This window comes from Haliotis rufescens, unplaced genomic scaffold, assembly GCF_023055435.1.
Source record: "Haliotis rufescens isolate VD_foot unplaced genomic scaffold, xgHalRufe1.0.p SCAF_1, whole genome shotgun sequence".
NCBI lineage: Eukaryota > Metazoa > Mollusca > Gastropoda > Lepetellida > Haliotidae > Haliotis > Haliotis rufescens.
The window spans coordinates 53,035,425-53,179,603 of NW_025963779.1; the positions used below are offsets into that span (position 1 = coordinate 53,035,425).

At 39.0% G+C, this 144,179-nt stretch overlaps 1 long non-coding RNA gene across 1 annotated transcript; it reads left to right on the plus strand.

Annotated features, from left to right (window-relative positions):
- Positions 1-38,630: 38,630 nt before the first annotated feature.
- Positions 38,631-104,865, plus strand: LOC124131326. The gene is made up of 2 exons (XR_006860641.2): positions 38,631-38,843; positions 103,390-104,865. It is a non-coding gene; the product is annotated as an uncharacterized LOC124131326 (long non-coding RNA).
- The last annotated feature ends 39,314 nt before the right edge of the window (positions 104,866-144,179 follow it).

Consider the following 144,179-nt stretch of genomic DNA (forward strand, 5'->3'; position numbering starts at 1 on the left):
GTATGGTGCTGACAAACCAAGGATCTTAAGCATGGCGAATCAAGGGATCGAACCCACGGTCAGCGGATACTGATAGGACTAAGGGGCACTACCACTGTAGCTCTAATATTTCTATGCTGGATATTGCTTGAACGTTGCTGTACTCATGAGACAACATTATATGTTTACCTTATGAAATTACCCTCTGCCTCCCAGACCCTAGAGAATATATTACAAAAGGGATCCAACGCAAGTCTGGAATGATTAGCAAGTCTAGATTGTCTCCGCTCTAGCTTCTGAAATTAAGCTTTGGGTGGACTCCATCTGGATTATTTTTTATATTTTCTAGATATTTTTAAATAAGACAATTATATAAATGTGATTAAATGTTAGCCTGTCATTGCTGTTCCAACGAACCGATCAGCCCCCTTCGGGTACGACACATCCCTCGGGTAATGCGGTCAAAACAAACAAAGAACTGAAAGAAACAAATGATGGTTGGTCGGTGTCAGGCTCCATCTTACAACCCAATCCCGGATCTTACGACACCATAGGGAACTGATGATGCTCTTTACCAGGAACTCTCACAGAGAGCTGGTTACTGACTAGCTGTGTATTTGCTGAGCAAATCAGGTCTCCCAGAAGTTCTAGGATGCAGAGAAGCGTCATTTACCGGTGCCAGTATCGCTGATCTTGGTTCGAATCCTAGATTCGATGCTATTGTGGCCCTTGGTTTGATTGTACCGTGCTTGTAGGTTTTACAAAGGTGATAAAGTGCGTCACCTAACACATAGGGCAAATAAAAGCGACAAAAACATTGCCGTAATTATTAAAAATCTCTGCTAAAAGCATACACTGTACTTATTCCGAATATATCACGAGCATGTGTTAATGAATCACTATCAAATACTGATGATACCAGGTGCTCGCGAAAAGGGTGGGCGTATCCTGCCCCCGGTGGCATCCGTCACAAACACATGCAAAGGAAAGTCAACTGTTCTCCTGAACAAAAACATGGATTTGCATAAACGCCATGATACAAGTCCAGATCTATCTTCTTCTTTTTTTTTAAACTGACTACTTTGTGAGAGAGGATGTGGGGTTTTTTAATCCTCTAGAAAGACGTCTGACAGTAAATGTGATTCAAATGTACTACGTTACTTTTTTTGCATCGTCTCCCGAAGTCGGAGGTCGAAAAAGTCAGAATCTGGTGCAAAAAAATTATTTCTAAAGTCGTTTCTTAACAATGCTTAAGAGCATAACTGTTATGGTCGGGAGCAATTTCAGTATCTGGCGAGACATGAGAAAACGAAAATTGTTTCAACAAACCCAACTGAAATGCTATTCGAGGCGGTATTACTAGTAGTAATAATTAATAGTAACTCATGCACTTACTTTTCAAAGTTTGTGAACCACGCAAGACTTACCACCAGTTCACGCCTTAAGAGACCCTAATACATCTAACCCAGCGTAAGCCCTGCTTCATCAACGCAGGCACTGTTCCTGTGCATCCTCTACTGAAAACGTTAAAGGTTAATACTTTATGACTGCCTTGAAGAAATGTCCCTTAAGCAAATACAAAGCTTCTAAATCATGCAACCACAACGACTTAACGTAATAAAATAGCCATAAAGATTAATCTAGCCATTACTCATTACACATTCGGACCTGGCTACGCAGTTAAAAAAAACAGAAACAACGCTCGTTGGTTGCTTCCATTTCATATCAAAGGTGGCCGCATCACTAATTGTCATTAGTTGTCGATTACACCTTTGTCACGGATTTCACCGCAGACCCGTCATTAGCGCACCTGTTCATCGCTTGTATATATCAACATCAATTTGTCATTCGGTTCACTCATTTGCACAAGCCACTGCTTTTGAATGATTTGGACAATTTTTCTACCGTTTGACCGCCCGAGCATGTAATGACCACGCCTATCTCGTGTGGGACGTCCGTCACTCTTTGTGTGGATGCGTATTTCTCAATTGAGGTGTTAAAGGGACATGTGGTCGAAAACAGCTGACAATTGTCAACATGTTCAAAGTCGGTCGTACGGAAGTAATTTGAAAATTATTTTGCGCTGAAGGCAGATAGTTCCTTTTAGAGTGCTAGTACATCAATGAAATGTTTGCCAGGCAGGTCATTTGATGTTGAGTGTAAACAACAAGTAATGAACACCAGACACGTGATGTATGAAACAATGTCAATAGACACCGATTGTCGCATTCGTTATCATGAACAACGCATAGAGTACTCTCGTGCAACTAGAGACACGGATAACTGGCCCTGATAATGGACGAAACTGTCCATGAAACATTTATTCTTATCCACACAAATACAAATGTAGGGTGTTGTTTATTTTAACTACTTAAAACTTTTTCACTGACTTAAAACTTGGATCCATACATCTTCATCCGCAGGGTACTCTACGGTGCTGTGCAAGTTGCGCCCCTTTGTCACGCCAGGATCAGCTGATCGTTGCTTTGATTGTAAGCATGGATGTTATGTGCGAAGATGCATTGAGTCACAGGTGGCCGTAATTCGCGTATAGAGTTGCGTTCCACTGGGCGTGTAACAAACATATCAAACATGATCGTGGGTTCGAACCCCAATTCGCTATGATTATGATTCCGGGTTTGCAAGCACCATGCCGTTCTCGTGGGTTTCACCATACGTCACGTCGGTCACGACGTTTTACGTCGACGTCACATTAAGCTGTGACATACGAGTAAAACATAACGCACTAACACATTCATGTGTGTTACTTTTTGTCACTTGTAAACCTCTGACCAAACATAGAATTCTGACAAAACAAATTGGATTTGGCAAGAGACTTATTGAAAAACGTCGCCGAAATATTGTAAATGTCAGGTAAAAAAACGCAACTATGATGCCCGTATCAAATACTTCACCATCGAATAACCATTTCTTGTTTGTTTCATTTTTAGCCACCATAAACATAAGTGTATATTTCGTTTGCCCGGCAATGTATATTGTTCAAATGTGGTCATACATGGTCATAAGGTAATTAATTATGTTACGTGTGTTTGTTATTGTAATGTAATTGAAATGTAATTATTGTAGTAAGTCTTCCCTGTGTTTCCTGATAAGGCTGGTATCTCAGTATCCTCATCGCATTGGCTTTTCCTCGACATGTGCTCGCACACAACACAACCTGTAGACAATCTAGATACGAGTGTAATCTACACACCTGTAGATGACATGCACTGCGTTAGTACCATTTCCCTACCTTTCTTACTGACGTCATTGGTCACGTGGTCAACGTGCAAGAACTACTTTCAGGCGCACCAAGGACATGCATTCCTAGCTCTCCAGAATGTCACCCTGATCTGGAACTAGCTTCCTTGTTTTTCAGAGGGTGTCCTTGTCGAAATTTGGAGCTGGGTCTGTCAGTCTAGACACCTGGTACAAAAGTGCAAGTTTTTTTCTGTTTTTTATCTTTCTTCTTATCACATTATCATCCACGTCTGGGGTCCTTGCTCCCGTCCCACAAAGCCACCGATGGTTACAAATACCACACATAGTATAAGGTTATCTGTATATTTTGTGTGTTTCATGTCAGTCGAAATTAATTATCGCACCCACAGCAGGCAGATTCCGACATCGGAAACACCAGTCCATACCACTTGTGTGAATGTTGTTTGTATTTTTTTGTTTTACATCGAAATCACCTGATCAGATAACTTTAACGCCAAGCGTTATGGAAAGGTCACGTACACCCCCCCCCCCCCCCTTCCACCCCCCCCCCCCCCCCACCCCCCCCCCCCCACCCCACCCCACCCCCCCCCCCACCCACCCACACACACACACACACACACACACACACTCCCCTCCAACGTAACACCCGGACTAATCAAGGAAGACAATCCAGAATTTCAGATGATGATCTCCGATTAAAAACAACAACATTTATTCGTATTCTATGTTTGAAAAAGGGGTACTCTCATCCCATGAAAGCTAACAACGGACAAATCACTCAGTAACCGTTTCATATCCTTTCAGCACTTTTTAACAAACAACAATGATGTTTAAAGTTATCAGCCATATCGCAAAATATTTCTGACTCCCGGGTACCCATTTTACAACAGAGCTGCAACAGTGTGGAGTGACGAGTGTGACAACGCACCAGTCAAACCAAGATCCTTCAGTTTCACGCGATCCCAGTTGCAACTCTGAAGTTTTCCCATCTGTTACCGCCTCAAGCTGAACATACGAGTATATGTATCGCCACGTGATACCGACAGTCGGAGGTAATCGGTATTGGTCTAATCAGACGACCCATGAAGGTACATTGTATATTAGTTTACAATACAATAACAATAGTAAAACGAAATCACGCAGCTAGCATGTGGTTCATATACGCTTAACGCAAACCAACTTCATTCGTTTCAGAGGTCGCTAAAGAGACGATTTTTCTGTACAGAAAGACTTTTTTCGCATTTCCAAAGTTAAAAAATTACCGTTGCACATAAATATTCATGCTTGAAAACATTTATTGCTTTTTGACCTTTGGGGTCCCTCTAGCCAGCACACTTAACTTCAAAGATTATCCTCTGAGGTATTGCTTTCAGTAATTCAATGAACCGCTTTCGCGGAATATTCCGCTTCCCCGCAACATAAAACGTGCGTTTAGGGCAATATATGCCAGAATACAGATGGTATTTTCAGTTACATAACGAAAACATTAGCAAATAATGGTTCATACAGGTAAAAGCGTTTTTCTTCTAAAGAATTACATTACCAAATCTTGTACCTGGCAAGAAAGCATGATTTTAGCATGTAAAAAAGAAGTTTATTACATATTTAATATTGACTGATATTTAGCATTCGTCGTTATGAAGTTTTTAAATGGTACACCCAATGTAAACTTTGGGCAAAGGAAAGTAGACACCCATGTTTGAGGGTGGCTAAAAAATGAAACGAACAAGAAATGGTTATTCGATGGTGATATATTTTCTACGGGTATGCTGGTTGTGTTTTTGTCGTTAAGTTTGCACGACGGTTTTCAGCCTACTAATGTTTTGATGAAATTTGTAATTTTATGGTTAAATCCAAATTTTCACGTGTATACTTTCTTTTGGCCGGTAGTTTGTATTGAATAGTCTTACGTTGTACATGTTTGGATTCGTTGAGCGTTTGGTGACACCCGTGACCCACTCGTCTAAAGCGTCCCAATTTACCTAGGCATGCCCGATACCTATGATCTTGGGCTCGGATCTAGCTTCTCATTGCGCATGATCTGGGTTTGGCACCACCATACCCGCGCTCATCGGTTTTCCAAAAGCTGTAAACGTCTGAGACCTGTTTTTCTCCCACATCAAGCTGACAAGCCATGATATAACTGTGATACTGCTCAAAGCGGCGTTAAACCAAACTCACTTACTCACTCAATAAACTGAAACGGATGTGGAATTGTATGGGGTTGGGATAGGGAAAAGCGTAGTGTTGGGGTGGGGTAGATGGTGTGTGCGTGTGCGCGTGCGTGCGTGCCTGCGTGTGTGTTTGTGTTTGTGTGTGTGCGTGCGTATGTACTTGTGTGTGTACGTATGTATGTGCGTGCGTGCTTGCCTTATTTCTTAATGTGTGTAAAGCGTAAAGTTTTTGTCATATGTGATAAAACTGTCACTACAGAAAAATTGAAATCGATTATCTCATGGTATGTTTTTGAATTGTCTCACGGTCGTACTTATTTAACGACTCTTTTCATTGCATTCTCTTTATGAAAGGAGACCATCATCACATGGAAGTTCGTGATATAGGACAATGTAGAGGGTGGTGTTAAACCTTTATCCAGGAGTAATTTGGTGCGGATTAAAGTCTATGTATCGCCTTAGTGTTTTCTTTCCTCTGGATTTGTTTGTTTGTTTGCAGGTTTGTTTGTTTGATTGTTTTTGAGGTGTGACGCATGGGGATTGATGTGTAGACAAAGAGTTTGGTGTGTGGGGTGGGGTGGGGTGGTGTGTGTGTGTGTGTGGGGGGGGGGGGGGGGGTGTCATACAGTTTCATGTCTGGGACATTGAGTTTCACACGTAAGGGCATGGAACTTGTTATATAGAGGTATGGGGGTTTACATGATCGGGGTGTAGGGCATGGAGCTGCATGACTCATACATGGAGTTTTACGCCGCACTCAGCACTATTTCCAGCTACATGACAGAGGTCTGTAAATAATCAAATCTGGACCAGACAAGCTAGTGATGTACATCATGAGCATCGATCTACGCATTTGGGATCGATGACATGCATCAACCAGTCAGCGAGCCTGACCACCCGATCTCTTAAGTCGCCTCTTATGACAAGCATAGTTCAATATGTGGGACATATGCTTTGATGCTAGATAAAAGTTTACAAAGCATTGCCAATTTTGTGTAAGATGTGGTAGCTAATTATGCTTGATATTTGATGTAAGGTGTGGTGTAGTGAATTATGCTTGATATTTGATGTAAGGCGTGGTGTAGTGAATTATGCTTGATATTTGATGTAAGGCGTGGTGTAGTGAATTATGTTTGATATTTGATGTAAGGTGTGGTGTAGTGAATTATGGTTGATATTTGATGTAAGATGTGGTGTAGTGAATTATGGTTGATATTTGATGTAAGGCGTGGTACAGTGAATTATGCTTGATATTTGATGTAAGATGTGGTGAAGTGAATTATGCTTGATATTTGATGTAAGGCGTGGTGTAGTGAATTATGTTTGATATTTGATGTAAGGCGTGGTACAGTGAATTATGGTTGATATTTGATGTAAGATGTGGTAAAGTGAATTATGCTTGATATTTGATGTAAGGTGTGGTGTAGTGAATTATGCTTGATATTTGATGTAAGATGTGGTGTAGTGAATTATGCTTGATATTTGATGTAAGGTGTGGTGTAGTGAATTATGCTTGATATTTGATGTAAGGTGTGGTGTAGTGAATTATGCTTGATATTTGATGTAAGGTGTGGTGTAGTGAATTATGCTTGATATTTGATGTAAGGTGTGGTGTAGTGAATTATGCTTGATATTTGATGTAAGGCGTGGTACAGTGAATTATGGTTGATATTTGATGTAAGGTGTGGTGAAGTGAATTATGCTTGATATTTGATGTAAGGCGTGGTGTAGTGAATTATGCTTGATATTTGATGTAAGATGTGGTGAAGTGAATTATGCTTGATATTTGATGTAAGGTGTGGTGTAGTGAATTATGCTTGATATTTGATGTAAGGTGTGGTGTAGTGAATTATGCTTGATACTTAATGTGAAATAGTAAATATAGTGTTGAGGTTGCGATGTTTTGTATACTGTCTATGATTATATTTGCGTTACTGTAGGTTGAACCTTGATTTGCGATGCATCACTTATTCATCGTATGTTCTTTGTCATTAAATGCACCTATGTTCTTTTGGTGTTAGGTAAGACAATGTGTTAAATACACGGAACAATGACCTGTGACGCCGTTTCCCAAAGGTTGCCCTACCCGTTCGTTATTGACTGAGTGGTCAACCAACACCAGTTGACCAGAGCACCAACTGTGTTCTTAACATGCATCGTTTCAATTACGAGACTTGGACGTTTAATCATTTCCTTAGGCAAAAATAGCGCCAATCACATTCAACTTCCAGAATTTAAAACGACTCCCTGGTAATAAACAAAGCGCAAGTCCACAGGTTCAAACCTCAAATTGGGTTTTGCTACGGAATGGAGAAAGTGTGATTATTGGGACATGTTCGTGTCATTACAGAAAGACGATAGGTCACAGGGTCAAAAATACATTCGACCCAAAAGCGATACGAAATGGATTTAATTTGATATTCAACCACGAATCTTGTTTGTAAGAGAAATTTCTTCTTTTCCGCAATCCTTGTGCTTTGGTTAATTTAGTTCCGCGGAACTATCAAACAGATTAAAAAAGGAACGAGAGGACATTGTGACTGACATTCGTTGACCTGGGAAAATTAGTTAGAAGCACTCTCAACCACAGCCACAATGGCAGCCCGCAAACCATGTTCATTTCAATCGTGTGTCGTTCGTGACCTTATGGGGTCGCACGCGCGCTGTCCCGTGACCTCACGAGGCCAAATCACATCTCCCCTACAGATGGCGCTGGAGCGAGGATGCGCGGACAGGCTGATAACTGCAACCCCCTTCTCCTCAACCCAATCAATCAAGACGCCATCTTGAAAATTTGAAATTTAGAGGTTGATTTGAAAAGGCAAGACAAACACTCAAACTTTGATAAATCCCCTCCCCTGCACTGTCCGTAAATCAAAGTCCCCCCTTTGCTGAAAAATACCCCATTCGCAAACACTTGACACGATGAAACGCGCGCAATGTAAACACGTCACTGACTGCTTTATTCCTGGACTGACAATTTTTAGACAATTTTTTGCTCCTAACAATCCCTCTGTAGCCTGCATTTTCGGGGTTCATATAACGAACAAAAGAGATACATCTAAATGATATGGCTTGTATTTGACTAAGGCAAATAAGTCGTGCTTAGAATTTGTATCATCCTTTGATGTGTAGACCAGGTAGATCGGAAAGTAAACACTATATATCTACTGCTCCATTTCAGCTGAGATACATTTGATAAAAAAGCAGGTCAGGGGGAAATTGTACACACGTCATGTTGACAATTGCTTCAACGAGCCAAGATATATTGCAATGTTCCTTGACGAGCGTAACACCTCTGTCTCCTAAATATCACCAAATAATTGACTCGTTTACATTGATGTGTTTATTAACATGCTACTGGTCCTAAAGATGTTATGTTATTGGCTAAATAAATCGCACTATACTTTATCGATAAGCTATAGAGTCAGGTATGGCTTTTAAATAATATACATCTTGACTATATTCATTGAATTCGATTTCGTAGACTTGTATTTCATTATTAACGCCTTTAGCTAAATCCAAACTTGTCACTTGCAACGGACATGAAGAAAGGTGCGGTGATTTAAAAAATTCCAATCCTCCCGCATTATGGATTAAATTGAAAATCGCAAGCAATGCAAAATTTCTCCGAAGAGCTGAATGGAACCCTTTGAAAAACAAAATGATTTACGAGAGCCGCTATGCATATTGAAGTTGTGTGAGAGTTATTAAACAATTATGTGACATAATTATCATTGTCTCTTTTGGATTCCTGAATGTCAATTACGAAGTGGGCGCGTCTGGAGAATTCGCTCGCAGGATAAGTTATTGAACTTGTTCTGCGAAGCAGAAGTTCCGAACTCAACTTCAAACCAATTTTTCTGGCTGACATGACAGTTGAGTTTGCCAAGGCCGAACCCCGAGGTTAACGAAGCGCATGTATGGGTAATATAGCTAGGTGGCAATGATAATGCGTTTTGAGATTAACAATTTATTGCTGAAGAGCCATTAAGTCATTGGTTTTGTCACCCAATGATCGTCCTTCTGGATTTTTTTCACTGTATGGATTTTCCGTGTGACTTCTTGAAAGCCATAAAGCTGTGGCCTAAGGTAGAAAGGCATATATTCCCCGGTAGACCACGAACCTTGGTGTGCCACCACACGTTGGGGAATCCGTCAAAAGGATGGGGATGTCATGAGATGAAGTAAAACTAATTTATGCTGCTTTCAAATTATCGTGAATTAAAACCCGGTGGAGCGTAACGCGGAGAAATAGGCATTTATTGATATTCTTTGATCTGCGAGAGGAGGGCAACACTCGTCTCGATAACTTTCCATATTTGGCAGCATTTTAGAAAATGATATAAAATCGAAATCCATTCCCAAAGTAGGTAGTCTAAAACTAATAGAATTCCCATAGGAACAGTTCTGAAAAGTGCACTAACCAAAGCTCCCATTGCGGCACACAGTTAAGGCCTGTTCTCCCACCAGTTTTCGCCCATATAATACTCGTCTTAAGTAAGGCATGTTTACAGAATGTTGTGAATTTGTTCATGTTGGTTGTACATTGCTAGCATGGCAGCAGCATTGCAGCCTACTTAGTAACAATAAAAAGCATTCATTGGTAGGTCTAAAATATATAAGTGACCTTCATGAGAGATCATACTTCGATGGTTTATTTGGAAATTAACCACTTCAACGTGGTCGAATGTGAGAATGTTATGGGCGAAAATGCAGAGAAACACGACCAGTTGTGTAAAGCTCTGGATGCCGTTACCAAAAAACAACCTTAGCACTTGGACTGTCGTAATTTTATGTTGAGGTATGGCAGTTACAATCATCATAAGATTGCTTTGAATACACCCTGAAAATCGCTGCTCAGGGTCCTGAAGCTTGCCAGACACGTATAATCGCAGGTTCGTGATTACAGTTCATGGTTTGTCTGCACCATACCTGTGCTGGTGGGTTTCATCTATATCGTAACATCAAATACCCGTATCACCTCGGGCTTTCCTCAAACATCAAGCTGAAACGCCCTGATATAATTCAGACATAATGCTTAAAGTGGCGTTAAAGTAACCCACTCCTTTGTATTTAAGAAATAAACGACGAGTGGGAGCTGTTTGTCGTACAATAAAACACTGGAGGGAGAATAAACCATGAGGGGCGCAGTTTGTGTACGGTAAACAACGGCCACGAGTCGTTGAGATGGGAGATTTTGTACAGCCTTAATAAAATGTACAAGCTTTAAAAACATGTACCTGTATTAAATAATGATGACTCCCTGAATACAATCCGACCTCGGCAAAACTCCATTTTATGGGGGGTAAGTTTGGTATTCTCATAATTTTCACGTCGATTACCTGCACCTTTTCCGTCAACGCCGATTGACGTTTCTCGCCCACTTTATGACGCGATCGTTCGGCCATAGCGTATTTCTGCGTAGCCCAACTACATCTATAAGGAACAACTAGCATGACACCCCTTCTAAAAAATAATGTCGTCCAATTTACGACGTCATCAAGTTGCGAGCGCATGTTCGATTCTCCAGAAATGACGTCATCATAGAACAATGTTTTATCGTGAAATTAACCACGCTTCGTTCTTCATTGTTCTTTGCGATTTATCGCGTAGCTATCTTATATATGGTGACGTGTGTCCGTGTTCAGTGGAGCCACGTAATCCAGGTACACCCATCATAAGTTTGGAAACATCCGGTTTTTGTAAAATGGAAATTATTGAATTGGTGAAAAAGACAGATACGGTCTGAAACGAACTGGGGTGCTGGGAAACGAAGCTACACAACGCAAAAGTATTTTTCAAATATATTTTGAACGTGTTCTGAGTGAACCTGTTCTTTAACTCGCCGCTAATCAAAGCAAATGAAAGCCGACTAGCTTCAAGCCACCAGGGATCGAACCTCTGTTGTGGGTTTTTGTAGATCACAGAGTTTCATTACCTCTTCACTATTGAATCGTAGAGAGTGTTTTAGCGACTCCTCAATGTTGAATAGCATGGAGAAAGTTTCATCTTCCAATCCATATTGAATTGTAGGGAAGGTTTCATCGACCAAACAGTGGCAGATCGTTGAAAATGTGACACCCACTCAGCCATGTTAATTCGTAGAAGGTGTTACACCCACTCAGCAATGTTAATTCGTAGAAGGTGTTACACCCACTCAGCAATGTTAATTCGTAGAATGTGTTACATCCACTCAGCAATGTTAATTCGTAGAAGGTGTTACACCCACTCAGCAATGTTTATTCGTAGAAGGTGTTAAACCCGCTCAGCAATGTTAATTCGTAGAAGGTGTTACATCCACTCAGCAATGTTAATTCGTAGAAGATGTTAAACCCACTCAGCAATGTGAATTCTTAGAAGGTGTTTCACCCACTCATCAATGTTAATTCGTAGAAGGTGTTACACCCACTCATCAATGTTGATTCGTAAAAGGTGTTACACCCACTCAGCAATGTTAATTCGTAGAAGGTGTTACACCCACTCAGCAATGTTTATTCGTAGAAGGTGTTAAACCCGCTCAGCAATGTTAATTCGAAGAAGGTGTTACATCCACTCAGCAATGTTATTTTGTAGAAGATGTTAAACCCACTCAGCAATGTTAATTCTTAGAAGGTGTTTCACCCACTCATCAATGTTAATTCGTAGAAGGTGTTACACCCACTCATCAATGTTGATTCGTAGAAGGTGTTACACCCACTCAGCAATGTTAATTCGTAGAAGGTGTTACACCCACTCAGCAATGTTAATTCGTAGAAGGTGTTACACCCACTCAGCAATGTTAATTCGTAGAAGGTGCTACACCCACTCAGCAATGTTGATTCGTAGGTGTTTCGTCGACATTGTTTAACAATAAATTACACTGCCATATAACAATATTGAATTGTTGAGATTGTTTCATCAAACAAACAATCGCATATCGGAGAGAGTATTTCACCCACTCGGCAATGTTGAAACGTAGACTATGTTTCACCCACTCGGCAATGTTGAATCGTAGACAGTGTTTCACCCACTCAGCAATGTTAAATCGTAGAGTGTTTTACACCCACTCGGCAATGTTGAATGGTATACAGTGTTTCACCTACCCAGAAATTGTGATTTCATCCACCAAAATATTTAAATGTTTATTAAATACGAACAGTGTTACAACAATTGACCATTCAACTTTCTCGTTCTGGTACATTATGTTTATCACAGAGACACCGATAGACTAGAAACAATCGCTACAAATTATATTATTACTCTTGTTCAATACATCGGTAATTGTTCCAAGACTAGACAAATTATACGACACTATTCCTTTAATCAGATGCCACTGGACAATGTCCGACAATTGTCCAGACCCCACTTGACCGGACAACATCAACCGTCTTTGCCATCTGACCAACTGAGGTTAAGGTGAAATGCCATTGGTCATATCACAGAGACTGCGGCTAACCACGAAGCCGGTCTGCTCAGCCCCTACATGGTGTAACCTTGGTTCAAAGATCGATGCTCAAGCAATGAAATGGACGCTGTACATCGATTCCACACGCGAGCATCTCTTCATCCCGATTAATTCCATAAGGGAAGGGGAGGAATGTAATTGGAAGTCATGAGCCTGGAGGGAAGAGTCATCGAAATGTTGACCCCCTTACTCTCCGGGACAAAGGGGATTTCGGGGAGGAACCGGCGAATCAGGATTCCGGCATTGGTAAAATTAACTCGGATTTGGTTGCCCGTAAAACTGATTGGTTTAAAGATGGTGAGGATTTAGTCGTCGACTGGTGATAAACATTCAAGTGATCAGGCATTCGTTCTCATTCTTGCTTTCCAAATTTTAATCTTTATGTTAATATTTGACCATGGTATTGGGCTGATCAGCGGTATCGCATACAGATTTCATGTATTTTTTATATTTTCTGTAGAAGCTGGAAATTACACGTGGTATTAACGTCTCCCGCACGCGCTCCCCTTGAAGCGGAAGTAGACTGAGAATTTTTAATTAAAGTGAACAGCAGTTCCTTGGTTTTGGAAGGTTTCATCGCCTTATATCTCCACGATGGCATTGGTATAAAGTTGCAAAATACATACCAAGTTTTAGGAAGTTTTTCGAGATAATGAAATGCACACACTGAAATGTTATCTGAGATTGACGCTGATTGCTTTTCTAAAATTAGCGATGGTGATGTGTCGAGAGAAAATTGTAATATATTACTCCACTTTCGATAGGGATACTTTTTTATCCTTTTTTTCATGATACACACAACTGCTTTCCATACTATGACAAATGCACAAACCGAAGTGTTATCTGTGATTACGGTTGATTGCCTTTCTAAAGTCTGCGATGTTCGTGTGTTAAGAAAATCTGTAACATACTACTCCAATTTTGATAGGGATATTTATTCTAGCTTTTGCCATGACTAATTCTCATACCATGACAAGTGTATATTTAAATAGAATTATATATCTGATTCCCTCTCAAAAGTTGTGCAGTATATATCATGGCTTGTAATGTATACAGACTATTGTGTATTTATTCATGTTGGTTCGACATAGCTAGCATCGCAGCAGCATCGCACCTCGGTGGGTAACAGTAAAACGCATTTATTAGTAAGAGAGTGAAATTGGATTTGACCAAAACATTACAAACGTTATCTGAACATTACTAGGCTGAAAACAGTCGCCGAAACACTGCATACTTGAGGTCCAAAACACAACTATGATACCCGTATTAAATGTATCACCATCGAATAACCATTTCTTGTTTGTTATATATTTTCGCCACCATCATACATGGATGTATACTTACTTTTACATAAGTAACCTGCATGAAAGACCATACCTTTTTGTAGCCATTTGTCATTAATCACTTCAACGTGAATGAATATGTGTGATATGTCCTGAGATGCATTTTTTGTTTGTTTGTTTGTTGATTAACGCCGCACTCAGCAATATTCCCAGCTAAATGGCGGCGGTCTGTAAAAAATCGAGTCTGGACCAGACAATCCAGTCATTTACATCATGAGCATCGATCCACGCAATTGGGATACGATGACATGCATCAGCCATGTCAGCCAGCCTGACCTCCCGATCCCGTTTGTCGCCTCTTACGACAAGCATAGTCACCTGTTACGACAAGCATGGGTTGCTGAAGACGTATTCTACTCCGGATCTTCACGGGTCTGAGATGCATTGACTTATAGACATGTAGTACTTGTATAAAAAAGGAACTTACAAACTCGTAGCATTCCCGGGTTAGAAATGGTCTCAGAAATTGTCGTATCATCGAGTACATGGTCGGGTGGTCAGGCTCAGTGATTTTGTGGATTGCGTGTCATTGTATCCGACGGTGTCGGACGTTGCTCATAATATCAATCACTGCTTTTTGTGGCCCAGATTCGATCATTTACAGTCCGCCTTCGTAGGGCCGGGATATTGCAGAGTGCTGCAACAACCCGAACTTCATTACTTAGATATGTCACTGAAGACATCGTGACGTCATGGTTTAGACAATCATTTTATTTATCAATATTTTATCGCTTAAGTCGATGTGGGATGAGTCAATATATCGGATGAGACGATGTTTTTTACTGGTCCCTAGGAACCACTTGTCAGCGCATTGAGCCAAATATACTTCTCATGGCTTGTAATTGTTAAACGCGTTTTTTTTTTGAGTGAGTGAGAATGGTTTTACGCCGCCTTTAGCAATATTACAGAAATGGGCTTCACACATTGTACCCATGTCGGGAATCGAACCCGGGTCTTCGGCGTGACGAGCGAACGCTTTAACCACAAGGCTATCAGACCGCCACTAACTGTGGTTTTAAATTACATGTATGTATGTATGTATTCAGAACGTCAAGGTCTTAAGGGTATCCACGTTCGCATCTCATTTAAACAATAATACAGGACTCAAACACATTGAAAACGACACATTCATTCATGAGTATGGTTTTACCCCGCTTTCAGCAAAGGGGAAACCAGAAATTCGTAGGGAAGCGAACCCTGGTCTTCGGCGTGGCAAACGAACGCTCACACCACAAGGCTACCCCACCGCCCAACACAATCATGAACCTACACTAAGGATAATAAATCTCCAAGTACAAAGTTGTGTGTCATTCACAGAAAGAGTCCTCAATCGGTGAGAATCAAAGTTTTTCACTAAAAAACAACTTCGGATTTAGGGACATATTGAAATGCGTTCATATGTAAGTGCATATTTTGACATTTTTCGTAACCTCATCTTGTTTCTGATAAATACATAAAATTGCAACAAAGAAAGCAGTCATTCGTGTTAGTAGATTTACTGACCGCATTGACTTTGTAAATCAGAAAGAACAAACGCTAACATGTCCCGCCCTTTACATACGTAGAACTGCGACAGAAACAAATGGACATATTTATTAAATCCTGCTTCGATAATGTTTTTATGGGGATCGTTTATTGTCATGAATTAAATCAGAATTGCACTAGTGAAGAGGCATAAACCAGATAAAGCGAACACACATTGTGCTGGGGACTTCCACAAAGCTCCCAAGGGGTTTGTAAACGACTTTATCCATTAAAAGAAGTTCTTTATATGCAAATAAAAGTACATTTGGTTGAAAGAAACACATCTTAATATCATTTTACGAGCGTGCCAATGTGACGCGTGGATTAGACTTGTGAGAGGGGGGTGGACATGATAGGGGGTCGTGATTTGAATAGCGGGAAATTGTGTATGTCAACTGGTCATGTTAAGACATGCAATTTTGTTTTTCTAGCACGAAGTTAATCAAGCAGAATGGCGATAAGTTTGGTGCTCGGTCCGCTTAGTGTTCCTCAACTATCTGCCAAGCCCTGTTCCTTTCCACCAATCCTTCAAAAACGCAGATGTCTTATTAATAACCCACACTACGGTTAATTAAACACTGCGGACAAAACACATGTGATCTTGATGCATTGATCAGAAGGGTGGGGGTATCGCAGTGGCCCGACCCTAACCCCCAATCTCTTTAACTAACCGAGAAGGCGCTAGGATGAATTTTAGGGATTCCGAACCCTTTTTCCTATTGTCTTTGCAAAGAAAGACCTTTAATGAGTCAGCAGGTTCCTAACATAGTAGGCCGCCAATGATGTGTCGAAGCATGAATGGCGGTGGTTCTCTTTGGGTTATTGGATAGCTGGGAAATGCAATTAGGGATGCGATGGACATCTTTTTGAAAGGGGAACAATTAAAAGACTCTCCCGGTGGATGGTTTGTGGCCATGAATGTCCACAAGTCGACCGCAGGAAGACCTCGGGCTCTGACAGTGCGTTATGCTGGATTTGCACGTTTTTGTATTCTCTCGATCGGAAAATTTTAATCTGATTAGCGTCACAATCTATGAATGCTGCCAACATCAAAGACCATTGGTGCAGTTTTTCCTTCCTGTGCCATTTTCTTTTCAGAAGCAGGCCCTCCCCCCAAGGCTTGATTATGACAGCCATGCGCCGAGTATGCATGTACATATATCATTGCTTGGCCATTGCAGAAGCCTCTGAGAAAAACGGAGATATTCTAGATGACTTATTTGATGTTGAATTTGTTATTTTTTATCAAAGAGCACGCCCATTGCAATGGGCTAGTATGTCGCTTCGGGCCATGTGTTTTCATGTGATGAAATTAATATGCCTTGTAAGACAGTATAAGTTCCATCTTGTTAGATGTTACCAAACTGGCGTTGGTGTTTCTGTCATAAATAGGTTAGCTTCAACGAATGCCCTTTACGTGGTGTTTTTGTTGTTTTAAAAAAGAATGGCGTGTCAGCTGACACAAACCAAGGCTTCACAGAGTTGCATAAAACACATTGCTGCCCTCGGAGATCTTGTCCAGATATTGCTGTGATTGGGAATGTATGGTGAGTGAGTGAGTGAATCATACAGCACGCCGCCAACATCAGTATTATATACGCGTATGTAAAGAACTCGAAACTGGACTGGTTAAACCCGTGGTTGATAGCATGAGTGCCATGTAGACATGCGAATGAGAGTAGTCTCCCGTGATACCGAATCACGTGCGTTAAACATTCTTGGGGTGATCATAGCACAGGCTCTCAAGAAAACGCTATGGACCCGTGAAGATCCGGGTTAGAATAGGTCTTCAGCAACCCGTGGTTACTGTAAAAGGCGACTATGCTGGTCGTAAGAGGCGACTAACGGGATCGGGTGGTCAGGCTCGCTGACTTGGTTGGTGCATGTCATCGTATTCCAGTTGCGTGGATCGATGCTCATGATGTCAGTCAGTAGATTGTCTAGTCCTGACTCGATTACTTACAGACCACCGTCATACATCTGGAATATTGCTGAGTGCGGCGTTAAACAACAAACACACAAATGAAAATGTGATGTGTCTGGGTTTGCCACGGAGCTAACAAAAGGAGATGTCCAATACCAAAACTTCCATGCTGAATCATCATGCGGAGATCCCGGGTCAGAATACGACCCAAGTACTTCAGAATTGTTTTAAGACTTAAAAAGGGATCGGTTGATATACTCGGCCGCGGCTCTTGCACGATCATGCTATGAACCACTGGTTAGCCTGGCTCGGTTACTAGTATTTACTGTCCGTTGTTAACTTTCAGTTATTGGAGAAAGACCGGAAGAGCCAAGAAAGGAAACAAATGAGAAGATGAATGTTGTTTTGTGCTGCATTTAGAGGAACGAAACTATCACAGAATGGCGGCTGCACGTCCATTGGTTGACGGTAAACGGTCAAGCAAGGATGACGCAAGATTTCTGTAAAGCATTGTAACCAGTTAGCACGTATTGCGAGAAGAACGGAATTTCAACATTGAAATTCTACGGTAACGTACTGTTCCTGTAAGATTTACCAGTAGGGCTTTTAAATCATCTTGAAACTTGGGGGTGCATGGATTTGAAGGATTTAAAAATATGTTTTGACGCTCCAGCAGATTCCTTTGATGAGAGTTCACAGGGAGACTTATGATCGGTAATTAAACGAAATAGAATTAAATAAAGTCCGCGTCATAAAAGCAAAGTAGTTTGGGAGATATGAGCTGCATGCAGAGACTCCCCGTCAACTTTACAACGACCAGATTGAATAAACCTACGGTAATACAACGCCAAAAACATGCTCATACATGCTTGCATTATTGCACGTGGCACTCATAGTTTTGACTTACGTCACTGGCGTTAAACAGGATATTGCACCTTCCACTCGCCAGCATTACAGTCGTTGGAACATGCACGTGTGAACCGTATCTACGATAAAAAAAACCTCAAAGTGACATTTATTAAAACATGTAATATGGAAGACTAGAAGACTGTTTCCTTTGAAAATTAATAAAAGCATTCGTGAATTTTACTCAGTGACCAAACAATTGATGGGGCGGGGTTTAATGGAGACTAGATATTTGTCAGTTACATCAGCAATGCTATATATTTTTAAAATTAAAAGCCTAAAAGCCTTTCTTTCAAATAGCATGTTGCAAAGATTTATTTTTTGTGGCAGATATGTTTTTGTTTAACAGTCTCATGTTGTTTTTTTACATAAATAATCCTTGGCCCCTCCCCAGAATATCAAACGGTCGGTCCCTTCAACACATGCATAAATGAGACCTTTCAAATAAATGCTTTAAAGTTTTCTTATTGTATAACGTCCTTTCATTTTCCTTATAAAATAGTTATATACGTGGTGATAATGTATGCCAAAAAAACAACATTTGTGTTTAAAGTGCACTTTTTTTTCGTTTATTAAGGATAACATGGTACAGTGTATTTCATTTATAGTTATGCAGCGTCTCCCTGTAGGATCATAACAGGACGTTGTATAGGACATTTATGGCCCGCTCAAAACGATAGTATAAGTTTTATTGACTCTTTATACGCGGCGGCCTACATGTGAGTCAGGCCTGTGAGTGCTTTGTTAAGGTGTCTATGGACTCACACCTGGAGCGTCTGGGCTGTAAATATCTCCCAAAGACCATGAGATGTTTGTCTCAGACATAGGTGGGCGCTCACCTCTTCTGTTACGTCTACCTCCTTTAGTTTGTATAAGACGGAAATGTTACTTTTTATTTCGATATTTATGTAAAGGATTTGTTGAGTGGCGAGTGCAGACTTTGATATTTTATCATATAGTCATATCTACGTTGAAACAGTTCCTGATAAAACATGCATGTATGTGATGTAATTATGATGTGTTTCTCATGATGTGTTTAGAGATAATCATCTGTGGTTGTTTTAGCAATTCTTCAGGTAAACCACGGACGGGCCACCAGAGATGGACTTCTTACTTTGCACCCATGTGGGGATTCAAACCCGGGCCTTCGGTGTGACGAAGGCAACCACACAGACCTTGACGGATAGACGATGTGTTGGCCATCTGCTGAAGCATATTCACGAGGGCTAGAGTATGACGCCGTTCTTTGCACTTTTCTTGACATTTCATGTGCTCACGTTAGAAATGGAGCATAATCTTCAGCGTGACGAAATTAAGTTCTAACCACTGGGCTTGAACTCGCATGGACAATCTGCAAATGGGTGTTACGTACGTCATCATGGTCTGAAGAGTGCTGGACCGCGGCACCGTTTCTCAAAGCGAACTTAAAGCCATGTGCGCTTTGTGAAACTGGGCTCGGAGACAAAAGATGCAGTACACGATCTGCAGAAGACACGAGAAGCGCCATTATCAGGGTTGCGGCGAGCGAACTGTGAAAGACAGGAACAGTGTATGTCATGCAAAAGGCATCACTATACACCAGGAGAACAGGCTTTGGTGGTCTTACCACTTTGGTATAACCCAAGACCATGAGTTTGGTGATGACAAACCAATAAGCGTAATCAGAACGAATATGGGATTCGAACCGACGACATTAGTGTTCGTGAACGACTAAGGGACGCAATTCTGCATAGCTAATTACGATGCCTTAGCTGACTGGGCCACACGTGCCCCGAATGTCTTGAAGAAGTGGCATGAAAGGTTCTGTCTCCAAAAAATAAATATTATCCTCCACCAACATGGGATGCTGAGTACCTGCACAAACCAGGAATCCCCACAGGGTGTCTCAGTAGGTATCATTTATGTATACACCATACATCACGTTAGGGACCTTTGATTTTTTTTTGATTGGAAACATTATATCTCTACTTTTTATCGACTTCGCGTGGGCTCGTCATTTATAAATGTGATGATAAATATTGAAATAAAGGCTATTTGAATGGCAACGGGATCAAATTATGCATTCTTCATAACTTGAACTAACGACTCTAGTCATACGGGAATTGTTGTTAGAACATGGCCCTTCTTTGCGGTACGTTTATGCAATAAATATTTGATTTGAATGATATTGACAACAAATATCTGAAAAAGATGGCAACTAATCAATGTCAATTTCTTGACGCATGTGGTTCACGGTTCGTGCTGGTGTTGTGTAGGTTGATACAATTTTAATTCTGGGAGCACACTGAGTTCTATATTAGTCCTATGTTATATAAATGCTAGGCCTCACAAGGTGTTGAATTCTGAACTGGAGACAAGGGTTCGTGTCAATTGCTTTTATTATGGAAGTAGAGGGCTGACAAGTTTCATTATATCGGAACAACCGTGGGAGTTTGATATCAATAAAGTATTATCTATTTGATGATTGTATCATAAAAATGAATTTGCAATACAGAAGTGGCACAAAATACGTCCCGAATGAGTTATAAAAACATGACATTTCCGGATACAGAAAAAAACGTTTTGATGTAGTTTTTTTTTCAAATATTGTTATGCACGGAATGTCCTCCGCATCACTTTTTTCGAACAGTTATGAATACATTTAGAGTTAGTGTTGCATGTTTAACACCACGATCGACTTATATCCTTATCAATAACATAGATGGGATCGGATTGCAGACTGTGGCATTTCACCTTGCCAAAAGGTCTACAACATATCCCATTAGTTAGGTAGGTACGGATGTTGATGCCAGACATTCAACGGACTGCAGTGGTCACACGGTGTTGTCAACTTTCAGCAAAACCAGTGTGAGCTCAGTGTCCGTCAATTTTTGCGAAAACACGTCAATTTTGATTTGACGAGAGCATCAATTGCGAGAAAAAAAAATCAATAAAATATGTAATAAAAAGGTACAAAGAATTTTGGTGTGGTCTAAAAGTTGTTGATAGTATTCTTAACGCAGATTTGTAAGGTCAGTATAAGAACACGTCCCTGTTTACGCACATACGCTTCGTGGCTGATAGTCTCTGTTGTTTCTTCTGAGGAATATTTGAACAGACGGTGCATCGAAGAGAACTAACCTGTTTGGATAACGGCGGTGACAGTCCAGTTTGGAGTCAAGGGATTGAACAATTTCCGTTTTGTGAAACCCGAGGCAATATTATATTTTGCAGTATTTTGTTAAATATCTTTCTTTCAACAAACATTCCGGTGGGTGTCAGGAAGCGTTTCTGTCTGTCATCCCTCAAAAGTCTTCAGTCTCAACGTGGTTACTAATGACACACCCGGTTTTGTTTCTTTGTTGTTTTACGCCGCAATCAGCAATGTTGCAGCTATATGATGGCGTCCTGTAAATGATCGAATCTGGACCAGACAATCCAGAGATTGATATCATGAGAAACGTCCCACGCCGTCGGAATACGATGAAATGCAATCAGTAAAGGTGTCAATTTCATTATGATGTACATTGCAGTCATACTTACTACCACTACGGTGACAGTGTTATTAAACAACAAACACAACTTGGCCAGACTCAAATATTTCAGAGCCCTTGATAAAGCTAAAATATTGCCCACTGCGGAGTAAAACAACAAAGAAAGTAGAACGGGAATGTAAGTCTGATTGCCTAATATTACAATTATATATTTTATAGATAATTTTTATTTAGTGATATTTAACAACCAGAAGTGAATGGTATATAAGAAAAAAAACCTGATTGATTAAAGTTTTGGTTATTGTTGAGTTTTCACGAACCTGATATCAAACCATTCTGTTATGTCGCATTCAACACATTCCTCCTATACCAACACAAATAGGGCAAGATGTCTGTATTTCCATCCCAGCCCTCTACGTGTAATTTGTTGTGACTCGTTATTACGTCAGCTGTTGATTTTAAACAGAAAGGACCAGATTTTCCGGAAGCTCGAGCGCTTGGAATAGGACACAGTTTTACCCAGCCATGTGCGATAGACCTTGCCATTTGAATTTGCTAATCTGTGATATTTGAGAAAACAACGAAAGCCATGGTGAATTACATACAGTTTGGTTGTCTCAAGCACGAGGAGGTTTTCCAAAACACAATGTAACTAAACAAGCTCGCTCCGGATAGTCTTAAGGTTAGAAAAATAACGTGGATGTTTTTGAAACGTGGTTTTTATAGAGTCGCAGTTGCCACTTAGGGTTGACCTTATACGATTGCCTGAATGTTTTTGGCGCCGACTGAATAAGTTAAACTTTTTATGCGGTTTAACGTGTATAGTTTAGTCAAAGGTCTGCCCTTTCATGGCATGTTCAAACCATACCTCTTAAATACCTAGGGAATTGAAATTATTATAGAAATGGAGCATACACTTAAAGTTAAGTTGGAGCAGAGTGACTGGCTAAGTTCTTCGCCTTTTGGAGACTGGAAAATATATGTTGAATTTTCACTTCCAGTTTTATATTCAGTTAAATGTCATTTTCTTTATTTTGCACATTAATCCATCAGGAATTTATTTAAAGTAGTAATAATGAAAATTCGTGTTTTGAAGATCCGAGGTAGAAAAGGTCTTCAGCAATCCTTGCTTGCCGTAAAAGACGACTAACGGGATGAGTGGTAAGGCTCGCATTTCATCGATCCCAATTGCGCGGATCGATGCTTATGCTGTCAATCACTTGAATGTCTGGTCCAGAGTCGATTATTTACAGACCGCCGTCATATACCTGGAATATTGTTGAGTGCGGCGTTAAACAACAAACAATTTATAATGAATTTTATGTTTTTGCGTTGAATATAAAATTGGATTTTTTTTAAATTCTTAAAAAATTTACATAATCCTTTGTCAAAGAAAGAAGACTTTGATTAACCTAACCTTACAAACATCAGATATTTGATGCGCTTGATTAGAAAAAAAGACTATCTGTAAGACTGAGAGAAGACAAATTGTTCTATGTAAATAATCCCGCTAAGTACGTAACCTGAAGTGGGTACGTAGTGTCAGTTATTATGGCGGTGCCCCTTTGATCAGCCCACATCCCATTACTCATAAGAGTATAATAAACTATATGTAACAAATTGTGAAAGATTTGTAAATTGTTAAGCAATTATCAATGAGATATCCCTGACCTTGGGTCAAGGGTGACGCCATCTTGTTAAAATGGTCGCCACGGAAAAGAGGCATTTCACGGCCTTTGCCTTGATGTGATGAGGGTGAGGACAGACATCCTCAAATCCGCCTATCGCTGGCGCCAGGCAAACACAACATCATAACACTGTTGGTGATGGCGGATAATATTTTGACTACACATTGTAAAACATCCCTCGTCAATATGACATCGGGAGGGTGTCTGAGGCGTGATGTGTACGACATAACCGCCATCTTTAGTATCCCCTTCTCACCCGTTTTAGCTTGTTCCATATACACATGTTACTTATATTTTCTATACAGCATCTGTGGTATTTACTTTACTATTTTACTGTACATACTTTTATTAAAAGTACAATTCGCTCTCGTGACTATATGGCTGAGATATTGCGGTTTTGGCGTTAAATTTAGTCCATGTCAGAATATATGCAATTACGAAATGAAGCCGGCAAGGGGGATTAGTACAACATGAGGCCGACTATCCGTGGTATGTACTACACAAGACCGACTATCTGTGGCCAGTACAGCATGGTGGTCAATCCGTTGTCATAACATCCGTGGTCAGTTCATCAATAACCCGACTATCGGTGGTCAGTTCATTAATAACCCGACTATCAGTGGTCAGTTCATTAATAACCCGACTATCCGTGGTCAGTACACCAATCACTCGACTATCCGCGGCCAGTACATCAATCACCCGACTATCCGCGGTCAGTACAAGATGGAAGCCTGAATTCGTGAATACAATAATTCTAAAACACCAACAAACACAAAAGAAACACCTGCGTGCCCCAAAACTAAGGAACTTCTCATCATGAGAAAGTGATAGGAAAACTGATATTTTCTAACTCAATCAATAATGGGTGGTATGACCTTCAGGTATAGTATTGCGCCTGTAATCAAATATAACCTATTACCTGGGGCTGTCAATGATATCTAGCCGCTTCTCGAATTGCGAATTAAAGACTAGTTTTGTCAGTTACTTCAGGAATTTATTGCCGAACTGTTTATATTCCTCAACACGAATCATTTTGAAATCAACACCGGGGTGAAACTGACACCGTCGTTACCTGTGAGACGACTGACAACCACCAGATATATCAGCAATGCACAAGCCGTGTTGGAAGACAATGATCTTACGTGGCATCGCCGAAACAGGAAACAGGTTCCCTTAATATCATTCGTTACATATTTCTTTCTCCAAATTCATCAAATTCATGGCCGATATTACAATGAACCAATTAATAACATGTTGAATGAAACAAAAAATTAATAAAAGACAACAATGTGCAGATTTATTCCCCCCATATAGGTATTTTAAGTTGTCGTCACTGACATTTGTTAAACATCTCTTAAAATTATTTTATTGTTCACATTTGTGAACGTTTTATTGGTGTGTCAGTAAGTCCAAGTTCTAAAAAAAAACGTCGAACATGATAGAATTAGGTTGACAGGTTTTCAAAAGGACCCGGTTCAACATATTGACTGTAACGAATATTACATTACAACATCGTGTTACAGTACAGCATCGTGTTACAGTACATCAACTAACATAGTGTGGCATGTTACAATACATCGAGATGTCACAGTACATCATCCGTTACAGAACATCAACATGTAACAATGCATCAAGACGTCACATTACATCACGTGTTAAAGTACCTCAACATGTCATAGTGTAACACGTTACAATACACCAAGACGTCACAGTTGATCACGTGTTTCAGGACACCAACATGCAATAGTGTAGCATGTTACAATACATCAAGACGTCACAGTACATCACGTGTTAAAGTACACCAACATGCAATAGTATAACACGTTACAATACATCAAAACGTCACAGTACATCACGTGTTTCAGTACACCAACATGCAATATTATAACACGTTACAATACATTAAAACGTCACAGTACATCACGTGTTAAAGTACACCAACATGCAATTGTGTAGCATGTTACAATACATCAAGACGTCACAGTACATCACGTGTTAAAGTACACCAACATGTCATAGTGTAGTATGTTACAATACATCAAGATGTCACAGTACATCACGTGTTAAAGTACACCAACATGTCATAGTGTAGCATGTAACAATACATCAAGACGTCACAGTACATCACGTGTTAAAGTACACCAACATGCAATAGTATAACACGTTACAATACATCAAAACGTCACAGTACATCACGTGTTTCAGTACACTAACATGCAATAGTATAACACGTTACAATACATCAAAACGTCACAGTACATCACGTGTTTCAGTACACCAACATGCAATAGTATAACACGTTACAATACATCAAAACGTCACAGTACATCACGTGTTTCAGTACACTAACATGCAATAGTATAACACGTTACAATACATCAAAACGTCACAGTACATCACGTGTTTCAGTACACTAACATGCAATAGTATAACACGTTACAATACATCAAAACGTCACAGTACATCACGTGTTTCAGTACAATAACATGCAATAGTATAACACGTTACAATACATCAAAACGCCACAGTACATCACGTGTTTCAGTACACCAACATGCAATAGTGTAGCATGTTACAATACATCAAGACGTCACAGTACATCACGTGTTAAAGTACACCAACATGTCATAGTGTAGCATGTTACAATACATCAAGATGTCACAGTACATCACCCGTTACAGAACAACATCGTGTTACAGTACAACATCGTGTTATAGTACAATACAATACGTGTCAGTACAACATTAACCATACTTCCCAACCGGAAAGCCCATTCAATACAACATGTCTCTGCCCGACGGCATGTGAAGTACACAGCCAGACACAAACTTGATTCTGTGATCACGTAAGGTTGGGTCAAGTAGGCTGCTGTGACATGTAACCTGTTCGATATCTGCTAATAAAATAGTTAAATCCAACAAACAGTATTAATTCCCCGACTCAAGTCTTGCCATAATAAATGCACCCACTTACATAATCAGAAACACGTAATGCAAACATATCCGGAATTAGGTGAACATGTTCACTCTATCTTCCAGAGCGTTACATTAATGCATGGACTCCATATAAAGAAGACTCCTTGTTCGATAACAGTCCTGCCGCTGTATACCAAGGTATCAACGCGTGTTTCACCAGGGCCTGGTTGCCCAGCGCCACTTGAGGACAGACCCAGTTTATTCTATAAGAAGTCACTAGTTGACTCTGAGTGAAGGCTGGAGCTTAGGTGACATAAGATTGCTTTTGAACCCGTGTGCTACGTAAGAACATAGCTAATATGTCGGGGGCAGGACAGACCCTTAGTGATCCCTACCCGAGAAGGCAGGTGATCCGGCAGGTCGAAGAAACAGCATGTTCACAGGAACACCATAGGCATTGAGGAATTTAGAGATTTAATGTGCAACTCTTGCCCTCATAAGGAGACCTGGGACCACTGAGGACACCCCGGGTCTCATATATAATAGAAGACGTCAAAATGCATTTCCAGAGCGCAAGAGATCAAAGAAAACTACACGTAACTCTAGAGTGTCTTCACGACTGGAGGCTTTGTCCTCAGGTGATTGCACGATAGATTCCCGGGTTCGAGCCCACTCACTCCACCAACTGTAATCATAAGATTTTTCTAACATATTTGCTTTAAACCGAACAGCTAGTGAAGGGCTACGTTAATCTGACCATTAAACACTGGAGATGTTCTGAAGACCGACATGACACACCCGACATCTAATTTCTGACAAATGGCGGCTACAAAGCCCTACACTCCTCGTAATAGCTCCGCCATAAGAATTACACAATACAGTAAGACGTCTCGCTGGTTACTTTATCTGTCTCCAACCCGAAGCATGGTGAAAGAAGACACCATTTCTATCTGGCTCAACTGAGTGTGTAATCCCCCAATTGTTTGTGAGGTTGTAATCGCTCTAATCCTCGTCTCAGTTTGGTCCCATAAGTGTTAGGTTTTTTCCGGTTTTAGTTTTAAGACGGGTAGGAAATTGTATGTTAGACGTAAAGCTCAATAAATCAAAGTGTTGAATCTAAGATTTTTGTCCCAATTGTTCTGTGGAGGAACCCAATCCAAGTACACTACCAGTTCTGGCTTCGTGACGTCTCAGCTGACAAACATTTTTTTGTCAATTCTGTAAATAAAAAACACACGAGACAACAAACGAGAACGAAATAACAGTAAGTATATTCAATCTTGTTATGTGACAGCGTAATTTATTGTTAAACAATGATTGTTACTGTATTAAATTGTTTCTGTTTAAATTCAGTAAATGTTCCTTATATTGTATTCGGATAATGATTAGTTGTCAGGAATGTAGTATTATTTTATGTAAGCATGTTTGAGGAAGTTATTTAGATGCTCGAATTATCTGTAAACTTCCGGAATAGCATGGATGGAGTTATAGAAACATGTGGAATATTATGTGATGTTCTAGTAACACTGGACTGGTCTAGCACTGTATGGAAAGTGCTGGAATCCTGTTAGACTTATATATGTTGAGCGGGTGCGTGCCTGTCTCATCTCACATTCCATCTGACATAACATCACAACTAGCTTTTGTTTGAAGATCACTTTTCACCCTGGTGTTCAGCATAGGCCTATCTCGGAAGCTTGACCACTGTTGCGGACAGGTGAATATTATTGCCTCTGAACTTTTTGATGTCACCACTGCCATCATTTTTTGTATTACGTCCTGACAGTTGTGTTATTTTACGTACAGATTTCTGGGTTAACATATTGTTTCAATTTGGGAATCGATACGTAACAGTGTACATCACTTTATATCATGTAACATTCATGATCCTATATATAATTAATATCATATCTTGTTTTTAAAAGAGGTTTGATCCTTCAAGTAATTAACCTCAACGAGATATAACGATAACCTACATTGTCTCATTTTTATTCGAACCTTAACTACCGTCCACATACCAATACATCGTCATAATGATATTTCAGTAAAAGTTATTAACACGCGTGTCACGACCCGGCGCCGCAACTGGCTGTGGTCCTCCTAAGATGTGCCAGATAGTTAAGGGCGTGGGTTCGAATACCAGACTCCCTGATTATGTTTCTGGGTTTGTCAGCACCATATCCGTGCTCATGGATTTCACCAAAGAGGTACACGCCGTTGTCTAGCATTACCTACCGTGGTTTAGCTAATACATTGTTCGAAGCGGCGTTAAACCCAACTCGCTCACTGTTCAGATAAGCCGCGACCGCCTCCGTGGTCTAGTGGTAGAGCGTCCGCCCGGAGAGCGGAAGGTCCGGGGTTCGATCCCCGACCGCGTCATACCAAAAGACGTTAAAAGATGGTACTTGTTGTTACCCTGTCTGGCGCTCGGCATTAAGGGGCTAAAACAAGGACTGGTCGGCTCGGAGTCAGTGTACTGTGTCTGAGTGGGGTATTCATGTTAAACTGCGGCATGGTATCTCAGTGAGCTAGCACTATAATCGGCATCAGACCGGACTAGTACAAGCAGCCACACACACACACGTACATGCACGTCGCTATATAAGTGCAATAATCTTGGACGCGACGTTCAACCCCCTTTCACGTCACCTCAGATAAGCCGCCGATTTCTTGTCACACTGTAGAACCAACACGGTAAACGTCTGTAAAGGTTAGAGAACATCTATGAACACGGATCTATCTGGCTTTCAAATAATGAACAATGGACCCATTAAACCACAGCACGTTGGACGCATATCAAACCATTCTGAGTTAAAGTTTGAACCAACTGAACGCGTATGCATTTACACTCCCTCTGGCATGACAAAATAAAACACGAACGGGTTTGTGCTAGTGAACTCAACACGTGATCTAGCATAGGCTCTGTCTAATGTTTTGAGTAGGTCGCTGATCTGAATTCAGAGGTCACTAATCATTGTACATAACTAAAGCGCCTCATTGTATATATTGTTGTTTGATCAAAGCACTTACATGGGTGTCTGCTATTGAATTTATGTAGGAAAACAGTTTTGAAGGCAGAAACTAAAAGGCCTCCTGAAGATAATCTTGCAAGGTTGTGTTCTACAACGCCTACTATTCTAAAAAAGGATGCTATGCAGTTTATAATAGACGCATCGTGACAATATTGTCGGGCTACTGTCCAAAATGAATACAGGGAATATTGAAAATACTGACAATTCGGAATTCAGAAACAAGTATTTTCTCATATTTCCTTTCGCAGTGATAAGGCTGCTTGACTGAAATAATATTATTGCCATTTGAAACCTCTGAATGACTACTTTGAATTGAATATCAAACAGATTATATTAATGTCAACAGTTACCAAAGAAAAGCTGGGTATTCGCATTGCAGCTATACCCACATACTTACACATATAATTATATTTAACAGCATTGATAAAATGAACGATATACGCTTCTTCGCTACAAGGGCTGTTGGGTAGGCTAGTGGTTTAAGCGTTCGCTGGTAACGTTAAATACCCGTGTTCGACCATTGAAATTATTCCCGATCAGCATCTTTTTTCACTAATGATGATCCCATAGATCAAATCAACACTGATGCCTATCACTTGACATATCAATAAACGAATCCATATTACTAGAGACCAAAAGTAATCTCTAACCTACCATCTTGAAAATGTACCCTTTGTAGATAATCTGTAAATGGAAGGTCGTCTGATGTAAGAAGATAAAAGACAGATAGGACGCTGATTGGCTGGCTGTTGCACAGAAGCGAGACGTTTAATCCATAACTGTTAATATCAGTTACAAATATTTACTGAGATATGCTCACGTTTCATGCAAAGATTTAACGCTTGTGAATATGGTTTCTCGTGTCGCCTTTCTGTACTGCAAAGCACTTGAAACATAGACCCAGGGGACAGAATGAAACTGTTGCCTGACCCTGTGGTGAAGATTAGCTCCAGGAATACAACCTTGTTGGACCGCAAAGGGCACTAAGCAAGGCATGGAATGTTTTGACGACAGTGATCTTAGATCTTGGTTTTCAGACATGAAGTTAGAGAGCAGAGAAAGAGGATCCCGTAGGTTCACTGGGTTCGTGTAGACTTTACATAATGAGCTCTGAGAAGGGAGTGCGTTTTGGTGGAAAGGTGTGTGAGTGAGTTGGAATCGACGCCGTTAAGAGCAGTATTGATGCCGGTATCGGACTAAGTGTTTACAATACAAGGAAAGGGTAGGGTAGGAAAGGGTAGGAACTCTCTATCTTCTTCTCTATTTAACGTATGGTTTGGTACAGAGCTGTATCTTAGCTGTGTGAGCGTCAATAAATTTAGAGTGACTCTTCCTCTTTTCAGACGTTTTTTTGCATGAGCTATGTGTTGAAACTGGGAGATACGCTAATATCCCACGTAACAGAAGATTATGTTGTCACAAAATCTATGTACATCACGTCCATTGTAATACAAATGTAAACGTTGGCCGATGGCCTACACGTATGAAATAAACAGAATTGAATTGAATGACAATACATGCATCACAATAAAACACAATAAGGATTCGAACCCAGATAAACAGAATCCTGGTGCTCATACGGGGCGTAACTCTGCACAGCGGCGCAATAGATGTCAGAGCTGCCGGTGCCCCTATTAGAGCAGCATCTTAATAACCAAAGCTTGTATTCCACTGATAAATGCATGGAATATATTGACATGACTTACAGGTTTCACAAGATCTGTTTGAACCAACGTTATTACCGCGTATGTTTCAGATTAGATTAGGTCCCAGCAACGCATGCCCTCGTTAGAGGCGACTTAAGAGAGCACGATGGTCAGGCTTTGGTTTATGGTGGGTCGTCGTACCCTGACGGCGCGGATCGTTTCTCCTATCAATCACTGGATTGTCTGGTCCAGACTCCATTATTCACACGCCGCCGTCATACAGCTGAAATATTACTGAGTGCGGTGTTAAACAACACATAAACTTCGCATTATTGTAATATTTAAACGTAGGGACACGATCATTAACACACCAGTGAAAGAAACGTGCGGAAGTAAGACATTTGGATTTCCCCACCAACAGACTGAATATGGTGAACTCGTGTTCACAATACTGTTGAATAATTTTAAAATAAGATCACAACAAACTATTCCATTGAGCTTGACGGATCAAAGAAGGACTAGTTTGTTCATCATAAGCATACATCCAAGTTCGCGTATTGCCAATAAACCAGTTTGTGTTGACATGTGTTCACTTTGGGGCATGCATTAAATGTCAGCACGCATGCACGTAACACATTATGATTTATTAAAGGTAACCATGTATAACCATGTACCTAAGTTATATCACAACATCTTTTCCTTCCCAGTTCTTACTTATTAATTTCATCATGCATCCACCGCTACGAACGCCGGGCGAAAAACGTGTTAAGCGAGGGGACTTAGCACTTCTCCTTGTCTGACCAGCCTAATTCTTAATTTTAATCCCATGGCCATTTGCTTCCCTCTAAGGAGGGATTTAAAAGAAAGGGGTTAGCAACCTATGTCATTTCTGGAGAGAGAAATGTGAAAATTTGAATATGGGGATTAATATTCTTTGTAATATTACCAATAATAGCACTGGCATATCCGCCACGACGGACAGCTGGGCTTAACCCATTACCGTATGACGGCCACAGATGTTCTGGAAAAATACCCTCATTTTTACGGATTAATCAATTTGTCTCAAGTCTTAAGAAGAGATAAGTGAATTTAGGACGATGGAGTATGGAAAAGTATGTCATTCTTATGTATCAGCATAAAACTCAATGTAAACAAACAGCTGTAAAGCCCAAACTTTTGTCTTGAAATTTATATGTTCTATGTCAGTGAGTGAGTGAGTGAGTGAGTGACCGAGCGAGTGATTGACTGACTGACTGAGCTTTTTTTATATCACAAACTCTTGTCATGAAATGCAAATGTTCTATAACAGTGAGTGAGTGAGTATCGTGCTGCCTTCCGCAATCTTAGTGAGGGGCACCAGATATAGTCTTCACACGTTGTACATAGTGGAGAATCGAAACCGGGAACTCGGCGTTTCGAGCAAACGCTTAACCACCAGACTATCCCACCGCCCCCTATTACGTTGGGACAAACGGCTATATAAAACGAGAGATGTTTTTTTTTAAAGAACACTTCGAAAATACTGAATTATGAAATATTATTCAACGAGCTTTTATGACGTATAACCATTTATCCTCTCATGAAGAATGCTATGACATGATCTACCTTCGGAATGTGTAACGAGTATGGTCACCTGCTGACTAAATCTTTTGCACAAATATGGCACGGGTATCGAATCATGATTCCTGTCGTGACGGAAAACCATATTTCTCCCCTGGCTACCCTACCACCCCTTCCATTCCATGACCATAATTTGTGTGTGCAGTTATATCATATATAAAATAAACAAACCTATAAATTACTTCATTCTTTCAAATGTTGTATACAAATACAGTCTGAATTTCTCATGCTTACACAATTTACAACCATGATTTTAATGTTGAAGGCGCACAGTTGTCAAAGGTTTTAGTGTATATGGTCATAAATTATCATTTGCGAATTGTAACAAGCCAAATACAGACACCACACGTCGAATGTACGGCATCTTAGACACGTCACATCATTCAACTGTCCGATATGTTTTACCACATAAATCAAAGTTTAAGACAAACTATTACATATACTTGTACGTCTCCGTAGATGTTGTAAGAAAAGTCAAAGATCCTACATTAAGATTTAGAGATTACAAACTCTCATTCTAAGAGCTATCGACAAATGTAAAATCGTTTGCTCCTAGGGTTTTTGGTTGCAATCAAAAGCCAGTTAAGTTATATGGAGCGTTAAGACAGTGTAGAAAGAAGATAGCCCTTTACAAGAAACGTGCAGAAATTTTACTCTTCGCGCGCCTGTAGTGACACGAGTAATTTAATATGTTCAAATGAACAGATCGGGTGCAAAGAAAACAAATAAAACATATAATAAGTTGACAGGGGAAATACACTTCGTCCTATTCAAAAAGTCTTTGTTGGGCAACTGATACCACTATTTTTGTTGGAAGCAATGGCAGGCCTGTATTACACGTTAGTGTGACGCTACAGGAAAGCTTGCGATAATAGATATTACAGTTCGGTTAAAAACAATAGCTCAGTTGACTACAATGGTTTTACAATGGCAAACATGTTTCTCTTCCAGTTTAAGGCTGAACACCATCTTAACGAATTTTCAAGCCGTCGGCTTCAGTGGTGGTGGAAACAAAGGCATACGTGTTTGGATCGTGGTGCTTGAAGGTATTACGTCATGAAGTATCCGGATCAAACGAACACCGGTTACATTAAAAAACTCCTCCCCATGATGTTTAAATGGCGATTTACCTTTGTAAGATACTGAATATGTCCGCTGAAGCCATCGTTCAGACAGCTGACTGCAGTTACCGAAAATGTTGTGGTAGCTATTAATAATAATGTAGTTTCCTAATAAAATTACAATAAAAATGGAAATATGTATTCTGAATTTATTTATTAGATTGAAGAAATGCAGAGCACCGTGATCACGATGAGCGTCTTCTTGAACCAGTAGTTGGCAACAGGCAATAAATCTGCTAATAGCATAACATCCACGGGTACGTTAAAACTTTACGTGTGTCAAACGCTCATGCAAAAATTATTTCTTAGATACGAAAGTCATGACATAAGACGAAGGCTGATGCTAAAAGTGGAATTTCTGACTCAAAATGTTTCATAATGCAAATTACCCGACAGAAAAAAAAACAAGTTACGACCGACAGGATAGGGTCATGAGTACATTCAAAATAAACTTAAAATATATCACTTTTAGAACGGTGAAATGAGAAAGACGGCCAACGTGTAGTGGATCGTTAGGATATATACACAATCTCTGTCAGACACGTGAACTAATAAGTGATATTTATATTAAGTTGGTTTGAACACTAATTGTGAAGTTGAGTTGAATCAGGTGTTAGTACATCTTACAGCAAGCAACCCTCTGATGTAAACAGTACCACAGCCATCAGAGATGAAGGTAAGTCGCCTAGCTTTGGATCCGTGATGCAAATCTCCAAGTTCTCGTTACCGACACCCGCAATATCAGTAGCTCCCAAGTAGGTAAGCATCTTTGCTGCACTCAAATAACCGCAGCGCACGTCTAGGTCATATCCTGCTGCAAAAAATATAGTCCCAGCTTGAAATATATTCTAAACTTTGATGATGGTGGAGTCTTTTGATGGGTGATTTTGAAGCAAATGAGGTGAAAACTTGTCTCGAATTATCCCGCTACTTCTGATCTGCAATATTTTGTGGAAGGTCTATTTTGGAATTGATTTCATAAGCAGATCCCACATCACCAGGTAAACGCCTGTGTGTTATAACAGATCAGCTACCTAGAGGGATGGTTCTGTGGGCAGGTTCTGTCTACGGTTCGGCGACTTAAACGGTTCTGGTTCGCTGAGAAACTTAACAGCCCCTTACATGATACTGGGACAACGCTGCTACAGGTTAATGTTGGCTTTTAAACATAACAGCTCGTTAGAGCGTCATGCCCATAAAAAAAAAGTGATCACGCCGAACTTGCCTTTCCTCTTAATATGTAGAATATTTTATGAAAATATATTTTGTTTAATTAAAACAAATGGAAGAAATAATAAATCGAGTTTTTTAACAAACGAATTAGACATATGCTACGGTTTGATAATATTTTTACATTATATTACATTTGAAGTGACTATTGAATTATAAGAAATTAGGCAAATCACTTGTTTTTATTTGTTATATCACTTAAAATTACATCTTCTATTCTGAAACAATCTGCCGCTCATCAGATCATAATGGTAATATGGTTCCAACAGAGTCTTATGATCGATGTCTCAATTTTTAATGGCCCCTCACGTTGGAAGCAAGTGTTGTACGAACCTTGACACCATTGTTTAGAATATAACACGTGTAACTTTACATGTAAATCTAACCGACTTTCAAACATTGATAATGGTTTCTACAAGTCTTAATGTCATCGACATCCTTCCTATCCAACGACCATAGACAAATATACTTTCTTTCCTTTCAAAACGGATAAAGAGATTCTGGCAACATGATGGTTGCACGGCCGTCGTTGAATGCAAGACTGTGTATTTGCTAAAGCACATATTGTTTTTACAGCCTTCGCCATATGCACTTTCCAGAGGGCTAATGACTTAACCATATGCATGTAAAGGCACACTTGTCCCGCATAAAAAGTCGGCTCAAGGGATCTTTTTGCTTGACATAAGCGACTGTACTGTACAGTGTTGATGCCGCTTATATAATATACGTTGGATCTTTTAAGCTACATGTATATTATTTAAGGAGGTCACTCATTTTTTCTTCCATTTATGCTTTTTGTGTGATTTGTGCAATATTTTTCAATATTGAAATTACGCAAACTATTAACGTTGTTCATATACGGAGTTTTCAAAACGACCGCCCAACTGTACTGAAAACATATACTTGAGCATGTTTCAAGCTCGTCTTTTTTTAAATAATAGCAAAAAAAATTTTGTTGTTACAGTTTTCAATTTCCTGACAACCAAATATTGCGGTTTGTAAGGGAAGACGGTATGAACATGCGTACACACAGAGAATTTTCAGGCAAATTTATAACATGTTCATGGTTAACTCATAAACGACAAACGTGGTGGCTTCGACCGTGAATAAAGTGATCATTCCCTTTTTCAAATTAATGGAAATTTTCAGGTTTTCGACATAAAAGCACTTGACTAGTTTAACACCACGCGACAAAGTAATATCAAAAACCACAATATCAAAGGGCATTAAAAAAACGACCAAACACGGGAACAATAATCTAGTTTTATACAACTTTAAGTAGATTGGCAGCCAAATGAAAAATGGCATTAAGGAAGCGCATGTACCCTGGAGTTGTCAGCGAGTTCCCACGCCTCGCCAGTACGGTACCGAGAGATCCAAGAACCACGACAGCCGTTTGCGCAATTCATAAGCAGCGAGTTCGAAAACTAAAATGCCCATCTGGTGCGTCGTAGCTCTACCAGCTGTGGATGGGCGCGTTGGATTTGCATATCCGAAACTTTGGGCTGCATTTGAAATTGTAATTCGCTGTGACGTGAAAATGTAAACGTCATACTGTTACGTCACGTTGACGTAATTACGTCTTATGGCGCTTTGGTGTTTGTTTAGGTGTATATGGAAATGCGATGGGATGTTAAGGCATTTTTCTTAATATTAATAACGTAATGACACACGTTTTCTTCTGAATCGCCAAACTGCAACGTTTCGTTAAGGTGAAGTCATGAATTAACCAGGCACCGAAAAGCATCCTGTTTTGATGTTCTGGTAAATGAGGCTGAAAGCAATTACTATAGAATAGATAATGTCTTGGGTACTAGCGAGAAAAGTTGTGTTTTTCAGCTATCATCGTTTGAAGATACCGTGGAACGGTATCTAATATTGCCCTCTCTGTTTAAATGTGCGCTTCATATATGTTTATTACCGACATATTATTAAGAAGCCCTAATCTCCTTCAGAATTTAGGTACAAATATTTGGTTGGATTGTTTTCTGTGGAGAGCTACTTTCTTTGAAATAAAACGACCATTTCCGCGAAAGGAAAATGAAATAATTAAACAAGATGCATCCCTTTAGCTTCAAATCATACAATAGTGTTACAGGCACACGTTATGGATGAAAGCAGTTAACTGCTATTCATCATTGACCAAATGACAACTACGAACATCACTTCACACCTCCTCGCATCTCGGCAATCTCCGACCAGAGCATCCCGCCTCTACTGCAGCAGCCGCAACGATGAAGAATCGAGTCATTTACGACCGCTTCAACACCCCCTCCCATCCCTCGTAAGGCATTGTTCGCTGGTCGGCACCTGGGACCGCGCTTTGATGTTTTCTCCAGAGAATTAAAACACTGTCAAATGAAGCACATTCACCCATTTCTGTAGTTGCTTAAAAACGACGGAGGATCGCAAAAGAAAAGGCCCAGCAAGCATTCTCCATTGCCTGACGTTACATAGCCCTTAGGAAGCGTTACGTCAGCACGAGAGTGTAATGTATACTCTTGTCTATGGGAAAGTACGGAAAATGAGCTTTCTGATCAATCTGGTTAAAACAGCGAAGGCAGGTTGCGTGCAACCGGTGCATCCCGCCCTAGCTTCGAAAATAGAAACCCTCATCCTGCATTTCCGGTCTCTCTCATTCACTAGATGATTATTCCAGTCAATTTGGGAAGGTTTTGACCTGTACACCTTTTGTGGGGGTTAATCGTAGGTGTTTTAAGGTGGTGGAACTGTACCCCGAGATTCCTCACGAGTCATGTTTGTTTGTTCCCAGCGCGTGTGCATCGAGTTATATTTTTAAATGCTGTCTTATACTGCCCTAGGTGTGTTGATCACCTTGGAATGCGTGTATATGCGTTTACCAACATCTTGGACTGAAAATATCACATAACCGTCATTTAAGCTTGAAAAGAAAAACGAAAAATAAAATCTAACTTGGGAGTAACCAGGGCAAACGTATTTTGATGTTCACATTTCTTTCAAAAAGGACCGACAAATTGGCGACTGAGATTCAAGGTAGCCAGAAAGGTGAACATGGTCATTTAATGAAACAATTCACAAACATTTAATCAACAAATAATACGTAACAATGGCGTGTCTACGTGCAACTAAAATGTACCGTTCAACAACGAAAATTCAAACCCGTCAAAGACAAGAAAAGAATGCCACATTTGCAGGCTTCTAACCATCTGAGATACCATCAAGCGTAAAGTTCGGAATTTCTCATTAAAAGCAGCTTTGATCCACCTCGGCTATACTGGGGTTTCCGTTGACAAGTTTTCGTTAACCCGTTCGTGCAGCTGCGAAAGAGACAACCCCCTCTACTACCGTTCGTGTGATTAAATCTGATTGCCTGTTCTCCTTGCCCATTTATTACGTCACGACGGCCGAGTTAAGGACAATACCACTCACGTTTTGTCCGTCGTTATCTAAACGCTATTTACGTATAGAAACGCCGTTTATTAACTGCAAACCCAGTTAACGGTAGTAAATTATGCACATTCGCGCTAGCTCGTCTTTACCGCTGTTAATTTGCTAAGAAGTAGAGCAGAGAGTTTGGATCCGAGGACATGCTCGCTGCTCCGCGCTTCCCTTCGCCGGTGAGTATACATAGACATTTTGCTATTCATGCTTGTCATTAGGAACCTAAACATAGTTGCTAAGTTGGTACCGTTGGGTCTTGCAAACTTTTTGTTTACCGTTAGAAACGGCCCTGCCCCTATGCATTAAAGAGCAGTCCGGGCCAGCGGCTTCTTTCATGGTTGTTCAATAAGTGATAGTTTGAGCGATGAAATGCATTTCTGACTGATTACATAACAGCGGTAGGGTCTGCCTTACACCCTCTCCCCGTATTCAGCGCACGAAATTGGCTGACCCATCGTCGAGACAGTCTTTCTGTCGTAACCCCAGCCCCACTTGGATGAATAGAGGTGATTATTTACCCAAATACACCCGCATACTGCTTCACCGAACGGGTAGATCGTCTGCACACCCTTTAGAGCAGGTACAGCGGTGGCGGGTGAAAGCAGACGACTTCACGTAGAATCTCGCCCCTTCTCTTCTGTCGTCTGCCCGACCGTGGTGTGATGTCTGCACGAGGTGGAGCATTGGTTCAGAACGAGGTCACTCTAGGTTAATTTGCATAGGCGGGAGACAAACGGCGGAATAGCTCTCGGGATTAAAACCTATTACACCAAATCTACACAAGTATAAAAATTCATTTTGTCCCGTTCTCTCCTTGAAATGATGGACAGGTCTGCAGTGAAATGTCAATACCACAATGTCGGGGGACCAAAGTATTAGATCTGTGTGAGGGTTAAGGATGTTTGCTTTGCAAGGTGCGCTCATACATGGCTCTCTAAACTGCCGTCTGCCAAACGCACCATCGTTATGTAACCTGCATGTGTCTCAAGTACGTGGCTAAGCTATATTTCTTGTTTGGAGGGGTTTACAAACCCTGAACTAGATAAAAACACCAGAGTCAAAAATCCGGATCATGGGAGGGTTCTTTTTATAAAATACTTTAGAGGTTGGTAATTGTTTTTTGGTCTAGGTGTGCACTTGTGACAATCCCTGTAGTTTTTCATAATCTTTCAAATTTCAGTTGAAAGTATTTATCACATTTATAAAGTAGCATTCATGAAGCTCTGTCATGAAGACTAGAAAATGTATTGTGAAAATGTTGGTTGTAATTTAATGGATTTTGCTCTTGTATTTAAATGCTTTCAGTTTCGCAGTTTCTTCTGTATTGAAGGATGCCGGGTTTATCGTTGTTTATAAATAAACACAGTAAAGAGAAATAAATAGTTGATATATTTGAAACACTTGTGTTCAGCATTAGTTTTCATATGAACTAGTGCTAAAATTAGGCAGCATTTTTAAGGTCCTAAAACTTCATTACTGCTTTGTATTATCTATTTTGTTTAAACAGTCCATGTTCTTATCAATTAATGGTTTAATTAATGCCAATCTCTGTGCCGTCAGGTTTGGCAGTCTAATTGTTTTGTGACATTGAGGGGACACTGTGTTTGACTGGTGGGCCCAGTTGTTTGACATTTTTATTGTAGTTTGACATACATTTCGTTTGTTAGTAAAACATTAAAAGTAAAAGGAAATATTGTAAGGGGTATTTGCTCAGTCAAGCTTGTTTATCACGGACTCGGTCACGCTACAGAGTTGCCCCACACTGAGAGCTTCCATCTCACTTGTAAGGTAGAAACGTACCTATAGCCAACAAGCGACATCCAGATATCGATTTTGTCCCCGCATGTTCTTTTCTTATCGTAAACAACAAAAAATAACAGATGTGAACACCAGACGCTATATGTGTGAAGAGAAACACAATGAGAACTAGCTGGAATGTATTGCTGAAGTATATTTGGTGACACATTTATAAAACATAAATCGGGAACATCTGCGTTTTCCTTTTGATGTTTTCGAAAAAAACGCGAACAGATATCGTTAAATTTGATAACTCAGTAGCAAATGGTTTATATCAAAGATTGATATTAACAACAATTTCGGTATGTGTCATATCTTGGACGCTGCCCCATGTGCAAAATATGCGTCTAGCTTTATCAAGTCAATTCTTCTAGAGCTGGCGTACATTTTGCTCTTTATAGGCAGCTGTGGAAATTAATAGATTTGAACCATGTGGAAATTAATGGATTTGATTTATAACCAGGTTGTAGGTATGTACCAATAAATAAATCCTTTACACTGGTCGCGAACTACGATCAATATTTTAGACCATGAACTGATTTAATTATGTCAAAAATAAGTAGACCTTACTGTGAATAAAATAATAGGCCCTAAAACATTGTGAACTCGGTCAATATTTAATATATCTTTGTAAAGTTATTTCAGACAACGTGTATTTAATTAACCTCTTAAAACTGCCCTGTCCTGGGACGAATACGTATCAACAGCTGTTACGAAGAAATCCACATGGCTATATGTATGTAATAGTTCTGGTAATATAAGCTCAGTATTGTACAAACATTGTAATTTTAAACATATCCATTTGTGTTAAATCAGTTATTGAACGAACTGTTTATATAAGTTGTGAATTTTATGGTCATTGTTGTGAAACTCAAGTCAATGTTAAATTTGTCAACATAAATGGGTATTACTCCTCAGTATGCATAAAGCTGAAACTAAATCTCATTTCCAAATAAATACAGCGTTCATGCCCAATGAGAAATGAATTATTTGTATGAGGTTAAATGTGCATGTACAAGCTATATACAAATCCACGTTGAAATGTACATGAAAGCTGCAACCACGGAGGCGCTGTATTTGCACTGAATAGGAAATGAACAAGCCTGCGGTGGTTATTGACAAGGGAAAATGTAGACAATGACATGATACTAACTAGTTTATCAGTCGGTCTACTCAGCCACAGTCTAATCAGGACGGGGGTCGAGCAAGCACTAATAAGGCAAAATTAATTTGCATGGTAGGTCAATTTAACGCGCTTGTGGTCAGAGGCGAGCGAGCAAAACACCTCGGTCAGAGCGGTCAGCTGATACTGTGAACCTGGCTGGTCTGTTGGTCTGCTGGTCAAACTTAGGTGGAATGGTCAGTTGGGAATGGTCAGACGGTTTTAGCCGGATATTTTCCTAGCTACTATTCAGGATTCTAAGGTTAACTGTTTATTCTTACATAAAACCATACCGATGAATTATTGAATTTGTTTCAGCGGAAAGTGATGAAAATTATTTTAGTAACCATATATTTTAGATAACATGTTTCATAAACAGGAATGCCAAACATTGTGTGATGTACAATCAACACTTTGAAACAAACATGATAGGCCATAAGAAATATGTCCATATCTGGACCAGAATTGGATATATATTTATAATTGCTTATTCAGCTTCCCTATATTTTCATAAAACAATTGTTTATAATCGAGATTAATATTGATCGCGCCCATTCTGCTTCCAACTTCTATATTTGTATCTTAAAATGGTAAGAAAATTTGATTTCTATACAATACATAATTTCCCACGGTTTTAATCTGCCTAGATAGAGGTTGGAGAGGCGGCATGGACGACACATATGCCTCTCAACGACCACGCAATAGTTAACACATTATGGGTGTATTTGACAGCAAATTAACCAAGCCTTCAGGCGGTGTTGGCATTTGGTGGATAAGAGGGCTAAAAAATACTGGCTAATACAGCAGGGGTCTCTCGATTATACATGGCAGCCCGAACACGATAATTGTAGTAACTGCTATAAAATATATACACATTCGATCACCCTTCCAATGTAGCAGGGAAAAGAACGTTTTGCTATATTTCTAAAAATTTTGATTGTCATGTTTTAAGTTAATTTATATACATATATTCGAATTTATCTATTGTACAGGATTCCATTCATTATTTAACTTAATCATTACCTGATCATACCCTGAGTTATTTTACTCTATGTAGGACTCACATTCTTATCCTCGATTAAATCAAAAGCCTGGCCTGGTTATAAAGTCTTCGCCATATCGATGTGAAGCGACAGTCTTTTTGTGAGCTGATTGAACTCTAAATTGCAAACACAGGTGTTTCAGCTCTTCAACATATGTTGTAATTAACACGTGAAAACCAGACAGTTACACTGTAATATAAGGTGTGCTAAACACAAATGAAGGTTAATGGCGTGAAGGGGGATTTAGTCGAAATACTTTTATAAAATATAAAGTCTGGAAAATTTGAACTGAAGTTTAAACCATGGTTAATCACTATAAGGTAGTTGGGCTGACCAAAACCCGATCAGTGGACCTTTGCATATCAGTAAACTGTACTGTTGTATATAAACATGGGGCTATATTAATTGCGTTACAAATACGGGCATCAATTATCATAGCTATAACATACTTTCATTTGGTAACTCTTTTATAGGCTCGCCAGCGCTTATTTTTGTTGTAAAACATAGAATACTTGACTTGAAATGCGTTACTTTTCGTACAAGTGTGGCACAAAAATAATATCTTTTCATTGACTAATTACACTTTGACACACATTTCAGGAGGTTTTTTTAATTTGAAATAAAAAATGATGGATGTAATGACAACAATGATTCCATTTGTTTACATATTCGCATCAGCGACGTTTATACGTGGGCATTTGTGAAGTATCATACCACTGCTATTGTCAAAAAATCGATTATATTTAAAATGAAAAATCTTTGTTTCAACATGTGTACCGTCAGATATTGTTTCAATGAGATGAAAATCCATACCTGTATGTACCTGCTGGGGAAGTTGAACTGAAAATTATGAAAAATGAAAAATATACGACTTCTTCCTTCCAGTCGTGAAACAGGAATATCGGGTAATAAAAACAAACGAGGTACGTTTACAGATATTGAAATAAGTCATTCAAGGATAAGCATTGTATTAAATCATACAAAATCGAATTTTGAAATATCTTCGTCTTTGATTCCAGCCCTGTAACATGTAACACGATATGTTACAGCGAAAGCAGGTAATAACAACAAGTTAGCTATTTCAAGCCAAGTGTCTTCATTTTCTCGTTCTTGCAGGGAACCAATTTCAAAATCACAATGCACGTATTCGGTATCAAATATGATGTCCATATCATGTCAATATCATGTCAATATCAGATTAATTCCACCATTACTCTAATCTCCAATCATCTTTCCATGTATATTGCATGGATGTCTAAATCATATTTCATATTTATAGCACAAGCCTAACCTCGCCTGGGGTCCGTACCTCGTAGCTGTGTATAATTAAATTATTTCAGTGTGGTCACACCAGCGAGAGATTGTCCCTGGAGTGCTACCATCAGGTCCTGACCACAGTCCGAGTTCGGCCACCTCCCACTTTCACTTGATCTCCAACCTCATCCGACCACTGGAGCCGACAGGTCGGGGCTAGGACTGCTAATTGTGATTGAAATGCAAATCCAGCCCAAGGCTAAACTAATGACAAACGGAATATTGGAGAAATTACTTGCCTTTAGTGCCTGGGTATTAAAGACACCCTTCTGATTTTGATGCTAAGGCTTTTGTTTTAAAGGAGACTATCTAAAAGCCCCCACGATGTTATTTGGACAGATTTGGAAGATATGGTATGAAAGATATCGACAAATCAAATAGTAAAATCTAAGAAGCTATATGTAATAGAAAAATGGTTAACGATATGACATAAATAGTGTTAGTTTGCAAATGTGATATCGAAGAAAAAAACATCATTAAATAATCACATAATTTCATACATATGTAAGACCAGTATATTCTAGATGTTGATTTTGCTTTTATGTAACGTCATTCAAGATGCTAATTGTTATGCAACACGGACTGAACGGTATTGAATAAGTTCAGTATGAAGACAAAATATATGGTGATGTAGGGCGATTTGCATGTACGTATATTAACATAAAAAGAAAAAATATTAGTACGAAAACAACCAAGTAGGCTTACCAAACTCTTCATTTTTAATATATCAACAATATATGTAATAACGAAGACAAATAGGGGTGTGAAAGGTAGTGTGCCTCGTCGTTGACGATGAAAAAAACAGTAATGGTGTAAGTAGCGGTTGTCGTTACACCTACCTTCCAAAAACGGTTCCCTCTGGGTGGAATGTGTTCAGTGCTGAACGATATGTGAAGTGTAAAAGAGGAAAACTACTTATTCTAGAGGGTAGTTTGGGGATTTATAAGTAATGTCTTCAAAGGATTGATTATATTATGAAAAATATATATATATGATTCATTTTTGAGTGGAAAAATGAAATATGATAATCAGTTGTGATAAATAACCATTTTGACGTCTTTTGAAATGAACAACCTTGGATGACATCTCGAAGTGTTTAAAACTATTTGTATCATTTCCACTTGAAGTCAGATGCACCTACGATCATTCAAGTTCCAGTGAATCAGAGACTTTTTTGTTCAAATCCTTGAACATCATACGCATGTACATTTCAGTTGTTATTTCAATCTACACTGGCATATTTTCGTAAATCAATTTCGATGTCCGAAGCCAATCTCTTATCTGATCATAATTCAATCATATCTGACAAAGTCTGTCATTTTCTCCAATCTTTATCGCTTGTGTCAGTCTGAAGGGCGGTCAGTTCTGACCTACAGTCTCATTACCTCCCCCTTGACCACAGGTGACCTCACCCCCACCTCTAAACTCACCCCCCAACCTCCATGCTCCTTTAACCTCGGTTCAACATTTATGTCTAATTGAAACGGCTTGAATAATCAATTTACTGAATGACACTGAAGATCACCCACTTTGATCCCGTTTGTATCCCGTCCGCCACAAACACACAAAATAAACATAATGTTTGTTACTTTGACATACAACCAAACCCGTTAGTCCGGACTTAACAGTTCCCCTTGAACTCGTCCAGATTACTAAATGTCCAGATTAACCAATCGTATGTACCGAGTAATGAATATTCCTCTCTGTATGCAGACGTTTCTGCAATACTTGTCCAGATTGTGGGGTCACCAGATTAACGAGGCCCTGACTTAAGAGTGCATTGTACATATATTCCCAATTCAATGTAGAATACCATAATACACATATTCGGTTTAGTGTTCAGGATAGATTTACTTTGAGGCAAACGCATATTGTTTAAATTGCTATATACGAATGTTAATCTTGCCTCTTGCACAACATATGGTGGTTGATGTTTTTGGAATACCAATCGTTTCATTGACACCTATGTACATCAACTTTGTATAAGGCAAGCACCCATATCAGGTGAAAGGCGTTAATGACTAAACAGGTAGTTGTACCTGTGACTATCAGCGACTGACACATCACCGAGACATAATCAACACTGACACACATATCAATGCACCTAGATCGCCGTGTCATATTCTGTTATTGCGTGACATCTGCACATAACTTATGTCTGTTTAGCGTTTATTGTAAAATGAGAATTTCAATGTTTAAAGACCTTTTTTGTGAAGTTTATGCTCATTCTTACAAATCCTAAGGTACTGACCAGATCCTTTAAGCTTTAAAGTTATAAATTTATTATCACACATTAGCTTAATATTGAATATGACAAGGCTCTTCGTTTAAAGGGTGGTTTATGTACCTGTAAATTCACTCATTAAATACATCCTTCAAGCATTAGCGAACACTATCAAAGCGTCTCTGCAGCTGGAGTGGACCTCGTTGAGTCCCAAGTAAAAGGGACCATTACCGACTTCGATATAACCGAATGATCGAGAAACAGTGGACCACATAGTGTGTTCGAACTGCGTTTTGAAGTCGAGATAATAATGTTTCGGAATAACCGAGTTCGTTACAATGAATGTCAAGTTCACCTGTTTCACTCACAAATCCGACAATTTTATTACGAATACGTAACTTTACTTGTTTAACGATTTTTTTCTTCAATTTCTAATTTCACCCCGAATTTAAATGTTTTGATTACATTTTTAAGGCGAACTAACACAAAACAGTTGTCTCTCAATAACTAATTTGTTACTAGTACACAGTTTGACCCCAGTCTATCAACATGTATCACTATTGTACGCGGTGCATTAATCATAGTACTATCCCTTTGTTTTACATTTCATATATGTTGATATTAATTACCCCCTCAGGCCTGTCTCATTACTGACCCCGGTGCAATATACATTGATATATTTCACTATCAGTGTGTAACTACTTATCATGTATTGTCTTTCACCGCTAATATTGGATAAACTGTGGCCCTAGCCTCTTGACAATGCTCAGCAATCAATATCACACACACGTAATGAAATGTGCAGTGTATGCATCACCATATAACACGTGTTTATTACATCTGTCACAGGGAGCTGGGGCTAACGTTAAACTCAATATTATCGACATTTTGTATAATCTTGATTCTCCTAAACCTCAAACAATACCACAAGAGCGTATGTTACAATTATTTACCTTTGTTTACAAACTGATCAGGATGCTAAGAAATAAAGCAATGTCATTGTACTTATTCAATATGTTGAAAAAACTAGAAATTGTGGCAAGAAATTCAGTGCCTTCACCTTTGATGCACACAACAAACATTCAGCTGTATATAACTAACTCCTAATTGTGTAAAGGGCTCACATCGACAGATGAAATTCATCAAACACTGATAAGGAACTACGTACTATCTATTTAGAGACTTAGGTATTTCGATAAGTCTTAATTGGAAAGTTATGATTTGTAGTCTGAAACTTTACTTGTGATGGGAGTTGAGTTTCGGTATTAAAAGATAACTTTCCAATAACATTAACTGTTTAATATATAAACCTTTGTAACTAAATCAATTTCTATGGTACATCCAGCTGTGGTCGAATTGATCGTTTAGATGTTCTATCAACTCTTGTGACAAGTCATTGTATATTGAATCAATATGTACAATGATTTCTCACATGTCGCTACATTCCGGTACATTCCGGTACATTCCGGTGACCCTTTCTAACCATGGGAATACATGCATATATACACTGATTTTACTATCGAATATAATGATGTTATTGGCTGTATAGAAGAGTTCAAAAGATTATCCATTTTCATATACCGTGCAAACATAACTATCATTATATGAACCATAAACGAATATAAGTTTAAATTCTATGAAGTACCTATCAAGAGAACAGAGCTCTGTGTTAAATATTTCAATGAATGCGACGCCATGTTATGTTTGGGATATTTTTATTGTGAACAAGCAACGCCCTGTTGTTAGATTTTCGATAAACAGTCGCGTTTTGTACACAAAAATACCCCATAAACCAATTGTTTATCTTCCTAATTTTTATATCAAAATTACTTTTTTTGCGACTGCAAGAATGCATAATATTTTAATTTTTCCTTATCCATAGAGTTAATGAACGTTGCTTAATTTCACGTAATGTACACTTGTATTCAACCACACCGAGAAGGTATTCTTGTTCTTCATATACATGCATTGCTGCGATAAGTGCCGTATCACGGCCTCACGGTGTTAAATAACTGTGACTATATGCTCCAGAGTCATAGCAAAACGTCAAGTTTATTTAACCCGTGTTCATTTCACATGTACATGCACGTAGCAATCATCCCCATGAAATAGACATACTCGGCCCAGCTGGGGGGTGGTTCTACAATTATATTTAATTTGAAATTGACACTGTAGATTTAGTTAGATATATCTCCAGTGATTGTATCACCTCTGTGGCTCGAATGCTATTTCTTATGATTATGTTGTATTACGGAGGGGGTGACAGGTCGGGCTGTAACAAATGGCTTTACTCAATAGAGGCATAATTTGCTATTTATCTTACGGTCGTTATGTGCATTTATCTCATCATCTCTATAATAAGAATAAATTACCACGTGACCTTTAAGGGTAAAAGTCGGAGCTTGCAGCTGACTTTTTGGAAGTGATTATATAAGTTGAAAACGCGACACTGCCCTTTGAAGTTTATACAGCCAAATTCTTTTAACTCAACAGAGACATGGATTTTAGTGTGTATTGAGATTTGATTGTATCTGTGTTCGTTGAGGATTTAGATCTGTATGTTAAGTAGTAGTATCAAGTAGAACGAGTCTGTGGTCCAGTAGGAATTCTAGTAGGGGTTATATTAACATTCTTTGACCTTAAATAAGATTAGGATCTCGGTGACAAGACAAGGGCGTGACCTTGTGAGTTTTGGCCCAAGGTCAAAAAGGATATTCTTGTCAAAAGTATGAATGAGTTAAATTTAGCTTGCCAGACCCGACAGATTGGAGTGTGAGGCATTTAGTGAAATAACAACGGAGTATAATGACTCATTTTGGGTAAAGGTTGTAGTATTTTTACCCTGTGTCATTTTTGATGATAGGCTGTTACGAGGCTTATAAACCTATTTATAGAGGTCGAACTAGGGCGCTTGAATAGTACATGGTGCAGCGGGGATCACAGATAGATGTCATTTGTGAATGGAGGGATGTAATTTTAACTCATTATTGGACATATGTTATGTGATTGTGCATAGGAGCTGTGTGGTGCATGAATGAAAATTAGATTTCCAAGTGTTGTGTTATTTGTGTACATTAATCTTACTTTAGCCCAGCTGTGAATACGGTAGACCAAATGGGGGGCCACAGCATAAAAAATACGCGATCTGTCTAAGCTGAGAACGAGAGACAGGTCAGAAAGAGACTTTTACGCTATATTTAAAATAACTGAACTCTGCCCTAGTGACGTAGCGTCATTAGATGATGATTATCAACATGAATATTGTTTTTTTACATCGTTATAATTTTGCAATCCTTTGTGGAGGAGTTATGAATAATTTGCTTTTTTACGTTTTGCCTTATATGTAACGTCATATCCAACATGACGTTATATATACATTTAATACGGCATAAATCTCCCTTTTCGCATATCAATGTTAAACCTTTATGTCTAAAACTACTTGAATAAAATGGTTGAATTAATCAAAAGCGTCCATCTAGATTATTTAGGGCTTTATTATTCTTTGTTTGATTTGAACAGAATCTAGTAATGAATAACCAATGAATAATCACAATATCGTTAAACTCATTCGTGAAAACTTAAATGACAAAAAGGTAACCGTCTTCACGATAACCTTAACCTACAACGTGACACATTCTATCTTAAATTACTCCTACCCATACACATGTATATAGATATGCATATGGTGTACATATCAGTCAATCAACACGTGACACACAGGCCATGAACATTATTTATGGTTGTGCAGATACTATCTGATTTTCTCACTATAAAGCATGTGTCGTTTGACGCTATTGTACATTTCACCATGCTGCAGCAGCACAGCATGTCTGTTCCACGTGTTAATTTCATCATGGCAGGTTCCTATTTCATTAATCATTCTCTGCTTAGAAACAGGGTTACAATGTGTTTTGTTGAATATGATTTATGATATTTTCAAAGAAACACTGCCAAAACAATACAGCCTAAATGTTTAAACGCTTGAACGATTATTGAGTCGTAAAAGATAAGTTTAAATTTTGAAATTTATTTAAATAATATACATGAATCTCATTACTTCAAAAGAAGAATCCATGAAGATCCGGGTAGATAGAGAATAGGTCTTTAGCAACCAATGCTTGCCGCAAAGGGCGACTATGCTTGTCAATAGATGCGACTAACGGGATCGGGTGGTCAGCCTCCCTGACTTGGTTGATGCATGTAATCGTATTTTAAGTACGTAGATCGATGCTCATGATTATCAATCACTGGATTGTCCGGTGCAGACTCGACTACTTACTGACCGCCGCCATATAGCTGGTAGATTGCTGAGTTATACGTTAACTACAAACAATCAAAAGAAGAACCTGCAGAATTTGCATACATGAAACGTACACGCAAGCATCAGCTTCGAATGACAAGGCACAGTGATTGCAAATATTGACAAAACCCATTAAGCCTCAGCGATCCTCCCCATTGTGCTAATTTGTCTACAACATAAAATCATCTGTATGAAGAATACGAGGGGAATGTAATGGAGAAACATCGACCGAAATCAACGACAAATAAATCATAATCTTCCTGAAATGAAAAATTTATAATATTGTGTGGACTCCTTAATTCATCTGCAACGTGAGGCCGTCAAGAGGGGAGATTCCATTCATAGGCCATCGTGCAGTCATTTATCATCCCAAGAACAAAACAACATGTCACAGGAGGAAAATCAAGGTAAAAATTAGAAGGGCCATAGGATATTCCTGTATGAATCAAATTAAACAATGACACTTCATAATACATAACACCACAGGGTCTATTGGGACCTGTCTTGTCATTTCAATCCGTCCAGATTTCTAATCGCTTTACTCGGTTGTAGTTATCGATGTATTTAATGGTTCCGACACAATGTGGAAAGAAAAATGATCGTTCTCACAAACAATAAATAGTCACTGTTAAACATATACCATTCAGTAAGTTCATACAATAATACAAGCATATTTTTCTACTTATAAAGCAGAAAATATCTTACGTGTACATGTCTTTCTCTGTACATTTTATTTCAGAAGCAAGTTTTAAAAAGGCTTTGTACTTTTTTATTTACACGTGCTTATGTTGAACTTGTATGTAGTAATGAGTAATGTATTTTATATTCTTTCATATTTATGTGTTGTGTACTTTAATAACTATTACATTATCCATGTTTAGGCCTACAACATGATTTGGACATTTTATTTATTTGTTGTTTTTTTGTTTAACGCTGCACTCGGCAATATCCCAGCTATATGGCGGCGTTCTATATATAATCGAGTCTGGGCCAGACAATCTAGTGATTGACATAATGAACATCAATCAACACAACTGGGATACGATGACTTGCACCAACCAAGTCAGCGTGCCTAACCACCCGACCCTGTTAGTCGCCTCTTACAACAAGCATAGTCGTCTTTTAAGACAAGCATGGGTTTCTGAAGGCCTATTCTAACCCAGATCTTCACGGGTAGATTGGGAAGTAGTAAAGCTCTGTACATGAATGTTGCATCATACAGCATACACGCGGCCCGAACAACCTGGAAACACCTTCTCCAAAACACCCAAACCTAAGTACAATATGTGTTATAATTCATAATTTGTGATATGATTCATAATAATAGAATCACCACATGTACATTTGTTCAGTAATTCCTTTATTATATTTCCCTTTGTGTAGTTGTAATCCTATGATTGGATAGTGAATAAAGTTTCGAGCAGTGTGACTATAACCATTGATTTTATGTGAACTAGAACATTCGTCATGATTTAATACTTAACGAAATTGTTAAGTATTTCATATTAAATCTGAAATCTGTCAAGTTTTCACATAATTAATGATCGAATAGGCATAAAGCAAATCCCGTGAAATCATCTACATATGTATGTATCATGAATAATCGTGTCTCAATAGGATGTGAATAGGATATATATATATATATATATATATATATATATATATATATATATATGTGTGTGTGTGTGTGTGTATGTATGTATGTATGTATGTATGTATGTATGTATGTATGTATGTATGTATGTATGTATGTATGTATGTATGTATGTATGTATGTATGTATTTCAACTGTACCGAGGTATTTTGGGCTCGTCATGTTAGTATAAATGACTTTTCTCTTTAAAATCATTTTCTCATCTTCAGTTAAATCATGTATTAAACGAATACTGAATATCATGATGCACTCGTGCACCCTTGTAGAAGGTCTAATTTGCAACTCATAGAAGATAAATACCACTTCTTTCTTGTTTGTCCTGTTTTATGTAGTTACCCGTAAAAGGTTTATTGAGTTTATTCTTTAATATCTATCCAACGAGGGAGAAAAATTCGAATCTTTGAAGGCCTGGAATGTATTGAAAAAGAAACTGCCTGTCTTATTACACATGTATATCAAGAATGTTGCTAATATCATTTTCTATTCAGAGTGGCGTTGATATGACACATTACTATAAGTCTCATTGCGTTTAGTACTAAAGGCCATGGTGAACGTCTGAGACCTGCATTACTTCGGACTTTCCTCCCACATTAAGCTGACACGCCGTGATTTAACTGGAATACTGTTAAAAGTGGCGTTAAACCCAACTCACTCACTCACTAAATGCCATGAGGCCGGCAATACTTAATACAATTTTTTATTTGTCATTTGAATATAATGTACTTTAATATACATTTTAAATATACAATTAGAAAAAGGAAATAATTATGATATTACTGTGACACATACAGCACTACACAAAGACATCAAACTATCGCTATTGACAACAGGTGGCTAAACACACCACAATACACGCTGTGATGTTGAAAAGCCCACAAGCCCGCCCTCTGCTGGAGAGAATAGGCTCGACACGGCCCCTTCCGTGTTGAAACCTGAGACGCGTCTGCTATCTACATAACAGTAGACACGCCCCCTGAAATATCTATCACCGCGCTGCGTGTAATTTTGTAAAATCAAACTTAAACGAAAACTTGTTGGATAACACATTGATAACAACTTTTAGGTGTTAATAAAAACAAAAATGTAATTATCTAACGACTTTTTGCAGTTTCAGGTTAATGCACGTTCAAAAACACCATTTATCACCACTTTAAACTTGTTCGGAATAACAACAGTCAACTTCCATTTCGTTCTTGCTACAAGTTCCTTTGAGAATCTCTTTTTATTAAATGACCTTGCACCTGTCGGTAGCCAACAAATCCGATAATACTACTGGATTGGAACGATAAAAGAACCCTTTTCAATTATGATGTGTCCATCTATTGTATCTTATTTATCGCTAACTGCACTCAGCTTGTGTATTATATATATTATTGTATTAGTATTGTTGTTGTGCAGAAAGAGATGAACCATCGCATCCTTTTATTCATAAATATTCTGTTGCTCTTGTTTAATTACAACCCTAACGATGTGTATTTTCAGATTAGTTTCATAATTCGATTTCCGTTTAAGGGAGCATATCGAATACCAATAATGTGAAACTTTCATTGTTTATTTACATAATGTGATACCGCGTTTTCATAGAATACGACATTGATCAAGTAACAATGTACTCTAAAATCATAACACTCATATGAACATGTATATTAAATTTGTAATTATTATTTATTATTAATATCACCTAAAACGAACACAATACCAAAGTCTTACATATGACAGTAATAAAATAACACCCCCTACTTGTGTTTCAAACTTCGAACTAAAGTTTAGGTCATGTGGGTTTTTTTATATGCGATATCACTTGATTAGGGTGGTGATCAGTGTGTACAGTGGTTGCGTCAACTCGACACACCGACGCTTTAAACTCATTCTTGGCGCACCGACTATCTCGAAGATTCCCTCGAATCCCGGTTCGCCCCGATTATGTTTCTAGGTTTGTCAGCACCATACCCGTGCTCGTGGGTTTCACCGAAGTGGTAAACGTCTGAGACCTGCTTCACTCCGGGCTTTCCTCCCACATTAAGCTGACACGCCGTCATATAGTGATATAACTGGCATACTGTTAAATGCGGTGTTAAACCCAACTAACTCACTCGAAGATTCCCAAACCGGCGTTAAATTAAACTTCACTCACTCACGAAATGAATTCTCAATCAAAATGGGTTGATCAGAGGCGGATCCGGGGTTTTGAAAGAGGGATGCACGTAATACCCATGTGACCTGGCCGAGGACTCTGTAAACATGTAACGTGTGTGAAAAACAGGGAGTCACCCCCAGCACCCCCATCTAGATGAGGAAGCTGAGTACATTTTCTCATAATAACGTTAAAAACAATGTGATTTATGAATCTGCCAGTTAACATACCGTATTTACCTACATTACTTATCGAAACCCAGCTATCTTCCCGCGCATTGCGGGGTCCCGCGGAATGAAAGGGACGCAACTCTTGTATAGACGCGAGAGGAAGACCAACTGATAAGAAAACCCTACTGATACATCCATATGAAAATATACGCCGTGAAAACCCGAAAAGTAACATCTAAGGACTAAAGATAGTACTCCGCAAATGATGACTCGCAATCCGGATATTCTTTATCCCGGACGATTTCACGAATAACCTACCGTCCAGATTAGCGAGGTTTAACAGATGCATTATATTGCAAGGCTACATTTATCTCAAAAACCATACTCCGCAATCCAAGTCTTGTCTCGTTTTCAAATGCATCCACAACTAAAAGGCTGATAATAATGTACATCCAAATGCTCTAATTTTCGTAAAATCATTTTAAATAATCGTTATTTGTCTGTGTAGTTTCCAGATGACAAACATCGTTGTTATGTGTGGAAAAGATTGCAAACATTGGATATCATAGCCTCCAAGGTTAGGTTTCCCTTGTTAATTCTTTTTCACCCGATCTTCGCGCGCACGCACATGCATTTGTCATACCGCGATTTTGAGCCACACGAGATTTGCGGTTAGAACCGCGAGAAGAGTTGGGCATTAGAAATAGTATTAAACACGCTCGTGATGCCAGGACCGTCATGCAAAGCTCACCACTAATTCAAGCAGTTTCCTTCCAAGAGAGAGCCACACAAACCACAAAGAGCATGTAACGGCTAATGCAAATGTATTCATTCATCGCGGATCGATCAAACCCGTTTGAATTACCATTTAACAAAGAGGCGGCCGCCCTATTGAAATATGTTGCCAGCCGCGAAAATTTCTCAGATTTCTTTCGATATTTTTGTATTAAAACTTAAACAAAATCGTTATAAGTGTTAAAGAGGTAATAGTTGTATAATAATGCGAGTTGGTTAAAAAATTACCGATTCACGCTTTGTTTGGTGATGAGAAGGTTTCAAAGAGCTCAAGTTAAAAAGTAATCGCTCAAAAGCGATTTACCTCATTGCGCATGACACTTGACCTGTTTCCGGTTCACATGGATTTGAGAGGAAGCGGAAATCAAACGCCAGGAGACGAGTGAGATGTGATTAGTTTGTATTGTCGGAAAATAGTTATTAAAACCGTATTAACACATTATCATATCAGTCTGAAATGAGAGTGAATTTGATAAATCCGTCTTCTGGTAAACTATCTATTGTAGAAAGGCATAAAAACCTTGGGTTCCTACTCACTACAATTGGCACGCGTTAAGCACTATGTGAAAACCGCACCTTAATCAATTGCAAACTGAAATATGCATTTAAAATGCATTTGGAAATTTGCAGTATTGATGGCTTTTTTGTTCGAGAACCGGATTGATTTTTTTACAAGAATTTCTGTCAGTGAATACTTTCTATCGACCACGGGGTGTCCATGCGTGAGAGGTCTATTCTTTTAAAACCGATTAAATGCATATTTTGTAGGTTTGTTATTAACAAAGGAAGCCATGCAAATGTGCGTTGATCTGAACAGACAGTTGATGTAAACCCTTTGTCTACTTTATAAAACCTAACGACAGGAGTTAACAATGCATTTGCTGAAATTTTTATACTTGCACAACCGACCTAGACAACGTTAAATCAACTTAGCGACCATTGTGAGAACTGCGTGGTTTTCTGACTCTTTGTTCAATATGCAAGATAAACACTAAACAAGTGTAAATTAAGACCCAAGTCTCATGTTTTGAAAACGACAGCTTTTCAGCGTACTGTCTGTCGCGAGAATACGGGGTGATTAAATTGTATTTTCATCACAATTAGGAATGAAAGTCTGTGTTGAGAATGCCTCAAATATCATATAATTACAATCCTATTGTTCGGTAATTGAGAGTTGAAAGATTCGTAATTAATCAAAGTTTGTTCCTTAACAAACATGTTGTTTTCGTTCGTTCCTAAAGTGAAGAGCTTTAGCTATTATACCCATTGTCGTTAGGAAAATATCAGGGAATTTGTTAAGTACTGTTTCCCACAAAACTAACATTACCACGATGCCAATATCGAAACTGTTGATTATTGTGCAAGAAGTGTCAATTATTCCACTAACAAACTCACGTGCACATATTCAGTAATTGGATACTATTATTTAAATTCAACAATACTTCGAACTAAACAATATGTTAAAATGAATTTGTCCATCAGTCCTCGATGTTAATCAGTTCAACAACAAAAAATGTCAATTATATTTTTTTTTAAATTTAACTGGAAATTGATCTGTTAGATTGGCTTATTGTGCCAATGTAAATGATACAAATGATACAAAAATCGTATTTTCTCCGATTGAATTCGTGAACTCCGTGAGTGAGTGAGTTTGGTTTTAAAGCCGCTTTGAACTTGACAAGACGGGCGGTTTTGAAAGCGGTTCTTGCAAAATACCTATTGGTTAAGAAAGACTGACCTTGGTCTGTCGCTTTTAGTGTACGGTCTATATGAACGCATACCAGCATTTCTCCCTTTGGATCATGGTTGGAATAGGTCCCCGGGACTTGTAGTAAGAGGCGAATCCATTGCATCGGATGTCAAGCTCGGTGACAAGCTTGGCGACGAGTGATCACGCCCCGACATCGTGGTGTTTCTGGGCCAGGCTCGATCATTTAGTTTGTTTGTTTGCCGTTTAACTCAACACTCTATTCTACCTACTTAGTATCTGTCGGCGGTCTAGTGATCGACAGTATGAGTATCGATCTATGCATTTGGGATGCGATAACTTTCATCAACCAAGTCAGCGAGCCTCTTACGACAAGCATAGTCTCCTCTTATGACAGGCATGGGTTGCTGAAGACCAATTCTAAGCCGGACTCGATAATTTACTGACCGCCGTGATATTGCTTGAACATTGCTGGCCGCGGCGTTAAACAACATTCACTCACTCTCTCAAACACTCTCCGAGTTTGTCAACTAAAGATTTTATCATGCACGTCTCAGATCGCTATGGCTGAAACGACCGCCTCCGTGGTCTAGTCGATAGAGCGTCTGCCCAGAGAGCAGAAAGTAGGCGTTCGATCCCCTGGCCGCGTCAATGAGATTGTACTTGCTCTTGTCCTGTCTGGCACCCGGCTTTTAGGGCATAAAACAAGAGTTGGTCGGCTCCGAGTCAGTAAACTGTGTCTGAGTGGGGTATTCATGTTAACCTGCATCATGGTATCCCAGTGGTAAGGACCATAAAACCGACACTAGTCCAAACTAATACAAGCAGCCACACACGCGAGCCTCGCTATATAAGTACCCGTGAAGATCCGGGTTAGAATTGGTCTTCAGGAACCCATGCTTGTCACAAGAGGAGACTGACGGGATCGGGTGGTCAGGCTCGCTGAATTGGTTGATGCTTATCATCATATTCCAATTGGGTGGATGGATGCTCATGATATCAATCACTGCATAGTCTGGTCCAGATCCGATTTTTGACATATAGCTGGAATATTGCTGAGTGTGGCGTTAAACAACAAACAAACAAACGCTACATAAGTGCAATAATATTAGAAGACGACGTTAAACTTCTTGTCACCGCACCTCATCTGTGGCAGAAACTGTTTAATAATCTCTTTGACGCGATCACACAGAAAGGAAGTAACTGTTACTCACACGTGTTTCCTCTACGACGTAAAAAAGCAGGGCACAAACGCGTATTTCCTCCAGATTGAATTTTAATTTCCTTACTTTTAAAAATTCAAATATTCCGCTCTTGAATTGTCCCTCGTTACTAACCAAATAATGGAAGGGGACAACCTCCATTGATCTAAAGCTGAGCTCTAGTCTGGTTCATACAAGGACAATCACATTCCTTATTGTACAGCATCTTTGGCAATCAGAATATAACCAGCTTAAGAAGTTACGGCCAGGAGTTGATATTGTTATTGAAACGTTACTCTATTTCAAGCTTGGCCTGGTCACAAAGGCCTGGAAAGTCGAATAGATGACTAAGAGAGTTTATAAAGAACACGTTCGAAATAATCGCCAAACTTGGAAATGGAATTTGTGGAAAAGGTTTCTGAATCGGAAGTATCTATGACCGGATCTGTTAACTCTGAAGCTCAGCGCATGCGCGGGCGGAAATTCATTTTTACCGGAGTTACGCCTGGTGAACCTTATTCAAGTGTACGCGGAATTTGAAAGAGGCAATCTAGCCTCGTGCTTCCCGCATCACTGGATCGTTCCGTTATCTAAGTAGATTAATCTAGAACTGCTTCTCCTTCAAAAGACCTTTCACCTAAGTCGCATTTGCTACAATAATGCAACGGCCATCTTGGTTTTTTTCTGCCCTGTACTCACTTCTGAAGAGCAGCGCCTTAATGACTGTAGCCAGTTACTTGTGAAGCCTAAAGTTTCCGGAGTTATCGCCTTGAACTTTAACAGAAGTCTCAACAAAATTTTGCCGTGAATTTTGCGGCGAGGCATAAAAAGGAAACTGTCTATTAATAAGCGTGAACTTCAAAGAGTGCGAGTAGAAATCGATCTCGTACAAATTAGCGTCCATATCTGCAATCGGGCGATTTGGCAGTGTCGTTATACCACCATCTTCAGTGTTCTGCAATTTATAACCGAAATCTAGATTCTTATCTCGACTTGTGGATAAATTGTGGTTATTGATGACAGAAGGTGATGTAGATTTCTGTTTTAATTTGTGTAGCGGGCACGGTTTTGTATGATGGATTTCAATTCCTTGCTTGTCAGTTTCAAATGAAGTTTCCACAGATGTAAACCGCAAATTGCCATTTCCAGAAACTTTCATGATGCCACGGATAAGGTTGACAAATATGACAAATGACCTGAAAAAAATCCAATTATTCCTGAATGTGTATTTTGCAGTTTGAATAAGGGGACATGCCCACGTTGAATGTTAGAAATAATGATCTTCATTATCAATCATTTTTACCATCATTACAGGTTAAATCTTTAAAAAAAAGTTGTAATAAGGGTGACAAACGACAAATTATTAATCATGTTCTGAGAGAGCATTACATTTCTAATTAGTGCTCACATTTTACAAAGCTTTATGTATTTCCTTGCGTCTTAAAGATATGTTTCAAATATTAAATATTACTTTTGGAATGACGTTCCTTGAATTAGAAAAAAATGTAATGATACACAACCTTTATTGACCATTGTTTGAAAATGAAAAAGCACTTTTGGTCATACACTACCAATGCTGGAAATCTGCCCAAGATAGTTTTGATACATTTCTGTTGCTGTTTTATGTATCACTGATTCGTCAAGATAATGTCAAGTTTTCACGCCTATTATATAAATTCAATATTATCAATTTTCAAATTGTTTTTTAATGTTTTTCGACTTTTGCGACACAGAAATGAAAGCATGAAGCAAAACTGTCACTTTGAAATCTGAAGTTTTCTAGCCCATCTCTACGAAATTAGGTTTTCGTTCCCAGTAAAAAAATACATTATAACTTGGATGACACACAAGCTAGTGGGCTATCGTCAGTAAGATGTGCTGATTTGAAGGCATTCTTACTTTTCTGGACTTTTAAAAGACTTCTGTAACCTCACCAATATAGCTGTAGCTCACATCATATCAACTTTGAAAGATGAAAGGTTTAAGGATATGATACATGAACTTAACCCACGGGGGTTCATCCGTCAAGTTGAGAAGGGCGGAGTATTATTTATATTGCTCAATCTCAAGTTGAGATATACATGTAATGATTGATCTATCCTTATACAGATACGGTCTGTGTGAAACAGGGGGAACTGTGAAATATACGTTTTTCTTCAGTTTGTTCTGGATCTGGTTTGGACATCGATTTACCCTGCTGCACTGATGCTCTAATTTGTTTGTCATCATGAGCATACCAACATGCATATTTAATCGAAAACTAAACATGGTATATATTCTAATTTCTTTCAGAAAAACAACACAAATTTATTAATAAATCGGATGAAATGATGAAATTCGCATTAGGCAATATATTCCGAAGTCACATTACTCTCCGACTCATAAGGTGCACCCAAATATATATTGCGATCATATAACTCATTTAAAAAATACAATTGTATTTTACACGTCAAGTAGGACCATTCACCTTTTTGAACTAATCAAACAATTAACACTGATTAAGACACTCAAGCATGTCTTACAGGCGTTCATACCGTATTGAGGTATGACGTAGATTTGCTGAGGTTAATGACCACCACGTAGCGTGACAGGGACATACAAACCACACACCTGTCAGTCAAGTGTTACCTGTGCCCAGGTGTATCTAATACACACGCTTCATTTCGTGGCAAGAAGTAGAAGACCCTGGCTAATAAATAAGTCATTTTGAGACGGTGGGTGGCGGGTGTTGCCACCGCGTAGGACAAAACGTCAGGTTGATGATGGCGACTCGCTGAAGCTCTTTGTCAATTACATGGATGGAGAGACTCTTTTCAAGGTAGTTAACAATCCGCATCCGCTTCATTTAGTTCTACATCCAGATTTTTGAAGGAACCAGGATTCCAGGATTATGTTGGTACATAAATGCAATGTAGCGTGATGTGTTTCATTCATTCATTCATCTGCAGCCAGTTGATAATAGTAACAATATCACATTATCATAATTTATCAATTTGTTTCTACGTTTCTACGAACATTTGTTTTTAAAACTATATTACAACGGATATTATTGATATCATTATGGCCATATGTCAACATAAGCTTCCCCTGACTGCTTCTACACCCAGGCCGCGACACTTAAGAATTTGATCAAATATTTCAATGCTTTAAAACTTCACTCTAAGCGACCACCATAAAAGAACAGGAGGTATCATATCACCTTGGCTCAGACCGCAACCCTATAATTATTGTAATGGAAACAAATTGAAGAAAAAGTTAGCCTTTGTCAAAGAACTAATTGGTTTTAATTACATACGGGCGCCTTCAGATCATGGAGAAGGGTGTATTTCATTCTATGTAGGCTTGATACGCACAAACAGATGTATCGGTTCGTGACAAGATGTATAAAGAGGCAATGGTTGAGCTCAAAACGCATTATGTAATTCTAGGTTTTGTCTTCCTTTAACAATATCTGGCTCGGCTTGGAGACGATACCCCATTATACGTAACTGTTATGCTTGTAGGCCAAGGGAGATTTTGTGCATTGTGTTTCATAATGGTTACTTCCACCAAAGATCAGTTCGAGCATAATAGAAATGACTTTCTTTTATTCTTGCGGAAAGTTTAGAATGACGCGAAACAGCTTAAGTTGTGTACCACACATATACTCGTCAATATGTAAGCATGAAATCAAGTTAAGCACTGCCCATTGTTTATTTTCAAATATCCACATATGACATGGATCTCATTTAGATTTAGTCCAAAATACCACCGATTCCTCTTGGACAATTGGTACAGGAACGCTTTTTTCCACCAGATGGTCGTAAATACTGAGCTATGTTATATGAAGGGTCAGAAGGGTATTCAACTAACTATTGTCGTGGAGAAATTCAAAAACTTGTCATTAGAAAATCGATGACGGTTTCTGTATTTCAATATGAGTAAAGAAAAATATGTTAGAAAAATGACTAAAATATAACAATTCCATATGGAAATATATAGCAAGCGGTGCTTAACGTATTTGCAGGTGTGTGCAAAATGCTTATATATAATGAATATTGTTTACTAAATTTTGTTGTAATTCACTTCTCTGCTTAATTGCTCAATTACATAGATATTTTGACAACATGGGCAAACTAAGGAAACAGCCCAGGTATGACCCCTCTCTCATATTAACCGTTATGATAGTGTACATATGCGCGACAAAACATTCCATATTCATAAAACATCTCCACATAGAGCAGACTCCATGTACGATTCGGACCATACCGTAAGCATGTGTTTATGAATAGTGAAAGGTGTTCGCGAGAAGGTGAGTGTATCCTTACCGGTGGCACTTGTCACAAACACCTGCAAAGGTAAGTCAATTATTTATCTGAAACAATACGGGAACATATGGTTCAAGAATGAGTGAGTAAGTTAAGTTTAACGCCGCTTTTAACAGTATTCCAGTTATATCACGGTGTGTCTGCTTAACATGGGAGGAAAGCCCGAAGTGATGCAGGTCTCAGACGTTTACCACTTCGATGAAACCCACGAGCACGGGTATGGTGTTGACAGACCTAGAAACATAATCGGGGCGAACCGGGATTCGAACACACAGTCATAGGTTTCTGGCGTGCCCAAGGGAATCGCGGTGCCTTAGACGACTGGGACACCCGTGCCCCCCTATTGGGAACAAAAATAGCATTCCAGACCACTGGCCACAGCCAACATAATCCATATATTATCATAACAGTATAATCCAAAAGGGGTGTAGGGTTTAGTAGAAATTGGACTTGTGTCACAAGGTTACGACAGTGTCTTGCGAATGTGTCCTACAGTATACATACACTGGCCCAACGTTAACTTGAACTCCATTAAATCGATGTAGCATGTTAGATTATATAGCCTTATTAATGTGTCATGCTTCGCTTGTCATGAACTACAGATAACTCGATAAATCTAAATGGTCCTTCGAGTTTACAAGATTTTACTGTATGCTCTGTAAATACGCCCTGTTGCTGACTCACAGATGATATCATATCAAAAGTTGACCTTTTTTTATTTATTCGATCTCAAAGAAATATACTTGTTCCTAAGGCCCATGAGGTAATTTGACGGCAACGGCATCGTCGATGAAAATCATCCACGCAAAAACAGCACATAGCAATACTTGAAACTCACTATCAGTACGCCACATATGTCTCAGAACAGTCACGTTTTTGCATGAGTCATAATTTGTAGTTTAGCAGTCATATCAATGTCACATGTGACACTAAGGGTAGTTTAGCAATCATCAATGTCATCCACTTAACGTTTTCATAGCAGCTCCTGGTTTACGTTAGAGCGTATCAGTAGTGATGCTCTATAGTTAACCTACTGTCATAAGCCTTAATGCAATATTTCCGCCACAGCGGATGGACAGTTCCAACAGGAAAGATCCTGTTCCTCCTGGGAAAGGCTAATACAGCCATAGTCAGGATGTGCTCTAAATCGACATTCTGCTAAAATATCTGCCATCTTATTGTCTTTTTGGGCTGGAACAGCTGTTTTGTGGTCGTAAATTTCAATAAGGACGTTGACAAAGACCATGTCCCTGCTGTCTGGTCGTGACAGAGGACCCACCTTCGACCCTGTTCACCAGCGCTCTGGAACAAGATTAGCCAAGCAATATGGCACAGTACTGGTAACAACGTACACTGGCGGCCATTACAGGGCATTAGATTGAAATAAAAGCGCGCACGAGGGACCCAAGCCCTGGCTTTTCATCGCGGCTAATCTAATTGGTTTCGCGCAACATGGAAGCAGTGCCTCCTCTGGAATATGAAATATAACAATGTCCACTAAGAATGAAATTTGATGAAGTTTTCCGCACTTATGACGTCACGGTATTCTCGCGAGATCTGACCAGATTGAGATTTATGCTGTGAAAATGGAACGGTGTTTCTCGAGATGACGTGAGACAGCTTGTTTCCTGTGTGGCGCTGTGACACGGGGTATTGAAGACATATCTAGATCCTGTGGCGGATTTGTATTGTATAATTAAGGACAAAGGGAAGGACAATTTGTCAATGCTTTTCACCGATGAATAGGAAGAGGGAAACAGACGTATGCAACGTGTCTGGCATAATATATCTCTTGTCACAAATTATTGCCAGGCAGCGTGACGGCAGAATGCATCTCGTAATCACGGTGCTAAAATACCGCAACACACGCGTGGTGGTGAAAGAGATTACACGTCGTGTGGTTTCAGCTTCGCAGATAATAAATTCTACTGCACGTGCATGCATTCGTTTCGCAACCTTGCAAGTCCCTTTTCTCTGACTCATTATTGTATCAAAAGACCCGTTTTGAAACTCGGGCTTTGGATTCTGAAATTGATGACAGCCCACGGTTTTCTCTTTCAAATTTCAGTTCACAAAGAAAGACACAAGCTAGAGATTCGTTTTTTTGTGCCTTTAATATCGTTATGGAATTCGGTTTGAAAGACATGAGACGTAAATGACATCATTAAAGCCGACACCAAGAACACTTTACCTTTTATTCAACAATACACGTTACATCTTAAGATAGCTTACCAAAAACCAGCTCTTTGATAACTTTATCTTATATACTAAACCAGATGTTACACATTAAATCTATGACGTATATTTAAAATACTTTTTTCAAAATCCATCTCAGTGTCTCAGTATGACGGCCATCGAAAGACCCAACACGTGCGCTTTGATTTATTTTACTGGAACATATATTCTATCACGTGGTCCCTATAGAGAAATGAAAGGTATTTTTATCAATATCGTTTTTCAAATTTCCATTCTGTTTTGTCCTTTTCATGTGAAAAGTCAACGCTATGTTGCCTACCCAAGAGAGTACCTTTTAGCCGCGTGTGTTTCGCAGTTATATCAGCGTCTTCGCAGATCGCTGAGGTGTCTTTCTATCAAGGACATGCGAGCTTGACGTATGTACATTTCATTGCCAAAGTGACAATTTTATGAACAAATTAATGTGATTTATGTCAGGCGGTGTCTTTGAAGCTTAACGCTGGTAATTATGATGGTACTTAGTGATTAAATACTGCTTTCCATCCTGCATTAACATCGTATATAGGGCGTAGGCCCATGAAGGCATAAACACACGCGCTTATAGTCGGATTAAGCGGATGTACTGAAATCCTGCAGACTAGCTAACGGAAAAACAAATTCTAACCGTGTAATGCTATTGTTTATTCCCAGACGCTTCTGGAAAACATTTATATAATCTGGATTTTAACCCAAAACACCACTCATAAAATAAGGATGTTGTCGAAAGGTTTGAATGAGTGAGTCACTTTGAGTTTTGAGAGATTCAGTGTAAATTTAACGGGGTTTTAGAGTAATATTAACAATTAGTTTTATTCGTATGGCATGAAAGTCAAAGATTATGTGTGATATATATTTTATCCGTTGGTGATGGTGATGGTGCTGACACACTATAGGTTCGGACCCACAATCAGCTGATCGTGGTTGCTAAGGACGCACCTGCAATTGTTGCAGCATGTCACACCAAAAGGGCACTCGTGCCTTTCAAGAACCCTTTGAATAATGAAGAGCCGTAACGGATAATATATCACCCATGTGTTTTGCCCGTTTCTCATACCTTTTAACGAATTAGGCCCAAACAACAAATTACAATAATCTACCGATATGTGCCGACGAAGACACTTACAGGACATTAAAAAATGACATTGGTTTATAGCTAAGTCTCGCTTAAAAAGTGAAAGTGTCACATGAAAAGAAGTACGACTCAACAAACCCCAAACGACCAAGACGTTTTATTGCGATATTCTCACCGACATTGCCCTTCAGCCCCCTGTCAGAGAAAACGGACAACTTTGATCCCAGATTTCGTGCAAAAGAGTGTGTAACTCACGCTGTCGGACACGTGTTGCGTGCGGGGGTGACGTTAGTTACATCCTAAACTACATCGACTCCGACTTAATGCTACTATTACTTCAGTTTTGGAAATATATTCCTGTTTAACCTCCTCATGATTGAAGGAAATGGACGTATATTATAATCATTTTGTGTGTCGTTGTTCACTAATTTTGTAGGTACGATGTTACGATCAAGCTATGGCAACCTCTTGGTTTCGTTGAGGTCTGGACGTAGAACGTAGACGTTGAGTTTTACTGTATCGTCGACGTGCCGGGTCTTGTTAAGGTCGAGTGATTACAACCATTTGACGTGCAGTGTGTTTTTTACATTTGTGAACTAAATTAGCCTAAATTTGAGATAGTTAAATTTCTTTGTGGAAAATATGAACACAATAGAAACAAACATGAACATGATAGTTTATTTAATACCGTTTAATATAATAGTATTTATTTGAGGTTTAATTTCATGTTTTACAGGTTTGTACATGCACCTTATTATCAGAGATGGTAAATTATATGGTTATATAATTATATTTTTCAGTTCTTTGTCTTTTTTTTAAATACTTGGGCGGGAGTGGTTAAAACGTTTGCTCGTCGACCGAAGACCCGGGTTCGATGGGTACAGTTTGTGAAGCCGATGTCTTCACCGCAGTGTTATACTGGGATATAGCTAAAAGCGGCGCAAAACCATACTCACGCACTCTTTCTATACTTTTTTAAGTATAGGTGAATATTATTACATTCCTGCAAGAATTTGTTTTGGATAATTTCCTCTGGTAATGCTCGTTTATACAAGTCATGTCATGTTGTAACCAAAAGAAACGATGTCCTGGAATCATGTTCATTTCAAGAGCTTTCGAACATGTGAAAAAAAGATAAAACATGTGATACTCACAAGCTACGCCACTGACAGAGACAGATAATGTTTGTGTGTTTTCATCATTACCTATTTTGCCTAAACAAATACTCTCATTGGTTATATTACAGACTATTTTTTTTAATCTTTGAAATGTTATCGAGCAACGATTTGATGAAGTGTTTTGTCAGCACAACGGTTAAGAAAATGTATGCAGTGGAATTGTAGCATTGTTTGTAAAAAAAAACGTAACCAATATCATTTGCCGAAATAATAGTGTCGCGTGAATGTTAGGGATCTAAAGCCCTCTCGCTGTACAATTCAATCGCTTAGGATCATTACTTCTGTCTCGCGACTTGGTGAACGGAAATTCGGAATTCTAGTCAATGGATACTGGAAACTGCTTTTTAAATAATTGTTTGTAAATTGCCTAGTTGAGGTTTTGTGGCAAGTATTCAATTGATGGGGAGTTTCGTGATCGTTGAGCATATTAAAGAAACATTAGATACGTGAGTATTTTCAAGGCGAACACAACTTTGCAATACGGCTTTAACTATAGAAACCCTTCAAAGCCAAGAAGTGGGGTTAGTCAGGGTGACGCTCTAAGTGTCAGATTATTCGATAATGATAAAACGTTAACTGGCTACACAATAAGTAGCCAATCTTACTGATTGGGTAGATTCAACCAACACAAAAGGGCGATAGTTCGTTCAATGATCACAGGCCCTGATTACCCATTGAGAATCTCTAACTTTGCATCTGTGAGGTTTGGGGCTTTAAAATGCTTTGTTGGTTTTTGCTACTGAAATATGTGTGACGTGGTTCAGCTGTGTGACGCAACATTTAGAAGTCAATTAAGCGTGGTGTGGCGCTAAATCATCATTAAGAAATTCTCAAAAGCAAATGGCAGTTCTCCAAAAGGGAGTGAAGCTGCATATGTTTTTTCTGTCCTTCTTTGCATCCTGTCTTTCTTTCGTTCAGACAAACTTTGTGCAGATGATCAAAGCAGTTCATTCATTCACAAACAGTCATCTCAGTCCGCTTCGTCTCCAAGAACCGACTTTTAACGTTACGGAACATTCAAACATGCCATATTTCAAAATATTGTGGTAGCTTCATTGACAAGGATCTGTACCAAAACGTGGTTATTACAGTGTAATAAATTAGTTGTTTTCCAGAAAAGGAATTGTCCACTTCATTGATATAGCTCACCAGGACTGTCTTGTGGTCAAAACCAATCATTTAATTATCGTTTTAGAGTGGAACACATTTTTCGATCGTATATTTCATCGTACGTTATTTTAATCAGGTATTCATGTATTTTTTTTTATTCTCCTACAGCCATTTAACACCTGAGATTTGTCAGAGGAGTTACTCAGCATATAAATTAAATATAGAAATATCTTTTGGAGCCCCCCCCCCCCCCCCCCCCCTCCTTTATATCTTGCTTAATGTTGATGTTTGTCTTTATGATTGCACAAACTACCTTGGTACGTTATCAAGCTGAAACATTAGTGATAAATAGTTAATCACTCCCACTATACAGCCCATAGTACCAACTATGGCTATTTCTAGTGTTCATATATGAACATATAGCTCCATAAAGGCCACTTTGTTGTCAATTTCTCATCCATTGTGTCTATAATAAATAGACTCACTTGCATTCACATTGTTATTCGTGTTGATTTCAAAGGTTGAAGACATTGCTGCCACTGATGGATTAATTGATTTCTTCTACTACATGTCTCACTACCAGTAGGCAATTACGGCGGTAAAATGTCATCAGCGCTGCGCTGTCTCTCTCATACAGCTCATTTGGTGAGATGCCAGCTCCAGTATAGCATCAGCAACAGTCGTTAGAAATTCGAGAGTGGAAATATATTTCGAAGAAATATCAGTTTTCATAATTTAAATTAAGTTAAGATAAGGTATTAGCACGCTATATTTGTGAATACACGTATTTGTAAAGGGTAAGTGTCATTTTCAATTTTAATCCATATAAAGCTTCAATTTACCTCCCCTAAGCACATTTTGACAAGTGAAAAATAAAATATGTCCTAAAGCAAACATATTATATCTTTATAAAAATAAGTCATGTTGTATCTTTACTACACAGATAATGTTTTATAGTTGCACTCTCGGAACAATTTATGTGACACAATTTATTCACAAGCATCTGCAGACCATCAATTACGTTTAGCAATAACAATAACTCTGGTCTAAATGTTACGTAACAAACAAGACTCTAAATCATCCACAATATGGTCATAACGGTATTCCTTGTTAATGAAGAGCGACGTGGCTCTTGTCATGAAAGCAGCCCATTGGCATGAGAAGATGATGGTAAAGAGCGAGCACATGATGCTGCTACTTCGCCTCTCCTCGCTCATCACTTAGCAGCATGACAACAGAAAGGCGCACAATTACTTACGTCACTTAAGCGATTTATAAGGCTGTCTTACAAATGATATATTTAAGCTGCATTAAAATTTGTCTCCCGTGTATCATCTCTTCAGTAATTTATGGACTTACTTCTCTGGAGTTTCTTAGAGCGTCATACGGCCCTTGCACAAAAATTCTTTGATCAGGATTACGAAGGCCCCAGTAAAGCTTTCAAAAAGTTGTATGGTAGATATGTGGAGGACTTGTCCATATTTGGCCTATCAGTAATAAAGAAAATTATGTCTAATGCAATTTCCTTTTTTGACATGTTATATGTTCCTGTATATTTTGGGTGAACAGTTGACTTGCCTTTGCATGTCTTTGTGACAGGTGCTAGTTCTACAGACAGTGGATAGTTACTAGTTCTACAAACAGTGGTTAGTTACTCGTTCTACAAACAGTGGTCAGTTACTAGTTCTAAAGACCGTGGTTAGTAACTAGTTCTACAGACAGTGGTCAGTTACTAGTTCTACAAACAGTTGATAGATACTAGTTCTACAGGCTGTGGCCAGTTTCTAGTTCTACAAACAGTGGATAATTACTAGTTCTACTAACAGTGGATAGTTACAAGTTCTATAGACAGTGGATAGTTACTCGTTCTACAGACAGTGGATAGTTACTAGTTCTACAAACAGAGGATAGTTACAAGCTCTACAGACAGTGGATAGTTACTCGTTCTGCAGACCGTGGTTAGTTACTAGTTCTACAAACAGTGGTTTGTTACTTGTTCCACAAACAGTGGATAGGTACTAGTTCTACAAACAGTGGATAGTTACTAGCTCTACAGACAGTGGTTAGTTACTAGTTCGACAAACAGTGGATAGTTACTCGTTCTACAAACAGTGGCTAGTTACACGTTCTGCGGACAGTAGTTAGTTACTCGTTCTACAGACAGTGGTTAATTACTAGTTCTACAGATAGTGGATAGTTGCTAGTTCTACAGATGGTGTATGTATAGTTACTAGATCTACAGGCTATGGTTAGTTACTCGTTCTACAGACTGTGGTCAGTTACTCGTTCTCTAGACAGTGGTCGGTTACTCGTTCTACAGACAGTGTATTTTCAGTTACTCATCCTACAGACAGTGTATATATAGTTACTAGTTCTTCAGAAAATGGTTAGTTTCTTTTCTACATACAGGGGTTAGTTGCTAGTTCTTCAGACGGGGTATATAAGTTCCACAAATGTGATTACTTACTGGTTGTGAAAACAGTAGTTAGTTGTTAGTTCAAAAACTAGTATTTAGTTACTTGTTTTGCAAACAACAGTTTTTCTATTTCTACAGAGAGTGGTTAGTTGCAATTTTCGGAAAGGTGAACAGTTACTAGTTCTTCAATGGATAGACAGACAGTGAACAGTTCCTATAGCTTGTAGCTAGATAATATACGAAATACGATATACTTTGCCTTTAGTTTATCAGCTTTTGTCATAAGAAAAAAAAGCCACGAAAAAAGTATAATCAAAATGAACGTTTTTGTGTCGTCATTTTGAGAAAAACGATATTAGAAAAGAAAATACAAATTTATTGATTAGTACTACAACCTGAATGTAAATATAACACAGAAACCTGATAAGATATCGTTACCATTTTGATAAATGCTTTTAATCGACGTTAAGCAAAGCGAGATGGGTAAACAAAATAATCAATGTTTAAAACAGTTTTCCGGTCAAGTTGGTGAGGAGATCTGTCATTTTTCTGGCAAATAAGAATGACTCATTGCACTTTATACAAAGCATTAGACACTTGACCAAAATGCATGGCCTTTGGGTAAACCCCGAGTAATATAATCAATTCTGCTATGGCTGGGTTCAATAAAGGAAAAAGGTATATCTGATATTCAACCTCAGGGATGTAATGCATGGTGTTGTTCTAAAGCACGTCTCTGTTGGCGCCTTTGAGCATCGTCTAAATGTCTTTCTTCCCAAAAGGAGATGGGGCTACCATAGGCCTGGGGTAAGGATGAATAGTTGGGTACAATGCTCCAGTCATGTACTGGGCAAACGTACTTGTCAGATCTTTCAGTTAGAAGGGAAACCGCAACCTTTGGACATGAAGCACACAAATCAACAGCAAACTCATTAGAGCAACGTCGGGCTTCACGGAGGAGGTTGGTTAATGTCACACTTGGGGCAAAGCAAAGCCCTTGGGGCAAACCCTCTCGCGTATAGACTTTTGAAACTATCCAATCAGATCGCTTCTTTTAAAGATCGATGCAGGGTTACCGAAGAAGATTGAAATTTAGTAAACATTTCAAATGCCGATGGATTTGACTTAATGACACAAGATTTCGTTTGAAGTTTATCTATATATATATCTCCCATTCTGGTTAGCAATTCACAGTCTGTATAAATATAAATTACAATTTGATTCTATGTGCCCACTAAGTTGTAATCTGATTTGGATTTATATTATTGGTCTTTTCGATCTTGATATTGATGAACATGATTGGCTGGCATTTTTGTCAAACACATGATATTTTACGTCATTGCTTCAAAACATTTTTTTGTGTGAAAGGAGGTGCCGAAGACGTTTCTTATTTTTCACAACACATTTATTTTCAGGACAAGCTACATGTCCAGCGAACAATGTATTATTTGGGGTAAAATCTGCGGAAAACTACCTTCACCTGTACTGTTTCTTTAAAACATTCCACCTACGTGGAAAAGAAACCAGTACTTATGTCACTCATCCCGAGAACAAATATTTGATACAATACAGCTTATGTGTACAAAATTGAAGAGTTAACCATTTTCATAATGGCAACACAGAATTTACATACTTCATTTTAACAAATTAACGTTTGAAGATTCTCAAATGGTTTTCATAACCTTCAAATTTCAAGATCGTGAGATTTTCTTTGCATTTTGTATATTTCTCTCAAAGTTATTTCACTGTTGTTTCTTCCTCCAGGAGCATGTGAACTTCCGCCATATCCTATCAGTCGTGAATTTCCTATTGATTACCATTCAGTAAATGAACATCTTTTGTCATTTCATCGCGTTTCTGTATTCTTTGGAACTACTTTTAGATTAATTAATATAAATTTGCTATTTCTTGATTTACAGAATGAGTAATAGATTTCACACCATCGCATGTACATTTCGGTGTAATTTGGTGGCAGAAGGCTTTTTCATCCCAACTGATTTATGTTAATGTGCATGTCGATATCTTTTGTTTGAAGGACACAATGTAGAGGACAAATGGTCACGCTTTTCAGGAAAAAAGTGAACGAACAAAAGACAGTGGTCAAGTGAATGGGCGAGGGTCATTCCTTATTGACCTGTTCATTACTTCTGATATTGGAGATAATTGGACACAACATTTGGTGTGGTTTTGGTTTGGTCACATACATCACGTTTCTGTTAATGACTGTATAACGGGTTGGATTCATTTGCGAGAAACAGCCTGGGATGAGAAAGCAAATTCATTTGTTCTTAAGAAGCAAGTCTTGTACGTATAGCCAGATTGCGACATTTAAATCACATCTTTGTCAAATGTTTTTGAAATTTCGTAATTACTAAAAATAATGGTTGATGTATGTCATCGTATCTTAACTGCGTACATCGATGCTTATGTTGTCAAATTATGTATTGTCTGGTGCGGACTCGATTAATGACAAGAGTATCTTCATAGAATGTTTGACTATTGCTGTGGCGGCGTTTAACAACAAACAATCAAACAAGTGAGTGAAATGACACTGTTAATGATAGGTTGTTGTTTCACATGGGTGTACTCTACAAACGAAGATAGTTGGGAAATAAGATTGAAATGGGATTTAAACCTTTAAAATCAAACATTGGATATCCAAAGATTGTTGACTATTATGGCACTTTAACAGATGGTATTTGTTGTTAGCCTGCCTGGCGTTCGGCATTAAGGGGATGAAACAAGGACTGGGGCATTCATGTTTAACTCGGGCATGGTGTCTCAGTGGGCTAGCACTATAAAACGGTATAAATCCGGACTGGTACAAACAGACACACACATACGTGCATGCAAGTTGCAATATAAGTGCAATCTTGGACGCGACGTTAAACCCCTTTTCACTTCACCTGTTGTGGTATTTTCGAATAATTCGATGCCACAGAAATAAATAATATTTCTTCATGTTTACTCATGTTTAAACTCATTATATACACAACTGTACTCGTGGTGTTAGGAATTAGCATACGGCGCTTCTCACTAGCGTTTGGTTATGTTCCAATAACAACGTATTTGACACCCACTACACACGGAATGAACAATATACCTCATTCGGAATTTAAGGCAGTGTTGAATATTCAAGATTGGCACATAAGGAGTCATGCGTTACAACCATTTAATAGTATTACCTTCTCATTTAAAGGTACTTGACAATTTCGTTTTCTTAATATATTCACATTTATAGGAGCACACAGGTCTAACGGGCTGTGAGGAACCGTCTTGTTGTATTCCGCCCAAGCGTACAAACAAGCCAATACATATTACATTGTTATCAAACAAGTATTGAAGCAAAGGCGGTTGGCGTCTTTCAAACTGTATACGGCTGTCAACCTATCAATTTCAACCTTCTAACAGGCTTAGGTGGGTTCACCTTTAAACTAGTATTTAATCATTTATTCCATATCGACCTTTTGTAAGTGGAGAATATTTTAATGATAAGAACTGTTGTGAGGATGGGTAAAGTCAAGGGCCTGGAATGTTGAGGAGTTTCTTGACTTTCCACATTGAAATTCAACTCGTATAATCACCGGTCACGCATTTGCTATTTTTATGTTGAATTCAATTCAGCATTCAGAGAAACTTTTCAAACCCTAATGCCACTTTTATGACCAACTCGGTTTTATAATGACATGCAAAGTAAAAAGCTTTAGTCAGAACCCATAAGATATGATTTATGAGAGATATTTTTTCGAACTGAATAAATCAGATTATATTTCATGCCCACCATGTAGATACCGGTTGTGACAGAAATGCACGTCAGACCCTCTCTCCTTCTAACCTTGCTTTTGCGCGTCGCTGTTCAGTTCTAAATGTTTTTCAATTAGTTTATTTGTTAGGAGGGTGTCAAGTGGCCTGATTACACAACGACCCCTTGTACCACCCCGAAATCGCAAATATTTCGCACGAGGGCAGAGCATGAAATGTAACCCCCCTTGGTCGTTGATCGTGACCAAGATGTAAAACCTTTCAGTAAACTCCCCCGTTCTTAAGTGGAGGAATGACACCTTCTCCCAGGCCATTTTGTTTGTAAAGCTAATTTGCTTAAAGCGCCATTGCATACGGACTATAAACCAATTAGGGAGCCGTGAAGTTAGGGCACCCACGTTCGTTGATTTTTGTTTACTTTTCTTTTCAATCGTTTGCCTGCATGGTTTCGACTAATGCAGTGTGCAAATTTGGCGAGAACAGCTTCCCATTAGGAGCAATGGGTTGTCATTTAGCTACCTGAAAGATGTGTCATTGAAATTCGTGTCACTCGGCTGGTGATACATGTATGTATTGGTGCACTATTTCAAATGAAATGGCATTAACATGTCATGTGGTATGTAATTTATTGATGTGTATTTCACATTAGCTGAACATAAAGATAATCTACTCTAATAAAACGTGATATTCGTTCATTTAGATGTGTTTGGTGGATATATATATATATGTATGTGTATGTACCTGCGATATAATGCAATGTTGGCTGTGATAAGTATTCATATCTACATCTACATTGGCCGTGCTATAATGATTTTACTGAGGTCGATAATAGGAAATCAACATTTGAAGATTATTTAGTACATTTCTTAAATATTAAAAAGTAAACTTACATCAAATTTGAAAAATCTGATATGGAAATTTATTTTTTTCAAATCACCAATTGCTTAAAGTATTCTTATAACAGTTCTTCCATGCAATTCTTGGAAACCTTCCTTATAAAGATATATATTATTTGTCTCGTGAAAACATCTGTGAAAACTTATGACGCCTGCACTGTGAAAGTATTGTGAGAAACGTAGGCTAACGGTAACACCCCACCAGTATAGTGACCATAGGGGCCAGAGATATATAGTTTTACCCTAGCACTATAAAGATGCGAATATGTAGAAGAAGAATCGGCTTGACACGAGACATGTTGAATGTTAAGGTAATTAATCATTCTGAAAAATGTATGAGGAGAGGAATAGAGAATTCGTCACTTTTAGTTGTTGAATCCAGTGTCTTCCTTCCCAAATTACAGAGCATACAACGTACAGGTGGCTGGGGAACTATACCATTTTGTAGGAGAGGACTTGCGTGTGTCACTGTAGGAATGTGATAGCTGTGTTATAATGTGAGGGAATATATTATCTTGCAAATGATAAATGTTTTCTCTCTAGGTTAAAAAAGACTTGGATATAAGGTATGCTCATGTTTTCTCTGTAGGTTAAAAAAAACATGGGTATATGGTATGTGGTATAACCTTTATTTTTGAAACCCCCAAATCTGTTTTACATCGGCAATCACATATAGTATTAACAATTGATAAGGAACGAATTCTATTTATTTTTAGTGGTTATTTCTAAAATTGTAACATACTTTGATAAATCACTTTAAAGTACACTTTATAAATTTAAATGATAAAATCATGACTTTCCTCAAATTATATTTGTGTATTATTAAAAATATTAAGAATCCTCTCATGTTAAAACAATTGTATATCATCATACATTCTCATAATAGAATTTTATTTTCTTCATAGAATCCATTACATCTGCCAGTAGAGTTTCAAAGCCAACATTAACTATAAATATTTGAGCATATACATGTAAATAAATATCTTTAGAACGTTTCCTTTTGATCCCTAAGAGTGTCAGGTTATGTAGCAACCAGTTGTTCGGACGCTGCTAACAACCACCGCGGGTCTTATTGTGAAATAACAATAGTCAAAATTTAAAAATATAATTGTGTGTTTATCGATTTTTTGTAACAATGCATATTTGTTCTGACATTTCAATAAGGTAACATAAAGAAGAAGAAAAAGAATTGAACTTGCTTATAGCAGCCGGAGGGCACTCACATTTCCTGTGTTGATGAACGTTTTTATAATTCAGACTTTGGGGTATGTATTCAGTGTATATTAGGAATTTGGATGTTGGTGATATCTCATCAAACACGAGTAATTATGATATCACTAGTGAATGAAAATCTATTTTATTCATAAAACATTTAATTACATAATTGTACCTTCGCAGAGAACTGTGCACATTTTGTCTTGTATTGATTAAAAGGTCGTCCTTGTTCACGTTTTACCGTGAACTATACTACCGAGCAAAAAATAGTATATTCATGTTTGACGGTGGCTAAAAATGAAACAAACAAGAAAAGGCTCTTCGATGGTGATGTAATTGAAACAAGTATTACAGTTGTGTTTTGAACCTTAAGGTTACAGTGTTTCGGCGACTGCTCTCAGCTTAGTAACGTTTTATTAACGTTTATAATGTTTTGCTTTATTCCAAGTTTATACTTTCCTTTACAAGGTTGTTTATTTGACAAAAAGGCTGCTGTGATATGTTATTGTACCTTTTTATTTTCATATTATCTACAGAAAAAGGCTGTTAAATGAAAGCCAGCTCTTCCCTACTTGTCAGTAGAAATTCAAAAATGACACAAAAAAGTTTAAATGCATGAATGAAAATTACGTCTAGAATACTTCAATGATACAAAGTACATTTAGTTAGTAATTGTATTCATATATTTGGCCATTATTCACATTTTTTAAACAATTCGTAAATTCCCCCTCGGGATCTATCAAAAGTTCATGCCAGCGTTCAGTGATTCCCACCAACACTTGGACCCGGGATGGTTGTTGTTGAAGATCAAAACTCGAAACGAGGCCCTCATTGTGGGACACCCGCTGCGAATGTCAAATCATCAATGGAAATAAAACTACAAGCTATTACTTATTACACTCTATAAATGGCACACAGCTTAATAACAGAACAAGGAAAAACAGCATTTCTTGTTTCAAATAGTAATACTGCCAATGAAAGTAATACCACTGAAAACTTTGGAACTTGTTCTTCATACGACTAAGATTTATCTTTTTGGTTTCCGTCTCAGCATCCTCTGGCATGTATGGAAGCATGACGGGGCAATATTTGCAGTTGTGGGGGCAGAATGAAAGCTCATCTGACTCATTCCACTAATGGTTCTACCTACCAAAACGAGTCGTGGGAACTCCATGTTCCAGGGTGCCATTTTGTGTTTTTGAAAATGACTACGTTATAATATTATTGACGGTCATTTTCACATTAGCACGGAGGAAGAAGGTCATTTACGGTGTCAAGATCCACCATGTTACTGAGTACTTCGTCGACGGTAGCTCGTGTCAACGTGGTTAATTCTATCCTGGTTTACAAATACCTCTAAAGGCGACAAATTACTGGCGCGCGCTGTTAATGCGATCGAAGTAAATGTTGATAAAATGTAATTGAACACTGTGATTATGGTTCGGTAAGGAGCTTACCTTCAAAGAAAGGGGGGATATTTGGTTTAAAAAGGGCTAAAAGTTGTTCGGAGAGATGAAGTGAGAACAGCACCCTGGAATACTCCGCTAACTGTCATTTGTCAGCCCTTGTTTTCAATGAGTGAACGCTGGCGCTCGGACCGCTCTTTGGGGTCTTTATATTTCGCGTTCGTTTAATTAACTCCTAACAAAGCTTTCCTACTTGGAAAAAAATAGCGATCGATCGGTCTTTTCTTGTTCCCTACCAAATCCTGTCGATCTTAGTATAAATAATAAATGAAATTTGGCTTAGCGTCCGGCGAGCAGAATCGCTTCTGAGTCCACGGGAATTAAGACTGAGACATTTGAAGCGAGTATTGTCAAAAAGACTACAAGATTTGTACGATTTATACGCCAGTGGGATTTTAATATCCACCGCAGTACCCACGGGGAAATGTCGCGGTTTTTGTCGTTTATTGACCAAGGGGAAGGTGGAAAATTAAAAGCTGAACGCCGGAGAAGTGTTTCCGTCCGCCGTTGTGGAACTGCCTGCATGGGTATCATACGTCGGGAACCATCACTACCTACCTCCCAGCCTGACACTAATAGCAGCCATGTATGACTCTCTGACTGTTAGTGACTCCAGTGTCGGAGGTGGAGCACTCAAGACCGCTTTACTCAAGAAATAGTTCACCGTTTAGCTCATACATTTTTAATTTTATTATGCAATATATAATGTGTTTTCCTCTTTATACATACGCTAATACAATTAAATTATTTTAATATTACAATAGACTATTCTTTTAGCAGAGATTTGCAATGGATATGGAAAGGGTTTGTCTCTTTAATTTAACGTGTTTTCTCCTTTTATAATCTACTTCTCTGTCGGTGCTGATGCTTCCTTTGATTATCCTGATTCGATAAGAAGTTTTATTAGGCAGTGTCCGGTATGTAGAGACTTTCAGACATATTTTTTTTCCTCGTCACACGATGAAGAACTTTTCTACGAAGCTCTTTGATTGGCAACATTGCTAATGTATTGTCTATGTGGTTAGAGACGACACCTTTGCTACCTGCATCTTTGTAGGTCGATCAAGTCCATATTCCACAATGTCACACCAAATGGTTATCCTACAAAGCAACGTTAACAAAATCTAAAATACAACAACATACTGGAAACAGACACAAAAACCGCTGACAGCAACAGATCTGGAATAAAGTTTTCAACTTTTAGCATTTCGGGAATGTCAACCGCCATTAAGCCATAAGAAATTCATCACTTCTAATGTGTATATTAATGTTTTAAATTTGTTATTACACCAATAAAGGTCTATTTTCTTTCCAATTTAGCTTGGAACTATGATTGAAATTATGGAGTTAATAAAATGACACCAACACTCCCCACTTACAACCCACCCCGACGACTCGTGTTGCTTGTAGTCAATTATACGTTTCAGATGCCACATTCCATTACATCTTTAGTTGAGGACATTGTAAACACACCGATGTGACAATGCAAATAATGATACATATTTCATAATATATATACTGGAAATATTCCAACATGGGAACCACTGAGATGTTTAACAGTCAGAGATGAAGATGCTACTCAATCACTGTGCTCAGCATAAATAACTGATCTGATACCTCAACACTCACTCAAGCAAACAGTCTTTAGTCATGGCAATAAATTTAACATTGCGTATCGAAGCTATTTTTTCTAGAGAGTGTTGATCCATGACCAAGCTGATATGCCTAATCCTTCACTCCAGGCAACACCTGATGTGTTTAACATGGGATACAGGAGTTCGTACATTGCATGTTCCTGTTTCGGCTGTATTATGAGAATAAATACATGGCCAAACACGCTTAAACCCTTGCATCGTGTGAGAACGGGACTCACGGTTAAGATTACATTTTAATAACATGCGTAATCTCGCTCAGCACAGTTCTCTCTTTATTCCAAGTGGCCTGGTTTCAGCAGTATAACACGATACGCTCTATCAGTATTGGGCCTCAAAACAAGGACTAACTGCGCCCAAAAGTTAAGACAATTTTTCTCCCAATTTTCTTTTCTTCAAAATTCCCTCAACTAGCCACAGCTTTGGAAATATTCCTATTTTAGGGTGTGGCCGAATATGTGATCCCTTTAGCGAGAGATATATAATATCGATGACTTTAATATTCAACATGCACAAACATTACGGGATTAGATATTAAACGAAACATGTCCATTGGTTAGGTTGTAAGGACAAAATCAATAGTCGCATAAATCATAATAGCATAGAATATTTTTTTACCTGAACTATTGATACAGATTTCGGGTTGTTCAAATACGATCGTACTTCAGCAACGTATTGAAAGAGCATATTTTCTCAATCGCATTCCGTAACCCGGATGCATGGTGTATCTTAGGCCAAGACCTTCTTTATCCAATATAGGAAAGCCCAGTATTAAGGAATTACCACAAGAGGACCTGACCCGGCACAAAGTTTTACGATGTTTTCTTATGACCTAAGATCGCACCAGCCCAAATCTGTAGTTGCACAATCACCCTTCGGCTGACATAAGTTTTAGGAGCCAGATTAACAACAGTGCGACGGGGTCGGCGTAGGTATCAAATTTCGTCGGAGGGCTTGTGTGGGAAAAGCCGTGCTATTAAAGCCTTCACTTTGCGTCAGAGGTTTTTTCCTTCGTCTTAACGGTATATAAACAAGCACAAAGGAATACTGCCTGTTTGGAATAGACATTGATCCCACTGACATATTGACATTATGCCTCTGCGATCGTTGAAACGATCGCGATAAGATAGGAGAATGCAGACAACCTTAGGTTCGCCTCTTATGACCTGATACGTGCTGAAAGTCACACACAGGCCATGGTACTGATTACGTCTGCTTGGCGGACGTAATAGCAGACGACAGCAGTTTGAACATCCCGCGTTTCTGGAAGAAAAAAAATATCACTGAAGTTTGAACCTTTACATGTTTAAAACACACCACCGGAATTTCAAAGCGAAACGTTGCGTTTTAGGCAAGAGAGGCGACTGCGAAAAAAAGACACTCCGAAAAAAGATAAAGACGGAGGGTGAGATCCCGTGCCAAGGGTTGAGTTGAGCTATGTAAGGATTCCGCCGATATGCAGTCGGCACGCTTACGGGGACACCAGAACAATTGTATCTCCTTGCTGGCTTGTTCTGAGGGGTTGGTTATAAAAACGTGATGAAAAAACTCCTGCCCTGGGGTGAGGGGGTAGTTCGCGGAGCCATGGCCCATGGTTCCGGGTTGCGTCTAAGAAAACTAACTACTCTCGACAGTCGAGTGTATAGAAATTTACGAAGGAGCGAACACCTTCAGTCCCAGATTCATATCTGAGAGCTAATCGCAGAGGTTCGTTTGTATATAGAGGCATTAGTTCGTAAAAGAGGCATTTAGAAGTTGGAAGAATATGAATACATGACACCTTTAATTCTTTCTTTATACTTCTTGCTCCTTCACTGTTACCTAAAATGGGGTTGTTATGTTCAAAATATCCTGTCTGTAAACAATGTATTTTATAAATATCTATCAGATTTGTAAAATACCGTCGTCACGTGTTTGAATTAAAAAAGTCTCTTTATCAGTTGGCTTGGAACTTTGTCAAATTTAACGAGTAAGAATTCACAGGGATTAGATGAAGGGAGGGGGATTCAGTTAATATAAAACATTTTCAGGAGCGGACAGTTTGGTCATACGAGGAGACATATGGAGAGAAGCGTTTCTGTGGACAATATAGACAGTGCTTCGAAAACAAATGAACTCCTCTTTTTCCTGGATCAGACAAGCACGCCGTGGTAGATGTATTTGTATCATTATGCTTCATTGATACATTGATCATTGCTTCATTTGTCGTCAAGCGGTTTGCCTTCAGTTCCCATTTTACGTCTTATTTCTCCGCTAAACACACCAGCCTCACAAGCTATGCTTTATACCATTAAGCCTCTGAGTTCGCATTACAGTCCAAGGGACATAACTCGCAGACCGCCGAAACAAAAAGTCATGACTATGAAAGCGACAGCTGAACTGCTTTCTGACCAGAGAGATGCATTTCCTTAACACGCCGGTCGGGTATTATTTCCTTGTCTCATTGTATAATGTCAAATCTGTTAAATCTTAAAACTGATCATTTCATATTAACTAAAATGTAATGGAATGAATTCGTTCAAATATGTCGTAATATCTCAGTAGTAAGTGCCCCAGAACTTACTGATATATCAAAAGCGGCATAAAATGTGCTCATCATATGAATTGTGATCAGCCTTTGGATTATTGAAAATTTAAATTGATCATTTCATTAGAAGATTTACGAGAGAAGGAATGCATAAGTACTGTATCATATATATAATTGAAATGCATTGCATTCAAACTTGCTCTGAATTTGTTCATGAAAAACATACACTCACCAAAAATAAATAACAAAACGTAGACTGTGAGTAAACAGTAAAACGAGTAGATTAATATCACTGCTACTACTACTACTACTACTACTACTACTACTACTTACTCCCATTTGCGTAGATCGATGTTCATGATGTCAATCTCTTGATTGTCAGGTTCAGACTCGATAATTTACAGACCGCCGTCATACAGCTGGAATGCGGCGTTTAACAACAAACAAACAAACCAACAAGAGTTTATCACAAACGCAGGCCTTCAGCCCGGTCAGTAACTAAAGATATAACTGACTAAACAATTAAATTCACTAAGAAGACAACCCAAAACAAATAATTACAGACAATCACTGTACAACACACACATGTTGACCACTGGCGTTCATGTAGTAGTCTAATCCTCCCAGGGCTTCAGCCTGACATGTCGCGTTAAACAAGTGGACGTTGTATTCAGCTCACTACGCAAACCACGACATTCAAGTCATACATTTAACTACTGCATGTATCATTGTTTGTCGTCGTAGTTGAAAGTTTGTCAATTTTGACTACTTTGTGATAAGTAGGTTTGGGTGCATGGAAAGTATTGTTAATCATATAGTAAACAGCGGGGGTAGAATTTTATAGTAGTTTATATATAACATAAATTTACCTGGATTTATTGTTTCCCCAAAAGCGACTGAAAGCCTCTCCCTCACACAGACAAACTGAATATTGCACCTAGTCCAACAGAATAACTCACCCAATCAAACTGAATACCTCGCCCACACCAATTGAACCCCTCAACAACATACACTGAATACCTCACCCATTCAAACTGAGGACCTCACCCATTTACACTGAGGGCCTCATCCGTTCACACTGAGGACCTCACACATTCAAACTGAAGAACTCACCAATTCAAACTGAGTACCTCACCCATTCAAACTGAGTATCTTACTCATTAAAACTTAGGAACTCACCCCTTCAAACTGAGTACCTCGCCCATTCAAACTGAACACCTCAACCACTTACACTGAATACCTCACCGATTCAAACTGAAGACCTCGCCCATTCACATTGAAGACCTCACCCATTCAAACTGAGTACCTCACCCATTCAAACTGAAGAACTCACACATTCAAACTGAGTACCTCACAAATTGAAACTGAGTACCTCATCCATTCAAACTAAATACCTCACCCATTCAGACTGAGTACCTCACCCAGTTAAACTGAATACCTCACCCATTCAAACAGAGTACATCATCCATTCAAACTGACTACCTCACCCATTCAAACTAAGTACCTCACCCAATTCAAACTGAAGAACACACCTATTCAAAGTTAGTACCCCGCCCATTCAAACTGAGTACCTCACCCATTCAAACAGAGTACCTCATCCATTCAAACTGACTACCTCACCCATTCAAACTGAAGACCTCGCCCATTCACAATGAAGACCTCACCCATTCAAACTGAGTACCTCATCCATTCAAACTGAAGAACTCACCCATTCAAAGTTAGTACCCCGCCCATTCAAACTGAGTACCTCACCCATTCAAACTGAGGACCTCATCCATTGAAACTGACTACCTCACCCATTCAAACTAAAGAACTCATCCATTCAAACTGAATACCTCACCCATTCAGACTGAGTACCTCACCCATTCAAACTGAGTAACTCACCCATTCTAACTGAATAACTCACCCATTCAGACTGAGTACCTCACTCATTCAAACTGAGTACCCCGCCAATTCAAACGGAACACCTCAACCACATACACTGAAAACCTCACCCGTTCAAACTTAAGAACTCACCCATTCAAACAGAGTACCTCATCCATTCAAACTGACTACCTCACCCATTCAAACTAAAGAACTCACCCATTCAAACTAAATACCTCACCCATTCAAACTGAAGAACTCACCCTTTCAAAGTTAGTACCCCGCCCATTCAAACTGAGTACCTCACCCATTCAAACTGAATAACTCACCCATTCAGACTGAGTACCTAATCCATTCAAACTGAGTACTCCGCCCATTCAAAGGGAACGCCTCAACGACATACACTGAAAGCCTCACCCGTTCAAACTGAATACCTCACCAATTCAAACTAAAGGACTCACCAATCCAAACGAAATACGCGCCCATTCAAACTGAAGAACTCACCCTGTTCAAACTGAGTACTGCACCCATTCAAACGGAATACCTCACCCATTCAAACTGATTACCTCACCCATTCAAACTGAATACCACGCCATTCAAACTGAAGAACTCACCCATTGAAACCGAAGAACTCACCCATTCAAACTGAGTACCTCGCCCATTCAAACTGAAGAAGTCAACGATTCAAATTGAGTGCCTCGCTCACTCGAACTTAGTACCTCACCCATTCAAACTGAAGAACTCACCCATTCAAACTGAAGAACTCATCCATTCATACTGAATACCTCGCTCATTCAAACTGAATATCTCACCCATCCAAACTGAGGACCTCACCCATTCAAACTTAATACATCACCCATTCAAACTGAGTACCTCACCCATTCAAACTGAGTACCTCACCAGTTGAAACTATAATCTCACCCATTCAAACTGAGTACCTCATCCATTCAAACTGAAGAACTTACTTTGTAACACTGAAGACCTCACCAAGTCCAAATGAAGACTTCGCATAGTCAATCTGAATGCTTCACCCACCCAAACTGAATATATATCACCCAGCCACACTAAAGACCTCACATAGTTTAAATGAAAACCTCCCCCATCAATCTGAAGGCTTCACCCATCCAAACTGCATACCTCACCATGTCAAAGTTAATACCTCACCCAGTCAAACTGCAGGCCTCATCAAGCCGAACTAAACATCTCATAATCACCCAACAAATTATAATCCTTACCGAGACAAACTGAAAATCCCACGAGGCTTTGCTTAAGTAGAAATCCATCTACTGATATGGTAGACTTTAATGTAAAATCAATGGCTAATGGTCACAGTAAATATACGAACCGAAACAGCTAACCAGTGTATCTCATAGTGTTACTGTCGGATCCCTTTTCATGCTCCCAGCAGTAAGCTGACAACCCTATTGTAGACACCTGCAGTCATTACAGCTGATCTGCATGATACCAGGAGGATTTACGTACACCATATAAGCGGATTTTTTTTCTGATTTATTGTTTACCTAAAATTCTTCGGAAAATGGGGAATTCTGTCTCTTTGGGTTGGACTCCTAAAGAAGAAAATATGACTTTTGTTATAAGACAAAGTATAAATGTCACTATGTTAAGAAAACACATCCCCTGTTTTTGTCTGGGAAACAATGCTTTGAATTAGGAGATTTGAAATAAGTAGCTGAGATTTAGGAAGCCGTCGTAGATTGTTTTGGTGAGCACGTAATATTTAGGCAAAGTGGCTGTATGTTTCATCAATACTATACCCATAACACGTACTAAAAAATTCTTTTTAATTCGGTTTGAACCTACAGCTGAAACTTAGCTTCTTATCAGAACCTGCGTGTCCATTATAAGTAAGTGAGCGCGGATTGTAACAATATTGAAGCCATGTCCCCACTTGAATACCAATAATGGCTGACCCCTACACGGCCCTCAACCCCAAAACCCCAAAACCCCAACCTCTACAAAATTTTAAAACACCAAAATCTGCGAACATCATTCTATAAACCGATTCACGTGGGACGAAATTTGTAATACAGAATACGATGTATATTTCCTATAGAAACCAAGTCGTTGTTATTTTAAGATCAAACTAACAAACAAATTACTATTGTTTTGGCCTAGCGATAGTTTTCAAGTGAGTTTCTCTGTATTGAAGACATAACCCTGTATTGTTTTGACAAGGAAATGCGTGCTGATTTTCATAGACAAATGTCAGTTGTCAATTTCAGAGCGTGCAGCCAAACAGGTAACACATTTCATGTATATATACATCACTGACATTTACAAATGCTATAACAATGTTATGCAAGATGATACTAACCGTATTTACATACACACATGTCCGCATGTCTTCCTATCAAAATAATGATATTGCGGAACATGAGACGACGAGATGATGACTTTATGAATGAGAGTCACGTTTGAATGGAGATGTGTGTCTTGGCGTGATAAGAAATTGGAAAAACGTTCACGTTATTTTACAAACTCGTTTTCACTCGAGTAAAGTAAAACAATGCTTGCATTGTATACAACTTAGGTTAAATCACACGGTTGATACCAGAAACTACAAAGCCATGACTCCACGTAGAAATATCTTCAAATGACCTTGTCTTGAAGAGAAGTCAACATTTATGTGAACATCTCTTGAATCTTAGACATGTAGTCCTTTAGTAAGTGGCCATGTCAAACTTCATTTCGATTTTTATACACGTTGTTATACTTGTAAATAAATTTTGTTACACTACGGGAAAACATTTTGAAATGTCTAAGTCTTTAGCTCTCAGAGTGAACAAACATTTAAATCACGTTTCAGCTCTTATAAAAGACAATTATAAAGCGTCAATGTCATGGGGTATTTATGGGGTATTCAATGTCATGGGGTATTCATTTTTATATCTCTGTCACACCTGGAGTAGGGGTGTAGCCTATTGGTTTGAGCGTTCGATTCCCTAAATGCTGTCAAATTGCTAAAAGCGGCGTAAAACCATGCCCACAACGAATTTGTTTTTAAAATGGAAAAGAAGCAATGCTGTACATCACACGAATCAGTGCCCACATGCATTGATAACACCAAGTGTTCGCGAAAATAACTACAAATCACTACAAATAACGTTAACTAAACGTTGGTGCTTCAATGTCCACAAACATCTTATGCTACACATCGACATAAGAACAGTCAACTCTGGCTAGATTTTGCTAAATATCGGTTAAAGGTGACTTAAGTCATGTAATTGTCCTGTCTTCAACTTAATAACAACCTTACGGTTGGTTATTTGTTGTTTAACGCCACACTCAGCTAAACAACACACAACCATGCTCCATGACAGTGGTCTGTAAATAACCCAGTCTGGACCAGGCAAACCAGTGATTGATATTATGAGCATCGCCCCACGTCGTCATCGAATGACGACACGCAGTCAACCTAGTCAACACGCCTGGCCACCCGATTCATTAAGACGCCTCTAACAAGCATGGTTTACTGAGACATGAGATAGCAGTATCACGTTTTTCCCATGAAGGTATAACACACGTGTTTCGAACCTTAAATTCGTGCAGATGTCCATGTATTGTAACACGGATTTATTCCAAGCGACAACAGTAACCTTTAGCTGTTATAAACATAACACTTGTCATATTTTTAGACAAACATACAAACGTCAAGTAGGTGAAACTACATCGATTTTAACAACATCCTTCTGAACCGTAAACTCTTCAACGCGCAAAAAAACGTCTCATGGTACGAAATCTCCTAGCAGGCTTAAAATGCATATTTTCTTAATGCCTGTCAACACTGAGTGCTTTTAACATATCTTTTGTACCACTTTTTCAAGTGTGAATAACATCGTCTCCTATGCCATGTACATTGCATGTCAATATCACTATGCGCATTGTACCGGCAGGGGTGAAGGTCATGTACATGTCATGCCCAAGCTACTCAAGTGCATGTCGTTTCCAAGTAAACACGGTGGATGTCAATGCTACTAAGTAGCAGAATGAAAATAGATAACAGCTGGGTCACCGCTTTCCCTTACCTTCTTAGCAGCAAATTCCTGGGTTCGAATTTGGTCTGTTCATGATTCTTGATTTGTCAGCACCATATTCGATTTCGTAGGTTTCACAAAGCCAACGTTTACCACTAGACTACGCTTATTCTCTGAACATACAATGCTGACAGAAACACGCAACTACATTTTATTTGAAAAGGAGCCCAATGAGACTGGAGATTCAGAACCAGAACCTGTGAACATTCTAGACTTGCTTCATTTAGAGCTATAGCATTACAGTAAGGGTGTAGGGTGAATATGGTTCAGGGACTGTGAGACAGACGTGTATACGACCTCCATCAAGTCTTTTAGCTATTTCCCCTACGGCATGTTATAACTGAAATGCTGTTAAAGCTTGGTGTTCTTTTACTTCACCAGAGAAGGTAAACTCATACGACTGCCATCACTATTTCGTGAGTGAGTGAGTTGGGTTTAACGCCGCTTTTAACAGTATTCGAGTTATATCAGGGCGTGTCAGCTTAATGTTGGAGGAAATCCCGAAGTGATGCAGGTCTCAGACGTTTACCACTTCGGTGAAACCCACGAGCACGGGTATGGTGCTGACAAACCTAGAAACATAATTGGGGCGAACCGGGATTCGAACCCACAATCATATGTTTCTGGCGTGCCCAAGGGACGCAACTCTGCACAACGAATCGCGGCGCCTTAGACGACTGGGCCACCCGAACCCCCTCACTATTTCGTGAGATCTCCTGAGCGGCGTGATACAACTAATATTCTGTTCAAAAGGCGTTAAACCTAAGTCATTCACTGTTACTTTCTAACTGTAAATGATTTTCATTCTAACATAGTCATGTATGATCCTGATATTAGACATGTACGAGTGTGAGCCTCGGTGTCCGTTGATAGCAGTACATTCACGAATTCGTGTCGATGACTAATGCACGATATGTATCACACATCACTCATCCTGTATACCATCATATACCCATGTATATACGACACAAGCAGGGCTCAAAGAGACGGACACATTTCTATAGGACAGTTAAGTAACAATGTGGGTATTGAAGTATTTTAAGACCACACCGTAACGATTGTGAGTCGATCTTGTACAAGGGTAATATCGACGATTGCTACCATTGGGAGCTCACTGACAGTGAACAGATCGGGCGAGTGTTACCGACGGCAGGTCAGGAATTTTATTCGTGGAAAAAAACTTGTCGTTTTTTCTTAAAACACTTATAACATAAGCATAATACACAATATCAAATAATAAAATATCAGCTTGGGTGTTCCCTGTTTGTTTAGTGTGGTGATTTAAGGCCTATGAATTAATGTTATTGTCAATAACCAACATAGCATATAAAGAACATGCTGTGGCATCGATATTGAATATATTAAACTATATTAACTATGTTATACATTTTATCATTGAACATATGTTTTGTTCTGTAAGTCCGCTAACATATGAGGGGACGGTCGGTTAGCCTAGTGGTTAAAGCGTTCGCTCGTCACGCCGAAGACCCGGGTTCGATTCCCGACATGGGTACAATTTGTGAAGCCAATTTGTGGTGTCCCCCACCGTGATATTGCTGGAATATTGCTAAAAGCGGCGTAAAACCATACTCACTAACATACTAACATATGAGAGTCAAAATGGTAGCATCCGTAATTTAGCCGTATTCATTCTTCTACTCCCAATGCCTAATAGCTTTGATAAGTTCATAAGCTGTCGGGCAAAAGAAAGTACACACCCATGGTTGATAGTGGCTGAAATGAAACAAAAACCAAATAGCTCCTCGATGGTGATGTAGTTGATGTGTGGTATCACAGTTGGGTTGTGGATATTAAGTTTGCAGAGTTTCAGGGACTGCCTCCAGCCTGGGAACGTTTAGATAATGAATGTTATGTTTTGGTCAAATCTAATTTTCAAGTATATCCTTTCATTATCCCGTCAGTGTATTTACATAAACGTTGTTTAATGTAATTCTAGACTAACATTTAGTCTTTGAAATCTTATATTACACAATATCCTTCTTGACTCTAAAATTAAAAAAGATGTCCCTATGCTGATGTGGAATAGAGCTAGCTTGAGCTGGCTAGACTTGCTTTTGTATGCATTTCTAGATATAATTTTTTTCATAAAATAAATATATTCCACGGTCATGGTGCAGGACTAATGTATCAAACTATCAGAGTTTCACCCCTTTCATACCACGGTAGTTTTATCTCATCATTGTCTGTTTGGTTCTTTATTTTATTGCAATGTTAACGAGTCTCGATGCATGCCCCTTAACAAATATTCAAAAGAGACGACTAGAAACGTCAGTTTGGTTTATGTCATGTACATACCAGACCAATACAGGTATTCCATGTGTCGTGTTTGTTCGGAACATTTGGCATTAACTATTTACATACCTGACATGTACATTTCACATTACCCCACGTCACGACATTATCTTGTTTGTGCGAATCATTGTATATTTCATATGTAAACATTACATACCAGGTGCATGTTTGAGACCCTCACAATGCATCGAAGTAATAAGAAGGATACTAAAATATTATACAATAACGTTTTTGTGCTTGTAACGATTTATGATGCAAATATTCATGCAATTTCATGAATAGTCTTTTGATCACGTGAATATGAATGTAGATAGATATATGTAGTTATTTGAAAGCATATACAACTGCAACTACTTTAACAAAAGTCTTGTTTATATCAATGTAACATGCTAAGATATATTCATTCTTCATGTATAGAACTTACAATAAATAAACCGTAGACTATCGAAAAAAGGAGCCGCTATCATATAACAGAACCTAGACTGAAGAGATGTGTTTATGCATTTCGGCGATGGCCCCCCACGAAGATGAAATCATCAAGTGTCCCGACCAAACCACGTGTATCCATTCATATCGCAAAACAGATAATAAATTTCACTGTCTCGTCTAATACACTGGGCGGCTGGAAGGGTGTATTACATAATCCCTTGAAGTGAAAGCCGACACCACACAGGTGTTGAAATTAATTACCTGTCATTGCAAGTTTGAAAGAAATTGACATGACTACGAGGTTTATGATTCGCGTGTCAAATGCTAGTATTATTGACTGTTATTTTCACTCTTTGGGAGAGTAAGCTATCCGTACGCAACGCGATACTCCTCTTATCTGCAGGCGACCACACTGGCATGGATTCAGCAAAATTTATTACTTGTATTCCAATGACAAGTAAACGCTCTATAAAATGACGGGCAAAAGAGAGTATACACTTGAAAATTGGAGTTGTGCAAAACATTACAAACGGTATCAAAACTAGGCTGAAATCAGTCGCCTAAACACTTAAGGTCCCAAACACATCTATGATACCTGTCTCATATACATCACCATCGAAAAACCATTTCTTGTTTGTTTTAATTTTTAGCCATCATCAAACAGTGTATACTTTCTTTTTCCCGGCAGTTTAAACTAGTTTTGATGGTGCAAGGAAATACTCGGCTAAATGTCGATATTCGCTATATTGGGTGGAAGTTTTATCGTAAATGCTGTATTTATCTGCATGCTTTATCTGACATCAGGGCAGTGATTGGGAAAAACATTGGAATATTTAACAAAAATCATAGTGTTGAACGTATCGAAAAAGTGAGTGAGCATGGTTTAACGCCACATCCAGCAATATTCCATGCAGCAGTATCACGGCTTTCAAACGAGATGGAGTCCGCCACCGAGCACACCAGGTAACACAGGGGGCGGTGGGTGGTGATGTAAGGGTCACTGTGGGTTTGAGTTTGGATTCACCTATGTCACAGGAGTCCGCCACCGAGCACACCAGGTAAAACAGGGGGCGGTGGGGTAACCTCGTGTGTAAAAGCGTTCGCTCGTCAAATGAAGACCAGGGTTCGATTCCCCAGCCCATTTCTGGTGTCCCCCGCTGAAATATTGCTGGCATATTGCTAAAAGCGGCGTAAAACCATACTCACTCACTAGGTAAAGTGAGTGAGTGGATTTTTAGGTCGCAGTCTATACATGATCAAGTCTGGATCAGACAAACCAACACTGAATTGATAACGACGCCATCTGGGAATGGTGACACACAATCAGTCAGAGCATACTTTCTCCTCTTCCTATTTTAGACGCTAGCCATGAGGTATTTAGGATCTCTGCTGCCCTGGAACAGCCACGGCCGAAATCGTAAAATGATGTTATGAGGGATTGCTAGAAAGGGCAAGGTCACTAGCCCAGAGCAATCTGATATGTCTGCATGCCAGAACAAGGGCATTGTTACTAATCACTACTGTGCTAGATCATATGGCTTCTTGTCATAATGCGATCATATTGTACCAGACAAACGAAGATGGTATAATTACTGGGCAGGAAAAGGTTGTATGGTTTCTTGAGGAAGACGGAGTAAGGATATATGGATGGTTAGTAGACGGAGTAAGGATATATGGATGGTTAGTAGACGGAATAAGGATATATGGATGGTTAGTAGACGGAGTAAGGATATATGGATGGTTAGTAGACGGAGTAAGGATATATGTTGATGTCATGTGGTTCATAGACATGGTAATATCATATGGTTGGTTGGTAGACATGGTGATGTCATATGTTGATAGACATGGGAATGCCATGTGTTAATAGACATGGTAATGGCATATGTTGATAGACATGGTAGTGCCATGTGTTGATAGACATGGTAATGCCATATGTTGATAGACGTGTCAATATCATATGGTTGGGGGACATGGTTATGTCATATGTTGATAGACATGGTAATGTCATATGGTGAACAGACGTGGTAATGACATGTTGATAGACATGGTAATGTCATGTGATGATAGACATGGTAATGCCATATGTTGATTGACGTGGTAATGTCATATGTTGATAGACGTCGCAATGTCATATGTTGATTGACGTGGTAATGTCATATGTTGATAGACGTCGCAATGTCATATGTTGATAGACGTCGAAATGTCATATGTTGATAGACGTGGTAATGCCATATATGTTGATAGACGTCGCAATGTCATATGTTGATTGACGTGGTAATGTCATATGTTGATAGACGTCGCAATGTCATATGTTGATAGACGTCGCAATGTCATATGTTGATAGATGTGGTAATGCCATATGTTGATAGACGTCGCAATGTCATATGTTGATAGACGTGGTAATGCCATATGTTGATTGACGTGGTAATGTCATATGTTGATAGACGTGGTAATGCCATATGTTGATAGACATGGTAATGTCATATGTTGATAGACGTGGTAATGCCATATGTTGATAGACGTGGTAATGCCATATGTTGATTGACGTGGTAATGTCATATGTTGATTGACGTGGTAATGTCATATGTTGATTGACGTGGTAATGCCATATGTTGATTGACGTGGTAATGTCATATGTTGATAGACATGGTAATGTCATATGTTGATAGACGTGGTAATGTCATATGTTGATTGACGTGGTAATGTCATATGTTGATTGACGTGGTAATGCCATATGTTGATTGACGTGGTAATGCCATATGTTGATTGACGTGGTAATGCCATATGTTGATAGACATGGTAATGTCATATGTTGATAGACGTGGTAATGCCATATGTTGATAGACGTGGTAATGCCATATGTTGATTGACGTGGTAATGTCATATGTTGATTGACTAGTAATGTCATATGTTGATTGACGTGGTAATGCCATATGTTGATTGACGTGGTAATGTCATATGTTGATAGACGTGGTAATGCCATATGTTGATAGACGTGGTAATGCCATATGTTGATAGACGTGGTAATGCCATATGTTGATTGACGTGGTAATGTCATATGTTGATAGACGTGGTAATGCCATATGTTGATAGACGTGGTAATGCCATATGTTGATTGACGTGGTAATGTCATATGTTGATAGACGTCGCAATGTCATATGTTGATAGACGTCGCAATGTCATATGTTGATAGATGTGGTAATGCCATATGTTGATAGACGTCGCAATGTCATATGTTGAGAGACGTGGTAATGTCATATGTTGATAGACGTCGCAATGTCATATGTTGATAGACGTGGTAATGTCATATGTTGAGAGACGTGGTAATGTCATATGTTGATTGACGTGGTAATGTCATATGTTGAGAGACGTGGTAATGTCATATGTTGAGAGACGTGGTAATGTCATATGTTGATAGACGTGGTAATGTCATATGTTGATAGACGTCGCAATGTCATATGTTGAGAGACGTGGTAATGTCATATCTTGATTGACGTGGTAATGTCATATGTTGATAGACATGGTAATGTCATATGTTGATAGACATGGTAATGCCATATGTTGAGAGACGTGGTAATGTCATATGGTTTGGAGACAATGGTAATTTCATATGGTTGGGAGACATGGTAATGTCATATGGTTGACAGCTGGTTGTAATGACATATGGTTGACAGACATGGTAATGTAATATGGTTGATAGACATAGTAATGTCGTGTGGCAGGAACTGCTGCTATGACGATCGCGGAGGCGGAATGGGGTTATGTCAAAACTCCTGATAAATCCTCAAACCCGTTGGGTGTTTTTGAAAAATATTTTGGTCCTGAAAATACTGACAAGAATAATATTGCTTCAGTTTTACCAATGTTTTTGTATCAAATTCTTTTATTAAAAACAAGTGTTCGACTCCTTTCAGATAAGAAGGTGTATGTTTTCAAGAATTGAACGAAAAACTATTCTGTTTCTGACAAACGTCCCAGGCCCCCCTGAGAACATTGGATGGTGGGTCTCGACTTTGACGGGTTCCAAACAGAAGTCTTGTAGTGGAGCCACCCTCTCCCACTTCTCTTTTAATACCATAGTCACGTCACGTCAGATTTGTCACTAAACTCAAGTAAATATGTAAAGTTATGGTGATACTGAAACTGAGGGAAGATAACTCTCTGTGTCGATGACAGGAACCTGCATGATTAAATGTGTATGATAACAATATTTCAAATTGAAATCAACTAGAAATTCCGAGAGAATAACACAATGACAGCTATTTTTCGTTATTTTTTCAAATTTGGAAATGTCCCTGTCAAGACATTTCAATCATACATGTATGACGCTATGATATTAATATTCATATATTCATCCACATAAAAAAATATTTTTAAACCAGTAATCAAGACTAAACCACTACAAAACGCAGCTTTGATCAGGGTAAATATATAATGATCCACTAAAATTGAATTGAAATTCTTTCAGATTCAATCCATCATGTCCCCGCAAAGTGATTTGACGATAAAAATAGACGTCATCAAATACAACTCAACAGCTTGACACACTAATGTTACAAAGCGCTATCTTCTCCATATTACAATCCAGTGTTTCATAGGCTATTAAAATCATTTCCCTATATTTACACAAATTTGGTAAAATATAAACCTCTTAACGCAGTTGTTCAAGAACCCCCATGGGGACCAACAGAAGTGCCATATCAAGAGCATATGAAAAGAATTATGCAACGCGAAACGACACCCTATTTAGACAGTTTTAACCTAGTGTTTTTATGCCTAATTACTTCTCCTAAATAGGCCGTGCAAAATCAATTTCCGTTTTCTGGGTGGCGGACAAAGAAAGAGACAAATAGCGGGTATGGTTTATTTCTCAAATCAATACGCCATACTTTAAAAGGCGTCAGATTAGGTAAAGTGTTTGGTTGGGGAAGTCGTTATGTAATTTGAATAGGCGTACAATGTGTTTGTATTTTGCAATGATATTCATTACGTGTGGAGACTGGACTATTTGGGCGATCAGGTAACTGCAAATAATCTCCTCGATGTGGGGTCCGCCAAAACGCTCAATTGTATTCTCATGATGAATCAGTTAGCAGAAAGACAACCAGAAATTGATAGTTAGCCGTAATCCACCGAGCTATCCCGTTGCTTGAATTATGTGGCTACGATTGCCGCAATGTTAAGAACAATATTAACTGTCATTCGGAGATGTGTGCGCGGCAGGACAGATGTTAAGTATTATTTGCATGGCTCGGAAACAAAACTATTTGATCACTGCCGCTATTTTAACACACAACACTTTAAACCTAAATACAAAGATTCTTTAACTTACGGATTATTATTAAAGTTTTTAACTAGTTAAACATGTTATCATCTCAACAGTAAATGTTTCGGTCTGGATACACTATTTCTTTCATTTACAAGTCTATTTTATCTCATTCAAATTCAGTTGTTCTTCTTCATGAATTTAAAATAGCTATAAAATGTTTTCATTCTCAAATTATTCAACAAAACGAAATATATGTTCCATCAAAAGTAATCCCTTTTCCTTTACACGTTGACACTTTTTATCTGAATGAATTCAAACAGATAATATTCAGGAAGTTGTTAACTATGGTCCCTTCGTTATAAGTTGACACTTACAAGCCTTAAAGTTAATGAAGATTCTTTTGTTTCACGTGATTTTCAGGAAAGGATGTGTTAGAATGCTGCTGAATCTCACTTAAAATGGCTGACTCAGCTTGTCAGCTTATTGTTTTATGATCCCGAAATGAACTCGTAAATTCTCAAATACAAAATACATGTTATATCTAGTAGTAGTTCAGTAGCTTATTCAGTGCTAATGTCGGCCATATGTCCGGGTTACATATTGAGAGGTTCAGTGAGAAAGCTTATTATAATGAAGATTGTCTCACTTAAACAGTTTTCTATAACATGGCCGACAAAAAAGTATACTCTGTAAAATTGGATTTTAAATTCAAATACGACCCCCCGCTTTACTGGTTAAAGCGTTCGCTTGTCACGCCGAAGACCCAGGGTCGATTCCCCACATGGGTACAACGTGTGAAGCCCATTTCTGGTTTCCTCCGCCGTGATATTGCTGGAATATTGCTAATAGCGGCGTACTCACTCACTCACTCACTCACTCACTCACTCACTCACTCCTTGAGACGTCATGTGCACGTTACATGTTGTGAGATACTCATCGATATGGTTCATGTAAAATCGCCAATGATACGCTTACCAAATACATTCACCATTGAATTTTCTTGTTTGTCACCATCAAACAAAGATGTATACTTTCTTTTTCCATGTAGTTTATATAAACTGGTAAATGTTTTATGATAGTTACATAAGCATATTGAATTTGGCGACTGTTGGATATTCATAAAAAATGTATAATGTTCACTTCTATTCAAAACCAATCAAATCCGCGCAATCGTAGACACGTTTGTTGTGTCTCATGGTGTTCAAATATACGTCCCCACTATCGCGACTGCGACGCAAGCAACTTGCTTTCCGGTCGCTATCGAGGGGGCATTACATTGTTTGATATGCAATTCTTAGAAGTTGACGGATGGCAAAGTAGACACGATTTATGGATAACAACTTCTTTATTTTACTGTAAGGCGACGTTTCGGTGAAGGTCCTTATACTGGCTGAATAATGAAACATGGTACAGAATATATGTAGTAGGTGGAGGATTAACAGTAACAACAATTGCATACATGAGAGAGTTTAACATGAGTAGGTTTAATATGAAGAACAGAAGGATAACAGTGCAACAACATGATGGATTGAAATCGCATGGGGAAGTCAATCAAACAGGATTGAGTATTCATTGCTGGGGTGATTATTGCTTAATGAATTCGTAGTAGGCGGATGGGATGAAATAGCCTTGATCTCTGTTAATTGATGGCTTGTGGCGACGAATGTGGACTGCTTCTGTTAGTTTTCTTTTAGTGAAGTCATGGAGGTTGTTGGAGAGGATTGGGACGTTTTGCCATTTGATGTTGTAATTGGGGCTGTTGCTGATATGTTTGCGACAAAGCGTCATATATATGGTTATCTTTCTTGTAACTAAGTCCTACTCAGCTACCTGTTGTGAAGAAGCATCATGTATATGGTTAGCTACCTTGTAACTAAGTCCTACTCAGCTACCTGTTGTGACGAAGCATCTTGGATATGGTAAGCTACCTTGTAACTAAGTCCTACTCAGCTACCTGTTGTGACGAAGCATCATGTATATGGTTAGATACCGTGTAACTAAGTCCTACTCAGCTACTTGTTGTGACGAAGCATCATGTATATGGTTAGCTACCTTGTAACTAAGTCCTACTCAGCTACCTGTTGTGACGAAGCATCATGTATATGGTTAGCTACCTTGTAACTAAGTCCTACTCAGCTACCTGTTGTGACGAAGCATCTTGGATATGGTTAGCTACCTTGTAACTAAGTCCTACTCAGCTACCTGTTGTGACGAAGCATCATGTATATGGTTAGATACCGTGTAACTAAGTCCTACTCAGCTACTTGTTGTGACGAAGCATCATGTATATGGTTAGCTACCTTGTAACTAAGTCCTACTCAGCTACCTGTTGTGACGAAGCATCATGTATATGGTTAGCTACCTTGTAACTAAGTCCTACTTAGCACCTCGTTGCGACGACGTGGCATGTATAAGGTGATCTTTACCGTAAAAACAACTACCACCAGGTTGTGTCGTATTGTAGTGTGAACAATCCATCAGGGAAGCTACTATCAGAAACCATGTACCGATATATGGTCTCTGCTACTATACATGACTCCCCCAATCATTTTGATACACTTTTGGGTCATGCATTTACACAATTACACATGATCCGATCAAATCCAGGATATGTAAAAAAATGTTTTAAAAATTCAAACTTTCCATACATTAGTAGACAGGTTCAGGTGCAGTGTCGAGTGTCTGAAGCTTGTCAGGTGAGCTATAGAGCCTCTGACACTAGACATATTCCCATAGTCCTTGGCCTCGTGGGTTCAGCATCCAAGCCTTATTAAATTGTCACTCTGCCATTGTCGCCATAAAATGGTTTTAACCACACATAAAATGTGTCAAAACTTCGCAGAAATATTTATTCGTCCTCCAAGGGACAAAGCATGTTTTACCTTTCCCACACAGTCACTGCTGCAAACACAGATATAGCACCGTGAAACATGATCCAGATCAAAACTGGTCTCCTGAGTTGTCTGCGTATCAATCGGGCTATCCTCCCTTTGTGACAAAAGCTTTTAGAAGCATTTATTTGCTGCAGATTTGTGAATTTTTCATAAATATTCCAAACAGTTAGGCGTGTTTTGCGTTGTTAGATGGATAGAGCTGTAGAAAAAATGTGCAAATTGTCAGCTTTTTACCTTTAAATTGTAACTTTGTGAGCAGTTTTTGTGTGATTGCCACGGGGCGTCATATTGACATTTCATACGATATCTGGGTTTAGCAAGAAGAGGTTGTTATTGTAGGGTGGTGTTAACTCTCCAGACACACAGGCACATCTAGGATTTCACATTTAGAATGTGTGCCTTCAGTAATATGTCACATCGGGTTTCATTGCATAATGACGTTAGTCACCATTTGTTAAGTTACCTTGTTTCATAGGGATCGGTTTTATCAATATGTTGCTTGCTTGAACCATTAATTGCGTGATTCAGAACTTTCATTATAAGGCCCTTGGGGGCACATTACATGATGAACTTAGAAACATAGACACAACAGACGAGACATGCCAGATGCGTTACATGGCGTTTTCGATAGGGTTGCGGGGTAGCCAAGGCGTTTCTGCGGGGGCTCGCGCCGGTTGTCCGCGTTCGTGTTACCCAAATGGGTGCAAGGTGTGAAGCACATTCACCGCCTCTCTCGCCAAGTAATATACATATCAATACTACAACTTACTTACTCACATTTCGTTTAACAGTCTTTGCATTTGAGCAGTTCATGTGGTTGTGCGCACAACGTCAATCCGGAAGGCACCAGTATCAATAAAATACATTCAGTCTGGATTAACGAATCCTTTAATGTACTATATATAAAAATATACCGAACCGCAAAAGAAACGTCACCCCAAGTAACATTGCATGAAAAGTTGTCATTTAAATATGTGGGTAATTTTTGTTAAAGTTTCTAAAATTTAACATTACCTTGTCCGAAAAATGACATTTGATGATAAAAAAACCCAATGCAGATGACAATATAACCCATCGCCCAAATGCATCACGGCAACGGTCATGGTAACCCGATGCACGTGAGTTCCGTGCAAATTGAAAAGCACATGCGTTCCCCCATTTCTTGCCCTATAAAAATCCACCAAGATCGGATAACATTCATTCGTTATTGAATTGATACCGCACGCCAAGATTGACAAGAAATCAGCGACACCAAGCCCTTGGATGATTGCAAGCTGGACAAACCGCCCGGCAAGTAGCCAATGCATTTCAAGTCCACGTAAAGACCATATACAGGCTCCAGCAACAGTACCAGATCACCAACACTACAGATGGCCGACCACGTAGTGGAAGACCAAGGGTCACCACCCGACGTCAGGATCGTCAGATTGTGCGACAGCATCTTCAAGATCTCTTTGTTACTGCTGCGGACACTGCTCGACAGACCATGGGGACACACCAGCGACACATACGTGCGGACACCGTGCGTCGACGATTGACGAGCAGACACATCCACTGTCACAGGCCACACCGAGGACCCATTCTGACACCACGTCATCGCCTGGACCGTCTTCAGTGGGCAACACAGCACCAGCATGGAGAACGTTATTCGGACGCTTGTGTTGTTGAGAGAGACTCGTGGGGTGGTCCGAGCATCATTGTGTGGGGTGGAATTGGTCTTGCACAGAGGGTCGGCCCTGTGGTCTTCCAGAACATCAGTCCAGAGAGAGGCAATGGTGTCACAACAGCTCGGTACATTGATCAAGTCTTGAGACCACACGCCATACCTCATTTGGCACGTCGCCGCAACCACGAGTATCAGCATCGTAACGCCCGTGCCCACACTACGAGAGCAACGAGAGACTTCCTCCAGCAGAATGGTATCAGAACCATGCAGTGGTCTGCCCTCAGTTCCGATTTAAATCCCAATTAGCACATGTGGGACGAGATTCAAAGACGGCTGAATGACGTCCGACCAAGACCGACAACTGCAGCTGAACTGCGTCAGGCGTTCCTCAGAGTGTGGGCTCAAGTGCCTGTAGCCTTCATCAACCGCCTCATCCATTCCATGTATCGACGTTGCACGGCAGTCATCAATGCACATGGCAGACACACGAGATACTGACTTGTGATGTCATTTTCTCAGAGACTAGTGTTGTGTTTCACTTTAGGAACATTTTACACTTTAATTTCAACCTTGATGATCAGTTTTGCCAAGTTTCATCTTTTTAATATGTCTCAAAGTGTGTTTACAGTGTTTGGACAAATAAGGTTTCTCATATATCTATCCATGGTGACGTTTCTTTTGCGGTTCAGTATATATTCTAACAGAGCGTCCTGAAAGCAGGGATTCCGGAATAACATGGTAGTTTGGATTACCGAGGTGCTAGTGTATGCATATTATAGCCTTCGGTTACAATGAAAGTACCATGTATGTTTCTAAAGGATACAGCTATGTATTTTATCTTCAGTTGTGCAGGGAATTTCGAAAATTAGTGATTGAGTTCCGCTTTTGACAATATTTTAGTTCTATCACGGCGTATCAGCGTGACGTGGGGCAAGCCCAAGCGATGCAAATCTTTCAGCTTAGACATTGACCACTGTTAAAACAAGCGAACGCAGGTAAGGTGGTGACACACCTAACGTCATAGTCAAGGTGATTCTGGGATTCGAACCCACCATTTGCTAAATAATAAAGTGGGAATATACACCTTTGCAGAATTGGATAGATCGTAACACCGTTATAGCAAATATCCCATTCAAACAGCGAAAGCGGCACGTGAATAAGGTTTATTTGCATCTTAGTTATGTCTATTATTTGCATCTTGGTAATGTCTATTAGTTTCAAAGGCTGAAACAAAAATACAGCTAAGGCGGATGTAGAGGTTCCATATATGGTCTTGTTGAAGGTGATTTCCTCCAAAATGACACGTTTGATCGCACAACAACCCTGACCAGCAAGCTTCTATTCACGGTCATGGCCGGCTGCAAACGGTCTCGGCAAAGCAACCTATTCTTCACCTTTTAAACCCTTAGACATCCTCCTATCCACAATTAAACAATGACCATTTATGTACTTTCCTTCGTTAAACAATTAAAAGATACTCCTCTTTCTTTTAACAACGGTTCTGTGACAAAGGTAATTTATATCACTATTGAGTTCACCATTCTGTGAGAAGACGATGCGCAAAACATGATTTTTCTTTTATTGTGCTTTAATTGCGGAACTTTCATTTATTTTGTTGTGAGACTTTTCTGTGTTTAACATATTCTCTGATCTATGTATAAAAAGATAAAGCATCGATCGTACTCACTTCGCTCGTTTTTGTGGTATCCTTATCATAACTTGCCGAAATGACGGTGACAATAGTTTTCGAATTATCATGGAATGTTAATGTTTCTCTGAAGATGAATAGGTGATTTCTGAGGAAGAAGTACAAGTGAACTCCTACATAGTTTAGTTTACTTTCTCCAAATCAAAATATCCTGTTGCAGTCTTGAAATAGCACGACAACGATGAAGCGACATGTCATAGACTCTGTGCATCCATGCTACTTGTGGCGTGATACATTACACTATACACATGGCTGAGTGTTTTGTTACCTGGACTGACTGCTGGCATACATTATGCAAAGATCTACTGCAGATGCATGCAGTTGTTGTGATTATTATTTTTCATGATATATGCACTTCAAGATAAAATAGTTGACAATGCGTCATTTCGTTGTTCAACTTCACACCTTTTCTTCCAAATATACATTAGTTCGGATTCATTTGCTGTAGAAATAAAATTGAAACCTTTATATTTAAATTGAGGGCAATGTATATGACATTTCCTGAAAATAGCTTAAAACGAACCAACAGAGTTTTGATTTGTGCTTGCATTTAGAGGGAAGTTTGAAGTTGTGTCAGGCCTTACTTACTTACTTACGTAAATCCATTTAGATTGATTATTTGGGGCTCATTTTAGCGATTTTTTCTCTCTCGATCATGTCGAGAGTAAAGAAAAGGCAAAAAAAAAAGGCCAGTTGTCAACAATCTGATAATTTTCTTTCCAATATGTGAAAGATCCCTTAGTATACATCGTACATGGTTGTTAACCTTCTAGCGTCTAACAGGCAGCTTGGGTTGTATACTCCCCAGGGTGTTGAGAATGGTTCTTGAGTGCAAATTGATCCAGAGATCGGTGTAATAATAGCCCTTTGAGCATGCCCCAGAGTGGTGTGGAAATATGCGCAATATAAATAGCCTATTATTACTGGGGTATTGGGGGGCAGGGGTGGCCTATGATCGTTGGTTCGAATCCCGGTTCACCCATTAAGTTTCTTGGTTTGTCAGCACCATACCCGTGCTCGTGAGTTTCACCAAATTGGTAAACGTGTGACACCTGCATCACTTTGCGCTTTCCTCCCACGCCAAGCTGACACGTGGTATAACTGGTATAGTGATCAAAGCGGCGTTAAAGCCAACTCACTCACTCTTGGCTGTTTAATTTTGAGGTGGTATTTATTTTTGTTTCAGGTCCAGCATGTGTGGATATCTGTGTCAATGAAGACCGGGGATGCTTGTCGTGCGACGGAAAAGAACTCCCTCCAGAGTTGCTTGTGACAATTAAATCCATTCGTGGTTTGTATCGACCATTGATTTATTTCTGTTTTGTTCCTGTTTGTTCCTGTTTGGTTCCAGTTTGGTTCCTGAATCAGACTAAACACGAAGTTGTAGTTGCAAACGGGCCAGGGGTATTTATCGTCATAGAATGGATATATTATACCCTGAAACATCAAGAATGAACAAATGACAACTAGATATATTTTCAGTGGAAGCGCAGTAACTCAAGCTCATATCAGTTGACACTCAGAAAAAAATCCGTTAATGCGGCCGATACCGTATAAATCGTCCCGATTAACAATTTTCGGATGAAAACCCATTTGTAGGAAAGGAGTAACGTCATGTTGTATACATGTAAGCTTTCGAACAGTGAAGCGATCGGTGGCCTGTCCGAATTAACAGGATCCGGTATAACGACGTTGCTAGATACACGTAGTCCCGACAATTTATCCATTTATTATTACTGCACATGACACGGAGTCGGTTGAGTCGATATATGGCTGTGACGATGTGCTTCCTCATCTCGACATTTGTTCGCAGGAACTCCGTTATTTCTGACGGTAACGTTGCCAGATATATTATCCGGATTCATACATTTACGGATTATCGTAGAATGGACGCATTAATTTCTTATGGACAGTTATGAATGCTTGGAGTCCAAATTAGCAGGGTTCATTGTAGAAAAATGAACCTCCTTTAAACGAATTATCCATTGTCACTCTTTGTAAGCTTGATTACTTAGTTGGGTTTTTTTTATTATTGATTTAAATAAGTTATTTTGTTATCGAATCATGATAATGATAGTGATAATAATATATATACTCTGAAAAAAGAAACGCACAAGTGATTTTAGGTGTAGATTTAATATATCATATTATAAGTAATCAACAGATGGTAATCGATTGTTCACAATTGGCACACATCATTGTGGGACACATATGGGACACACTGAACAGTAGATTTTTAAGGTGAAGAACATCTGTTCTCAACGTCTTGTATGGCCATCATTAGAGTCCAAAACTAACCAGCAGCATCGTCCCATGGAAGCAGTCAGATCCCGAATTGTGGCCTGGGGAATGTTTACCATCTCAGCTCTCAGTGTTTGTGCCAACTGTCGGAGTTTCTGTTGTTTTTCCTTCTTTTCACCAGATTTCTGCAGTACATCATTACTTCTACACAAATCAATTTCAATCCATGCAGAAATGATCAATTCGTTTTTGGTATTATTTTGTATGTATGTCGACAACAACGTAGCCATTTTACTACTTTTGCGTTTCTTTTTTTAAAGAGTATTTTTTATTTCAATGCACTCAAGTTAACGAGCTGTCACCATATCTCACAGATTAAATGTGTATCAATGACATCTTTATAAAAATCCTGAAATACTCACTTTGTTTTATGTTTCATTTCGACACACTTTCAAACAACCCCAATTCAGTCAGAATTCCTTCACTGTGTTGAAAAAAAGAGGTTCGTTGTATCTGTAAATTGAATCTTACACGGAAACAGAAACATGTCTGATAGATAGCTGCATATTTCCTTCCGCACAGATGCAAAAAGGAATTTGATCATTCCACATTAGCTGAGTTGAAGGACCGTCAAAGATTGACGTCAGTACCATGTTCTTTGGCATTCTATAGTCGTATTCACGCCTCGAGGAGAAGGTCATCCGTATTTGATGTGTTTCTCATGTCCATCATCGGCTTCAGAGGCAGCATGCGGGTGGAAGAAACTAAGTATTAAAAATACAATTGGTTGCGAATACAACCGTTACGTGTAATATATGACCATATGTGCAAAAATGGTTCACATTATCAATCTTGATCTCAAGTGTTATGAGGGAGTTGATCTGGTATTAACGCCGCTCTGCGCAGTATTTCAGTTAGATCACAGTGTGTCAGCTTATTGTGGGAGGAAATCCCGTAGTCATATATTTTGGTGAAATCCACAGGCACGGATGCACAAAAACCAAGGGTGATAATCGGGGCAAGTCTTTCAGGTATTTCTTGCAGCCTGACTCTTCAACCCTCCACACCATTCCCAAACCCCCAAACCCGACCATCCAACCACCAACACAAGTCAGAAGAGCTGGTATTTCCCAACTGTGGCAAAAGAAAACTTTTGGTGACAGAAATTATGTCGATTTGTGTGTATTTATTCGACTTTAGACCCTCACAATAAATGCATACGTTTGTGTCAATTTGGTTTCAAAGGTTATCATTTTTTATTCTGCTTTTGAATTTTGTTAGCAAATACACATGTTTTCATGCGTTTTACGAATCAAATATCTTCCATTCCAATATAGAATTACCAAAAATTAAAATTGAGAACAGCGCATATAATTTCAGCTTGAAAATAACAATCCATTATTTCTAAAACAAGATGTAATATCTTACGAATACGGTTTCTGTTGACGTCTTGTAGACACTAGTCATTGTTACCATGGATTTATCACCCACTATATGTCCAAACAACCAGTTCTAGAACCATAAACCTACCTAATCAACTTTTATGCCTCGCGAACAGAGAAACCATAGAGGAGAGTGGGCACCCTTGTCACAGACCTATCACCATGGGCAAACACAAAACCAGAAATTAAGTATCCGAAATATTCCCAGTTTCAATTATCCTCATGTCTGCATGATATCCAATGCACATCAAATATAGCGTAAGACTGTCAAAGATTCATTATAAGTCTATCTGTGCCATAACCATATGTTCATTATACCTCAACAATGGCTTTTTACAATCGCACAGTGTCTCAATCATACGGCAGGCTTCGTCTACCTTCTTATGACGCCATAAATAAATGTCATACCAAATACTGTTCATACGTCTATCAGCTGTGGTTGTATATTTCTGACTTCTCGGAAATTAATTGGTTTACTATGACACCGAGTTTAGAATTGTCTTCGTCTGGATGATATATATCCCCTTTGATGGTTCATGCGAAAATGACAATGGCCTATCGAATGCAGGCTGTGCTTGGTATTATATTCCAAGAGCTGCATCCTCATACATCCTCAGGTGTTTCTGCCATGGCAAAATTAGGTTTCTCGTTTCAAAGTAGGTATCGTTCGAGAATTAAATATTATGATATTAGAATTTCGATTTATTTTAGATATATGTCAGACTTTGTTCCTTGTGGAATCCCTAATTCGATAAATTGTGAACGTATTGGTTGAATGGGTTGAATATGTTGAATGGGTAACTGACAGACAAAAGAAATAGGAACTCTTGGTATCACAGATTCTGAACTATAATCCTTTGAAATGAAGAATCTTAAGTCAATCAATAATATAATGATAACGGTTATTTGAACATATTGTCTGATTGTTTTCTTATCCTGAAATAGACCCAAGTGTTGAAAGTGCCTCATGGATAAATGTGTGGGTATATGAAGGACTTTCAAGTCCATGAAATAGAAAAGCATGCATAATTTAGCAGTCATTGGCGCCGTGGTCCCCTTGGGATAGCAGCGCTGGAACTGTTGTGAGCAGTTAGTCATTTGTTATATGTTGCATCATCTCTCACATAATTCCTGAATTCAAACTATAAAAGAAATAAGTTTCTAAATAATATTCCAGTTTCAATCATCGTTATCGTTTTGACAGGTTTTAATTTAGATGGTGATAGTTTTGTCATGCTATGTCATCGGCAGGATGATGAATATCAGGATGGTGTCTTCATAGGTTGATGAGTATCTGAATGGTTTCGTGTAACATCATCAGCAGGTTGATGAGTGTCTTAATGGTTTCGTGTAACATATCAGCAGGTTGATGAATGTCTGAATGGTTTCCTGTAACATCATCAGCAGGTTGATGAGTGTCTTAATGGTTTCGAGTAACATCATCAGCAGGTTGATCAATGTCTAAATGGTTTCCTGTAACATCATCAGCAGGTTGATGAATGTCTTAATGGTTTCGTGTAACATCATCAGTAGGTTGATGAATGTCGTAATGGTTTCCTGTAACATCATCAGCAGGTTGATGAATGTCTTAATGGTTTCGTGTAACAATAGCAGCAGGTTGATGAATGTCTGAATGGTTTCCTGTAACATCATCAGCAGGTTGATGAATGTCTTAATGGTTTCGTGTAACATCATCAGCAGGTTGATGAATGTCTGAATGGTTTCCTGTAACATCATCAGCAGGTTGATGAATGTCTTAATGGTTTCGTGTAACATCATCAGCAGGTTGATGAATGTCTTAATGGTTTCCTGTAACATCATCAGCAGGTTGATGAATGTCTTTATGGTTTCGTGTACAACATCAGCAGGTTGATGAATGTCTTAATGGTTTCGTGTAACATCATCTGCAGGTTGATGAGTGTCTTAATGGTTTCGTGTAACATATCAGGAGATTTCTGGATGTCTTAATGGTTTCGTGTAACATATCAGCAGGTTGATGAGTGTCTTAATGGTTTCGTGTAACATCATCAGTACGTTCATGTATGTCTTAATGGTTTCGTGTAACATCAGAAGAAGATTGCTGAGTGTCTTAATGGTTTTGTGTAACATCATCAGAACGTTGATGAGTGTCTACATGGTTTCGTGTAACATATCAGCAGGTTGATTGATGTCATAATGGTTTCGTGTATCATCATCTGCAGATTGATGATTGTCTTAATGGTTTCGTGTAACATATCAGCAGGTTGATGAATGTCTTAATAGTTTCGTGTAACAATATCAGCAGGTTGATGAATGTCTTAATGGTTTTGTGTAACATATCAGCAGGTTGATGAGTGTCTTAATGGTTGCGTGTAACATAGTCAACACGTTGATGAATGTCGTAATGGTTTCGTGCAACATCATCAGCAAGTTGATGAATGTCTTAATGGTTTCATGTTGCATCATCAGCAGGTTGATGAATGTCTTAATGGTTTCGTGTCACATATCAGCAGGTTGATGAATGTCTTAATGGTTTCGTGTAACATCATCAGTAGGGTTCATGTATGTCTTAATGGTTTCGTGTAACATCATCAGCAGGTTAGTGAATGTCTCAATGGTTTCGTGTAACATATCAGCAGGTTGATGAGTGTCTTAATGGTTTCGTGTAACATATCAGGAGATTTCTGGATGTCTTAATGGTTTCGTGTAACATATCAGCAGGTTGATGAGTGTCTTAATGGTTTCATGTTACATCATCAGCAGGTTGATGAGTGTCTTAATGGTTTCGTGTAACATCATCAGCAGGTTGATGAATGTCTAAATGGTTTCGTGTATCATCAATACGTTGATGAATGTTGTAATGGTTTCGTGCAACATCATCAGCAGGTTGATGAATGTCTTAATGGTTTCATGTAGCATCATCAGCAGGTTGATTAATGTCTTAATGGTTTTGTGTAACATCATCAGTAGGTTCATGTATGTCTTAATGCTTTCGTGTAAAATATCAGCAGGTTGATGAATGTCTTAATGGTTTCGTGTAACATCATCAGTACGTTCATGTATGTCTTAATGGTTTCGTATAACATCATCAGCAGGTTGATGAATGTCTTAATGGTTTCGTGTAACATATCAGCAGGTTGATGAGTGTCCTAATGGTTTCGTGTAACATCATCAGCAGGTTGATGAATGTCTTAATGGTTTCGTGTAACATATCAGCACGTTGATGAATGTCTTAATGGTTTCGTGTAACATCAACAGGTTCATGAAGGTCTTAATGTTTTCGTGGAACATATCAGCACGTTGATGAATGTCTTAATGGTTTCGAGTAACATCATCAGCAGGTTGATGAATGTCTTAATGGTTTCGTGTAACATATCAGCAGGTTGATGAGTGTCTTAATGGTTTCCTGTAACATCATCAGCAGGTTGATGAATGTCTTAATGGTTTCGTGTAACATATCAGCAGGTTGATGAGTGTATTAATGTTTCGTGTAATTTATCAGCAGGTTGATGAATGTCTTAATGGTTTCATGTAACATAATCTGCAGGCTGATGAATGTCTTAATGGTTTCGTGTAGCATCATCAGCAGGTTGATGAATGTCTTAATGGTTTCGTGTTACATCATCAGCAGGTTGATGAGTGTCTTAATGGTTTCGTGTAACATATCAGCAGGCTGATGAATGTCTTAATGGCTTCGTGTAGCATCATCAGCAGGTTGGTGAGTTTCTTCATGGTTTCGTGTAACATCATCAGCAGATTGATGAGTGTCTAAAAGGTTTCGTGTAACATATCAGCAGGTTGGTGAATGTCTTAATGGTTTCGTGTAACATCATCAGAAGGTTGATGAGTGTTTTAATAGTTTCGTGTAACATCATCAGGAGGTTGATGAATGTCTTAATGGTTTCGTGTAACATATCAGCGGGTTGATGGATGTCTTAATGGTTTCGTGTAACATCATCAGTAGGTTCATGTATGTCTTAATGGTTTCGTGTAACATTTAAGCAGGTCGATGAAGGTCTCAGTGGTTTCGTGTAACATCATCAGCAGGTTGATGAGTGTCTTAATGGTTTCCTGTAACATCACCAGCATGTTGATGAGTGTCTTAATGGTTTCGTGTAACATATCAGCAGGCTGATGAATGTCCTAATGGTTGCGTGTAACATCATCAACACGTTGATGAATGTCTTAATGGTTTCGTGCAACATCATCAGCAAGTTGATGAATGTCTTAATGGTTTCATGTTGCATCATCAGCAGGTTGATGAATGTCTTAATGGTTTCGTGTCACATATCAGCAGGTTGATGAATGTCTTAATGGTTTTGTGTAACATCATCAGTAGGTTCATGTATGTTTTAATGGTTTCGTGTAACATCATAACAACCTTGATTGATGTCTTAATGGTTTCGTGTAACATCATCAGCAGGTTAGTGAATGTCTCAATGGTTTCGTGTAACATATCAGCAGGTTGGTGAGTGTCTTAATGGTTTCGTGTAACATATCAGGAGATTTCTGGATGTCTTAATGGTTTCGTGTAACATATCAGCAGGTTGATGAGTGTCTTAATGGTTTCGTGTAACATCATCAGCAGGTTGATGAATGTCTAAATGGTTTTCGTGTATCATCAACACGTTGATGAATGTTGTAATGGTTTCGTGCAACATCATCAGCAGGTTGATGAATGTCTTAATGGTTGCATGTAGCATCATCAGCAGGATGATGAATGTCTTAATGGTTTCGTGTAACATCATCAGTAGGTTCATGTATGTCTTAATGCTTTCGTGTAAAATATCAGCAGGTTGATGAATGTCTTAATGTTTTCGTGTAACATCATCAGTACGTTCATGTTTGTCTTAATGGTTTCGTGTAACATCATCAGCAGGTTGATGAATGTCTTAATGGTTTCGTGTAACATATCAGCAGGTTGATGAGTATCCTAATGGTTTCGTGTAACATTATTAGCAGGTTGATGAGTGTCTTAATGGTTTCGTGTAACATATCAGTAGGCTGATGAGTGTCTTAATGGTTTCGTGTAGCATCATCAGCAGGTTGATGGATGTCTTAATGGTTTCGTGTAACATAACATTAGGCTGATGAGTGTCTTAATGGTTTCGTGTAACATATCAGCAGGTTGATGGATGTCGTAATGGTTTCGTGTAACATCATCAGCGGGTTGATGAGTGTCTTAATAGTTTCGTGTAACATCACCAGCAGGTTGATGAATGACTTTATGTTTCCTTGCAGTGTCGCCAGTAGGTTTCATACCTCCGAACTACATTTTGTCCGTCAAAACACGTATGTTTATCGTGAATTTATTTCACACCAGTCAACTCGGGCGTTCTTTGTGAAGCTAGACAATATTCCAACATTATAACATGTACTGACATCTTCTCATGTGCATGATCACGTCCCAAGGATTTCAGGGAGCGTCGTGCGGCTCTTGCTCGGGGTTGCAGCATTCGGGTTCTTGGTAGGGCTTTCAAGGGGTTTTATGGTGGACTTGGGGCAACAGGTCCTGGAATGTGGAATGCGCATCTACCCAAAACACACGCCTGAACGCAACAGTTGGTTTACCAGTGCACGTATAATGCGTGACAAGTAACAGTTAATATGGGGTATCAAACGGAACATTCCAGATACAACTGAACTTTAGTCTTGGAAGTTGAAAATGCGACGAGTTGTTTTTAATATAGAGGAGAGAGGTCAAGCTGTTGGTATGCTGCAAGTTTGACACAGTGAAAGACAGAATGATACGCATTTCAATGTGAGTCAGAGTGGTTACGCTCTCAAGCTTGAGGATCCGTTGCATATAATCGAATGAGTGAGTATGGTTTTCCGCCGCTTTTAGCAATATTCCGGCAATATCACGGCGGGAGACATGCATATATACGGACACATGTATTTTTATCTCTTATTATCAGCGTGATTCTCAATAATGAGAGTAGAAAACATTGCATGTTTTGAAGCGCTGACTGAAAAAAAACCGTTTTAGTTTCAAACAAAAAGCCCAGTCCCTCCACCCCCAGGACATTAAATGGTAGGTCCCGGAAATGCCGCTTGTCATACACGGTTACCCCTTTGGATGAGTGCCAGTCGTTGTTTTGTAGGATGATACCCTCTTGATTCGCCATTTACATTCTACTAGGGCAGGGGCGGCAGGTTAGCCTAGAGGATGAAGTGTTCGCTCGTCACGCCGAAGGTTCGAATCCCGTGAAATTGCATGAACACTGCTGAAGGCGGCGTATGATCTCACTCACTCTGCTGGACCAGTAGGGTAGCTTGACATTAAAGCCTTTGTTCGTCACGTCGGGGATCCGTTTCGATTCCCGCATGGATTCAATGGATTGTGTTAAGTGCACGTGTCCCCCGTGAAGCGACGTAATACCCTGCCGTCACACTTCCACTGCTTGTTGAGCCAAAGGGGTAGATCTAAAGCATAGACACCATCTTCATGCCCTTAAAAACAGACCGCCTCTGTGGTCTAGTGGTAGGGCGTTCGCCCGGACAGCGAAAGGTCCGGGTTTCGATCCCCGGCCGCGTCATACCAAAAGACGTTAAAAGAAGGTACTTGTTGTTACCCTGCCAGGCACACGGCATTAAGGGACTAAAACAAGGACTGGTCAGCTCGGAGTCAGTATACTGTTTGAGTGGGGTATTCATGTTAAACTGCGGCATGGTATCTCAGTGGGCTAGCACTATAAATTCGGCATTAGTCCGGGCTAGTACTAGCAGCCATACACCCTCACGTGCACGTCGCTATATAAATGCAATAATCTTGGACGCGACGTTAAACCCCATTTCACCTCACCCTAGCTTAAAAACATCATTTTTTTAAATGTACGATATGTGCTAGTTTGGCATCAATGGCGTATTGAGTTTCCTGTAAACTGTTTCCGTACAAAGTATGTCAATACAGCACAAAACCCAACCGTTTTTACAAATGGCATTGCCAGACAGAGTTTAAATGGCACTGACCGGTTCGCAGACAGCCATTGGTGCCTGTTTCCAGTGTTTCCAGATATAAGAACAGACCCCAACTACACAGAAGCGTTTTACAAAGAAACGTTGTAATTCATCAGTGATGGTAATGTCGCTATTGAGAAAAAAACATGTTACCTAAAGGTTCCCGCTAAACACATCTGGCAGTAAAAAAGAGAGTTTTCAGACAAAAACCTGCGAGGCCTCTTGACATTTGAGAAAACGTTCTTTATGGTATAACGACCTCAAGATGATGTCGCAGGACTGGCGAAGGATAACCAGTTCTGTTCAAACAACCTTTACAAACCGTAGAAGGCGTCTCTGGTTGCCATCAGCTGAGTGAAATCACCAACAGAGCATGTTGATAACCAAATCGGCATCTTTTTCTGATCAGGAGTCAATAGATTCTCGCCAGTCCTGACCTCACTGCGCATGCGTCGACCTTGAGGTGTCAAAACTATACACTGGGTCACGCTGACACGGAGCGCATATGGGCCTACACTTTGTTTCCCATTACGACAAAAGATCACCTTTGAAAAACTCCGCCAGGGCACGATCCGTTTCATAAAGAATGTGGTAGCAAAGTGCAATAGCATTTATGTGATATAGGGCATGTTATTATGCTTGTGTGAAGGCGTATATAATTCGATGGTGTTAATGGTGGTGGAGATTCGGATCAGTATTCTGTAAGTCTTTTGTAATACAGGTGAGGTGGGAAGAGGTTTAACGCCGCGTTCAAGATTATTGTACCTATATAGCACGTGCACATGTACACGCCCTGACTTATGGCGGTTTTATAGTGCCAGCCTACTGAGATACCATGCCACAGTGTAATATGAATACCCACTCAGACACAGTATATCCGATCAGCCCTTGTTTTAGCTCTTTAATAACGGGCGGCAGCCAGGGTAACAAGAAGTAAGGTATGATGCTACCAGCGATCGAAACACCGACCTTTCATTCTCGGGGGTCGCTCTATCCACTTGGCCACTGACCAATATTCCAATATATATCAATGAGGCCAGATCAGGCAATCCAGTGATTGATAATGTGAGCAACGATGCTTGCAGACGGGGTACGATGACACGCCATCAAGTCGGCGAGCCTAACCACCCGATTCACTAAGTCATCTCTAACGACAGCATATGTCCCAGGTGATCAATTATTACCCGGAATCTCCATGGCCGTGCATACATAAACTGACAACTAATATGTTTTTAAGTAATATAACAGAGCACAAAATGCTAATTGCTAACTGGTGGAGCGATGTATAACAGTCATGTGAAGTTCAATCAAGACTCACCAAAAACTGTATCCAAATAAACAGATAATACCAGGGCTGGTTAAAAAGTTGTGAACCTGACTAACGTTCAACTATGGGCCTTAACAAAGTGAACCAGTCAATGTAGTACATTGTTTGAGTAATTCATTGAAGGGCATTTGGTCTGTTGAGGCCTTTGTATATTAGTGACAAACAGCTGAACGTGATAGGGGTCCAGATGGACACAGAAATGGAAAAAGAACCGAGCAGTTATCAAGTTAAAAAAGTACTCCCCTATAAATTCATGACCGCATGTCTCAAGTGTATGGGGATAAGTGCCCTAGCTATTCCACAGTTAGATGTTAGGCAGCTATGTTTAAGGCTGGGAGAGCAAGCCTTGGTGATGACCCTAGGTCTGGACGTCCCTCAACTTCCTTCAATGAAGATTCAATCAAGTAGATAGAAAAACTTACACTGTCAGACAGACGTATTACCATTGCTGAACTTGAGGAAGACACAGGTCTAAGCCATGGATACGTTGAAACTATTATTCATGAACAATTACAATATGAATAAGCTATCTGCTCGTTGGGTGCCAAAGTTTCTAAATTCCGATCCAAAGAAAAAAAGAACTGACATTGCTAGAGAAAATATAGAGGTAATTGAGGAGGATTCAAAAAGAAATTTAGTAACGGGTGATGAAACATGGGTCTACCGCCATGATCCCGAGTCAACACGTCAATCCATGTAATGGCACCATTCCACTCCTAAGGCACCAAAGAAATTCAAGTCTTCAAGATCAGTGAAGAAAGTTATGGCCACTGTATTCTGGGATGCAAAGGGTGTGATCCTTGCTGATTACTTCGAAAGTCAAAAGACGATTACCGGCGCCTACTATGCTGATTTGCTTCATCGCCTGAGATTCTATCAAAGAAAAGCGGCGAAGAATGCTGAATGATGGAGTTCTACTACATCATGACAATGCCTCTTCTCACACCTCCGGACTTGCAAAGGCTGCTGTGGGACAGTGTGGGTTCGAAGAGCTTCCTCACCCTCCATACTCGCCAGACCTGGCACCAAGTGATTTCCACCTGTTTCATAAACTGAAAGAACATCTTCGTGGTAAAGCGCTATGACGACAACGATGACCTTAAAGCTGTCATGAATGGGTTTTGCAGGGTGGTTTCTTCCTGACTGGAATTGAAAAGCTTCACTATCGATATGAGAAGTGTATCAAAAAGCTTCACTATCGATATGAGAGGTGTATTGAAAAGCTTCACTATCGATATGAGAAGTGTATCAAAAAGCTTCACTATCGATATGAGAAGTGTATCAAAAAGCTTCACTATCGATATGAGAAGTGTTTTGAAAAGAAGCGAGAGTATGTTGAAAAATAAAATTAAAAACACTTTCACAATTGTTTTGTTTTTTGTTAGGCTTTGAACTTTTTGACCAGCCATCGTATATGCCATGTGTACAAAACTAAGTTTACATAAACACACATCCCGTTTAATCTGCATATACCTATTTTATGAAAATGAAGTGCCCCGTTGTCTTTGTGAAGACGCTCCCAGCAATGATTGTCTGGAAAGCGGAGGGATCGGACTAATGGAGTTCCAGCCACAGCACACCATGGCAGTGCCTGTTTCATTCGACCCCACACATTTATGTGTTGTTGTTTAACGCTGCACTTAACAATATTCCAGCTAAATGAGTCCTCTAACTAGACGAATCGGGACCAGACAGATCAATGATTAATATTATGAACAACGGTCAACGCGTCTGGGTACGGAGACAGGCAACCCACCAAGTCACCTACCCTGACCACCCGATGCATTAACGTATGGATTCTGATGACCAATTCTAACTCGGCATCGCCACGGGGCTATGATATCACCTTGATCAGGATACTTGAGTTCGCCATTTACGAACATCTCCACGTTGTGCCAATGTGAGGATTCGAACCTGAATTTCAGCGTGTCGAGCGATTACTTTAGCTACATGGCTACTACACCTCCTCCTTAATTATTAGAAATTGAAATGCACATACAGGAACGTGATCTGCGAAAAAGCATTTTAATACCCTTTAATATAAAATCCTCTTCAGACTTTTGAATAGGCCTTCACAATACGCTATGATAACATTTATAATTACAGCGGCTACAGCAAACATAACATATATCCTGTAGCATTAGTTAAGCACCGCATTACCTCAAACAGATCTAAATCCCCTTATGACCACAATTATTTTAAGCATAAACATGAATGTCCAAATTCCATGTTTAAAACATATAATTCATTTCGTGCACCCTCGCTTCTTTACAGTAGAGCCATCTTGTACCGTCTGACCATCGTCAACGTGAGAATGATCAAATTAGCTGCAACACACGAAAAACACGGTTTCCTGTAGTTGAAGATGATATAAAGGAATGGGTTTATTTGTATTTGAGATGAGCATTGTGGGCTTGTTCTCGTTCACCTCCTCCTCAATTAGGGAGCGTCATCCCCAACGGCGGAGTCTTGCTCCCTCCTCAACGTCAAATGACGTTAATCACCTAAGAAAATCGCAAGTTTTGAGAGCGATTTGCTTTACGAATCTGGTTGTTTGAGGAGGCGAAGAGAGCCGCACGAGAGGCTAAACCAGGGCTAATCAGGGAAAATCACCCTCGTTTGGTTAAATCTCAACTTGATGAATAGCGTTTTTCAAATTATCTCTAAAGGGGAATGCGGTATTAGGATCGTCGATGCAATGAATAGCGAAGAATTAGCGACCATCTCCGCACACACCGTTCACAATGGTACATTGGATACCGGAGGGCATTATAATGCGTTATCGTGCAAAACCTCAAAAATCGGAAGCAGGCGTTTGTCAAGGGTATAATACTCTTCCCCTTTCCTTGCGGCAATAATCACAGATTTTGGCGGAAAACGCATGTCCAAAGCATCAAGTGTACTTAGCTCCCAACCAAAAAAGTTCTCTCTGGTCACAAGAAAGGACATTCTGCACAAATGAACCATCTAAAACTCATTTTTTGAAATCATCATTATTTCTGGAAAAAATCAGAGCAATGAAGGACGCGACTGGTTCACTGCGGTAAATGTCAGTCAATGGTGTTTTGCTGTGGGAATGTACCACATAACGCGATTGTTATCGTGTCTTATCGCATGCAGTTATCAATTCCTTGTGTCCTGTCGGGATTTTTTTTAATTGATTGAGACAAAGTCAATACATTAATGTTCGTCGTTAACCGAAACAATATTTTATATCATTTGGCGTATCATGAGTAAGGTGTGTTTTTTATTTCGGTTTATGTTTTTAGTGTTTGTATGGGTGGCTATAGCTTTGGGCTTTAAAGTATTGTCATTAGTGTGTCGGTTAGCGTTGCACGTTTTTGTAAGGCGTTTTCTTTCATATTTATTCATTTCAACGTTTGCATTTGTGTAATTTTGGTAAAGTAAACTTCAAAAGCTACAGACAAAGCCGCTTGTTATCTGACCCGTTCCTGTTACAGCCCCGCGCATGTCTGCCGTGTTCGTCACAATGAGATGACACATCCTGGTACCAATTCTCATGAAAGCAGAAATGACACACTCGGTAAATGTCACAGTACTTCAGAGTACTCTCTCATACCATGCATGTATTTTCAATCAAATTTGTTATGGATTCCAACCCAAGACCAAATGTCAACAAATGAATGTATGTCCCTGGGGTGTCAGAAAAAAGGATTGATCTCTGGTCAAAATGTCGCCAAGGCCAATAACGTTGATGACGGATTTACCCAATGCTATGACCTCTATTTAAAACGTAGCCTCCAATATTGTGTGATCATGAGTGGAGCTTGAACGCCTGTCAGCCGTAAATATACCTTCTCTTGTTCACTGACAGCAACTGGTCACTGGAAGACCGCTTGACCACTATCCATCAACTGATTGGAGGATTTGGAACTGGTCGAACATGGCTTTATGCATCCTTCTTACCTAAGGCCATATCGCGATCAAGAACACGTACACCATTAAAACGAACACAGCATTCCTAACATTGCTTGAATGTGGTCGGTGGAAATCTGAAATTTGAAAACACACTCTTTGATAAATACACTCCCAAATAGGTTGAACTTTACTGTCACGTTTATCGAAAGACATTAGATATACGTATTAACAGATGAAGAGTGACAGTATCATCGAGATTATCTTGCAGTGATGTCGGAAACAATCAGAGGCAAAGACGGGTTTTGTTTTTCTTGAGGCAGTGGAATAGCAGCTTCTCCTCCATCTTGCTGTGGTTACCGAATCCCTCTCATCCGTTCATCATGTAATATCATCTAGTGCATGTCACTCCTGGGGGAGACTGGTCTGTGAGCTATAGGATTTACAGCGCACTGCAACATCTCCGATTGGCTACATACATAAACTATTTAAAAACTACATACAAATGTCATCATTAATATATCACCCCAAAGTACTTTGTTAGTCTAAAGTGAATTCAAAATAAGGGGTCAAGATTGAACACAAATCACTGTAAGAGTTTTGCAAAACAAGATGGCGGCCCAAAGAAAACACTTTCGGCAAATAAATGTGCGCCTTCTGTATCCTGGAACGTCAAAGTTTACATATCTCAAAATATTCCAGTATCAGGACTTTTGTTCCAAGAACTGCTTCCATTGTTAATGTATCAAGTTTAATTTGATGTTTTGGATGCGAACAAGGCCAAAGAACAAACTCCGCCAGGAACCAGAGACACACTAATTGGCACGAGTGGCAAGTACAAATTTGCATGTAAACTAACGTTTGATCCCATCTTCTTAATGACGACTTTTATCTTCCTCACATCATAGTCTACACAATAATTTGACCATATCCTTCGGCAGTCCCCGTAAAAAGGTCCCTCCTCCCCTCGGGGTCGGACTTCACGACCAGGGTGATCATGTATCACCCGCTCAATTTACTGTTATGAGTATTTTCATTGACAGCTAGGAGAACGATGCTTTATTTTCAATATTATCCTAACAATGGGTTGAGAAGGTCATAACGACGCCTGTCGCGTTATTTCCAAAAGTACTCACCCAAACAGTGTTTTGTACTATCCGGGGACTTTGTGGACACCAGTAATATTTTTCTATGGTCGTCACCAGTGTCAATATAATCGCAGCAAATTGACGGACATAAATAAGCGATAAAACACAGCAGTGTCACAAGAACAGGAAAATTGTTGGTTCAGTGTCATGATGAGTTTTGTCTGAAGACAATCAACTATGAAGACTAATAAAGCCTGTTCGAGGACGGAGAACGAACGCTAGAATATAAAACAATCCTTGTACTAATTGGAAGGGGGTGATGCCTCCCTGTCAACGCTCTGTGTACAATAGTCTAACCACATCAATTTTTGCAAATTTCCCTGCAAAATTACGTGACATTATCAGAATGAAAAGCGTAGCAATTACTTCTGCCTATTTAAAAGCTGAGCGAGTGTAAACCAGGTTTGTTGACTCTGTCCAGTCTGTTATTTTGTTGAACTGACCTTTGGCTCAATTATGGCAAAAACAAACAACCTCTACCGCAGGGTTCTTTAATAGTTTTTTTCAAGTTGCCGAGGTGGGTTTGGGGTTGCCATGGTGTTATAAAATCCTGAAGGAAATTGAAGTCTCCCTCCTTCTTAATGTTTGTTTTATTTTAAAATTTGACAATACGATGACCACACACGAGAAAGTCATAACCTTAATCCCGTCAGTTGTAAAGATTTTGCCAAAAGGAAGCGAGGTGCTGAAAGAATAACCATCGAAGTGAGAACGTTTATAGAGAGGGATGGTGAATACCCTGTTTCATCTTATTACAAGCTATGGAATTATTTTTTGGCAATAAAACAAATTAAATCATGTCTTCGCCTCCAAACCAATAAATCACCTAAGCAGTAGAAATACAATAGCAACTGTCCATGTGGCAATGTTGACTAATACTGAGAATGCCCCCGGATTTAACAATGTGCAAAGGATGGTCATTCAAATACAACCGTCTCGGGCAACCATTAAACGAATATTCGAAGTGTTTTACAAAGGGAATGTCTGCATGCATTTTCAGAAATTGATATTATAAAACACATGAATCTAACTCCATACAGTTATCTCAATCTATGGCCATGGTCAAAAGACCCTATTTCTATCAGTGAGTCTAACACTATTAACTTTGATATGGTAAAAACGGCATATTTCTGACACAAAGGTGAACATAGGTTAAATATGGAAGAAGGAAAAAGAGACTAAAATTAGGAAATTCTGAACACTCAACTTACTTTTTATTCACAGTTTTTGAAAACTATTCAAACTTTAATGTTTGTTAAATTAAAGAACCTGTTTAGCTAGGGAAGCCTACTTGAGTTAGCATAACGATAACACCAACATATCTCTTTTAACATTCAAGGACTTAGTTCTTCAACGCAGGATCATTCATTTCTTAGAAAACCCAACTCCGCTCATATCAAAAGCTTGGCATTCGTCTGTGAAATATTAACTCCAAGAGGGACGAATAAGTAAACACCAAACCCAAATGTAGACCAACATGAAGAACGTACAGCATCCTTAAAATGCATATGCTGTGTACCAGGTCACAGGGAAGGCACACGGAGAAGCAGAGCTTACGGCCAGCCGTCGAGAGTCAGACCCAGTTTTACTCACTAATGAGCAAGAAAAAACATGTCTTGATTAACAGCGTTCATTTATACGTCTCCGAGCCAGGGAGATGGTGAGTGTTTTGGGGAAGATGGTGGCTTCAAAGGGCTCCGCGATATGACTTGAGAGACTCTACACCCTTGAAGTTCCCAAGTTACGCAATTAATCTGTGGTAAACGATAAACCTGCGCTTCTGACGAAAATCTACATAAATATATCCACTGTTGACTGAATGTGCTGTAATGACTCGGAACTTTGATCGCAAAAACGACTTCCAGACCAATCCCGTCTTAACCCCTGCAAATATTCTGAAAATATTGACATAATCAGAACCGAGAAAATAGCTGTAAGGTAGGCTGGGATCAAAGGCGAGGAAGCATAGGGCGTTTTCTTCAGGAGTAGGATGAACATATCTTGACTTTAGAAAACCTATGTCAACGGTTTCTGTCGCGTTTTTGTTCAATGAATGCAAATAGTTTCTTTCTTCTGATTATCGACGGAAACACAAGAATGTACATATGCCGATTGACTTTCTTTAACAATGGAAAACTTTCTCGTCTCAAAGTCTAAGATGCGCTTCTTGTTGGTTTTTTTCAGATTCTTACCATGAACAAAAATCGTATTACATATTTCGAATTAAAGTTCTTTATCTTGACATCGGCATTAATTCATCTGTATTTGACACTGAAAACAAAGCTTATACTAGTTTTACTCGAAATTCCATTTTGCCATGTTCAAATAATTGGTAAATCGGTGTAAAAATGACTCACTCATTTCGAACTCATTTTCACAGGGAAATTGTTCTTCATTCCAACTGGTGTGCAGATCATTGCTTTCAATTTTAAAAGCTAGTAAATGAACTCACATCCGTGAATGTATGGTTACATATAGGACATGCGGAAATATAATGTCATGCTACTTTAATCCAAATTGCAAGTTACGGCTTAATGTTCGGTTTTCACTATTGCACACGCTGACAATTTATTTCATACAATTTATGAATTAGTGGAAACATTCTGTCTCAGCGTTCTGCTTGATCAAAACGATTGTGCACTTTGTGACCTAAATCATTCTTGCTCAAGAACCTACAACGTGTACTTGAAACAATACTGATAATACAGTAAAAACAATTATAGTCCGCCTTTGTTCTTTACTGGTAGTTTTATGTGTTTGATTAATCAAGAAAATAATTGCTTCTTAAGCACATGTGGACTGCAATAGACCGAGCATTGACCACACCAATTTCATGTCTATGAGCAATTGACAACAACTGTTGGTCAGATAACAAGTGCCAATCAATGACATGAATAATGTGGTCACGTGCAACACGTGACTTTTGACCAGAAATTATAAGAACAGTGGGTCAGTCGGTAAAATATTACAAATTGGCGGATAAAACAATATGTAGCACCAAGCGAAGTGAAATGGACGACGAGCTAAGCTAGGTTGTACGATTCGAAGTCGAGTGGCGCTGAATCATTGCAGCAAATGATGGCAATTAAGTTTAATTGTTGACCTATTACAATGTCAAATTGAATGTCACAGTTCTAGGTGAGCCCTGCCACGAAATTGGGTAATTTGAGTACGAAATTGTAACCAAACGTCAACTTGGTACGAACTGGTGCTGATTTTAATATGAGGCTGGGAGAAGGCCCGAGAGATGCTAAACTTTTGGATGATTCATTGAGGAACTTTTGTCAGCCTCAGTTTGGATGTTGTGGTCTGTCCCTTTTGGTCATGACTTTGAATATGAATAACGATCATATCTCTGAATATGGGCATAGCAGAGAGTCTCACTGCGTCATTTGGGCAACATTTGGATTTTTTTACAAACTTTTACATGATGATTCAATTCTGAGTGTCATGAGAACAAGATATAATTTACTTTTTATTCAAAGTTCTATTTGCTTTGAAACAGCACAGAGATACAGCAACAGAGCCGATAAAGGAAACAATCTAGGACATATTAAGATAAAAGTAAATGATTAATAAATATTTGCATAAAATTGAAATAATAATTTATTTCAGACTATTCAGTTGAGGGTTGGTGAGTACAGTTTATATAATAGCAACATGTTACGACAGCCTCTAGCATCCCACTGTTCGATGAAGAAATGAATTATTAATTATGAAACATCACGAGTTCATATTACTTTAATTTAACAAATTCGGATATGTTTACTTAAACGAATTCGAAATAAATTACCGCTTGATGAGTTTGCAAAGAAAGGTGGCGGATATTTCAATCCAATTATGTTTTAACAATATCAAATAGGGGAAATTTAAATTGCATCTCCCCTTAGTTTGATTTACATTCAACCTGTTCATAGATCGTGCTTTCTTTGTACTGCTGTTGTCGAACAATGGTATTGTACTATAATATACCACTAGAACCTTTCTACTTCACACTCGTATTTATTCTACTTGGCGTTATAGCGAATAAAAGGCCCCAAGCTGATAGAGGTAAATAAAATGTCCTTTCATAAATGGTCAATCTGGCATATGGTAATAGAAGTACCGTTTTCACCGCATATTAATTTCATATCACCAATCTGGCAGCTGAGTTCAAATATTTTCTGACAATATATTGTAATATTTGATACATGTTCTTTTGCATGCACTGTCAACATGATAATTGTTTATTGCTGGGAAATTAAATACATGACTCTTTCATGAAGAAAATAAGGCGAATTTTCATTACGATTACAAAATTATTATTGATTTTACCGCAGGAGTTTATTGGCTATGTTCATGGACAGAAAGACAACCAGGGTCTGAAAATATTTTACTGCTCTCAGTAATCTGATTTTTCTATGTTTTGTGACTTGTAAATCTGTTTGAATGGGTTGGAGTCTTTTCTGGATTTCGGCAATTTTCTTGATTAAATTTGTCCTTTCCTACAAAAATATCACCATAGCGGACTGCAAAAGGATCATTATTTGATCTGAGTCTGATTTATCTCAACAAATCCAACAGTGGTCGGAATTAATAGTGCTAAATTTGATAACTAAACGCAAGGAAAATAGTTTTCAAACGATTGCTAAAAATGTTGTATGATATTGTTTAGTGTAATTGAGTTTGAAACTCGTTCGCGGATCCAAATCTCTGTTCTGTATTTCTAGATGAGATGTTACGATAGCGAATATAGAGACAAAATGACATAAATACGTTATCCCACGCTCGGTGTACATAAAATGAAAATCAAGACCTAATTAAAGTTGTAGCGAAAGTTATGACGGAGCAACCTTAAGACTCCGCGTGTTGTTTCATTTTCAGATAGACAGTTTTAATTGTAGACTTTGATTTTCGCAATTCCGTTACATGTACGTCTGCATAAACGACATGAATCGGAATGTGCAACATGATTTATGTTCTGTCCCTGTAAACTAGTTTATGTTATTTTTGACAAATGTGCATGTTTCGTAAAGTAAATTTCATACAATGATGAAGTGGTAAGAATACCAGAGTGATGTTATAAAATTGTCAAAATGTGGCATTTTGAAGTTTAGATCTAGAAAAAGGTGAAGTGAAAATGATTACAAGATGAAAGTATTCCAATTGACATAAGAAAGTTGCGTCTTAACATCAAAGAACTATAACTACAACTCATCGAAGATTCTTGCAGGTGTATATCTAAAATTCGAATTGGCTTTTCAATTTGATGAAATAACGAAGAATGTAAATATATTCATTAAGAAACTCTGCATTTATGGATATAGAAACTTTAATATATATTATGCCAGGATTTTCGGATTTATTAAGTTTCACAAAGACTTATTGGAAATACATTTAAGAGCTTATTTATCAATATATAAGGTTTAAAACCGACATAAGATAAATTCTCCTTCCAATATAATTGCTGTTTGATAGTACAAAATCCAAACTGTATTAACTGTATTCAAAGGGAAATTACACCTAAACTGTCATGAATTATTTGATAAAGAACCAGTCAAACATATTTCTGGTCACAAATCAAACTATCTGCCCTTGTTTCAATCAATCAAATACGGAGAATCCTCATGTGATGAAGGTTGCAACGACTGAGACTTTTGAAATTGGGAGGTTAAAGTAGCTTTAGACCTATAGTTCCAGGGTACTGGCATATACCCCCCCCCCCCCCCCCCCCCCCCCCCTCCTTCTCTCTCTCTCTCTCTCTCTCTCTCTCTCTCTCTCTCTCTCTCTCTCTCTCTCTCTCTCTCTCTCTCTAACACACACACACATACGCAATATCTGCGTGGGTGTTTTTCTGTTTGATGCCCATTTAACTCTTCATCCATAATCAAATTGTTTGGACAAATAATAAGATTGCCATGTCAACCAGGATATTAGAGCTGTCTTTCAAGACAATTATCTTATTCCAGTTTAAAATGTCACAACTATAAAAGAACAATTACTATTATCACAATAACAGGGAATAACAAACTAGAAATTTATTCTTTATGTAAATGATAATCAATGTGAAATCAAATGTTTTACGAAATTTAATCAGCATAAATGATCTGTTTAAATTTCCTTGAAATATTTATTTGCTTGAAGATGATCTTCTACTCTAAGACTCATCAATATGAATACACATATATTAACGAATCTGTAAGGTCATAGCGTAAAGAAATGTATTGAAAATAAGTCCCCTGATTTTTCCAGCTTATTAGGGAGACGTGATTTGTGCAGTAAAATCAATTTATCTTCTAAAGAAATTGGCTATATTTGTAAATATCATTCATCAAGGATGCACCATTGAATGTCAGCCACTCAATTTCAATTGGTTCTCATTTTGGAATCAAATGCAGAACGCCAAAATGGATTTACAAAGGAAACGGTTCAGCTCGTTTGCATAAAACTTCAATGGAATAAATAATGACAAATTTCTAATTAAGGCATTCAATTTTAACTGAATTAAAACTTTTACAATTAGTTCTGATTAGCAACCGAGCCTTTGATGGGGCGCAGTACACGCATAGCTTGGCAGCTTGGCTGTTGAATGAATTCCCTCTATGTTAGCAGGGTGAAAACCGCAGGTCGATTTCGACGCAACCGCAAGTAAAAATCAATCAGTCATCGTATGATTTCGAACGGGAGGACATCACGACTTGATCACTGCAAATTACATTTCCAAAATAAAGATCTGATAAAATGCAAATAAGCGCAAATATCGGCCTCAATCATGACTTCAAATGAACCCCATTTACCGCAAGTTTGCCTTTTTAGACGCTGTGCCAACCAAAGGGCGTACACGACTCATATATACATCAAAATCAAGAAAATTCTGACTTGTGGTTGCCCTATGCCGTTCGTTGCGACTCAATTAGCATTTGTTCCATCCCGCAAGACATTAGAGTTCGCGATATGTACGGCTCTCCAAATAGCAGCAGATTTGCTATGAGCCTCGTTTTGACATGAAAACGACACCGATTGGGGATGTCAATTTCATGCGATCGTCACTTAGAATGAAGTCATCGTAATGTAATCACATTATTACTAATATCAGCAAATTATCTTTTTAAATTATTCAAAAATGCGCCGAAGCGGTATTCTCTGGTTTTCGGGCTAAGCTCAGTTGTTGTGGAAGTTGGGTAGGTTCTTAACCGAACCGCGGCAATCATCAGAAATCGTAGCCAAAAGATTAAAGATGCAGTTGTGAGACATAAAATGTCGGCATATGACGAAATGTTCGATTTAATCCTCATGAAATATTAAAAATTAATCATGATAATTACTTGCTGGATTAATAAGAAATCTGGCAAAAATCGACAAACGTAATGAGGGTGCTCAATGCAACGGAAACGGGTGTTCTATACAATACTCTTCCCAAGTTAATGGCTTCATTTGAATAATGCGAAAGGCGTTTTAAACTGCAATAAAACAGCAGAGCATGTGAATGATTACGTGTTCAATTTTATGAAATTTGTCTTCAGCATTGTATTTTAATATTATGAGAAATTAACTGCACTGTAATAAGCTGCATGCTTTGAAATTATTTGTCGATTAAGATTCGAAAAACCACTTATAGGATTTTAGTAATTGATGAAAAGCTTTTTCTGTTATGTTAAAGTATAGAAACAGTAATATCGGTTCTTTCCACACATTCGCCTAGTTAACTTCAATCTGTCCTATCATGTTAAAATAAGATTATTGCTTTCTAAACTGGTTCTTGCATTAATGCGACACACTCAACTATAAAAACACGGTGGTTCAACTTGATTCGTTCACGACACATCACTGTAAAAAGTATGAGACTATTGTTTGTGTGTATCGCTATCAGATTTACATTGGAGTATAGTGTATATCTCTTAACATGGTAAGTAGTATGTCTATATGCACACTGTTCTTTTGACAGACGAATGATATCAAGCTCTTGGCTTCTAGCACTGTCCTTATCTGAGGGACTAAAGAAAGTATACCGGGGTTGTTTTTTATGTAATTGGAAATTGAAAGAAGAGTTTGATTGTGTCTATTTAACCATCACTCATTCCTGCAACAGTTTGTATAATGTTATCTGTGGCCTGGTCATTTTGTGTAAAAATAAATTGGTTGAATATAGACTGGGATAAGTAATTAATTTGCAACCACACGACCCCTACCATGTTTGTAATGTTGTAAATTTGTGTCGAAATAAGATCCCCATCATCAAAATGTTTTGTTATTGAATTTTTAAAAGTTTTAAATTAAATTATATTTTAGATAGCATAACCATGTAAAAGTATTCTTTGGGCGCTGACTGATCGCCAGTACAGTTCGGTTTTTGGATACAGTATCGATAACACAAGATAGTTTCAATTGAAAATCAAACTGATTGTTCTCTCAAAATATAAAACCATCGTATTACCTTTTACTAAACCCAAAGGATATTTTTACAGGACATTGAAGTTGTTATGCTTATTCATATTATGATATTATTTACTAAAGTTATTTTAGTATTGTTGAGCTATTTGCTCCTCCTATAATAGAAAACTTTTCCCGAAACTTGCTATGTTATATAATGATGGATTAGTGGAGGTTCTCCTGTCGCGACTGTCACATTTCACTCTATTTAACAAATGAAATATCAAATAAAATATATATTCAAGTCTTTCTTTGTCGTTTAACGCCGTTTACAGCAATATTCCAGTTGTATGACAATCCAATGATACGATGACAAGCATCAACCATGTCAGCGAGCCTGACCACCCGATCCCGTCAATCGCCTCTTATGACATGGGTTGCTGAAGATCAATTCTAACCCGGATCTTCACGGGGACCATGTTGTGTAATAGGGAAGTATAATAAGGTAATATTTAACCACACGAGACCAGAAAGCGACTATATTTGGTGTAGCTTCAACGCAATAATTATTTCAACCTTATGCCAATATCATTATGCCAGAAATTGATGCACACCGATTGTCAATACAATAAGTGTCGATACTCAGTTCACTTGCTACACGAAAACAAATACTCCCTTTAAAGAGAATGCTATTTTCCACCAGAAAAAGAGACTTAAATATAAATGAAAAATATGAATTTTTTTCTGGACCTTGGAACTACTATATCAACACTCCAAATCTTTATTAAAATATTGTTTAGATATGAAGTAAAGAGAAGACGGACAATATCATTGTTTAGCTATCACTGAATGAACTAACTTTTTTATTGTTATATTAAATGTGGGAATTAAGCAGATATATTAAATCAGTTACACTAACTCTTTGGCTCATTTTTTATGAATCTTTGTGACAACCCACAAGGAACACTGAAGCTTCATAACGTTTCTCGGATTTTGGAGTATTTAGGATGTGCTAGACGTGTGTATATTCTAAATATAAAGAAAAAACATATATATAAATGAATATTTCGGTATTCGTCTATTTTAATTTTATGTGATTGCGTGCATTCTAGACATTGTGAACATTAATATGCTACAAAAGCATGTATTTCCCATATTTATCAGTCGTACCATTATTTTAATACGTAATTGTTATTTGATATGTACCAGTAGTTCGATGCGCTTCATTCTCAGTGAGACTGCAAATACAACACACACATATCGGTAAACGTGCTTCCTGTTGTTGAGTTTCACCACCGATAAAGGGTCCTGTAATCCTCGGAACTTATGTTATCATGCAGTTCACGTGCATAAACTAAAGGACATTTAATAATTCATAATTTCAAGTTTCAAAAAGATCGTGTAGAAATGCAACTCCTGCGTGTTTTTCTTAGGCACATTCAGTGTTTCCTGGATATGAGGGCTGTTAATCACAAAACATGCATAAAAGCAGTTAAACGTACATAAAACTACGTGCATGAGATGAGAGACCTGTTCCCACGTCGCGGTGTTGCAAACTTAAAGCCGTCGCCTTCAATGTGCACGTAGATGAAGATGAGGTAGACACGGCCGTCGGCCTGCGGGATTTCCTTTGAAGAAACGTCCATGCTCTTTGAACGCTCGGGTTGTAATTGTGGAGCCTCCTCAACCAAAGAGGCAAGATAGGCAACACTTTGCTGTACAAATTAAAGCAGCGGGTAGTCTATATTATGAGGCGTGTTATGTAACCTTAAAATGTAATGTCTGGCAGACAAAAAAAACTTCTAAACTGAAAATGGCAGATCTTTAAAAGTGGCGTTATACTTGCGAGTTTGGCTGACGGAAGGGGGATTCGCTGCTCAATAGATACCAACTATGGGTTGCATGCGCTCACGTGTCGGAACGCCGTGTTTGGAAAAGGCTTATATGTTCGTAATGCCATATTTGAAGAAGTAATAGCTTTTTTGCCTACATTAATTTTATTTGTGACGTCGCTACCTTACATACCCAAGAGAGAATATTGATATTAGTATTGGAATTAAAACCAGGAATTACAGGTATAAGAAAAAAAGAATTTTGAAGGAATACACGGTGTCTTTATTTATTTATTTATTTATTTATTTATTTTTATCCGATTATTCATTCATTGTGTCATTTGTTTTCAATTTTGCCAGTACGAAATTGCAAAATGCATGTCTCTTAAAGTGTTCAGGAAGACGATGAAGATGAAGTCCCTGGCAAAATACATTTGAAATTTCTTAATTTAACATTGTTTTTATTTTAATTTGAGTCAGATGGTGTAATGAGAAGTCATCGTGTATATTTGTGAAAAGATGATGTAATGAAAAGGCAAGGTTTATATTTATGAAAAATAACACTTGCGAAACTATAACAATCTCTCCAAAATGTATAAAATAAATGCACTGATTGAAATGCTATAAGAAAATATTATAAAAACCAACATGAATAGGTGTTAGGAAACCGGGAACTGAGTCTATTTCTTTTTGCTCGTTAATATGTTGTTTATTCGCTTTTGAAGATATTTGTTTATGTTGCGTGTGATATCAGGATTATTAGTCACATCTTTCACGAGACTCAGTGGATCTGGTGCTACCGAGATATGCTATCAAGGGGAGTGGGCATGGGTGGTGTTTGTGTGTGTGGAGGGGGAGGGGAGACGATAAGCGGTTTGGGGGAGTTGCACACCAAGAGGTGATGTTCCTCAGGAAAACGAAATGAAATGTGCAATTCTCACGGCAGAACAGTACGCCCCAACACACTTCACCTAACCAACGTCGGTGATATCTGAAACAAATGTCCCAATATACACGTCCAGATGGAAGAGGCATGGTATCCCCAACCCTTCTTGTCAGAGACACCTTAAATCTCTCTCTCTCACACACACACACACACACACACACACACACACACACACACACACACACACACACCCTGCGCCCCATGCCTTCCCATTTTCAAATCCCGTGGTCATATACATGTATATGTCTACCCACTATCACACACGATAGTGCAGATTCGTGATACAATTTCATGACGGTTTTTAAGATAAGCTATTTGATACACCTCGGCGACACACCTGATGAAGGGAACCACCCTCCCTCCTCGCTGTAACACAGATCCCCACAGGGGGTAACATATATCACACTGTTTCCACGTGTGACATGCACTATGTACCGAAAGAAACAATTTTTCCATGCCCCATAGTTCTCGTAATCCCTCCCATTGAAATCCGCCATCGCTCGCGTATAGGGTTGCCGATAGATGACGATTTGATAACTGGTGAATAGAAAATCACCTATGGCGGGAGGGTATAATAATTAGTCCAAACAATACATTTGACAACTCGTAGACGCTCGACCCGTGAGGGTTGGCGCTGAGGCATTATGTCATTGGGCAATCTGAGTAGAAAATGTGTTGAAAAAACGACGAGGTCATCGTTGTGATTGTTCTATGTATCGCCGCTGCCTTTCACGGCCACATATCCTATCTCACCATCTTGTGTTTGTCGAAAATACGTGCAAAAGGCGTCGTGGGATGACAAGGCAGACCTACAACCATTGTGCGGCCGTTCCAGTGGCTGACAAGCTTGTATAAAGACAAATTAAAGGTTTCAGGATCATGTCAATGCACGTTCAGGTCAAGGATCATTTTACAGGCCCGGAATAATTCGACTGCATAACCATGTCTTGACGTTGAAGATAGGTGTTCATTCTTATACACAAACATATATTTCAAATGTCAGCTGCAATTATTTTGAAAAATATAATAGCCGTCCTGAAACTAAAACATAAATGTCATGTGCTGTAATTCAATGGTCTAAAAACGTCATGACAATTACGTCCCGAATCCCTCAAGGTCAAGGTAACGTGCAGTGTGTGATCAATTACGTTGCTAAACCTAATACATTTATTCGAGCTTTAGCCTTATCAAATGGTGGATTACCACAAGAAACTCGGTATCGTAGGAAGCACTGAGATTTCAGGGGTGAAGGTCACGTGAGGTCTGCGCTATATTACGTAACACAATCCGACGCCATTACGCCACCCCTGACCTCCGCGCGAGATAGCCGAGCAGCCGAGAGGCGATATCGGGGTGAGAAGGGAAGATTCTGACAGAAGATGTTAAACAAATCCTTCCACTGCATCATGGGTCGCCCTTCTGCATGTATACATAACCCGTTAATTACCATCCCAGGCGCGGGGCACCCACAACGTTGATATAGGGACGAATCTCATTTCTTGAGGTGTCTACGAAAATCTATATTTTAGATGAAAACTACGATTGCACATCTCCCGTCGTGCTTCGAGTCACGTAGTGTTTCCACACTTTGTTTACATCATCGGTTTTTTAATTTGCAAATTTATTACTTTGCGCATGAGCAGAAAAGAAGAATTCTGGGCGTGTCCCCGTGTTGTAAGACTGCCCTCAGTAAATATTTGTAATCCTTATTGTGTCTGTTATTGTATCGTGGGCGACTTCCACATCGCCACTGCATCAATCCAGAACTGCACTTTATACGGTGTCGTCGAGAAAGAAGTTGTTTTACTTTCAACTTTGGCATGCAATCTCCAGTTTAGAGTTTCATTTACTTTTTTAACAAAGATTAAGCGTTAAAGTAGTTTTGAAGACAGTCAATTCATTATGTGTGCTTCGCAATATTAAGAGTCCCGTTGTAACTGTTCGCAAACAATTTTAGATTTAACGGATGCTCAGCACTCATCCCTATCAATGACATCAACGGATGTAAATACTTTTTAACAACCTAATAAGACATAGTTACTGATGCGAGACCCAACGACTAATCACCGAGCTCATTATAAGCGTACCCCATGTGCCAAAACACGAATACCATCACCAGTCGGCCCTGTCAAAGGGAAACAACTGTTACAATCCTTTAATAACCGAACCGGAAGTTACACCGGATCCAACATCTGCGCATGTACTTTGTATATACCCCACCTGTTATTGAAATTATATGTCTACAATTTCCTAGCGACGCAAGCTATTTCTTAGGGTTAATGTGTTTTGTATATCACATCTTTTTACCATAAGGCCTGCTCAGTAGAGCCGAGCTGAGACCTGCGTATTTCACGAAACTACTTCGAGTTTTCAGTCATGCGTCCCTAGGCCTGGGTTCATGGCATTGCAACACAGTGCACATTTGCCATGTGGAAAACCAATGAGAACCATCGACATTCGCAAGATTCTTATGTAATTGCAGTTATCTGGGAACAGGGTAGACAATTTGAAATTGAAAACGTAAATTTTAGAAAATGTTTCCCACATGGGTTAAAGAGAGAAAGGCGCATGTTGAATGGAAAATGTATTTCGTACCGTTAATGTTATCTCTTTATTACCTGTTTTGCTAGTTTGTTTATAGGCAAAGGAACAGAGAAAACCAGACGTTGCTAATAAGAGGGAGAGGAATACAAAACAGACACCGTTACATCTCCTTTATGCATTGACTGTTTTCAGTTCATAAAAAAAATCTTGGGGAAGACTGACAGCTGCAGAAGTTAAAGGACAACTATCATCTTCCCATACGACGCAAGGAACATCTTTCTTACAACCAGCACACACACCGACAAATACGATACACATGTACACTTGGAAACGGATAGCACTACAAACGGGAACTAATTAAAACTTCCTCATGACATCCATAGTCATTAAACACCTATCATTAGTATCGTATTTTGTCTTCACTTTTAAATTGTTATTTTGCTCTATAATGATAAGTGCCATTTGTTGCAATTTTTTGTGGTAAAATCGCCTTTATCTTCCCTACATCGCCACATCGTGGTATTTGTTGTTTGTACGTGCATCTTTATCTTTAACCATGAACTTTCAAAACATTCCAATCTTGGACAAAATAATATTCTGGCCAAACCTTGTTAGAACTGTTGCAGACACATAAGACAGAAGTCTCACCACTCGATAAACGAAAGATGTCGCGTAGTTCCACGGATGTATGAATAATCATTTATTCTGTTACGATAGCTGATGTATAACATGATAAAACGTTTCGCAATAAAGAGATCGTTACTTGCCATGCATGAGCTATAGCATGCCCGTGTGTGTTATCGGGCTTCTTACGTTCCAGCTCCAGTCTCATCAAGGTTATGCCATATCAAGCGCGCAAGGTGACCCCGCGATGTGACCTTATATCGAATACTTTCCAGAGTCCTATTACAAGCATGAATATGTCATCAATTTCAGAGCATACCGATATAAAGGTGCATCTGTGTCTGACGTAGATGCCACCAAAAGATGTTGTAAAGGATACCCGTCGACATCAAAGCTATTACTATTTGTTTTTCCTGCATAAAGGTGGCACGCATAGGCATGTTAGTTTCCGTGCAACCCTGCCCTCAAAAGCATGCATTGCTGTTGGGGCACAATATTCACTACAGCCCTCCACGTGCTTCTCTAGGTGGGAAACAGGGCTGACTACATTGATACGACAGATCGAACAGGACATAGATCAAACTAATATAGAACAGCCCCTTGACCAAACGATAAGCTTTACATCTTGAAAGAGCAATGATTTTCCACAGGTCCGACAGTTCACAATAAAGGTCATTGTCGTGCCTGTGTAGAGTTCGCCTCCGTGGTCTGGTGGTAGAGCGTCTGCCCGAAGAGCGGAAGGTCCGGGGTTCGAACTCCGGTCTCATCATACCAAAAGACGTTAAAAGATGGTACTTTTTGTTATCCTGCCTAATATTAAGGGGCTAAAACAAGGTATTGTCGGCTCGGAATCAGAAATCTGTGTCTGAGTGGGGTATTCATGTAATATATATAAAATTCACTATAAAATTACCATCACACACACACACACACACACACACACACACACACACACACACACACACACACACACACACACAAACAAACACGTGAACGTCGCTATGTCACTGCAAAAATCTTGGACCCCGTTTCACCTCGCCTTCTGTGCACAGATCGTTTAGTTCAGATCACAATTTGAAATAATACTTTTGAATGACGCAAGCTGTGGCTTAAAGTCAATATGTCATTTATACGTGCACAATGGCAGTAAGGAGTACAGCGGCCCGAGGAACTAATCAAGTTTGACCTACCTGGGTTGTGTCTGTAGGTACTAATGTACTGTGGTGTCTTGTGTAAAGTCAGCTTCGGAACCTTCACAAGTGAATGTTTTTACTCCGCTTTTAGCAATATTCCAGCAATACCACGACGGGGGACGCAAGAAATTTGACTTTGGTGAAAAATGACAGTGATACTCTGTTAATCCGGACCGTGCAGTAAATGGCAGTAGTGTCTCTCATACAGGCCATGAAACAACAGTATCCAAATACTGCCATGCAAGTGTAGATTTATATGGTATACGATTCTTTGTGCTCCTTTCAATTTTATATCATAAGACAATAAAATAATATTCTTTTCATTTTATCTCTGATTTTTAGTTTATGATATGTGCTGAGAGACAAAGGGTCGTAACTCGGCCTCACCTCAAACGGATCCTTTCACGACTAAGGGGCGCAACTCTGCATAGACTTATGCGACACCCTTACCAGCCTGACTTCTTAAGACAACACGGGTCGTCAAATCGGATGCAATTCTGGTCGACATTATGTATTCACGGCTTAAAGGAAGCGAAGATCGTTAGCCAGGTCGTGCATATGGCAGAATATCCCCGAGATGTCAACACCGAGGGAAGAATTCGATAAGTATTTACTACGCTGCAAAATGCATCAATATGCACGACGACAGCTGCTGTTGTGCACGACGCGGCTGCACAGCGCAACAGATGCATGCTGAAGGCTGCAGCTGCACCAGAACGCATGTGCACTTTTGTACACGCCCATGTTGCTAGAGCAGTTATGGAGGGATGGAAAGGAAATTATATGTCCTCTGTGATGCGGTTTGGTTTAAAGTCAGGCTGATTTCCTTTCCAGTATGCTTGTTTGGCCATCATTGAGAATGCCTCGGGATTTGTAAATAAACTATTTGTGCGTATATTACATAATGCCGGTAACACATAACACGATTCAGATTTTACCACACATACATATTATTCCCAACCATATATAATCCCTTTCAATAACACCTCAGCCAAAATTAATATTTACTCATGATTCATACATACACACATGCATATGATACCACCCCGATTACTATCGGAATCGCACCCTTATGATGATTGCAAGAATTTTATCGCTTCTACTCACAGTCTTTCATTCAACGCACCGTTAAAATTGAGACTTCAGTTTGCATTTTCTTTTAAATATAATGGCAGCCTAGGTCATGTTTCAGCTGGGATGTAAGCGAAATGATCAACATACTCGCGACCTTTGACCGGAGCTGTGTTATTTGTGTGTTTGTTTTCAATTATGTAACCAAGAACAGTATAACCTAACCCTCCGAACTAAGTGACCTTCTTCCACGCGACAAATATAGCCCAGCTTGTCACAGACGCATAACCATCTGTACCCACATCGCCAAATCATGAAATTCACTTTCCATATCATTCCTCATCTTGGCCCTTTCTTTCTCTCCCATCTTGCAAAGAACATCCTCTCCGAAATCTGTCGCCTGCAGGTGGCGCTAATTGTTGCCAAGGGCCGGTGATCTTCTGAGTTTATCCACAGAGATAATACAGGATCGGTACATACTTGCACCTATTCCGAGTCAAAACACATGTGGCTTCCATCCTCGGTGTCGTCTGCCAATTCCAAGCGCGTGCAAGGTCACGTGAGGGCGTACCTAATGACCCCAGGGCACGGATGTTGTGTTTTGCTTGTGTAGTGTACTTATTTGCTATTGTGTTAGCACGTGGAAACATTTTCTTACCCAAACCCGACTGGGAAAGATGGAAGCGCTATTGCTAATGAGCTGTATTGAGATGTGGGTGCTGTGTTTGGCGTAGTCTATGACACTGATGGGTTATCGTTTTTGTAGGGTAGGAAGTTACGCACGTCTGGGACATGCTGTTCCTTGGGTGAAAGGTGGCGGGCTGCAGGCTGCGTCGGTAGATGCGCCTGTTAGTGCTGGTCTTAATACATATTAACCAATTGAGACTGTTTATTGACCGTGTTATTACCATGTTGACAACGTGGATGAAAAAACAGAAACATGACACTTTAAACGTAACGATGGTTTTTATCCCCGATCCCGTGTCTATTAGAAGAAGGTTTACATGCTGTTTCATTGAAGACTATACCTGAGATTACTAACCATTATACTTTACGATACGAAGGCGAAACGCCCGCGAAGATCCAGATAAACTAAGTCTTCAGCAACCCATGCTCGTCGTAAAAGGCGACTGTGTTTGTTGTAAGACGCGACTATCGGGATTGGGATCGGCTCGGTTGCACTTGGTTGATGTCATCGTATCCCAATTGCGTAGATCGATGCTGATGATTTCAATCACCGGATTGTCTGGTCCAGACTCCAGGTTTACAGACCGTCGTCATATAGATGGAATATTGCTGAGTGCAGCGTGAAACAACAAACAAACAGACACAGACGAAACGTGGAGTTGCCTGTTCGAGAAAATACTAAATGAACCTAAGTATTACCTTGTCTCATTTACCAACGGACCGCCTCCATGGTACAGTGGATACAGGGTCTGCCTTGAGAAGGGAAGGTCGGTGGTTCGACCCCTGCCGCGTCATACCAACAGACGTTAAAAGATGGGGAAAGATTGCCTGCGCCAAGCATTGAGGGGTAAAACAAGGACTAGTCGGCTCGGAATGAATACACTATGTCTGAAAGGGGTATCTATGTAAAAGTGCGGCATGGTATCTCAGTGGGTTAGCACCTTGAAACCTATTTTTACAAGCACACACACACACACACACACACACACACACACACACACACACACATACACACACACACGCACGAACGTGCACGTACACACACACACACACGCCGCCATAGAATTGCAATGATCTTCAACGCGACGTTGAACCCCATTACACCTCAACGCTTCATTAACTAATGGGAATGTAACAATGTCACCCTGCTCACAAGAATATATTGGAGACTACTATACCTAGAGTAGTCTGCCCTTGGCAGCGTTCGTCATAAAGTGATCAATAAAAAAGAGCTAGTTTGACGTTTGGTTGGTAATTTGTTGTTTAACGCCGCATTCGGCAATATTCCAGCTATATGTCGGCGGTCTGCAAATAATCGAGACCAGAAAATCCAGTGATTGACATCATGAGCATCGATCTAGGTAATTGGCATAGGATGACATGCATCAACCAGTTACATCATTATCAATGTACAAAGACCATCGACCCTATATTAATTACAGGATCAACACACAATAAACACTGTGATGGCCGTGTGACGAAAACTGTGTGAACACACATGATCAATCATCTTTGCAGTGCCTCTTGAAGACATGTTGTTGACCGCATAAAAAAAATCATTCATATTCATTCTCTTTCCAAATCGACCGCTTCGTGGTCTAGTGGTAGAGCATCCGCCCGGAGAGTGGAAGGTCCGGGGTTCGATCCCTGGCCTCGTCATACCAAAAGACGTTAATGCTCGGCATTAAGGGGCTGAAACAAGGAGTGGTCGGTCGTCTTAGAGTACATTGTGTCTGAGTAGGGTACTCATGTTAAACTGTGGCATGGTGTCTCAGTGGGCTTGCACTATACAATCGGCAACACACACAAACACACACACACACACACACACACACACACACACACACACTTTAAACCCAATTTCACCTCACCGCACCAAATCACACAAACATTCATTTATAATTCGCTCTATCACAGTAACAACGTTCAGTCACAAACTCTCAATACACAGGGTTTCTGGAAGGATGCAGTTTCCGCCATTTTAGTCAGGGAGCACGCGTTTCTGTCTCAGTAACGGTTTCTAACTTTTTCAGACACCATTTTTGTCGCCTCGCTAACATAACACGGAGTTTTAGGGGCTTGCCCACCACTCAACATGAAATAAATGCTTTCATAAGTAAATGTAATGTTCAATTACCAAAGTAGATACAAAATACAACGTGTTCACTGAAATGTGGCTCTGACGGATGTCGCACGGCATTATGGAACTTCTATTATCGACGTTTATGCATCGCTTTGAAATTCAGTTTCAAGGTTTAATCATATTAAACTGTAACTCGTCCTATTATAATTCTGAAAACCCATTTGTCCAGAAACTCTCCATGCTGTGACCAGTCTCGGTGAAAGGTATTTCCAAACTTCAACATGCTGTTTTCATGGGTACATACTAAGGAAGAAAAAATGAAATAAAAATGTATCGAAAAACTCAAAATTTAACCTTTGTCGCCCATGGACATGTCTTTCTCAGCTTGGTAAGATCGTGAGAATTTCAACTGGCGTACAAATAAATAGAACACACAGCAAAATACCAAAATGGGTAAACCAAAAATGGGTACATATAACAAGGTAAAAAATATATAATAGATTATGAAGGTTTTTCTTATCCCACAAAGCGGACGTAATGGTAATTACAGACAAATTCGTTTCAAAAATGCTTGTTTGTTGTTAAACGCCAAACTCAGCAATATTCCATTCCGATCCTGTTAGTCGCCTCTTACGACAAGCATGAGTTGCTGAAGTACCCGGATCTTCACGGGTCGTATGTTAAGTTTTGTTTGTTTGTTTTTTTTCCGCTCTCGGCAATATTTCAGCTATATGACGGCGGTCTGTTCCATAAACAAATTTACATTGTATCCTTCAAAGACTAAGTTTCGACCACAGCGTCAGTTGGAATAAAATCAAATCGTCTTTGCTTCGCTGATTCACCATTTAAAAAATTATTTTCTAGCTATATGTTATTTTTATAATTAATACAAGAACACAATTATATAGAATACACTTTATTATTTAGTATCACTCCCCCGGACGCTCCCTGGCTTTGCCCGGGCGCTCTCGGGCGCTACCGGGCGTTTCCGGACGCCCCAGGGCGTTTTTTAGTAGGACCGTTCCAGACTGACACCGCATCAAAGTTATTTGTGAACCGATTACATAACTTTTACTGACTGGGTTGGGAAGTGGGGTGGTAGTTCGCGCGAACCGGGCGACGCTGTCTGTGCCTGCTGGGCGGCGCCTTTGATATCGCCTCCAAACATACATGGAATGGAATGAACCATTAAACGATGATACACATCAGGATCGCGGCAAAAAAAAAAAGATTCATTCTTGCTGAATATCAAGGCACCAATTCATCTTTCATAAACTTTTTGCCTAATATATCCACACTTTTTAAAGAAATATGTAATACATGTATCTACAAAAATATACACAGTCAAGTCATGCATTCAAATGCAAACGGTGTCATTTTCTGCTTATTTTTATCTTTATCGTCATATTTTTCAAATAGTGATGCTGTCGCGTGCGGCTTTATTAGTAGCATCAAACAAACATGGCGGATAGGTGTCCGGTATAATGCATGTGTACCCAATACTCGCCCACAACTCGGAGGCGGCCCAAGGATTTTGAAAAAAAGTAGTATACGACATACCCAAGTCAGGAAGTGAACAAAAAGCATATATATGGACACGTAGACTAACATCTAGTCTCGAAATGAAGATATTTTGCAGAATTTTTTGTTTGTTAAATAATAGTTTTTTTAATATTATCAAAATGAGCCAAGAGACGTTCTTTATTTTCAGTACTCTAGACTTGCATGGGCTTGATTGGATATATTTGTTTCAGGGTCTGTATGACAGACTAAGGGTCACGTAATGACTACCCCCCATCCCAACCAGAGCCCCACCCCTCTGGACCCACAGTCAGTGATCAGTGCTCCATCCTCTCAAACAACCCCGCAGTAGATGCATGTCCTCAGTATCTGTCGATACTCTGTATTATACTCTCTACCATTACATAACGTCCCACTAACATTTCAATAATCGATTTCCTTTCCCTTCTAATATACATACTCCTGTATATCTCCGTTACATCTGCTCATTTCGCTAAAAGCCACTTCCGCAAGGACCGGGGCAGAAAGTTAAGTCATCATTCATTCTCGAGAAGAACACAGACATGACCACGAAAGTCAAACAAACCATCTCCAAACGCCAATCGTTGTCATCTGCATCGTGTTAACATGTCGGCCCAGCTGGGCGTGAACGCAATATTATATATCAAGATTCGGGTGGTGAAAATGTCGAGGGTCGTGGTCGACGATATGCACGCACATTCAAGGGAAGACATGTCGCATAGTGTTTGTAGCGAAGGCAAATCTCCCATAGGAGAGAACAAACAAATATACAATTACCACTAAGTGTTTTTGAGCCAGAATTTAAAGGTTAGAATATTGTTCAAATTGTACGGGGGGTGTATGTGAAAATAAAGAGCAGATTTTCAAGAAGATTACTCTTTACTAAGATCCGTGTTATTTATTTCGTTTCGTTTTTGTTTTTCTGAGCGGTTATGTTATTTAGGTGGGTTTTTTCTTCACTGAATCAGATGAGTTAGGGTGAGAAGAGGCACCCGCGACCTGTTTTTGTTATGTGATGGGCCGCAATGTGTACATTTCGTTTCATAGTGGACGATTTATTAAATCCAATAATCTAACACCATTTTCCTTGATATTCTTCGGATTTGTTGTCAAAAAGGAAAAAATTAGGAAATTACAGATATTATGGGTCTTTTCTCAAGATGAGAGTTTTTGAAGTTTTGTTTTGAAAACATTAATCGAACCAACAATTGGAACATAAAAATTCCAACAATATATTTCAGAGTAAGGGCCTTGAAACCAATATCTGAGCGCACTTCGGCAAATACATGTTTACCATCAATTATTACCAATGTTATTCATTCGGGGGCGAAAGTACCCTATCTGAACTGAAAATCTCCACCAAAATTATTCATGTTTTATTTGCAAAAAGTAAACTATTCGGGAGTAAAAATGATTGGTTTGTTGCGTCCTTAGGGAACAATAATTCCTTAAATGATAAGAATATGTATGAAGAGTACAGCTCAGCGTCTACCCAAGAGGAGAGAGCAGCCAATGTTCTCATCGCGGGGATCGGAGTGATTGGAGATGGCAGGATTAACTTTATTCATGTATTGAAACTAATACAAAAATGAAAAAGTATAATGTTTATTATCATCAAATTCTTTGAGAACCTATCGTATGCTTAGAAAATATCGTTTTCTGGAACGTTATATTTCAGTTGCAATAACTCCAAGGCAAAAATATATTGCTATATATAATTTATACCATACTGTCTATAATATGTAAACTGTGTTTTAATCAGCAATATCTTTACTAACACAAAGGCAAGGTTACAAGTTTTATAGTTTCATAGCAATTAAATCGGCAGATCATAGACCCTATAGGCTTTCTGAATATTTTTTTTATTTTTAATTTCACTAATTTCAAAATTTCGCTCTGAAATCTTTTTACACAATTTATGTTAATAGTCTAGTTATCAAAAACCGAAAGGTTGAAAACAGGGGGAAACTTACGAACGAATGTTGAAATATGTTATACTGAAACAGCCAATAAGTTACATAATGTCTTCAACTTTTTGTTCTTAAAATTGAAATTCTCAATAATATCAGACATTAGTATGAAGTATATCGTTGTTTCTTCAGACAGACGCAGGCGCATCATAGACGAACGCATAGGTCAAGTGTCGCTTGTTTGATCAGCTATGTGCAGAGATGTAAAAATGGTTAATCTCTGTAATCATTATTAGTTCGACTGACTGATTAAAGACAAACTTATCGCTAGTTTGATACAATGACCTCCTCCCTTGAAACGGGATGCACATAGATTTTTTTCTCTCAAGTACAGCAGTTACGCCGAGTGACATTTGAACCTTTCTCGTGTTTCAAATTTGGGGTTCGAACCCTAGTGTCCCTGTTGTCCAACCACCAAATGACGAGTCGAACTAATGACTCAAGAACAGTTTTGATTAACGCTATTCACGTGAAACATCAAAGTATCTTCCAAATGGCGAGTTACTGTCTCAAACGGTAGCAATTAATCATTCATCTTAATCGCCATACATTACACAATGATATTTGACAGGCGTCTCCGTGGGGACAAACTTGATGATTGAAATGAGTGATTGTAGTCACGTGGTTGCATCAATTCATTTGCATACAACATCGATTTCGGATGCGACAGGAATATTTTTCAAGATATCAAAACTGTGAATCTAGATGGAATGGTCTCAAAATGGATTTTTGTAATGCTGGTGCCCCAGTTCGTGATCCGTAAACCACAAAGGGGGTGGAATATTAACCATTGATCATATAACTTGAAAATCGGCATAAAGCGTATATGATTTATCTCCTCAATTATTTCGCGTGGAAACGCCGTGACTAACTTGTTTGGCTGAGTAATTATGATCATTCGTCAATAAATATGGCTACAAGTTATTTTATACAGGCGTACTGTCAATATGGGGTAAAGGTTATACAATGTGTGAAGTAGATTCAGCAGGCAATAGGTTTGTGTGGTATTATCTCGGCGAAACGCAAAACTAGCGTGACTCTGAAACGGCTACAGTTAAACGGAAATATACACTGTTACGTTTTTAACGATCAAGCTCATTTCCCTAAGCTAATAGTTGTATGACATATCATGAACGGTTCAGTATTTATGTCTGTGTGGGTCTTACGGTATCATCAACCATCAGTGTAGATATACATCTATTCCACGTAAAGTGGAATCTGCCCAAACCGGACTCTTGTCTAATCCGATCTCCGTCAATGCTTATCTCAATACTACAGCGTACTTAACCACTGTCCCACAACTATCAAGCGCAGATCCATCCTTTTAAAATGGGAGGTGTTATACTGCTCAAAAGAAGGGAAGGACAACCCTATTCTTTCCGATTACTGTAGTTAATCTGTCAAGCTATACTACTCAAAAGAAATTAAGGACCATTCGACTCTTTTTTTATAATTGCAAAAGTTAATCTATCGAGGAGTATCACAGCAGTCAGATTAACAATAGTAATAGCAAAGAATCGGGTGATCCTTAACTTCTTTTTAGTAGTATATTTGTGATGACAGATTAACACACAAGTGCTTGAAATTTGCGTGTGGTAATCGTGTCATTTGTGTTGTAATACGTTTACGTAAACTGTGTGCCCGTTCTTCCAAAAAACGTCCACATGCATGGATATTTACTATGCTTCAAAAAGGGGACATTGTACGCTCCCACTAGATTAATATATGACTATGATAGCTATTATTGCAGTCAACATTTAAACGATTGAATTCAGTCCAAAGTTTTGTAAATGTATAAATGAAAGTAAAATCTGGTTTATTTTCAGGAACGTGAATTATGTATCCATGAAAGTGTTCACACACCGACACCTGGGTGTTGTTACTTTCAGCGTTAACAACCCGACTCACTCACTAACTCACTCAATAGGATTACATTCATAAAGTTAGCATTCTTGGAAGCACAAGCGTTAGAACAGTTCTTCAGCAACCAATGCCTGTCGTAAAAGGCAAGAATGCTTGTCGTAAGAGGCGTCTAACGGGATCGGTTGGTCGGCCTGGCTGACTTGGTTGATGCATGTCATCGTATCCAAATTGCAAGGATCCATGATCATGATTTCAATCGCTGGATTGTCTGGTCCAGACTCGATTGTTTACAGACCACC